At 48.3% G+C, this 121896-nt stretch overlaps 2 protein-coding genes and 1 non-coding gene across 4 annotated transcripts; all 3 read right to left on the bottom strand.

Moving 5' to 3' along the window:
* Positions 1-353: 353 nt before the first annotated feature.
* Positions 354-20639, bottom strand: CLEC19A (C-type lectin domain containing 19A). The gene is made up of 5 exons (XM_004750305.3): positions 20431-20639; positions 11746-11911; positions 6029-6122; positions 3118-3250; positions 354-1956 (listed from the first exon to the last, which is right to left on the bottom strand). Exons 1-5 carry the CDS (start codon positions 20519-20521, stop codon positions 1877-1879), a joined length of 564 nt encoding a protein of 187 aa, XP_004750362.1. The 5' UTR covers positions 20522-20639; the 3' UTR covers positions 354-1876.
* A 5848-nt stretch (positions 20640-26487) lies between these two features.
* Positions 26488-112293, bottom strand: SYT17 (synaptotagmin 17). 2 transcript variants are annotated; one of them, XM_004750308.3, is made up of 8 exons: positions 111844-112293; positions 108101-108118; positions 107275-107423; positions 100397-100545; positions 96878-97497; positions 58131-58251; positions 56436-56591; positions 26488-27838 (listed from the first exon to the last, which is right to left on the bottom strand). In XM_004750308.3, exons 1-8 carry the CDS (start codon positions 111856-111858, stop codon positions 27642-27644), a joined length of 1425 nt encoding a protein of 474 aa, XP_004750365.1. In that variant the 5' UTR covers positions 111859-112293; the 3' UTR covers positions 26488-27641. The 2 variants fall into 2 exon arrangements, with proteins under 2 accessions (XP_004750365.1, XP_004750364.1); XM_004750307.3 differs by lacking the exon at positions 111844-112293 and adding an exon at positions 108288-108564 and having other exon boundaries at positions 108101-108123.
* On the bottom strand, positions 76013-76085 carry TRNAK-CUU. Its single transcript has one exon. It is a non-coding gene; the product is annotated as a tRNA-Lys (tRNA).
* Positions 112294-121896: the final 9603 nt, after the last annotated feature.

The following is a 121896-nucleotide window of genomic DNA, read 5'->3' as shown; positions in this document are numbered from 1 at the left end:
TTGTGATGTTTGGGGAATGAGTTTCAGTTTTGGGAAAAGTCCCCTATGCAGAGCTCCTTGTTCCCCAGAGCTGTCTGATAAGTCACAGTCAGAGCTGGAGGGGAATGCATCTCCATTCTGTAAATGAGGAAACTGAAACTCAGAGAGGTTAAGCCACTTTCATAAGGTCACATGGTAAGCTGCAGTGGTGGGATTTGAACTTTTTTTTTTTTTTAAGATTTATTATGGGGGCGGGGCAGAGGGAGAAGAGAAAGAGAATCTTAAGCAGGCTCCACATTCAGCACAGTGTCCGACTCGGGGCTTGATCCCATGACCCTGAGATCATGACCTGAGCCGAAACCAAGAGTTGACTGCTTAACCAACTGAGTCACCCAGGCGCCCCCAACCTAGGTCTTTTTGATTCCAGTTGTGGTAACACGGAGTTGCACTACCCAGATCCCCCTTCGAGGAAGACAGCAGAGAGCTTTCAACCGTCAGCTCCTTCAGGGTCAGTATCAGCTCTGGAGAAATCACATCCTTTCTGGGGAAGACTGCGTCACCCACTGTATAAAGTTCGGGTCTAAAGATCTGGCTCTTTCCACCCCATGTGGTCCACTCTGATGTGTTTCCCTTTCTCTTGCATCTCCTGCTAGGTTGGCTGATAATTTGCCAGGTCACACCCCAGTTCCACTTCTTCCTCCGCTCTCCCTTCACAGGTATTGATCCTTAAATGATATCTACGCCAAATTTCGTCTCAGCGACGGCTACCAGAACACCCCATCTGGAACCACTGATATGGGAAACGGTCTGAAGAAGCAGGCAACAATGCAGGGCTAAGGAGCTGGATGGGCTGCCTCCAGGCTGGCAATCGGTTGTGGTGGGTGGAGCATAGTCCATGGCACGAGGTGGTTTAAACCCTCTGGAGTGAGCAGGGAGGGTATCCTGGCAGGAGGGAACGCACCAGCAGAAGCCATGGATCGGGTAATTGATGAACAGAGAAAATAGTATGCAAAAGCATAAGCGGGTTGGATGGCTCTTGCTACAAGGCTTTGACGTTCTACTATTCTACTGATAAGTAAGGATACTTATCAGTCAAGGATGAGTAACGGGCCCTTGCTCTAGGAGTGAATGCCAGAGAGCCTCTTCGGTGGAAGACAAAGAAGACGGCAGGCCAGGACTCAGAGTGACCGAACTTCAAAGACAGTGTAGGTCCCCAGGTAGGCATGCATTATACTATAGTCAGGGAGCTGGTTGGGACCCTAACCCATGGGATGAGGTCATCTGGGTGGTACCCCCGAAGATGTGTCCACTTTGGGGGCCATTCCAAATAATGCTGCAATGACCCCTCATGGTATATACCCAGAATTAGCATTTCTGGGTCATTCTATGTTGAACTTTTTAAGGAAACACCATCCTGTTTTCCAGAATGGCTTCACCATCTTATATTCCCACCAGCCATGTATAAATCTGTTGATGTGTTTCCCTCAGGAACTGCCCACCTCTTTGGGCCCACGTGGTTCAGAGGATATTGACTCCCATCCCTTTCTGCTCCAGAGATGGGCATCTAAGTGGGGTCTAGCCAACGACATATGCCTAAGTGGAATGTGACTGATCCAGGCCAATGAAATTCAACTCTGAATCTAGAACAAACTTGGACTTCTGTTACTTAGAGCAGGAAATCCACCGCCCCCTTTTATTTACTAAGCCAGTTTAAGTTGTGTTTCCTGTTACTTATGACCAAATAACCACTCTGTAGCATTAAGGCTTGCTTATTTAAAATCTCTGCCTGGGAGCTTTATCTCCCCTGTGTTTCACATTTATTGAGTATTGGATCTACACTCAGTACAGCTATAAGATGGTGCTGGAGTCGGGCTCCCTGGGAGGGGGCAAGACTGGATCAGTGAATGGTCAGAGACGCGATCTTGCAGACAAAGGGGAACTCGTGGTTGCAGGTGTTATCATTCCATGACCTCAGAGCTGCGGTGGGAAGAAGCAGAGAATCTGGATGAGGTCCACCTACCACAATAAAAGTCACCTCACCACCCCACTGGAGTAAAAGCCCTCTCCAGCAGCTCACGTCTGCACTGGCACCCCTTTCTCGCTGATGTTTGATGAGGCTGCTGTCCAGCCTCTCTCTCTCATGAGGCTGATCTTGACTTGCCACTGTGCATGGGGCAGGACAAACTTCATGCAGAGGCTTGGCCCACCTCTGGCTCCCAGGAGTCCCCATTCCATCCCTCCTTCCTCTAATCAGGAAAAGATAAAGGAGCACAGAGGAAGTAGCAGCTGAGTGCTTGACTCTGGACTTTGGTAGGTTTTTTTGGAAATCTGCTTCACTACTTGCTGTGTGACCATGACCAAATCACTTAAGTTCTCTGAGCTTCCGTTTCTTCCTCTGCTAAATGAGAATATTAATAGTTTCTACTTCTCAAGACTGGTGTGAAGAGTGATGATGTTGCTAATGCTGATGGCGGTGATTGCTCATACCCCATGGGGGCCACTGTGGCCACTTGATGTACATGAGCTTCTTTCTTCTTCACAGCAACCCGTTAAGTATCACGAACCCATTTTGCAGATGCAGCCACTGAGGTACCAAGAGGTTAAGGCATTCACTTTGGGCCACGCGATTCATAAGGAGTGGAGCTGTGCTGGACCAACTCTACCTCCTAGAACCTTCAGATCTGCCCTGTGGGTTGGAACAATTACTAAATCCATTCTACAGAAGAGGAAATGGAATGTCCGAGAGAATAAGTAATTTCCCACAAGGACACAGAGCTAGAAAGCAGCAGGGCCAGGGCTCGAACCCAGGTGTGTATTCTCACTGCTTACCCCTGAGTACGGCCCCAGCACACCTCCATTCTAACACTCAGGGGCCTGGGGTAGGGGCTGACACTTGGGTACCCTGGTGAGCAGACACAGAAGCACTGCCCTTTGACCGATTTTTGTACAAATCCTTCCTCGGACCCGCCCCCACGCTTCTGCCACTAATACCTTTCCATGCGACACTGCACCACTATGTACTGTTAAATCTATCCGCCGCAGAGAAGAATGCCCCAGCCACTCAATTCGCCGGTCTCCCTGCCGTCCGTGGCCCCTCCCCAGCGCCCCTGCGAGAGTCCTGATCTCAGGGGCACCCACCGCTGGTGGGCCGGTACCATATCTGCACGCAATCCTCCTCTTCTGGGTCCGTGTGCAGGCCACCATCCGGCTGGCTCCCGTCCCAGTAGCTGTAGTCATAGGAGGAGCCGTCGGTCCATTCAAACTGCCCCTCCTGGGCACGTCCATCCGGCGCCGAGGAGGAAAGCCGGCGAAAGAAAGATCTGGCATTAGTGCCAGCCCCAGCTCAGCCACGACGTTCTAACACCTCCACGTGGAGCAGCACAGACGTCCTCACGGGGATGTGAGATACTGTTATCGCTACCAGGTTTGCTGAAGCCTATTAGGTGCCACGCCAGGCGCTGTCCTCCGAGTGGGCATCCCCATCCCCCTTTGACAGATGAGGAAACCGAGACCCAGACGGGTCTAGGCAAATTCACACTCATAGGGCAGTGGTGCTGCGATTCAAACCCACGTCTTGACTGCGGTACCCAAGACCTCACCTGCTCCACTTTTTCAAATTTCTTATTTTTTTAATTTACCAGCGGACGGGGGTCACCCTTCATTTCTTTCCTTTCGTTCACATAGTGTGTGTTTTTTGTCGCCCGAGGTGGGACAGCTCTGTCCAATTACAAGAAAACGCCTGTTGGGAATTTGATTGGTGTTAAAATAAATGTGCAAATTAAGTGGGGCGAGAAGCACGTCTTTGCAGTGTTCTGGAACACAAGCCGTTTCTGCATTTGTTCAGGCTCTGAGAAAAGTCTCCCCCGAAGCACTGATGATTACGGAGGGGGCGTCAGATAATGGAAATAGCATGCCGCCTCTGAGCGAGAGGCTCCAGCCTGCCGTTTGGGCTCTACCCACTTCCTCACTGCAGGCTGGACAAGGGACTTAACCTCTTGGGGCTCTCTCTGCACCTTTACAACGGGGCTAATGTCTCCCCCAGAAAGCTACGGTGAGGACTGACAATGTCGAGGAGTGCAAAGGGCTCGCGCGGTGCTCATCCCTGAGAAGTTGAAAACACAGACCCTTTGACTCTATTGTTTGTAGCTATTATTCTTAAATCTTGGGATACAAGTTCCTTAAACCCCCACTAAGTGTATTTGTCATTCCATTTTATTAAATAAATATTTTTTAAAAGTTGGTTTGTTTGCTTTGTTATTGAAGGACTCTCGGTGCCCGACGAGGGGCTTGAACTCAAGACCTCAAGATCGAGAGTCGCATGCTCTTCTGACTGAGCCAGCCGGGCACCCCTCTAATCCCACTTTATTTTAACATTTATTTATTTATTTGAGAGAGAGAGAGAGCACGAAAGCACATGCACATAGTGAGGGGAAGGGAAGAGGGAGAGAAAATCTTCAAGCAGACTCCCCGATGAGCACGGAGCCTGACCTGGGGCTTGAGCTCATCATGATCCTGAGATCAGGACCTGAGCTGAAACCAGGAGTCAGACACTTAACCGACTGAGTCACCCAGGCAGACCCTGCCTCACCACAGTCCCATTGTAAAGTTCCTACTACGAACAGAAATTTTGTGGGTTGGTTGTTGTTGTTTTTTTGTTTTGTTTTGTTTGTTTTTACAACTTCTATATCTCTGCTTGCCAGCCAAATTCTATGGGTTTAAAAGATGTATCTGTCTTGAGTCTGGACCCTGAGGTTACCTCTGCTTCTTTGCCAGCAGCTCCCGCCAGCCTTATGAGCTGGGACAGTGTCCCAAGCACCAGGCTAAGCTCATTGACTTTCTACAAGAAGCCACTGTTACCACTATCCCCATTTTCTAGCTGAGGAAACTGAAGCTCAGAGAGGTTAAAAAAAAAAAAAAATTGCATGAAGTTTCCTACCACCCAGTCAGCAAAAGGACAGGAGCTGGAACCGCAGCCTGGTTCCCCACAGTACTCTGGGGCCGGGCTGGTAGCATTCGTCTCTCAGAACAGAGACAGTATTCAGCTCACCCAGGGAAAGTGTGGAGACAAAATTTCCAGCTGGAGTCTGCGGTGATATTGCCAGGATAAGCTCTCTGGAGTCCACTCTCTTTTTTGGCCTGATGCTTCACCATGAATCCACTGACCCCCGACCCTCTCTGCTTCCCAGAACCATATGTCTTCAATGTCCTCAACTGGGTCAAGATCGTTCACACCTCAGGCCTTTTGCCCATGCTGGTCCCTCTACCTGGAACGCTTCTTCCTCTGGCTGACTCTTATTTAACCATTAGATAGTAGCTTAAATGTCTCTCACCTGGAGAGGCTGCGGCAGCCACAGAAGGACACTGCTTCGAGCTCCTTTAGGAGGACTGGCTATAGGGAACATGGCTGACTGACAGCCTCAGCTCCCCTGACCCGTGGGATCCATTCCTACATTCACAGTGAGACCAGGCTTCTCCCAGGCTCTGCCCCAACAATAACCCAGCAAGAACTCAGCGGTGCCAGTGCTGGCCCAGTTCTGCACCATGCGGTCTTCCTCTCCTGGCCCTCCCCTGCCTGAGGACTCCCCACTGGCCTACCCAAGTCTTTCTCAGAACTCTGCGATAATCAGAGGCTCTTCCTTCCCCCACTCTCCTCTCACACACACACTCTCACACGCAACTGTCCGGGGACATTCCCTGCCTCCTTATGCCCCCTCCTCTTGTTTTTCTTCCCAGATCTTTCCCCTCAGAAATCTCTCCGACATCGAATCACATTTCTGTGTCTGCTTTTTTCAGAACTCAAACCCAAACAGAGGCCTTCCCTGACCATATGTGTTCCCATCATGCTCACACCGCCGTATTCTAGTATTCACACCACGCTATGTTCACACCGTTGTATTCTAACTGGGACACGTCGGTGTCGGATTTCTCTCCGTGGGCTGGGCATGGAGCAGTGACCTGGCATACAGGTTCCATGGGCAAGGCTGGCTAACTGGAAATGGCGTCTTGGCTGGGAGCTTCCAGGAGGACCTGGTGGTCATCGCTTCCTTACCTGTCTGTGATCGTGAAGCCCTGTCCAGACGTCAGCTGGGATCCCGGGCACACAGCTGTTCACAAGGTCATACACAAAGACATTCTCTTCCCAGCTGCAAATGTGAGCAACACGGCAAGAGGGTTACTCCTTGTCTTTTGGCATAGGACAGAGTTGAAAACGGAAAACAATTCTTCTTAACCTTCTGGGACCACAGTAAATGGAGGGCATGCCGCGACTCTGCCTTTTCCTTCTTTTTTCTTCGTTAATTACATCACTCATACGGGACGGTCCTTTCATAGATCCCTCCAGATAGTATTCACGCCAGTTCAAAGCAGATCTCAGCACGGCTATTCATCCTAAAAGTGTACATCTGCCTCAAAAGCAGGAGCAAACAAGGTGGATTCTACTGATAATTTCATGAAGACAAAGAAAGAGGTTTATGCTGCCTTGCACCCATCAAACAACTTAATGAAAATCTCCGCTAGACATTTTTGTTTTCTCTCAAAAGCCCTCCTTAGGCTGCCAGTCCTTATTTATCCTATTATTATTATTTTTTTCTCACGTACCATCTCCAGAATCTTCTGCTTTCCTGGAAAATTCACCTCTGGGCTTGAGCTTACAGAGCTCACTCAGCAAACCAAAGCCCTCCAGTGAACAGTCCACTCTCCTTTAGAAAGTGTCTTAGCCTTTTCAGGCTGCTGTAACCAAATACCCTGCCCTGGGTGGCTTTCCAACAACAGAAATGTATTTTTCACAGTTCTGGAGGCTGGAAGTCCAAGGTCGGGGGCCAGCACAGTCAGGGGAGGGCCATTGTTGGGGTCACAGACTTCTCACTGTATCCTCACGTGGGGGAAGGGGGTAGGGAGCTCTGCGGGGAGGTGGGGGATCTCTGGCAAAAGGGCACTAATCCCATCCATGAGGGCTTCACCCTCATGAACAAATCACCTCCCAAAGGTCCCACCTCCCAAAACCATCACCCTGGGGGTTAGGTATCAACATATGAATTTGGGAAAGACGCAAAGATTTAGATCATAATGGGATCTATGAAGCAATTCCCTGAATTTGACTGCCTGGAGAACCGCGTCAAGAAAGATTCAGAGTGCCAGAAGTCTGAGCGCTTCTGGAATGAACTAGTAATTTCTTCCACAATCACAAAATTAAGAAGAATAAACATGTCTGTCTTGATTTGCTACCAATGGCTCAAGACAAAAGTAATTTCATAGTGGGCATTTCAGACAAGGTGGCAGTCTTTGCAGAGCAGCAATGACAATTGCCAATGAGAGACAAAGCCAATGAGAGCAGATAGACTTTGTGGCAACTTAAATGGTAAACACCAACTTGGTCCTATTTTGAAGTGAGTTCCTCGTTAGGTATTAGGTCCAAGGCTGATAATTATTCCTTTATCATAACCTCTTCAACCCACTAACGTTTACCTTTTAATGTCACATGGAAGCTAAAAATGGGAGTCTCTCATCCAGTGGGATCTGGTCTTCAGGGAGTGGGAACTACTTGAGTGGAGTGTGCCTGTTGTTTGTGCACTGGCTCGCAACCCCCTTGCCAGCCTTCTGAGCTCGGCCAATGGCATTGTCCAGCCTCGCCGATGTCCGGGCACTGGGTAAGCCATGATCTTCCTCTAGGGTCTTCCTGCAGGTGCTCCAAGGACCATGTCCCCACATGACTAGAGCCCAAGAAGGAAAGGCAGAGATGGAAACGGGGCCCTTTCCACACGCCTGTGTCCATTTATCAGGGAGGAGAGTACTTCCATGATGCCCCTTACAGACTTCCCCTAATATCCAACTGGCCGAACTGGGTTTTACGGCCAGTTGGGAGCTGCAAAGGAAGCTGGAAACTTCTTACGCAGGCAAAGGGATTAGTCATGGCTGTGGAGTGAGCAACCAGAAGGGTCTCATTCTGATGGAAGTATTCAATGAGTTCACGGGTGCCAAACACACAATACAGTACCCAGGAAACACGTTGACGATCGAATGGAAGTGTCTGTATGTCTCTCTCTCTCTCTGTCTATTCACCCATCTCCATTTCTTTGCTGTTTTAGGCAGCAGATCATCTTCAGTGTCCTTCCCTGATTTCTTTTGTAAGGTGAATTATTTTATAAGCTCTTTGAAAAAAGGAGGTGAGAATCTCCAAGGAGACACCAATGCCTTCTACTATGGTTTGAACATTTGTGTCCCCACAGAGCTCCTATGTTGGAATCTTAATGCCCATGTGATCATATTAGGAGGTGGGACATTTGGGAGGTCCTTAAGTGGAAGGTACTTTGATAAAAGAGATGCCATAGTGCACTCTTGCCCCTTCCACCACGGGAGGATGCAGCAGGAAGATGGGCCATTTGTGAACCAGGGAGCGGGCTCTCACCAAGAACCCAACCATGCTGGCACCGACCTTGGACTTTCAGCTACCAGAACTGGGAGAAATAAGTTTCTGTGGCTTATCAGCCCCCTGTCTGCAGTTTGTTGTAATAGCAGCCTGAGGGACTAACGCAGATACTACTGGAGGAAAAGGAAAGGAAAGAGGGTGATTGAGGCAGGACTTATGTGCCCTAGAAAAGATGAGGTGACATGGGAACGCTAAGTAAGAACTGACCCCCTGAGACGCTGAGGATTATAACAAAAGAAACCATTAACAGCCCCCACTATTGAGCACACACCGCAGCTAACTGGAAGGGCTTCAGAGGCTTGGTCTCCTTGTCAGATCGTGCGCAGACGAAGCGATGGGAGTTGGGACTAGTCCAGGAATGTCTGACTCTTGTCCCTTAATGCGCATCACATCTCCTCCCAATGGCTTCACCATCTGGAATATCTGCTGTTCCCATTCCTTAAGCTTCCTAAATTCTTTACGGTCCTGACCCAGGACCAGCTCTTCCAGAAAGCCTTCCGTGAACATCCCCTATCCACTCTTGGATCGCCTGGAGTACCCACTTTTGACCTCCTAGGGGGCAGGCTGGTTGGTTTAGTTCTCTGTTTCTTAAGGTCCCATCTCTCCAAATGGGCCACAAGGACCACACAGACCATCATCAAGTCTTATTTGTATCTGACACCTTCTCTCATGCCAACAGCAGGCTCTAGTCAATATCAAAGTTCCAAGAGTGTGTGGTCTGACATGGGGAAGGATCCAGTTTCTGGAGACATAGTGTTCTTCAGCCCAGTGGGTCACTGACCTTGGTCCTACCCAGCTGGGTAAGCGCTGGCATCCCCCAATGTCTCTCTCGTGCCCAGCTTGGCTACACTGACTGCTGAACATACATTTCAGGCAGTCATCTGGTGGAGAGGCTGCCTGGTCACTTTTAGCGATTTTGCCATCTTTGTTCAACAACACCTGCTTGGGAAACTATTTCAATATTTTATTGTATTTCCCCCAGATCTGGTCAAAAATAACAGGAACAGAGAGAAGCCCAAGGTGCTACTGCAAGTAATAAGGAGTGTGTATCAGATGAACTTAATTCAATTCAGCTGTCGCTTGAAACGAAGATGGAAATTATTAGGTAAGCAGAAAGTATGAGGATCTTAAGCTTCAATCAGATGCTCCGCAGACATAAGCTGATTGTGTGTGTAATTATGAAAGAAAAAAACTGAAAAGGCATGAAGAGAACACCAGAAATACTGGGCTATGTCTCAAAGACAAGATGTAATTAGGGACTTTATAACAGTATCTAGCTTCATGCCAACTGAACTTCATGTATTTATGAATTTATTTATGTCTTTATGAATTTGTCAATGAATTTAACTTTCCTACATGTTTCCAGGACAGTATTATATGCCAACATGGAAATCTACCTGCAAAGGAGAGGAAAGGGAGAGAATCTTAGTATAAAAAAGGAGGGGCGTTAGGAGTTGAGAAGACAGGAAGAAGGTAAGTGGAGGCAGGAAAGAACAGGAACTGGGTCAGGGGTCGCCGGAAGCCTCCCAGATGGCCTGGAATCCTTTCTGACCCGCAGCTAACCAAGGTTGAGGTTACAAGCACCACGAGCGGGCTGAGCTACCCTTCCCGTGGGCTGGCTAAACGGAAATCTTCATTTAGAAATTTTTTTTTAAGAGAGAGAGAGAGAGAGCTGCGGTGAGCTGGGGAGAGGGGTGCAGAAGCAGAGGAGAAGGGACAGAATCTTAAGCAGGCTCCGCACTGAGCGTGGGGCTCGATCTCACGACCCTGAGATCATGACATGAGCTGAAATCAGGAGTCGGACGCTTAACCGACTGAGCCACCCAGGCGCCCCTGGAATCAATTTAAAACTTACACTTCGTCACCTGGATCTCATTCTCCTTCTAAAGGCTCACAATTTTTGAGAACTTCTTTGATCCATTCTTGTCAGTGCTAACCCTGGGCTCTGTTCTCTGTTCGGGGATTTGCCCCGAAGACCACTCTTCCTCGGTTTTCTTGTCAGCTGCCCTGCCCGTCGGGGGAAGCACAGATGATGGTGGTGGTGGGGGGGCTGGAGAGAAGCCAGGGCATCTGTCTCTCCCTCAACCTTGGGATTCGCTGGCAGGGGCTGCCCCACCTCGGTAGCTCCAGCTCCCCTGACAACCGTCTGCCTTCCTCTTACGGGCGGGATTGGTTTCCTGCCGTTGTGAATCTCTAGACTGCCTCACTACTGCTTCCTTAAGTTCTTAGATTCCATTACTCATGTGTTTTAAATTCTCTGTTGAATATTAGTAGTGGTTCCTGTTCTCCTGACAGACCTGCCTCACCACCTTCTTCAGCGCCACTGAGGAGACAGGGAGACGCACGAATCTCCATATTGGTGGGACAAAAACATGGAGGATTCACTTCCAAACCAAGATACAGGACCCCTTCCCTGTTCTTACCAAAATTCGGTAGCCCTAAAGCATAAAGAACCAACGGTCTTTCTGACTTCAAGTCCCTAAGAGTCTTGAAAGACAGAAGCAGGATTGTGAAGTTGTCGTTTGGGTGCCAGTGGGACACGGCCTACTTGGCTTCAAGGAACCCACACACCGCGAGGACGTTTGAGGTGAAAACACGTCATCATAGGGTGAGGAGAAAAGTGCTCTAGGAGAGGTGGGCAGTGAGTGCAGCTAGGGTGCCATGCAGTCAAGGTGACCTCAGTGAAGACAGGAGAAGACGGGGATAGGAATTCCTAGCTGAGGGAACAGAATGTGCAAAGGTAAAGAGGAGCGAAAGGGCTGGACCAGACTGGAGAACTCTGAGACGGTCTGTGTGGCTGGGCCTTGGGAGACACAGAGGAATATGGAAGGAGGCCTTGGTGGGGTGGTTATGGAATTTGGCTTTTTAGGTTCAAATCCCAGGTCCACCACTTTATAGCTAGCTAACTTTGAGCAAGCTACGTTTCGGGAGGATCAAGTTGTGTGTGTGTACAACGAAGATAGCTAGCTCCCTCATACGGTTTGAGAGAGCTTCAGTGTGCTGATGTGTACAGATGCCGAGGAAACAAATGTCAATTATTATTTCTCATATTATAGTCTTTGTATGTATGTTACACGAGTGTATCACAGGGTCAAGCCCTCTGCACAAAATCAGCGCTTAAAGAGATGGATCCAGTAGATTGCTTTTTGCCACCCAGGCTCAAGGCTTTGCTTTCTACTATTTCAATGAGAAATTGGGCTCAACCCTCTTCAATGAGAATTCGGGCTGGATCAAAGTTAGCGAGAATTACCCAAGAGAAACACCAGTAAGAATTGCCATTTTTCACTCCCGTTTCCAAAGAGGGTGCCTGGTTGGGTCATGGGGGACGGACGTCTACTCACCTGTGGATGGAAGCCAGTTTGGCAGACTTCCTCCCAATGGAGAACTCAGAGCAGTAGAAGTCAGCCTCGGCCCAAGTCTTATTGAGAGGGAAAAATCTATAGCAGTGGCCTTTGAACTCCATCCAGAAGAGTGGGCACAGGGAAGCCCGGGGCAGCTCAGGCATGGCTGTGGGCAGAAAGAAAACAGACTGGCAGGAGGGTGGGCACTGTGCAAACATTGTACCTACAGCTTAGGACATCTTTCCAAGAGTGAACATAAAACATGGCCCAGGGGTACCTGGGTGGCTCAGTGAGTTAAAGCCTCTGCCTTCGGCTTGGGTCATGGTCCCAGGGTCCTGGGATCGAGCCCTACCATCGGGCTCTCTGCTCAGCGTGGAGCCTGCTTCCCGCCACCTCTCTCTGCCTGCCTCTCTGCCTACTTGTGATCTCTGTCTGTCAAATAAATAAATAAAATCTTTAAAAGTAAAATCTTAAAAAAAAAAATAAAAGTAAATGTAAAACTTAAAAAAACAAAAAACAAAAACCAAAAACATGGCCCATTATGATTAGTAAAATTCTACGCTTGAGGTCCGGAGAACACGTGCATACCTAACATTTACCAAAAAGAGAAAAGTAATATATGCTCCTTATAGAACACCTGGAAAAATGCGACCGCTCTGGCATATTTTTCTTCATGTCACGCTTGAATGCAGTGGTTTGTAGAAATTCAGTTGTTATATTGTACTATACATACATGTGAGTATTCCAAGTTCCAAAAATGAGAATATATTCTCCCATGTCATTATACATTTTTGTAAACATTGTTTGAAATAGCTCTTGAATCCTCCGTTAAGTGGCTCCCCCCCGCCCCAGTTTATTTAATCATTTCCCTATTTGTGGATAATTAGACTGGTTCCCTTTTTTAAAAAACAATTACACCCAATGCTGAGATGAACAGCCCTTGTGCATCAAGCTTTTTCGGCATTTTTGCTGATTTTCCGAGGAGAGATTTTTAAGGCTTTGATACAATTTGCTAAATTGCCTCCTGAAAGCAATTTATACTCCCACGGCAATGCCCGAGAGTGCCCATCTCACAGTGCCCTTGCCAGTGCTGAGTGTTACGGCTTTTATGGCCATCTTTGCAAATTTTATAAGCAAAAAACGGTATCTCGTTTCAATTTGCAATTCTGGGCTCTCTGGTGAGCGTGGAGATTTTTCCATGTGTTTATTGACAAAGGAGACCCCATCGAACTATTTATATCTGGAAGCCCATTGAACTACTGGGGTTCAGGATGCGTTCTTAATTCTGAAAAAAACGCATGGGAAATCCATGACTGAGACAATAAAGTTCTCCCAAGCGTCAGCCCCCTGGAAGGCTTCTTAGAAGACACTCGTTTTGGAAACCACTCAAGATGACTGGTTGGAGGTAGGGGCGGTCGGGTGGGGGGTTGGGGAGGAATGCATTCTGAGAACCATCCTTGAATAATGATAGGTGGCTTCCCCATGGCTGTGGGCAGTGGGCAGTGGTGCAATCTGTTGGACTGGGATCTGGAGGCCGGGGTCCCAGCCGGGAGCTCTAGGCTGGACGTGCCCTGTGACAATGGTACATTCTCTCCCTTCTCAGCTGTCAAACTGGCTAATCTTTGGGGTCCCTTTGTGGCCACCTAAGGATTTGGGATCTTTGCCTTTCCAGCCACTGGAAGAGCTGGTTGAACTCTTGAATAATTAAGTAGTAGACAACATTTACGGAGCCTCTGTGATGTGCTAAACACATACAGGGAAACCGAGGCTTAGATGGGTCAAGGGACTTGCCCAAGGTCATCCTGATAGTCAGTGGCAAATAGGGATTTGAACTCAGCCTCCAGACACCAAAGTCTTTGAACTGAAAGTCTGCAGAATGTTTCATCATGGGAAATCAACACAGCTGAAAATGTGTCACAGTCTTTTAGCACCTACTTCTTGAGGTTGGTAGGCCAACCCATTGGAATTCGCGAATTGTGACATGTCTGGATTGCTTTGTGACAGTATGATTTTTAACGACTAGCTCGGGCGTTCATAGCCAGGGCTGATGGGGCTTCAGGGATCCAGCGAATCCCTTGAAATTAAATGCAGAATCAAAAGTGTGTATGCGTGTGTGTGTGCACAGGCATGTACCTCTGTGCATTTATTAGGGGAAAGGAAGAGTCCGTTGTTTTAATTGGGAGCTATGCTACGTAGACACCTTCCAAGCTTCCCATCACTGACCACAGCCACTGGGCTCTCTCATTTGACCAGGACCAGCTCTTCCCCGACCCAGGCAGCTGTTCTCCGCGTCCTGACTTGTCCCTTCTAGCAATGCTGGGCATTGCTGAGCTCTTTGTAGGGACTTTGTGGCACTACATTTTACATAGAAAGAGCTGGCAATAATTAAATGAAGGGGGCTAGGGCCCTTGCTCCCCTCTCCCCAAGGCCCAAAGGCTTCTCCTGGGTCCTAAAGCCTGGTGGATATTTTAAATCAAGTCTCCATGTGGAAAACAAGCTCCCTCCTCCACATGGCTGGTTCCTTTGATTTTCCCCACTGAACAAATGGCGATTATGGATGCCTGGAGTGAAACATACCAGAAAATGGGGCTGTGACAGGTCACTGCTCAATCACTCCCTTTTCCACCTGGGCAGGCAAAGGCCTTTAATTGGGAGGATCTAGGAGGAGGCAGAAAGCCACCCTGCCTGGTATCCTGCACCCCCTTTGCCTCTAGGATTTGAGACACTGAGAACTGAAGAGGATCTCTGAGGCCATTCATCAGCTTGAACCCCAAAGTAGCCTTGGCTAATCCGAGTCTCTCTCATGAAGGGATTTCTCGAGGTTTCCAGCTTCACAAGTCAGAGAATGACAGCAATATAATAAACAGGACCAGCACTGCTGAGCTTCCATCTGAGCCGGCTTTGTGTCAAGTTCTTTGTACCTATCAATTCATTTATCATCCACGCATCCTACAAGGTAGGCACCACAACAACTCCTACTTTACAGAGGAAGAAACCGAAAAACAGAGAGGTTGAGTAACTTGCCCAAGATCACACAGCTCCCAAGCAGCAGAGGTAGTTTTTAAAGTCAGGCTGTGTGGCTCCAGACCTAATTTAGGGACTCCTGCTGCATTTAAGCCCATTTCCTTTTGCCTCAGTCTTGATGGTCTGGTCTTCTCTCATTCTCTTTTTCATTCAAGAGGTCCTACTCTCCAGGAGCTCAGGCTGTTAGTTGGCTACATGCTGGAGAGACTGTGGACGAACAACACATACACACACAAACAGAGGCCCCCTCTGACCTCTTGGGTCTTACCGTTTAATGGAGATGGACATTAAGAAAAATGAGCACAGATATAAAATGTCATTAATGTGTCATTTATGGGTGTGTGTCATGCAGGCAAAAACTTGAGGGAGTAGCCCCCAAATTATTTCTGGAAGTTGGTTATTTGTTTGCCCCCTTTGTCTCCCTTAGTTGAACTGGTGGCCGCCCCAACCCTCTCTTCAAGGAGCCTGTGATTAAGGCTGATTAAGGGTGATTAAGACAGGGTACCCGAATCCCCTTCCCAGATGGGGGAATTTCAAGGAGTTGCCACAGGAGCACCTAAACAGGTCATATAAGGATTTGGAGATCTGGGAGGCTTCCTGGAAGTGATGATGTCTCATCTGACACTTGAAAAGTAAGAGTCAGAGAAAATGTTTCAGGTGCTGTGTGGACACAGCAGGTGCAAAGGCCCTGAGATCTAAGAGAGTGGAACATTTGGAGAACATCTGCAAATGGTTCAGCCAAGCTGGGAATCTGAGAGGGGGGAAGGCAAGAGATGAGGCCAGAGGTGACAGGGAGGGAGGGGGGGGGTAGGGAGGGGAAAGGATGCACAAAGGAGCTTGTTGCTCCGGAAACCAGGAGGCCAACTGGTAAAGGTCTTTTACTTCAATTAGCAGCACTAAAGGCCACCAAGGTCTCCCAGCTTGGGGGGTGGGGGTGGGGAGTCAAAGTCTTTGGGAGCTCTGGGCTTGTGAAGAAAAAAGAACACACCAGTGGAGTTCAGGGCTCATTTCTCTCTCTCTCTCTCTCTCTTTTTAAAAGAATAAATTGTCACCTTCCCACTCAATCTGGCTGCCTGCTCCCCTGGCCCCAATCCAGCCGCCTACCCTGCTGCCTCCTGCCCAGAGCAGCCTTGAGAGCCAGCCAGGAGAGGAGGTGAGTGAGGAAGGCTCTGGGGTCCACATCCCAACCCCCACCCCACTCCCACTACTGGCCCCCAGAAGTCCCAGGAGATAGGAGGAAGTGTCTTTCGGTGTCCTGGAAGGTGGTGACTGGGAGGGGTCACGCTCACCACACCCCTTTCCTTCCCACTGCTTCCCTGGGTCACTTGTCCCACCATCAGACGATGCTCCTCACCACTGAGTCCTGGCTCTGGTTTCCAGAGCTGGTGGCCCTGGGCCTCACATGCTGAACTTGGCTTTCCCTTCTCTGGGCCACGCTTATGGCCACATGATACAAAGGGGAAAAAGCACTGGGCCATGTCTTCTATTGCCCAAACAGCGGCCATACACTCAGTAGTGAGTATGTAACTGCTGAGGCCAGCCTCGGAGAGTATCAATATCATTCCCATTTTACAGCTGAGGAAACTGAGTCTCGGAAAAGCTAAGTCACTTATTACCATATCTAGCAAGCTGGGCGGGGGTGGGGGGGGGGCATCAGGATGAACTCAGAAATCCCTAAACACTAAGAAACACCTAAACACCAGAAAACATCTTTTTTCTGCCCTTGGTTTTCTCATTTGTAGGACAAATATACTAAACACTAAATGTAACAGTGTCACGGACTGAACGTTTGTGTCTCCCCCTCCTCAAATTCATACGTGGAAGCCCTAATCCCCAATGTCGTTGGAAGTGGGGCATTTGGGAAAGGACTAGGGTTAGACAGGGTCATGGTGGGGGCACCCATGATAGGATTAGTACTCTTAGAGAAGAGAAAGAGAGGCCAGAGCTCCCCGCCATGTCTGTCTCTGCCTGTGAGGACACTGTGAGGACACAACACCGTGGCCATCTTGGAGCCATCTTGAGTCCTCGTCAGGACCCAAATCACTCAGGATCTTGATTTTAGACTTCCCATACTCCAGAACTGTGAGAAATCAATTCCGATTGCTTAAGCCTCCCAAAATGTGGCATTTACAAATTTTTATTTGTTTTACTAAAGATTATAGCGGCCTGAGCTAAGACCAAAAGTTAAGCAAGTAAGTCCATGTCTCCTGGACGCCTCTATGGGTTTGAGGTCTGTGCCCTCAAGTCACTCACAGTCTGGGGAAAGGAACACACACCTGGCAAGGAGTCATCGTATACTATGATGGAGCCCAGAAATATGCAGAGTGTTCTATGCCCATAGAGGTTGGGTGGGGAATCGGGCCAGAGTGTCCATGGGGCACTCTGGGATCTGACTCTATGATCCAGACTCCAAGGGGTACTCTAGGAAGTGCGGACATCCCGTCGCTCAGACCTCTCGGCTCTAGCTTGGACTCTGGAGTCCTCAGCTCTTCATGCCTCCATTTTCTCATCTATAAAATGGACATGATGATAATGCCGACCTCACAAGGAAGCCATGGCCTGGCTCTGGGTTGACATTAGCTACTACCGCAGCAGAGACGGCCTGGGCCTGGGACCGCCTGAAGCTGGGGGTGCAGAGTCAGCTTGATTGCCGCCCCCTGCCCAACTCCTCACGCCCTGCAGCAGCAGCACCCCAGCCCTACCCCCAGCTCCAAATGCCTTGCTGGAATGGCCTTTGCTGTGGAGAGTTCTTGGCCTCGGGAGCCAGGAAGGGAAACTTGATGGTAATGGTTGAAGAATCACAATAGCAAATTTTTGTGCAGCTTTTCCCAGGTGCCAGGCTCTCTTCTAAAGCACTTTACACTCCTGAATCCCCTTGAACAATGCGATCAAAGCTAAGTTCGCAGAAAAGGTTTTGGGAAATGGCTCTAGTCTGGCTAAATCCTCCAAAGTCTCTCAGAAGGGTCTAAAGGGTTGTTTTTTGTTTTGTTTTGTTTTCCAAAGCAGTTCGCAAGGCGTGGCTGAGTTGCACTCTGTGTGTAGATTTACATGTTCATGGAAGGTCGGGAGACTTGGATGAGGATGAAATGCTCCGTTCTGCTTTGCTCGGGAAAGCTGGGATCCAGAGCAGGAAAGCAAACAAGGTTCCTTCTCAATAAGGAGGCTCACCTCTGTGGTCTGCAAAGGCCCACCACGACCCTAGAGAAGCCCTTCCTAGGCACACATCAACAGACACACTCTTGCACACACACGCACACAGACACTCACACATTCTCCTCTGGGTTGAAGTCACTTTTCTCCAGAAGATCTGTCTGCTCGGGCTTGAACTGGCTTTCTGCTGGGATGGGAACCCAGAGAGCAGAAGAACTACTACCACTTGGATGGATCCTTGGCAGGGTCACCGGCCTCCGTAGGCCTCGGCTTCTCCAACTGTAACACGAAAGGGCGGGCTGAATGGATTTCCCGATCCCTCCTGCCAACTCCAGCTCCGAGCTCTCCAGGATGACTGGGTTTGAAGTGATCTCGGTCTGCCCCTGGGAGGCCTGGAGGGTGAGCTGGAGGTGAGACGTCTAGAAGGTCCTTTCTCCAAAGGAGGCTTCTGTCATGCCAGAGAGCTGTGTCTCCTGACCATTTCTATCCTATCTCCAACAACTGCAGCAGCCGAAGAGCTAACAGTAATAATTCTCATTCTTTAAGCCCTTGCTATGTGCTAAGCCCTTCATCCGCACCATCCCATTGGAGATCCCAAAAACATTTGGTGGGAGCCATTATTATTCCCACTCTCCAGGGCAGGACACTCGATGCTCAGAAAGAGTGGCCACAGGCACAAGCTAGTGAGGGAGAAGACTCCCCGGGTGTTCCCACAGGCAAACTCAGCCTCAGGCCCTTCCCACACAACACTGGACAGAAAGACAAGACTGTGGGATATACAAGGCAGACCTTGAGGATATTTTGTCCAACTTCTCTCCTGCTCGCCCATTGCTTGGATGAGGAGACTGAGGCCTCAGAGCCAGGATACGAAGTCACCGTTATGGACTGAATTTTTCTGTCCCCTCCTAAATCATATATTGGAGCATGAACGCCCAATGCGATGGTGTTTGGAAGTGGGGTCTTTGGGAGGTGATGAGGGTTACATGAGGTCATGAGAGGGACCATGATGGGATTAGAAGACAGACCAGCATGCGCACAGGCTCTTTCTCTCCCTGCTACATGAGGACTCAACAAGAAAGGTGGCCATCTGCACACCAGGAAGAGAGCCCTCACCAGGGAACGGAATCAGGCAGCACCTCAACCTCCCAGCCCCCCAAAACTGTGAGAAGTAACTTCCTGTTGCAGCCCGAGCCGACTAAGACGCTCAGAGAGTTTATGATCGATCGGAGCCCCTAATGCTTGCCCTAATGAACAAAGGCCACCACCACTCACCTTGGTTTAAGAGAGATGCCCAGGTACCTCCGAATTTCAGATAAACAACAAATAAATCACTTTAAGCCCATGTCCCACGCAATATTTTATTGTCTAAAAGATGATTGTTTATTTGAAATTCATTTCTCTGAAATGTACCTGGGCATCCAGTGTTTTATCTGGCAACCTTATCAGCCCGCAGTTTCATTTCACCCCAGCACTGTGACAGCCCAATGATGGGGTCTTATGGGATTCTTAGGAGTCTGTCACTATGAGTTATACTTTAATGGGGATCAAAATATTATCTCTGCCATAGACTTACTGCGGAGGTTCAATAGATCCATACACAGAAAGGGCTCAAAACGATGCCTGGCACATAGAGAGGGCTATGTAAATCTTAACTGGTGATAGGTATTATTATTACTTTAAATATTTTAAACAGGGTTCGGCAAGAGCCCTCCCGGTGGAGGTGACCGGCAGGATCCTCAGCCCGGAGCAGACTGCAGGATTCAGGAATCCTCTCTCCCAGATGGGGATCCCTCCCAGTGAGCTCCCCGGTCTCTGGGTCTCTGGTTCTCTGCATTGCAAAGAGGAAGACACTGAGCTCCTTTGAAGCCTTGAGTCTTTCACGAGGGATATTGGGAGGCCACATGCTGGTTAATTGCTGTCCTAATTGCTGGGGACACAGAAAACCCACAGAAGTGGGCCACAGAGCAGTGACCTCCAGGGAGGTCACAAGAAGAACAACTGCATGCCCAACCCATGGTGGCAAACAGCAGGTCTGAATGGTCCCTGGGAACAGCTGTCACAGCCAAGATGGGGGTGGGGAACCCCCCACCCATGCGAAATCCCTAACAAAATAAATCCCTTTTTCAGATCTTGTTGTGGTGTCCAGCACCAAGCATGAAGCACTTCCCCCACTTTATCTTACTTCCCTAGTAGATTCACCCCAGAGGGTGCTATCCTGACTCCCATTTTCCAAAGGAAGCTGAGCTCAGAGAGGTTAAGAAATTCGGGCAGGTCACACAGTTTTTAAGATGCACTGCTGGGATTTAAAAATCAGGACTTTTGGGGTCTGAGCTGGGGTGGGGTGGGGTGAACATTACCCCTGGGGTGGGGAGAGGGGAGCCGGAGGGGCTGCCAGGAGGCTCAGCGCGGCGCCCACCACTCCTCAGGTCCGCTCAGCCTCACCGACAGAACCTCGAGTGTCTGTGGGGTGTCCTCCTCTCCACCTGCTTGGGTCCTGGCCCCGGGGCTCACCTGGGCTGATACTGATGTCCGTCTGCGGAAAGGCCTGTGCAGGAAGGAGGGTCAGGGAGGCCGCCATGGCCCACAACCCCCACCTTTGCATCCTGAGGCCCGAGGAAGGCACCTTCAGGCCTGCGTGGAGAAGAGAGGCCCTTTCACTGGAGCGCTCTTGAGAGCCGGCGAGATCTGCTGGGAGCTCAGGACACACCGGACAGCCTCCAGTCTCCTCCACCGCCCCCCTCCCCGCCCCTCCTCCCTCCTCTCTGGAGGGCTGTCTGAGTGACAGCTTGAAGGCCGCCCCTGGTCAGCCCCCTTCAGGGAACTGAGAGAAACCACCGCTATGCTTCTGAGCCACCCTGTGGCCTTGGGCCTGTGCTCCCTTTTCTGAGACTCAGTTTTCTCCTCTGTGAGATGGGACAGTAACAGAGCTTGCATCTGGCCTGTCACAGGAGATCAAGTATCTGGGGCCTCCTCAGAGGAAATCTATACCAGAAGGTAAAAACAGAAGTCAGAGGCCGAGGCAGAAGTCATGGGGCCTGTGTGCTTGGGCTCAGCTCGCCCCCATCTCACTCTGGCCTTAAAGGCACTGACACACCGCTTGCCTGGGAAGCAGGAAGGCAGGCCTAGGTGGGTTACCCTCTCCTCCCTTGCCCTCCACCGTTCAGGGTTTCTTAGGGGTTAAAGGAGGTTCCAGTAGAAGGTTCTTGGCCCAGAACAAGCACTCAACAAAGAGAAGCACATGTTACCTTCGTGCATAGGTCTCGTGTGTTTGCTCCAACTTAACATAAATGTTTTCAAACCCACTGTTTTTCATTGGGAAGGTCACTGCACTTAAGAATTAGTATCTCCGAAAATCGGGATCATTCTCTCCCCCGCTTCCTGTGTGGTCAGGCAAGTCATTCTGCCTTTCTGAGGCCTCGGTTTCCTCCTTAATATAACAGGGGCTACCAAGAGAACCTACCTCGCACAGATTCAATGAAATCATTTGTTTGTAAAACTCAGCATAGATGATGGCGAGTAGAAGGTGTTCAAGAAATGATAGGCGATTTCGCTATCATGATCGTAGATCCTGTGCAAACCTTTTCTAGGCAGGAGACCCTGCATGCCACCCCCACTCCGCACCCCGGTTCACTCCCCCTTTCCTCTCCGGAGTGCTGTGACACTGTGTGTGGCTGGCGCCCACAGGGACGACTTGAACCTGTCCCAGGCCCTCGCTTGCTCTCTGGTCCACCAGCGAGGCCTAAGTGCATTCCTCTCTTGGCACCGGCTGGAGAGCCAGCCAAGGCCGGACTCAGGCTCAGTTTCCTCCTCATGTCCCACATCTACCGGTTCCAGCAAACTCTCTGCTGGGGCCCACCCCAGAGCGCGCATGTGTACTTATTTAGGAAGGATATACATTTATTATCCGAGTGTTGGGCCCGGCTGACACTGTACTGAGAGATCAGGTCTGTTATAAAAGAGCCCTCCCCCACACTGACATTTTTTTTTAAAGGTTGATACAAAACATAAATATAAAATGTGCACCTTTTCTCCCCACTCTCCATCATCTGCAGCACTGCATTCCCTCCTCCCCGCACCCCCCTGTCAAGGGAATCACCCTCCAGAGGGGGAACCCACCAAGTGGGGAGGAGGGTGGTGGGGCAGAGGCCACTGGAAATGCTTTTGAAAAGTGGAGGATGCTTTGATGTGGCAAACAAACTAAATGATCTGTGTTGATAACGTGTCGCTAGGTGACGGCTGCAGATTTTTGGTAAATGGGTTCATGACCCCTGTCTGGATGGAAGCAAGTGGATGTATGCCCCACCCCATGCACTGGCATCTCCTGGGAGCTCGTTCAAAATGCATTATATCAGGCACCACCCCAGAACCACCAAATCAGAATCGAGGGGTTGTGTGTATATTAAAGTTTGTGAAGCATTGTTCTAGGCAAGGGTAGGCTAACTTTATTATTTTAATTCCACTTTTTAATAAAACTTGCATCTATCGGAGGTATCCAACATGATGATTCAATACAGGCATGCGCAGTGCATCGCTCCTACAGTTGAACTGATCAACGTAGCGTCTACTCATACGGTTACCTTCTTTCTGGTGGTGAAAGCCCCTGAAATCTACTCTCTTTGCCAATTTCAGCATTCAGTCCGGTATCATTATCTGTCTTTATTATGCCGTGCATTCATTCTCTGCACTCATTCATCCTACATTTTTGTAACTTAAACTTCTACAAAGAGCCAGACAGCAAGTGTTTTTGGCTCTGCAGGCCACACGGACTCGGTCTCAACTGATCAGCTCCGCCATAGACTATAGGAATGCGCCCGGCACGCTTCCCACAAAACTTCATTTAAAACAAGCAGCAGGCTAGATTCAGTCCATGGGCCAGAGTTGCCAACCCCTGCTTTAGACCAAGTTTACTAACCAGAAAGTAGGTAATTTCCTTATTTAACAAATCAATCTTTGCTATCACTTAGAGGTTGTAGAGGTCTCCTTGTAACATCTTATATGGATCTTCTGCCTTCCTAAAGTCTTATTTATTGTGTGATGGCATTCTGTTTCCTCCTGTCCCCAGATCCACATCCACCCACACTGTGTTCACGGTGGTCTGAGGATTCAGACCATCTGCTTTCCCTACTTCTCTCTCCTATCTATCTATCTATCTATCTATCTATCTATTATCTATCATCTCCATTAGTTTCTTACCTTTTAAATAATACTGTTTAGGGGCACCTGCGTGGCTTGGTGGGTTAAAGCCTCTGCCTTCAGCTCAGGTCATGATCCCAGGGTCCTGGGATCGAGCCCCGCATCAGGCTCTCTGCTCAGCAGGGAGCCTGCTTCCCCCTCTCTCTGCCTGCCTCTCTGCCTCCTTGCAATCTCTCTGTCAAATAAATAAATAAATAAAATCTTAAAAAAAAAAATACTGTTTATATACCAATAAATCAAAGTTCCCTGCGCCCTCACCACCATTATAAAAGGGACAGTGGAGGCTAGTTCAATTTCATGGCTTTCCCTTCAGGCGCCTGTTGCAGTATGGCCAGATGCTGGTTACGTAATACCACAAGCCTCAGTTTCCTCATCTGCAAAATGGGAACAAATCAATGCTTGCCCCATACAAGTGCTTAGAAAAGTGATTGACATGATAAACACTTAATATACATTAGCTGCCATTAGATCACGATGCAACCTTCGAGGATACTGTAGAGGAAGGTATACAGTCGAGCGGTCAAACCACCTCCCAAAGAGTAACCGCTGTCAACCTCGAGGGCGATGCCATCCAGTTTTGTTTTCCTAGGCATTTATTTTTAGTTTTTAGATAATGGTGATCGTTCCTGAGTTATTTTTTTAACATTTTATTCTTTAAGATTTATTTGAGATAGAGAGAGAGAGAGAGATTGCCCATGTGTGCATGGGGGCGGGGGAGGGACAGAGGGAGAGAGCCTTCAAGCAGACTCCCCACTGAGCACACAGCCTGATAAAGGTCTCCATCCCACCACCCTGAGAGCATGACCTGAACCGAAATCAAGAGTCAGACACTTAACGAATGGAGCCACCCAAACGCCCCTAAGATTTTAAGTCATCTCTACATTCAACACGGGGCTCGAACTCACAACCCCAAGATCAAGAGTCACATGCTCTACCGACTGAGCCAGACAGGGACCCCAATCCCTGAGTTATTTTCAATGGTCTTCTTGAACATGGAAAAAGGCAGGTAGCCCAGTGACGGTGGAAGACAGGTCACCCAGGAAGGAAAGGAATCCCTCTTTCCTCCTCTGCTGTGATTCCCAGTGCTACAGAAGAGAAATATCAGAGCTCCAGACAGCTGTTCCTGGCGCACTAGGATACAGTATGTCTGAGGTTCTGTCACCTCCTGGGGGTGGACTGAAATCCCGAGGGGCCCTGGGGTCCCAAGAGACATGATAACTCAAGAATTGGCTGTGAAAACAGACTCAGCTTTCAGACTTCACCCCACCGCTCCTGCCCACCTCCTCCCTTTGAACTTGGGTCCAAAGACAGTGTGTAGATGGTCTGTGACTCTCCTTTCCCATCTTCTATTTGAGGAGGAGGAGGAGGTTGCTAATGAGAACAAGCAGGTAGCCCACGACAGGGCACCTGGAGCCCAAGTTTCTATAGAAACCAAGTCATTCCTTCACCTTCCAACACATTTCCCTCATCTCCTGACAAGACTCTCTCCTTGGAGACATGGACAGCTCTGACATCCATCCTACAACTGTCCCCTCCGGCCAACCAGCAAACATCGCCTGATGTGCACCTTGTAGGAAGAGCCAGCAGGTAGCTTGTGTGAAGACTGCAGCCATTATCCAGGCTGGTCCTCGTATGAACCGTACGGGGTAACAACAGTCACCCGAGTTTCAGACAGGGAAGTCTAGCATGTGGTTAGCCATAGCAGCTTTGCACTCATCTTAGGCACAGATGGGGTGGCTTAAACGCCAGGAATTCATGGTCTCACAGTTCTGGAGGCCCGAAATCCAAAATCAAAATGTCCACAGGGTTGGTTCCTTCTGAGGGTTGTGAGTGACAGATCTGTTCTGGTCTCTGCCATTGTCATGTAGACGGCCATCTTCTCCCATGTCTCTGCCCATCATCTCCCCTGTGTGTCTGTCTCTGGGTCCTAGTCCCCCCACCCCAACTTTTTTTTTATAAGGTCACCAGTCATACTGGATTAGGGCCCCGTCAATGGCCTCACTTCAACTTGACTACCTCTGTAAAGACCCAATCTCCAAAAAGGTCACACCCTGAGGTACTGGGGGTCAGGCCGCCATCTTTTTTTGAGGGGCCACAGTTCAGCCCATAACAGGCTCTCAAGTCCCACAGGCCTGAACGGGTATCCTACTCTATCACTTACTGGCTGTTTAATCTCATCTTCCGTGTGGGCTTCTGCGTGAGGACTGCATGAAACGTTTGGCACTTCCCGTGGTGCTTAGTCAGCCCTCGTTACTACTGATGAGGGAGGCAGATGCTGGGGATTCTCCACCTCAGCTCTCAGGCCATCTGACTTTCCCCGTGGCTGTGGCACATGCAGACGCAACACCTGGACGAGAACCTGACCCTCCCACCTGCCACCCCGTTCTCTGCCTGGCGATTTCTCGGTGCTCCTGAAACTTGCTCGGCCCACACAGGATAGTCCGGAAGTGCCAAACATTTCATGTCTCCAGGGGCAACCCTCAGGCCCTGAAACATAAGCACCGGGGGTTAAAGTACCCCAGCTTCCCTGTCATGATTATTCTCAAGTGTATTCTCCGGGGTCCCCGGCATGGCTGCGCCCCAGCTGCCCAGTGCTAGCCCAGGCAGCCTTCAACTACTTTTCTCCTTTCTCTGTCTTGTTCTTCCATTTAATGCTTCCTGGGGTCCCCTTCCCGGTAAACAAGCAGCACCCAAGTTCTTGCCTCCAGGTCTGCTCTCGAGGTACCCTGACATAACGAGGAGAGAGTAGCTCAGAGAAGTTACGTGACTTGTGCAAGGATACAAGGTTAGGGGGCAGGTGAGTCCACGATTTGAACCACGGCTTCTTTGGCTCCAGACCCCATGGGCTCGGTCACTGGTGTTCCCTCCTCTCGAGTGCCCAACACCTGCTATGTTCCTAGGCCCTCACTCTCTTTGTTCTCTCGTGCTTTTATGCTCTTCCTTTTTTAATTTTTTAAAAAAGATTTTGTTTATTTGACAGAGAGATTGAGATCACTAGTAGGCAGAGAGGTAGGCAGAGAGAGAGGAGGAAGCAAGCTCCCCTGCTGGGCAGAGCCTGACACAGGGCTCGATCCCAGCACCCCGAGATCATGACCTGAGCCGAAGGCAGAGGCTTACCCCACGGAGCCACCCAGGCGCCCCTTTTCTCCTCTTCTGTACAACCACGATAAGGAAGTCATTCTGTAGAAAAGGAAAATGGCTTCCCTCTTTTTCTCTTGAGAAGCTTAACCTAACCTAGCCCTCCTGCCATCCCCCTTGACCTCCAAGCCATATCAGGGCTCTGTGTCATGGGGACGGTTTGTTACGCAGCAGGGGTAGCCGAAACACCTCGCACTCTTCGTGCCCCAGGTTCAGGAAGAAAAAGATACTCAAATGCATGGCACAAATAAATCATCTTTAATTTCAATAAATAGCTCCCTGTTATATCAGACAAGAGGCTGTGGGAAAGATACAGAAGCATCCAACAGGGAGAGATATATTCTAACTGCACTAATTCCTTAGCATGAGAAAAATGACTTTGGTTCACACACAAACACAGAGAGATGCTCAGAGTATGACAAGGAAGGAGTCCTTTCGGATGGGAGTGTGGTGGCCGTTTTAATCCAGGTAACTGCTTCTGCAAGTCTTCCATGTGCCACAATCACCATGAATCAGTCCAAAAAAGGTTACTTTTGCTCTATCGCATTCTATTTACTTGACATACACACATGCTGTTACTGAAGGTGGGGCCTTGACAGACAGGAGGAAACCGGGTGAAATTTCACTGGGGGGCGGGGCAGAGAGAAGGGAATGCTCAGGACTGAGGTCCTGCTGACCACCTTGCTCACTGGGCGGACACACAGGGACACACATGAGAACATTCCCCATGGGGAGGGTGGTTCTTAGGAATAAGCTAACACAAGGACAAATTCAGTCAAGCCAGGGAGGTTTCTTATAATGGAATATTTTTTGAGGCCATTTGGTTTCTCCAAATAGTCTGATCTACCACGTCCACTAAAGAGAAGACAAAGTACTTACACTTTCGGGGAAAGGTATCAGGTTTGAAGAACCCCAGGGAAGAGGAGCCTATTCAGAAGCCACCCAATCGGCTGGTGTGCCTTTTGGGTGTGGGCGTCGGGCCTCCCACACACTGGCCAAGCTCCTGGAGAGTTTCATCTCAATGGAGGCTGGCACCCTTGGGGAGGCCCTTTCTCTGGCCTGAGGGTTTAAAGTGCATTTGGGGGAGGGGTATCAACAGTAGCAAGCACTGTCAGTAAGTCTCACAGCAGAGCCCACTCAGCTCATGACCTAGAGATGGAGTTTCCAGAAAGTTCTCAGGCTTTGCTCATTGAGGGCAACCATTTTGTGTTTAATAGTCAGCTTCCTCTCAGTTCTGAGAGGATTTAGTGTGTGTGTGTGTGTGTGTGTGTGTGTGTGTTGTGTGGATGTCTTCGACATGTGACACGTTTTCTTTCTGTCTTAAATTTTCTTTCTTTCTTTCTTTTTTTTTTTTTTTTTTAAACAACTGAAAACTGCTTTTGCCGCAGCCCTCAGGTCACCTCCAGCGAGGCAGGAGACACGCGGTCACACTCGGCCCGGGACCTCAGGCTGTGCCACTGCTCCACGGCCGTGCGGTGAGTGTTCAGCATCCGCCGCCAGTGGTTGGATTCGGAGGGGCCCGAAGAGTACTGGCCGATGACAATCCTTCCGATGAAGTCATTGCTGCTCTTCATGTTGTGGCCAAACACTGGGGAGCCAGAGGGACGAGGGCGGCGGGGAGGAGGTCAGAGAAGGAGAGAAACGGGACAGGGAGGCGGGAACAAGACAGAGGTCGTTAGTCTACTCGTTCCTCAACTCAGACACTGGGCTTGTTGCTTTTAGGACATCATCTGTTTCCCTTCATGGGAAGAACGCCCCACTTCCCTCATCTCATGCGCCTGTAAGTCCCTTCGCTCCAGGTATACCAGATGGTCGGCCGTTCCTCGCCACGCCAGGCACGTTCCCGCCTCCTGGCCTCTGCAATGACAGTTCCTGCTGCCAGACAGCTGCGTCCCCCACAACAGACAACTTTAAACTCATGGCCATTGCCCTACCGTGCTGTGTACAGAGCACCACAGCTGGGGAGTTCTACGGGGACAGTCAGCCATCACTGAGTCTGGTTGAGTAGTTAACCCGGGGTTTCTCAATGGCGGCCACCATGAACGTTCCTGGTCACAGGAGCTGTCCTGGGCACAATGCTGAGCAGCACCTCAGGCCTCTATGCACTCGATGCCATGAGCACCCCCCTCACCAGCTGTCACAATCCAAAATGTCTCCAGATGGGGCCCAATGTCCCCTGAAAGGCCAGTTTATGCTGGAGAAGAGCCACTAGGTGAAGCCGTGGGCCACAGGCCAGACATCCTCGGTGACCATTAGGCTAGCTCTGCGACCTGAGACAAGGGAAGGAATCTCCCTGAGACTCAGTTTCCTCCTAGGTTAAAGAGGACTCTTGCCAGTACTTTACTTCAACTGTCACTGTGAGATTTTGAGGAGACAATTTGTGTAATGTCTCAGCACATGGTACCTAGATAAGCACTCAGTGAAGGTTATACTGCGATTCTGACCCCAAATTTCTGTCTGGTGGAGCCTTTTATAAAAGAGGCTTTATGTTTCCTCTGTGCCAGGCAATGGAGGCAAGTTCCTGAGAGAAATGGCCATGGCGATTTCTTCTACCCCTTGTCGTACTGCGTGTCTCTTTGGAAGGCTTCTCTGTTAATTCCGATGCAAGCTTAATTTGTGTCTTTCAAGCCTAATGAGATGGTTAGCTTGATTTATCTTCCCAGCCAAGTTCTGCCTAATTCTTTATCTGCGTGTGGGTAGTCCGGGCATGCCATCTCGCTAACGGGAAAGCAGGCTGCGTCTGTGTTATAAATGAAGGAGGACTGCAGAACGGGAAATATCACAGATTCACCCAGCATGAGCCGAGCAAAAGCGGGCTGGATCCCAGGAGGGAAGCCGATTATCAAATAAACCAGCTAAAATATGCAGCCAAAAACAGAGTTTGAATGCTAATGAGCCTCTATTCTCCCCCATGGGGCTCACATCAAGAATTCTAAATGATAAAAATGGGGGAGGGGGCGAATGGGGGGGGAGAAAAGAAAAGTGGAAAAACAAAAACAAAACCAAAACCCCACCCATGGTCTAAATACCAAAAAGACCCAGGGTGAACAATCAAGCCCGCTACCACTCTGGTATCCAGTACCTGTCAGCAACGTCGACAAAAATTGGACCCTGTATAGTTTTTGTAACTTGGTGAAGTGTTCGGTACACACAGGGGAATGTTTACATGAAGATCCCTTGTAGAAGGGGAAAACTAGGACAGGAATCTTCACTTAATAAACAACATTACTAAGGAGCTCTCTAAGGCATTCCAAGTTTTGTTTTGTTTTTTTTGAAGATTTTATTTATTTATTCATTTGTCAGAGAGAGAGAGAGAAAGAGGGCACAAGTAGGGAGAGAGGCAGGCAGAGGGAGAAGCAGGCTCCCCACTGAGCAGGGAGCCTGATGCGGGGCTCCATCCCAGAACCCTGGGATCATGACCTGAGTGGAAGGCAGACACAACCGACTGAGCCACCCAGGCATCCCTTGAGGTCTTTTTTTTTAAAAGGTAACACTCAGGTTTGTTTTGAACGACGCCTAGTGGGCAGTGTAAGGTTTGAAAACAAATTAAATGAAAATAAGTTACTGGAGTCCCCTTCTCTGGGGGCCTTGGTAAAGCAAGATCCTAGCAGGAGGCCATTCCAGGCTCTTTTTTGGTGTTCTTCCTTGGGGGTAAAATGTTCTATCTTCCTATGCCTCTCCAAAGCTCAAAAATGAAAATGCAGAAACATCCTCAGAGATGAGTGTACTTTCCCCTCAGAGATGAGTGTACTTAGGAAAGGAAATCTCAAGCTCTTCCATGTATTGTTGGTGTAAGAGGAAGCTGGTTCAACTTTAAGGAGAGGTTCACAGTGGCTACTCAAAATAAAAATGTTGTAACTTGTGATCCAGCAATTCTATTTCTAGGAATTTATCCCATAGAATTATCTGCACAAATGGACAAAGATATACATACAAGGATATTCTCTGAATATTAGATATTGGATAATACCTGGGTATTAGAGCCTCTAAGCCAAATCTGGTCCACTACCTGTGTTTTGTAAATAAAGTTTACTGGAACTTAGTCCAACCCATTCACAATGTCTACGGTTGCTATTACACTACAGAAGCAGAGTTGAATAGGTGCAAAAGAGACTGTGTGGCCCACAAAGCTGAAACTATTTTCTGTCTGGCACTTTATGGAAAAGTTTGCCAACTCCTGACCTAGAACATTGTGAGAATGAAAAATGTAAATAACAAAAAGTGTCCACAAAGAAGTGTACCTGTGGCTGTGGTGCCCTGTCTGCCCCCTCAGCCTACCCTAGAGGCTATCCCCCCAGCTCTCAAGCACCCAGAGCCCTCGCCAGTCTACACCAGCTATGCCTTATGGTGGAGTCTTTGGGCCACTCAACAGCAGTTTGACTGCTGCAGGGGCTGGAGACTGGAGCCAGCCACTTGGATGCCTACAGGACAGATCGCCTCATCGATATCTGATGCCAACGCTTGTGTGAACCTCCCTAGATGGCAATCCTTCAAGTGCGTCTCCCCACATCATTCCTGGGACAATGAAGTGCTGTCCTCACAACTCCACTGGGAGAGGGCAACTGGAAACTCATTACCTGTTCTTTCCTGTACTCTGCCCTCTGTGCCTCTTTCCTTTGCTGATCTTGGTCTGTTTCCTTTTTCTGTAATAAACTGTAACCATGAGTGTAATAGCTTAGCTAAGTCTGTGAGTCCTTCTAGTGAATCACTGAACTTGACAATCTCGGGGATCTTCTAGGCTGCAGTGACCCACTCATCAAGTATCCCCAATTAGCTTGCCTCCCTTTTCCATTCTCTTAGCAGTACTTCCTGGGGTCACCTCCTTCATAGCCTACTTGAACCCAAATCATTGTCTTAGGATCAGCTTTAGGACACACCCAGACAAAGACTGGCGGAAACTAATTAAATCGTTTCTGATGTAATAATACCATGGAAACCAATGTTGCTGTCAAACAAGATAGATCTCTCTCTCTCTCACTCTCTCTATATATATATGTGAAATAGAAAAATCTCCAAGACATATTGCCAGGAAACAAAAGCAAGTTGCAAAATAGTATATGTAAACACAATCTCTTTTTTGTTTAAAAAAAAAAAAGTTAATATATAGAATAGAAAACTATCTGGAGGAATTTCACCAAACTGTTAAGAATGGCTCTCTCTAGGGAGGGGAAACAGGGAACTTTCTGCGTTTGGTATTGTGCAAGTATGGTTTGCACTTCTTACAGCACATACCGTTTTGGAAAGAAAACAAAAGAAAAAAAAAGTTGTCATTAGAGAATCCACATCTAAATCGCCAGAAGGGAAAGAAGACTAAAAGGAAGTCTAATATCCTACGCTCCTTTTCCCCACTTGCAAAGTTACTCGGTGTGGTGAATCACTTGGCCCTTGAAAGGTAGGAGCTCCTAAGTGATTCAGCCTTTCGATGGGAAGCAATTGCGCTGTGACCATCTGAGTTAATTGGCAGGCTTCGGCACTTGCAATTCACTTGGTAAAGTTATGGCAATCTTAACAGACTTAAAAATCGAACATTTGAAATTCAAATTATAATAAAGTCAAAGCTGAATAACACTAATGACTTCTATGATAAAAGTCCCCTGGGAGAATGTCAAGATTTGCCATCTCTGTAAATTCCAGGGGAGCATGTTGCTGGAGAAATGGGGAATTAAGACCGGATATCTACAGAATCCGGAGAGGGGCTCAGAGACACAGCGCCAGAGGCCCCTAGCCCCCCATTTGACAGATAAGGAAACCGAGTCACTGAGCTAGTTGGTGATACAACTTGAAGTATTTGCAGCAAATACCCTGGGAAGGAAGCCAACTTTTTTGTCACTAGATCCCTACTGTCCTCCTCCTTAGAGACAATCACAATTAGAAATTTTGTTGCAAGTCATCCCCAAATATCCCTACTGGTGGTTACAGGGGACTCCTTCTACTGCAGTCATAGTGTCATAGTGTCATTGCAGGACCATGTACCCTAGTCATCTGGAAGCAGCTTCCCAACACCCACACAATCCAGAGAGCAGCACAAAGGCATTGCAACCATCAGAACAGGTTCAGAATTCATGCACGAAACCCATGGAGAGGGCTCCCCACGTTTCCCCCGAGAACCTACACACTCTGAATACACTCGGTCATCTCATTTCCCCCTCTGCAGTAATTAATTTTTTAATTTAATTTTTCCCAAGATTTTATTTATTTATTTGAGAGAGAAAGCACAAGCCAGGGAGAGGGGTAGAGGGAGAGAGACAAGCAGACTCCCCATCATGCAGGAGGCCCGAATTGGGGCTTCATCCCAGGACCCTGAGCTCATGACCTGAGCCGAAAGCAAGAGTTGGACACTTAGCTGACTGAGCCACCTGGGCACCCCAAGAAGTTTAAAAAGTACAGCAGAACGGGGCCATTTGGTGAAGGGGCAAACAGCCCTGTATTCACTCAAAGAGCCAAAGTATACTCAACCATATCATCATTTATTTTTATAGTCATGACTCAATCAGTCAGAAAGCTCAGGGCTCTGGTTAATGGGTCAAAGGAGGTGTGACAAGTTCTCTATCAAACACAGTAAAAAAATGTGAAGCCTTTTTTTAACATCAAAGGGGAGTGGATTCAGTCAGCGGAAGCTGAGCTCACACAAAACCCTTTAGTGCCCCTCCCTGCAAGGTTACAGAGTAGAGCAACCTTCCCGCCCAGCAAGGCGCTTGGTTACTGGTCACTGTGTTCCCTCCCTAGCCTCAACAAATCTCAATTGCTCTGATGCGACAGTCTCAGAGGATGGCCCTCCGTGCAGAGAGACAAGCCACCAATGTCCAGCTCTACCCTCAGGGCTTGGGTACTCCTGGAATATTCCACTTTCTGGAATTTAAGACTCAACTATCTCTAAAGAATGACCAATCTATTTCTGTGGCACCAATCACCATGCCAATTTAGGTGAGGGAAACCTCTTTGGCTAAACCAAAGCATGCTGAGAGGCACCCGCTGGGCTCAGGGACCAGGTTTTGAAGGAGCGCAGAGACTAACACTGCTTTATTAAGCACCTACTATAGGGGCGCCTGGGTGGCTCAGTGGGTTAAAGCCTCTACCTTCGGTTCAGGTCATGATCCTAGGGTTCTGGGATCGAGCCCCGCATCAGGCTCTCTGCTCAGCAGGGAACCTGCTTCCTCCTCTCTCTCTGCCTTCCTGTCTGCCTACTTGTGATATCTGTCTGTCAAATAAATAAAATCTTAAAAAAAAAAAAAAAAAAAAAGCACCTACTATATATGTATGGCCTGGGGCTAAGCACGTCATGTCGGTTAACTTGCCAAATCTCCCTGTCCACGCTGTAGGGTCTCCTCCCCAGCTGTGACAACTCAAAGGTACCTCCAGACATCACTGTGCATCTCAGAGAGCATCCTCTAACCCTTCTCCACCGAGAACCACTGCTCTAAGACAGCTGCTACCACTGGCCCATTTTACAGCTGAGGGGATGGAGGCCCAGGGTGGTGCAGAGGGAGACTGCCCACTGCTCCGGTCCAAGCCTCGGTGCCCTGAGTGAGTCAGGGGCAAGCTGAGGCTTTCACATGTTGATCCTTGCTGGGAAAATGAATCTGTCCTTCCCCGCAAGAGCTAAACTCTTTTGGTTGCTAATTTAGTTTGCCAAGGCAGCCGGTCTGGAAGGGAAGCTGGATGACTTAGCATGTGGGTGTCATAAACACTGCAAATTAAAAGAAAAAAAAAAAATCTCAACAGCTCCCCATTTTGCATATTTGGTTCCAAGGTAATACCCCCACATGCAGCTTCGAGGCTGATGGCACAGTGTAGGGGTGCCCCAGGTCATGGTCAGAACCCCATCTCATCACAGGCCCCACTTGGGTACTGAGTTGCACTACTGGTCCATTTCTGGGGAAAAAAAATGCATGAAGCCAGCAAAAAGTTGTTTCCCAGTCTTCCCTAATTCCTCAGCATGGAGGGATCCCCACACGTCACCTGGATTTTCAAGTTATCTCAACCCTCGGAAAAGCCCCATAGCAAAGTCCTTGTCCCTCTTCCTCCTGTGCCTCCTCTCCAGGAGCCAGCTCAGATACACCCCCCAAAGATGGTACCCATTCTCTTCTCAACTTTTGCAAAACTTTCTCAGCCTATAGCACTCCCTCTTTTTTCTTCTTCTCTCTGAAAGCTGGATGCTGTTTCAGGTGTTTCTTCAAAACAAGATCAATCACAGCCTCTGCCTGGGCCTCAGTTTACCATTTATACAATGGTGGGTTTATGTAGGTTTTAAGGCCCTCTTCAACTCTAACATTTCTTTGGTTCTAAGAAGTTTCATCTGTGACTTCAGAGTGAGGTTTCACATTTCTGACTATGAGACTGATCAATATTCTTATATGATTTAACTTCTCCCCAGAATTTATTCTGAAATGTGACATGATATGAGGATCTTCTAAATAGATTTATTTATCCCATAGCTATCTATTGTCCTTGAACATTACTTCCCCGTTACTTTATGATGTATGTTAACTATTAAAATTTTTACACATAATAGTATTTGTTTTTGAGCGACATTTTTGCATAAATCTGTCTTTATATCAGCACCATAATATTTTAATGATTGTAGTTTTATACTATCTTATAATCCAGAGGGCAATTCTCCCCACTCAATACTCTAATTTCTCACAAATATGTTATTTCTGATGAAATTTATAATCACTTTTGATAGTTATTACCTTACTCTCTGTACATTATGTTTAGTTACAAAACTAATGTATGCTTATTATAACAAAAGCAAGTAATGCAAGAGTAAACATACACACACACAAAAAGAGTGAGGTTTCATCTGGGCGCCTGGGTGGCTCAGTTGGTTAAGTGACTGCCGTCAGCTCAGGTCATGATCCCAGAGTCCTGGGATCGAGTCCCACATCTGGCTCCCTGCTCCATGGGGAGTCTGCTTCTCCCTCTGACCTTCTCCCCTCTCATGATCTCTCTCACTGTCTCTCTCACAAATAAATAAATTAAATCTTTAAAAAAAAAAAAAAAGAGTGAGGTTTCATTTTGTGATTCATAGCAGCTGCTCGGACAGAACATTTTCCTCCATGTTTTTCCTTCCAATGGTCAAAATGAAGAGTTTAGGTAACAGTATTATTGTAATTAAAAAACAGTAATACTAGGACCCCTGGGTGGCTCAGTGGGTTGAGGGTCTGACTCTTGACTTTGGCTCAGGTCATGGTCTCAGGGTCATGAGATTGGGCTCTAAACTGGGTGAGGAGTCTGCTTAAGATTCTCTCTTTCAAAAAAAAAATGCTCTCTTTCCCTGTCCCCCTGCCGCTCCCCCACCATTCCCCCTTGTTCATGTGCACACACACACATGTTCTCTCTCACTCTCTAAAAAAAGAAAAAAAAAACTCCTCAAAAAACAAAACCAGCAATACCAAATTCTGAGTCCTGTATGCTAGGCACCGAGAAGAGTAGTTTATATACATTTTTTCACTCAATCCACACCATAGTCCTATTAGGGAAGGTACCTTTTATATCCTTTTGCAGACGGAGAATGTGAGGCTTGTAGGGGTTTGGAGGTTGAGCGCCCGAGGTCACAGAGCCTGCATGCGGCACAGTACGGACGGACACTCAGAGCCCAGCAACACTTTGACATCTCTTGTCTCAGAAAAGTCTCACCCATTCCCCCATCCACTGAGCCCGCTGTATGACAAAAACAAGACCTGGAGCAGAAATACATTGCATGCATGTGTGTCAGAAGGGCAGTGAGCCCCCCACGATGGCCTGTAGGGCAAGAGGCGTCAAGAGTCAGACCGAGCCTCGGAAACCCCTTGCGAAGGGGCCACAGTGGAGACCGTCCCATCGTCTCTGCGGGGCCCAGCAGGGTCAGGTTTGCCTCCATCATCTGAATGGCCTCTTCTTCAGCTGGCCAGCAGACACAAAAGCTGTCTTATGTCTCCAGACTAGTGCTATGAAAACTGTCACAGTGGCACCTGACACTTACACAGCACTGATCACGTGTCAGCCCCCGTTCCATGGATTCGCGAAGACACCAAATGATTTTATCCACATGTCTATTCACAAGGAAGTTGATCATTATCTCTTGGGTCTAGAGCTCACACACCACCACCCTGGCCCGCTTTCCTGAGGAGGGCCTGGAGAGAGCCCTGAGCACGGGCTGGGACGTCACCTCGACTCGCTGGGTTTGCCTTCAGTCCTCTTAGCCCACTGAAAGCACAAGGCCCAGAGGAGAGGCCTCTTGTGGCCAGATCTTTAGGAACTACCACCGGATTAAAGTGAGTTGTTTGATTCCATTAACACAGGGGCTCTCAGCTGGCCCCATTCTGCTCCCCAAATTGACTGTGTAGGAGACACTTGGATTGTCACCACTAGAGAGGAGATGCTGCTCGCCATCCTACCGTACTCAGGACAGCCTCACAATAATCTACCCGCCCCAAATGTCCACAGGCAACGGGGCTGAGAAATGCTGCCTTCAGGGGAAAGCATGCGACCTGGGGTTCCCCTTCATTAATCCACCATCATGAACTGGGGAGTGGAGGAAGAGGTCTTTGAGGGGAGAGGGGCAAGAGGTCGCCATGGCTTCTGGATGAGGTCTCTTCCTCCTTCCTCAAGACCCAGGAGTCAAAAGACTGACATTCCTTTTAGGGCACCTGCGCGGCATGGTGAGTCAAGTGTCTGACTCTTGGCTCCGGCTCAGGTCGTGATTTCAGGGTCATGAGATCGAGCCTGGAAGGGCAGAGTCTGCTTGAGACTCTCTCCCCCTCGGCTCTTCCTCCCCCCACCTCTCTCTAAATAAATCTTAAAAAAAAAAAAAAAAGATTAAAATCCCTTTTAAAACTCCGTTGGACCGCGGCTGGGCCGTTTCTTTACTCCTCTGTGTGGAAACTGAGCCATGCGGAGCCTGCGTTTATCAAGACGACATATGGGTTGAAGCATCACTTTCAGATCTGAATCACACCCGTCTAGAAGGAAGCATTTAGAAGTGTGACGATAACGTAATGTGCTTGTTTTTACACGAACAACCAAAATTTGTCTGTCTGAGAGAGAACCACCCTTGTACACTTGTCTCAGAGACGCTGGCATTGCTCAGGGGGAAATACTACAAACCAGCTTCAGAGCCTGCTGCAAGACACCTGCTGAAGCTTCCGGGGGATAATTAACCAAATCTTCCCCCTCTCTGTCCTCTGAAATAACTGAGGAACAACTGGGAAAACAAAGGAGAAAGACCGCCGACGTGCGAATCCCTGGGAAGGCTCTTAAAAAAATACTAGTCCCCAGACCCCAGCCCAAGAGGTTCTGTTGATGGGTCTGGGGCGCAGGGGACTGGATGCCAGTGCTTTTCACAAGCTCCCCGGGAAGTCTCATGGGGTCAGGTTAGGTACACGGTGTTGGCTGCAGAGCAACGTTATCAGCAGGATTGGTAGTTCAGTTGGATTGTAGGAAGGGGCCTGACCCTACTGTTTGTTCCCCTGGAATTAAACTTCTCTGACCAAACACAATGCAGGCCTCGTCGGGGCATGGGCAGGCCTGACCAGCAGGCTCAGGGAAGGGGCTACAGAGGATGCTCTCCGTTGTGGGCTTGTAGGTCCCAGCGAGGAGAGGAGGGCTGGGAGACCCTGAACACCTTAATCCCATCCAGCAGAAGACCGTGGACCTTCAGATGGGAAGCTTACCAGGTCCCAGTCAGGTAAGTCAATTCCTCCCTGGGCAAGTAAATACAAGATAACAGAGAATAAAGCAAACAGTAAAATGAATAGAGGCACCTAGCTGGCTCAGTCCATTAACTGTCTGCCTTTGGCTCAGGTCAAGATCCCAGGGTTCTGGGATCAAGTCCTGCACTGGGCTCCCTGCTCAGCGGGAAGCCAACACCTCCCTGTCGCTCTTCCCCTCCTCCTCCTCATGCTCTCTCTCTCTCTCTCAAATAAATAAAATTAAGAAAAAAAATAAAATGAATAAAGAAAGCCCAGAGGTGTTACTTTAGTACAAGGATAGGCAGACTTTTACCATAAAGAGCCAGACAGTAAAGATTTTAGGCTTCAAGGGCCTAGAGTCTCTGTCCCAACTCCTCTGCCATTGTAGAAGAAAGAAGCCACAGCCTATATGCAACTGAAGAGCCATGGGAGTGGCATAAATATATATATTTGGTCTCTGCCCCCACTTTCTGACACAAAGCTCCTAAAACTCTTGTAATTTCCCAAGTGATGGGGTGATAAGAGCATCTCGTGTTATAATATTTGGTCTTAGTCCCGGGATCATGGCCCAGGAGCTTCGAAGTCCCACGGAATCTTCAAGTGATGCGTGTCTTCTCGTATACTAATGAGATGGTCGGTGGCGGAGGTAGCCAGATAGTTTCAGGATGGGAGCTGCTGCCAGAAAGACCAAGGCGTGATTAGAGGGTCGGACCTTTCAGCCCATTCCAACCCCCAGCCTCCAGAGAGGGGAGAGGGGCAGGAGATGGACTTAACCACCAACAGCCAACGGTTTCATCAATCATGCCTATGTAATGATTTTCTCTATGCTAAACTTCAACAAAAAGTCAGCTTTAAAAAACAGATGAATGGGACTAATGTTTGTAACTGATCTTGAAATGCTTGAAAAAAAATATGAACTGAGAGACAGAGGTATGGATAGATGTGTGGTAAAGCAAAGAGCAAAATATTCATTGTAAAATCTAGGTGGTGGGAATATGGGTGTTGACTGAATAATTCTTCCAATATTTTTTTAAAGGTTCTCCCTAAAATGTTGAGATCGTAAAAAACGAACACACAAACTCAACTGGTTTCACTTTCATGGCTGTTAACCTGTTTTGTTTTGTTTTTTAAGTAGGTTCCATGCCCAATGTGGGGCCTGAACTCATGACCCTGAGGTTCAGAGTCCCAAGCTCTACTGACTGAGCCAGCAAAGCACCCCCATTAATCTGCTTCTTTATGCCAGAGAAATATCAGTTTTTAGGTCTGTGTGGCGACCCCACCCACAGACTGGTCATGGAGTTGTTGAATCCCAGACCAGAAGGGAACCTGGTGAGCCACCGGGGACACAGGAATGAACAAGGCTTCTCTACCTGGAGAGATGCCAAGCAGTGCCTGGTGGGTCCTGCCAGGTTATCCCAATGACCACAATAACCAGACCACATGTGGCCAGAACACTGTCCTGGGCCTGAATGGAAGGATCCAGAACCCTGATATTCCGTCTGACCGCAATAGCAAACAAATGATTCAAGTCTACTTTGGACCAATGAACACACTGGATCCTGCTCCGGGCAAGCCCCTCCCTTCCACAGGTAAAGCCCATGAAAGATGTCCCATACCATGAGTCATCCAAGAAATGCAAAATAAAATCACATCCACATGTTTTATTAAAAAAAAAAATTTTCCCCTTGGTTTTGTTTACTGAAGTATTTTTTTTCCTAGAATAAAATCCACCCATTTTAAGCACACAATTGGATGAATTCTGATGACTGATGGAAATCATTTAACTACCACTACAATCAAGATAGAGTTCTCTCTCCCTAAAAAAAGTTTTCTCTTAGAAACAAACAAACAAACAAACAAACAAAAAACCCCTCTTTCCTGACCCCAGTGGGCCAAGTTTCATTGTCACTAGAATTTCATAAAAATAGGATCATATAGTATAGACTCATTTGCACTCATTTAGTTTACTGTTTCTGAAATTCAGCTGTCTGTATGTGTATTCGTATTTTATTCTTTTTTATTGCTGAGTAGGATTCAAAGATACAATGTATCACAATTGGTTTATTCATCCAAGATGGGCACTGGGTTTATTCAGTCAATAATGGGCATTGGGGCTGTTTTCAGTTTTTCAGTTTTTTGCCCATTACAAATAATGCTGTTAGGAACATGGGTGTACACGACCTTGTTGGACACCTGTTTTCATGTCTCTGGGGTAAATCCCTTCTACTTCCAGCAGCATCGCTGGTTCGTATGGTCAATGTGTGTCTAACTTTATGAGGTCACGGCATCTGCTTTGCAAAGTGCTTATCGCCGTCTGCCATTCTCACCTGAAACATAGTAGAGTCCTAGCGGTCCCACTAGGTCCCACTGTGGTTTTACCTGGCATTTCTCTCTTTTCCTTAAGATTTATTTATCTGACAGAGAGAGAGAGAGAGCGAGCGAGCACACCAGCAGAGGGAGTGGCAGGCAGAGGGAGAAGCAGGCTCTCCACTGAGCAGGGAGCCCAATGCAGGGCTTAGTCCCAGGACCCTGGGACCATGACCTGAGAGGAAGGCACAGGCGCTTAACCGGCTGAGCCACCCCGGCGCCCCTTTACTTTGCATTTCTAATGACTAATGAAGTACAGCATCTTTTCAGGTGTTTCTTTGCCACTGCTGCGTCTTCTTGCAAAGTGCATCTGTTCAAATCTTTGCCACTTTTTTACTGGATCCTAGACTGTTTATCTTGTTCTTGAATTACTCAATTTCTTTATATATTCTGGATATAGGCTCTTCATTGGATATGTTTTACAAAAAATTTCTCTTGGGATGTGCTTTGCTCTTTTATTTTCTTAACTACATCTTTCAAAGGCAAAAGTTTTACATCTTGATCAAGCCCATTTATCACGTTTTCACTCGTTTCAAAATAAAATAATTGCACACCCTGGGCTTTTGAAGCCAGGGACCAATGTGGAACTGCTTTGCCTAGGCCAACTGAGAGATGAAAAACTAATCTAAGACAAATTTGGGTGGGGGGGTAAAATGAATGCCTGTGATTTTTTCCCCATATATGTGAAGTATTAAACAATACAGAATTAAAAATCAAAATGCTTTTTAAAGGTAAAAATTTAACATCTCATAGTTGTTCAACACTTCATAATCTTCAAAGTCTGTTTATTTCTGCCTTACAAGAATCCTTTTTGTGGGGGGAAAGGAGTTAGGGCCTTTGTGGGCCATAAAGGTGTAAAAAATTCGCCAAAGTCATTTGTTTCAAACGCATACTGCAAGAAGACACAAGAGTAAAAATTGTTGTCACTTTTTTGGGGGGACTGCAGATATTTTAAAATTAATTTATTTATTTTAGAGAGAGAGAGCAGGGGGAGGAGCAGAGGGGGAGGGAGACAAGCAGACCCCCGCTGAGCAGGAAGCCCAATGTGGGGCTCGATCCCAGGACCCTGAGATCACGACCTGAGCCAGAACCAAGAGCTGGATGCTTAACCAACTGAGCCACCCAGATGCCCCTGCACTGCCCATCTTGACGACAGCTATCCAAATGGACAAACATACATGCTTCAGCCAAGCAAGCCCCACCGGTGTGTTTTTAGCTCATGGTACACTGAACATACCCACGCAGACACGCCGAGGGTGACCACCCCAGTAACGTTCCTAAAGGGCAAAAAAACCCCCTCTGGAACGAATCCCAATGTTACCAACAGGGGACTAATTAAATACATTCTTCAACTCCTGGACTTAACGAAGTATCACGCGGTCATTAAAAATAATGAGGGGGAATGCGCACTCCGCGTCAGCCACACCGATCCCGCGCGCTCTCCCTCCCACCTAAGAGCTCTGGCCCTTGATATTCTTTTTGGCTGCGATGCTCTTCCACGTGGCCCATCTCCCACCTCCTTCCCATCTTGGCTCCAATGTCACCTTCTCCGTGAGGCCCGGCCATCTTAGAAAAAGCTGCCATCCTCCCCCAACCTTCACGATTCTGTTTCCTCCTTAGCACGGAACTGCGCCAGACAGTTGCTTTGTTTACTACCTGACTTCCCACATTCAGGAAGTCATCTGATGACACCACGACTGTTGTCTCATTTGCTCACTACTGTATCCACAGCACCTGGCCTGCGTATGTGTAAACATGCCAGCATGGAAAAATATCCCCGATCTAGTGTATGAAAGGAGCAAGCTGCACCAAAGTAGATCTATTCTGGACACTAACACTAGTGGACAGAGATACACACACACACAAACACACACTCCTGTACACCTGCTCCCATACACACGCACACACGGGCACATTTTCACACACACAGAAATGTATCTGTTCTTAGAGCGAAGGCTTGTGAGGAGTGATTACCTTTATGTAGGAAGAATTAGGGTTTTTTACTTTTTAGTCTACTCTCTCCTATATGGTTGCACGATATACACACATATATTCATACGTATGTATATATGTCTGTATAAATATATACTCCTTATCATAACAACACTGAAAATCCACCAGAACCCCTTTTTCCCTTATAAACCCTCGGTGTCACCATACACAGGTGACAGGCACCCACCACAAGGTGGGGAGGAGCAGAAACGAGATTTAAACATCCTGAGCGGGCTCCCCACCCCCTCTCCCACGGAGCCAGGCTGCGGGCCATCTGTCCAGGTCACACCACCGGGGAGACGAGCTCGTGAGCCAAGCGGACAGGTTCTGTCTGCCCAAATTCTTATGGAAGCTGGGAAGCCATTTGAAAAATCTGCACAGATGAGCACAGATTCCCTCGGGTTTCTGCCCCTGAATTCTTCACACTCAGGCAGCCAAAGAAAAACTGCTAGAAATGCAGAGAGGAGAACAGGTCGTCAGGAGAATCAACAAGCCTCCGAGAGGGGCAGGACTGGGGCAGGACTGGGGAAGACTGGCTCGGAGCCGACACCCCTTCGCCGACCCTGCTCCGCAGACTCGGAGACCAGCAGAGACCACTGCCCAAGCTCGGGGGTGTCGCCACTGCGGGATGTGGGTGGTGGCTGGTCCATGCACTGTGGGATGTGAGCAACATCCTTGACCTTGACCTACGACATGCCAACAGTGCGCCTGGAGTTGTGACAACCACGAACGCTTCTGGACGCCGCTGGGGGACAACATCAGCCCAGCCGAGGGCCCCGGGTCTGACGACTTGCCCACGTCAGCAGGTGTCCAGTGCTTCACAGCCTAAAGGTTATGTGGCGAATTCACTAGGAGGTCTGCTCTCGTCAGGCGGAAGTCCCCGAGGCTGGGGACGCTCATGGCGAACTCAGGGCCATGGGGGGGCTTGGGGAGGCAGTGGACCAGGCTTGTTCGGGGCCCAGGATGGCTTTTATTTGCCTCCATGGGTAGCTACGGCAGAGGTGGCTGTGAGGTCACCAAAGTCTTTTCTTCCCAGACTATAAAGCCAGCCTCCCCCGCAGGAAGTTGTAGCCGAGAGGGTCGGAGTGGAAGTGGAAGGGATATTCCCAACTTCTAGACCCAGCCTATTAAAACTTCCCACACAATCCTCCCCTCTCTCCCTCTGCTAACCACCAAGGCCCATAAAGATGGCAGAGCCACAAACCGGACAGGGCCCGGCTCGCTGAGTCCTTGCACGGAAGGCCACTCGTGAAAGGCCCCACAGACACCAGTGCACAAGCAAGAGATCAGCTCTGATGGCGGTAAACCCCAAACCAGCATGGCCAACCCGCGACAGCAGCCTTTCCTGACCTCGGCTAACACAGGAACATCTAACAAGTCAGCTGAGTTTGTTTCCTCCTCTGTAAAATGGGTATAACACTGGTACCTCTCTCATTCAGTTGTTGTGAGGATCAACTGAGAGAGTCCTTGGGGCTGTGCCTGGACTTACTAAGCCTTAATGGAGGGGGCCTCTATTAGGAGTGAGAAGACAATGTACCCCCGAATCCCTGCCCTTCCCATTACCCCTTCTGTGACTTCTTTTCTGAGTCACGCTCAATAACCTGGGGAAGGATGATTTGCCCCAGTCCTCAAATGCCTGAGAGACATACAGAGGCTTTAGGGAAACTTCTGGTAGGAAGGCTGGGGACCGTTATTTTCTCACACAGCTGTCCATGCATGTCCGAAGCGTCCTGGCTCTTCCTTACCAAAGATTCCACTGAGAGGCCACGGTGACCTTGAATAAAAATGCAAGAGGATCCCACAGACGAATCAACCTTAAGGCTGTCCTTCTTTTGCTTTCTCCATCCCCGATAAAATTAAGCAAGATAAAACCTAAAAGCCGGAGCACCTGGGGGGCTCAGTCAGTTAAGCATCTGCCTTCTTCTCAGGTCATGATCCCCGGGTCTGGGGACTGAGCCCCATGTCAGGCTCCCTGCTCAGGGGGGAGCCTGCTTCTTCCTCTGCTGCTCCCCCCGCTCGTGCTTGTGCCCCCTCTCCTGTCCTCTCAAATAAATGAATAAAAATCTTAAAAAAAAATTCTTAAAAAGACCTAGAAGCAAACACGTTCACAACTTTGGCCCTGAGCCAGTGGACAGTCTTCCTGGGCCTGCTCTGTAACTCAGGATCACAAAGAGCATGGCCACGGGTTAAGCCCCCAAAGACCCTGCCTCCCCTGGCCAGTGCGAGGGCACCACACAGAGCAGGAAGGCCGACCCCTGTGCCCACTCTGCTGATCTTTCACCCACCTGTTTGTGGGCGAGTAATGCCCTCGGCCAGGCAGTCTCTAGAAATGATTGCCATTACAAGCCAACGACTTCCTGCTTTAGTGTGGGGGCTGGGAGCTAGGCAGAAACCCAGGGGAGCAGTTTTCACATCAACTTACACGCAGGGAAAGAGAAAATTACACCCACTGAGCATCTGCTATGTGCTAAGTATCCCCGCACACATATTATCTCACTCCTTCGTGAAGGCAGAAGCCACATCTGTCACGTTCACTAGTTTCTCCAGTGCCTAACAGTCTTAGGCACACAGTAGGTGTTCACTAAATACTTGTCATCTGAGCTTACCATGACCCCTACTTATTGCTCTGGATCTCACGTGTAATTTACTCCCTGCATTAACTATGCTCTGGCCACTTTCACCTTTTTACTCACTCTGCCCCAGGGCCTTTGTACTTGCCAATTCCTCTGCCTAGAATACTCCTCTCCCTGATCTTTGCACAGCTGGCCCTTTCTCAGCTTATATTGCCCAGTTTAAAGGGATGCTCCAACCCCCGTCACCGCAGTCCATTACTACTTAGGTATTGATTTGTCTCACCCCAACTAGCATGCCAGTATCAAGGAAGAATTAATTATTTCTGCTTTTCTGCTATTTCTCCAGCAACTAGGCACTGCACTTCAACATAATAGGGGCCTGATAAAGATTCGAGGCTGTGTAACTCAGTGATTGAGAGCCCAGATTCTGGACCCACATCACCTGACTTTGAATCCTAACCCCAGGTCCTGGGGCACACTACTCCTCCGAGCACTGCCTCAGTTTCCCCAATCATAAAATGATGGTAATTCCTACATCACAGAGCTGCTCTGAGGATTAAATGAGTTAATGCATATATGTCTGCTGTCATTTTTAGAGACAGAATGAGCCATCTCAAGGTAGATCTTAGATGCGTCCAAAAGACAGAAAACGCAGGCTCCGTGAGACGAAAAGGTCCTGCTTGGGTTGATTCAGCAACCAAGCTCTTTCGGACCTGGTTCTCTGACACCTAAGCCGAAGCTATTTTCACAAGGTTTCTCCAAGATGTAGGGAGAGAAAGGACACCCAGCCGGTGCCCCACGGTCCCTAGCCTTTTAAAGGTTAAGCCTTCGCCCCACTGACTGGCGGCTCGGGGCGGGAGCAGTAGAGAAGGCAAGGGACAGAAGGGCTGTCCGGAAAGGATATTCTTGGTTTCTGATTTCGTCCATGTGGCAGCCTTCATCTCACAGCCACTAGGCTCTGGCCCTGGCTGCTGAACCCAGCTGCTTCTCGCCAGCTTGGGGACCCAAGGCAAAGCTGAACCTGACCTTCACTGGCTCCCCTTTCGCGCTCCCAGCTAGGGCTCTGCAGGGACACGTGTGGCTGGACAAATCCCCAGCCCCCTGATGCTTTCCCCCATGGGGAGGTGCCTGGAAGGAGGCTCCATCCAAAGGCACCAGAGTCATTAAACAGCCACACAAACGGAGTAAAGCTCCCAGGAGCCCTGGCAGCTGGACTGGTCTTTAAAGGCTGCCACCAGACCCCAAAATGAATGTTTAAGATCCAGCCAAGTTTTACCACCTGGGTGGATGGTTTTGGCAGCTCAAGGAGCTCTCTGGAGGAAAGGTGAGGTGGGGGTGCCACGTGGGCTCTGTGCTCTGCCAGGAGAGCTCCAGGGTAGCTGGGGTCTGCTTCCATCTCCTGACTGCTTGGCTGGCTTTCCACCTCTACCCACGTCCAGGTTCGATGCCACAATCCACTGAGCCCTCACTAAGGGCCAAGCACTATTCTAAGCACATTACATACTTCATTTCTCTTTGTCCCTACGACACCCTAGGAGAGGGGGGGCTGAAATCTACTGACGAGGAAATCCTCATTCAGAGGGTTAAGTAGCTTGCCCAAATAGAGCACTGTCCTTTATATCTGATCCATGAGCCCTTTCTGTTGACTCTGCCTGCTACATTATTTCCCACTGAGTACCTTCTCTGAAACCCTTCTGCTACCTCCCTGGTCCAAGCCACCATGCCCTCCCGCTTAGACCAGCGTCCCAGATGGTCTCCTGGGTCCCCCTCTTGTCTCCCGACAACGCCAATCTCCATTCAACAGCTGGAGGATACTTTAAAAGAGGATCATAGCACTTCCTTGGTCAAAACCCTCCAAAGGTTTTTCTAGGCACTTAGGGGAAAAAAAAAAAAAAAAAATAGAGCTTCTAATCTTACAGGCTCTAGTCAACCTGCCCGGTGCTACTTTTCCAAACTCACACTGCCTTCTGTGCTCTGGACATATTGGGGTAACATGGGAGAACGGATGAAGTGTCTTCTTGCTATTTGAAGAGTGATCTTTAGACCCCAGCATCAGCGTTACCCAGAGCTTACTAGAAATCCAGACACTGGGATGCCTGAGTGGCTTAGTGGGTTAAGCTGCTGCCTTTAGCTCAGGTCATGATCCCAGGGTCCTGGGATGGAGTCCTGCATCAGGCTCCTTGCTCGGCGGAGAGACTGCTTCCTCCTCTACCTCTGCCTGCTGCTCCCCTGCTTGCGTGCGCTAACAAGTAAATAAAATCTTAAAAAAAAAAAGGAAAGAAATCCAGATGCTCAGGTCTCTTCCAGACTTACTGACTCAGAATCCACATTTTGACAAGGTCCCCAGAAGATTCCTACGCTCATTAAAGCGTAGTGGTTAAGAGTGAGGAAGACTTTGGAACCAAAGAACTTGGGATGGAAGCCTGGCCCAACCACTCACCAGCTGGGTAACTTGGCATCAGGGACTAGCTACTTCCTGCGTAGTGAAGAGCTCATCTTATCCAAAGAGAGACTTTGGCTCTATACCCCTGGCTCCTTGGAGGTGATTTCCAGGCTCGTGGAATATCTGGTAAAGGTGTCTGGAGACCAAAGGCCAGCTCCCCGAGAGTACAGGATTGAGCCGCAGCAAAAACTCTGGATACCTAAGGCTCAGGTGGCAATTCCCTTTGCTGGCAATATTCTGTGCACATGACCCAGTCGGTAAGCAGGAGGAGGTAACACCGTCCATGACTCCATGGGGACAAAATAATTGAAAGCTCCACTTCCCATCCTCCGTGTGTCTCTTCCCTGGGCTGATTTTAATCTGCATCCTTTTGCCATCCTAAAAATTACAGATCTAAGAAGCACCTTCCTGAGTCCTGGGAGTCATTCTCATGAATTACTGAAACCGCATGGGTTCAGGGACCACGCGTGTCCAGCCAGCTGGACAAAGCCAGCGCAGTCTTGTGAGGACCAGGCCCCCCGACTTTGCAATTAGCTCCACTCTCTGTCATTCCCTTCGCTGAGCTTCAATCTCCCCAGCTGAAAAATGGCTATAGAGCAGCTCGCACCTTCCACGTTTATCAAAAGATTAGAGGAGATAATGAACGCACCCGAGTTCCACGATAAACACAAGTACGATGTCCCCCGTGGTTTGGTCAAGGAAACGGAGGGTCAGAGAGGCAAAGCCATTTGCCCCCAGTCAGAGACTGAAGCTCGGTCTGACTGACCCGAACCCTGGTGTGATAGATACTGTCTCCTCGTGACTTGCTATTGCTTTCCGGGAAGGTTCTGCTGAGCCCACGGTCCAGCAACCTGTTAAGGAAGTTGTGGGGCCTTTGGGGTAAGTGGCCCGCCGCGGTACCTCCTGTTTCTCCTCGCTCCTCTTTTCGGGATTCGCATGACACGAATACTCGGCTGAGTCAACGTTGCTCCATAGGTTTCTTTTTTCCCCTTCTGTTCCTCTTTTCCCCCAATCTTTTTATTCTGTTGCTCATCGTGTGTACTTTCTCTCCGTCTATCTGTACGTTCCTTAACTCTTTCCTCTAACATCTGCCACGGACCCCATCCAGTGAACATTTTATTCGATTTGAAATTTTCTACTCAAGTTCTTTTCTTCTGTTTCTCTACCCGCAGCAGCCTCCGTCTCAGCATACTTTTCAAGAGGATTCACCCTGCCTTCTTGGCGCATGGTAACAATCACCGCTCTAAAGTCTGTGTGACCATCCCACCGTCTGGGTCATCCCGTGGTGGGTGCCCGCTGATTATGTTTTCTCTGAGAATTCGCCAGACTAGACCGGTTCTTTATGAATCAGGTTGTTCCAGATGGTATCCTGGACATCTTGAATATTAGAAGACTCTAGGTCTTGCTTGAATCCTACTAAATATATGGACTTTTTTTTGGCTGTACCAGGCAACTGAGTAGGTTGGCTTCAGACCACATGTTCTAACCTGCCTTCGAGGAGCTGTTAGGCCAAAGTTTTTTCAGTTTTCAAAGGGTCCTCAAGGGTCAGCCGCAGACCGGGGCGGTCATCTACACTATAGTTCAGTTCTCAAAGTCTCTCTTATACTGGTCAGGGTCATATCCACTCTGTGAGGGCAACTCCAGGGTGAGCCCAGGAGTTCATCCCTAACTCTGTGGGCCTCCTTCTGGAGCTGTGTCCTCTCTGTAGTGTTTCCCACACTCTGGCTCCCAGAGGCCCCCTTTCATTACCCGCCGTCTAGAACGTGGAGGCTTTGGTCCCCCCTGCTCTGCCGCTTACTTCCCATGAGTGTGTCTGGGTCTGGAGCCAGGTGCCCCCGCCAGCTCCCGCCACACGCTGCCAACCCCAGCACCCGGCGGGGAGCACAGAACAGGCCGGTTCTGTAGCGGAGTGGGCGCAGCCAGTCCGTCCCTGGTTCCGGGACACCGAACCAGCTGGCAGCTTTAGGGCGATGGTGATCAGGAGCGAACACTGCTCAGGACGCGACCCCGGGCTATTCACCTCCAAAGAGCCAGCATTTCAACGCCGGAATTATTAAACAACACTGGAATTATTAAAACAATGGGCATGATTTTCCAAGGGGCTATTTCCGGGATGGGCAGGTCCATGTGCTGAGCTGCCTTTAGTTCCCATGAGAGGCATGATTTGCTATTTTAAACATGTTACACAAGACAAAGACCCGGCTCAGAGAGGGGGAGGCATCTGCTTCAAGTCACACAGCTGGTTACCAGTGGGGCCAAGATTCCAACCAGAGTCTGCGTAATTCCAGGGTCCGCTCTTCTACGGCAAGGTCCAACAGCACCGTCCTCATCACCACCGTCACCACCACGTTCGCTATTTGCTGAGCACGGACTATGCAGAAGGCACTGTCTAAAGTTCTATGATGTACTGAGGTGGGAAGAGAAGGAAACTGCATGGCAGGGATGTCATTTGCCCAAGGTGACATACACCTGCTGAGCGGCAGAGATGACATCTGAACCAAAAACTGCAGCTCACTCCCACCGGTCCTCGGAGTGGCCCCGCAACTGTTTCTCTCGTAGGCGGGGCTGGGCCTGGTGCCCAAGGAGTCGGGTGGGGAGAGAAGACAGAGGCTGTGGGGAGGCCGCAGGGAGGAGTTGGGGCAGAGGTGGGCTGAGGCCAGATGCTGGGGAACATCTGTGTCCCAGAACAAAGCCACAGCACCTCTCCATCTCAAGGGATCTTCTGGCCCTTGCAGAATGGCTATGTCCCTCTCACAATAATTTCCTCCTCTCTCCTCTGCTGGAAACCCTGGCTTCTCCAGGTCTGCTTTCGCAGCATGTCCTCTGGGGCTCATCCAGCCCTGAGGTCTTCCCGGTGGCAGCATTGCTCTCTACCTCCCCTCTCCTCCTCTGCCACCACACCCCCACCGCGCCCCTCCCCTGCACCTCAGCTCACCAGCAGATTCAATTAACCAATTAGATGCTGCAGCCACAGAAAGCCAAGCAATTATGGAAGCAGACCAGGTACCTTGGAACTCAGTCTCACAGAGGGGCCTGGGAGGCCTCCCAGCAGACAGCGTGGGGCGGGGAGGGAGGCAGAACACTATGGGCAGCTGCTGCCAACCCTGGGCTGGGCGAGAGAGGCCACTGGGGAGCGGTGAAAAACACACCCCTCGCCCCAAACACAGAAGCCCTGGCCCACTCCGTTGCCCTGCCTGGGACCTGGGCATCAGGATTTTTTTACAGTCCCAACATAACACTAACGACAGATGGGGTTAGCAGTCTAGTGGAGATGCAGGGGTAAGGATCCCTGCAAGAGCCTGATTCCTTCTAATGCACGTGGGATGACTGGGGCTTACCCAGCCGCTCTTCTGGGGTCTTCTGTGTATTCTCTCCCCCAAAGTGTGGTCTGCAGACCCACAGCATTGGCAGCACCTGAGCGCCGTTGAAAGGCAGAATCCCAAGCCGCAGACCAGGCAGACTGAATCAGGACCTGCGTTTTGAACAAATCCCTAGGAGACGTGATGGATGGGGACTCCACACTCTCTAGTCCTAGCTAGACACACTAAGGTTGGCAAAAGAGCTAGGAGTGTCGGTCACTGCCTTGGTTTCTCTTCTTGCGTGTTCTGCAGCTGCCTGGACCCTGGTTATCACTGGTGGACTTCCCCTCCTTCTGAGCCTGTGCTCAGGGTAATTCCGGTAGCAGCTGCCTTGAGCATGGGGCTTCCCTGCTGACCCCTGTCAACCTGTCAGCACCCAAGCTGAACGATGATGCTGGCCTCCATTTCCCTCCAAGACCTCAGTTTCCCTTCTGGGCTGGAGGCCTGTCTGCTCTCGCCTCACTCCCCACAACCTTCCACGTCCAGCTAACCTATCACCGGCTCACTCCCCGGACAGGTTGGGCATTTGCAACACACCTTGCTTTTCTCCTTCATAACCTCTAGACTGATTCACAATTACGTCATGATTGCTTTGGCCCTGGACTGACGTCCGCCTGTCCCCCACTAGAATGAAACACAATGATAATATATATGTCACAATAGAGCGCCTGGGTGGCTCAGTTGTTGAGCCTCTGCCTTCTGCTCAAATCATGGTCCCAGGGTCCTGAGATAGAGGCCCACATCCGGCTCCCTGCTCAGCGAGAAGCCTGCTTCTCCCTCTCCCACTCCCCTTGCTTGTGTTCCCTCTCTCACTGTATCTATTAAAAAAATAAGTAAAATCTTAAAAAAAAGAAGAACATGGGTCATGAATGTCTTGTTCTCTGTTGAATACATAACACATAGTAGGTGCTCAAAAAATATTCAGTCCGTGGAGACTGACACTTGGTCAGCTCCTGCCCCAGGGAGCTGAAATCTACCCCCAACCCCACCCTTGACATCAGAGGCGGCTTCTCCTCTCCTTTCTATCAATCTATCCACTGGAGGTACCTCACGTAAGCAGCATCCTATAGTATTTGCCCTTTCATTTCTGGCCTACGTCCCTTAACAGAATGTCTCCAAGATTCACCCATGTTGTAGCATGTGACCATGTCCCTCCTTTGAAGGCTGAGTAACTGTGCCCTGAATGGATAGATCCCACTCTATTTATCCATTTATCCGTCTGTCGATGGACACCTGGGCTGCTTCACCCTTTTTGCTACTGGGAATAACGCTGCTAGGAGCCTGGGGGCGCGAATGTCTGTGGGGAGTCCTGCTTTCCGTTCTTTTGGGGATATTCCCAGAAGGGGAATTGCTAGATCACAGAGTGACTCTATTTTTAAATTTTTTGAAAAGGCCTCATCAAGCTGTATTTCTTTTTTATTTTTTTCCTTCCTTTTCTTCCCCCACTTCCAAGAATAGCCCACTAACCTCAGTGGCCAACTCTACTCTACGTTTCCGGAAGGCCTCTGGGCCGCACGTCATTCTCTCACAAGCTGAAAAGCAATTTTTCCCCTTTTTTTAAACTTCAGCTGCAGAAATCACCTGACTGAAAACTGAAGAAAAACCCTCATCCCACACAGGAACGGAAGGGCTTAACCAGCCCCGCCCGCTGGCTGATTATGGGCTTTTACCAGGATTCTTGGCATACGCTCTAAGTGCAGCTCAACCTTACTTTTTTTTTTATCAAGTGTTTGGAAACAAGCTAATAGGCTAGGTTTCAGAGCCTTTGCCTGGAGGTGACAGCTTTCCACTCCTACCTGATAGATAAAGCAAGTTAGAGAGTCAAGGATTCGAATTCGGAACAACAGTAGCTTTGCCCAGACAGATCCCAGCTCTACTGGATTTCTTTTATCACTACGGTCAGTGCCCTCTAGGTAAAACGCCACCCTAGCTGCAATTTCCATTCACAGTTATGGCTCCAAACCCTGACTCAGCATAGAAATATCTGCTTTAAAAATACATAAACACAGGTAGGGAGACAGCCAACGTCCCCAGCGGGTCATAGTCTCCGGGGTGGGATCTGGTCACTGCAGCCCCTTTATGTTATTTTTTTCAAGATTTTATTTACCTATTAGAGAGAGACAGAGAGAGCGCTTGAGCAGGGGGAAGCAACAGAGGGAGGGGGAGGAGCAGGCTCCTCACTGAGCACTGGGGGTTGATCCCAGGACTCTGAGATCATGACCGGAGCTGAAGGCAGATGCTTATTAACACAGTGAGGCACCTAGGCGCTCCTAGAAGCACCTGAAAGCTCCAGCCGATTGTCAAACGTAGCCTGAGCTGAGCCCGAGCTTCCTTCCTTAAGAAGGCAGGAAGACCTCTGGTCCTTCCTTCTCTAGAAAGAATATTTTCAATGGGCTTTAACCTGACGAGAGGCACCCCTGAGCTAGGGGCATGGAACCCCAACATTTAAACAGGAGAAGCAGGCGTTCCACAAATGGAGAGCATGGCCTTGTCTGATGGGTGGGTGCGGCTGATGCCAGTCACCCGCCGTGCGGTGGGGCACGGGGGTGCTGCTCCAGTTCAAGGCTTTTGCCTGATGGGATTCACATAGCGGATTCAAGGGGTTCAAAAAAAAACCCCTCTCAACGGAAGGCAAAATTTTCTGTCCTTCAGGGTGTTTTTCTGGGAAGGGTGCCCCATAGTCTTGTCACCTCATCTCAGGTTCCGTCACATGCCCCACACCTCCCCACATCCTCCCCTGTCCCCCTCCATGAGTAACGCAATCATTAAAAATAAATGGGGCGCTTGGGTGGCCCAGTGGGTTAAAGCCTCTGCCTTTGGCTCAGGTCATGATCTCAGGGTCCTGGGATCGAGCCCCGCATTGGGCTCTCTGCTCAGCGGGGAGCCTGCTTCCTCCTCTCTCTCTCTCTGCCTGCCTCTCTGCCTACTTGTGATCTCTGTCTGTCATATAAATAAATAAAATCTTAAAATAAATAAATAAAGAGCTAGGTTCATCCACATTTGCACTGACCTAGAGGGACTGGACACAGTCACGTGTTAATGAAACAAAAACCACTTTTTCAGGGTGGTGTCCACAGAATGATCCGCGAAGGCCCCCCCCCCCCCTGCCAAGAGCAGGGGCTGTCCGTTTTGTTCCTGGCCATATTCCCAGCACCAGGAAACTGTGTCTGGCCTGGAGAAAGGGCTTCATCCCCACTTCTGGAATGAATGAGTAACTTCCCAAAAGAGCTGAATCCTCTATATGCGGAAGATGTTTGTGTGAATGATGAAAAAAGCGTGAAATGAAGCATATCAGGACATTACGAGCAGTGACCTCAGGGAGAAGGGACTGGAAGTGGGGTGAGAAAGAGAGTAACCCTGCCTATTAAGAATAGTTCCTGGTTGGGGCACCTGGGTGGCTCAGTGGGTTAAAGCCTCCGCCTTCAGCTCAGGTCATGATCTCAGGGTCCTGGGATCGAGCCCTGCATCGGGCTCTCTGCTCAGCAGAGCCTGCTTCCCTCTCTCTCTTTGCCTGCCTCTCTGCTTACTTGTGATTTCTCTCTGTGTGTCAAATAAACAAATAAAAGCTTAAAAAAAAAAAAAAGAATAGTTCAAGGTTACTGAGTGCTTGTCTTGCACAAGGGATGGTGCTCAGCACTAATTATACCTTGTTCTCATCTGAGCCACACAACAATCCTTCAAGACATCCTCGAGTGGTTACACCCATTGTACAGCTGAGAAAATCTAAGCACACAGATCTTGCTCAAGGCCATAAAGCCCAGACCCAGGCCCTGGCTCCACAGCCCGTGCATTTAACCCCTCTGCTCTTCTGACTCTCCGTCCAAACTCCTCTTTTGGTTATAACACTCACTGTGACCAGCACATGCTACTTGTGTCCTAAAATCTTAAGTAAAATATAAAAGTGTCACAGCTTTCCTTCTGGAAACACTTGATGTCCCCCTGGGGTCCCTTCCTGATCTAAATGTGCAACCTAAGTCCTTCCCTCTCAATAGGGACTTGGGATCCATGCTTGGATCTTATCTCGGGTCAGCGGAGTTTCCACTACATAATCCATACCATTTAAAGATTCAGTGAAATCACGGTCTCTGGCTTTACCTGAAACCTTGGGGAGAGTGGGACCCGTGGACAGCAGGCATCCCAGGCTGCAACAGATAGGACTGTCAGACCCGCTTAGGGCAGGCGGGCCCTGACTGGATGCAGACTCTCCGGGTGACAGGCCCTAAGAAAACCCAGAACCAACATGCCTCAGAGGAGTCTTGGAGCATGGAGCATTTGCCATCTTGGTAATGAGAAGCAGTAAGGCCGTGCAGAGGAAGCCTTGCATGTAAGGATTTTCTTCAGCCATGGCCTTCTTTCTCGGGAGACCAGCAGCTAAGGTGTTAGAGTAGATCCAAACAGATTAAGCTTCCGATTACTCTGGAGCACCACTCCTCAGTGTGAGTTCAGGTGCCCCTGCCAGCACTCCCCAGATGTTTGGGGAAATGCAGATCCCCTCATCTTTAGATCGAGGAAGACCAGAGCTTAAATCTTGACTCGACCAGGAGGAGACTGGGTGGACTGCTTAGGTTTTAAGCCTCAGTCCCCAGCCTTATAAGCCGATGAGGATGATGCGGACCTGACTGGGTGAATTACGATGCGTATTAGCAATAAGGTGAGTGAAGCCCTGCTGGGGACAAGACACAGGATATAACAACCATTAATTCTATGAACTCGATGCAGTGAGAGCCACGTTCTAAATGGCTCCCAGTGATCCCTAACTCCCAGTACTCACACCCTTTTCTCATATTCCCCTGGAATATGAGCTGGACCCAGTGCGTTGCTTCTAAGGAACAGAATACGGCAAAAGTAAAAGGATGTCATTTCTAAGATTTGGTCACTGTAAGACTCTGGCTTCCGTCTTGTTCAGCTGCCCACTCTGATGGAAACCATCCGCCATGTTGTGAGCTGCCCCATGGAAAAGCCCACATCATGAGAAAAAGAGGAAGGTCACCGGCCGACATTCAGGAGGAAACGGATGCCTCCAATCCAATGCACCCTCGCTGTGAGGAACTGGATCCTACCAACCACTAACTACACGAGTAAGCTTGAGGACAGGTCCTCCCCCAGATGAGTGTTAAGACCGCAGCCCAGCCAATACCCTGACTGCAACCTTGGCAGAGAACCTCAGCCAGAAGCACACAGAGAAGCTGAGTCTGGGTTCTTGACCCACAGGAACCATGAGCTTAATAAATGTTGCTTTAAGTCATTATATTTGTTCTGCAGCAGTAGATAACTAATATACCCTGAAAACAATAGATTAAATTCAACCAGAGCAGTACATGAAGCCTTTTAAAGTCCTCCTCTCCAAGTTAGGTCACGTGTTTCTCACGTTGCCCTATAAGGCTCTAAGCTACTTGAATCACCATAGCGTCTAAATGAACAGAGTAAACACTTATTATTTTAGACTTGATTTCACTTCATTGTATAGTCTCACTGAATCTTACAAACCTATGAAGCACGTACTGTGATTGCCCACATTCTATAGATGAAGAAACTGAGACTTAGAGGGGCCACGTATCAGCAATTATGTAGAAGTTCCAGGAAATCTGGCTCTAAAATTCACATTTGTAATAATTATGCTTTATGGTTCTATGAATCTTGCCCAACTCCACAAATGGTAAGTGGATTCACACCCAGGTAGCTGAACACCAGACACAACCCTCTCTAGACACCTTCTCTCTCTAGGACAGTAAGTAGGCTATATGTCTCACCTGGAGTTCATCAGGGTCCCACTCCCTACCTGTAAACACTAAGCTGGCATTTTCAAGTTCTTCTTGGGGAACTTTGAAGCTGAAGGATTCATTGTAGAAAGGATCAATTGTGCCTCTTAAGAAGGATGTCTTCTTTGTTTTCACAAGTTTGAGTCCATGTACCAGCTGGATTTTCACAAAAGGGTCTGAGAATTGGAGACAGAATTAAAGAACGCTGGAGCTCATGAAACTCAGTCCATCCATCCAACTTCCCATCTGTCTGATAACCCAACCACCTGCCTATTCTTTCTTCTCTCTTTTTCTTCCTCATTCCACCAATCTTTCCGTATATCAGTCCAGATACCCACCCTTTTTTCCATCCAACCACTACCCATCCCTCCTTTTTGCCATCGGCTGCTTATCTGCTCATCCCTATCTCTCTTCCTCCAACCATCCAAGACTTTTTGAGCTCCTCCCATGCGTCAGGCACTGTGTTCATTTTACAGATGAAGACACTGAAGACTCAAGACAGGAAATGGTCTGCTTAAGATCGGACTAGTGGAAGAAAATCCAGACCGAGAGCCTGCCCTGGTTTTTTTGTCCCTAGAAATCCATTATCATGTCAGTGAGCCCGTAACTCCATACACGGGAGCATAGAGATGGCAGATTAGTAACTATCATTCTTAGATCGCTTTACAGTTACAAAGAGATTCATGCACACTATCTAATTTAATATTTGTCTAAGCAACCCCATGAGATGGATACTGTTGTTATCTCAATTTTTCAGATGGAGAAATTGAGGCTTAGGGAGATTAAGTATCTTCCCCAAGGCCACATCATTTGTGAGTGGTAGAACGAGGACTTGGTTCCAGGCCGTTTGACTCCAGAACCTTTTATCATTTGATCCTATTGCTTCCCCCATCGTGGTGAGTCTGAAACTCTCCAGCCTTAACACCATTCCCTCCACTGACCCCTCCCAAATCTCTATTTTTATAATGTGGTTTCTGAGAATGCAAGTTGTCTTCTAGAGGCAGCTGTCAGTTTACAGCAAAAGTAATTTCTTTTCGCTACTGTCCTTAGAGGAGACAGTGGTTTCTCCAAGGAGCTGAAGAGGTCCCAGAGACCCTGGCTACTTTCAGGATGATATCCTTTGCTGTCATGGGAGAAGCTCCATACAGATGGAAAGTAATCTGTTGCATTTCATGAAAAGTCATCTTTGAATTGGTTTACTATAAAGAAGACATTTTAAATACAACAGTCTTTTCAGAGCCGGGATTTGTAAAGATTCACGGTACACTTGAAATGAGCTGAGAGGAAAAAAAAAACACCTCAGGGCCTGTCCAGCGCTGGGGAAATGGGAATGGGTGGTCGTTGCACACTGGCGCCACCCGGAGCCTGACATCTCCATTGCAGGCACAGCAGCCAGAAGGGCGGGTCCCTTCCTCAGGGGTTTCGTGTGCACAGAGGATCTGGAGGTCAGTACTGACCACACATGGTCTCAGTCAAATCCCCCAAAACAATGGGGTTACTGAGATACCACCATTTACCTGCCTCACCCTAAGAGACATCTGATCATTTATTTTCCCTCCTGATCCACCATCCTAGTTCTAAATGCTATCTGTTTATCCTTGCGGGGTTTTAGTAATAGTATCCGAAATGCAGAAAAAAAATTTTTTTTTGGCCCTGGGTCAAACAAACACAGACGTCTCGTTAAGGAAATTGGGGAAGAAGGGGTCACACCGTACCTGAACCTTGGCTTACATCTGTCTGAAGAAGTTGCTTGGCTCGAATGACATCAACATTCAGTCTCCCAGCACTCGGGAGGTAATTCAGTGACAGAAGCAGCTCCCCCAGCTCTACTTCATTCTGCAGAGAAAGGACATGGTCGGGAAGTTGCTTTTTTCTTGTATTCCTTCTTGTACCTACTGGGCAGGAAAGTGACTCCAGCAGGTCACACATGGGCTTCTGTAGGTAGATCAGTTGACAATGGGTACCTCTTTCTTTGACTTTTTTTTAGCCTCTGCCCCCAGTTATCCCATCTATCTCAGAAAGTTCTTGGGGCACACAGGTGGCTCCATCGGTTAAGTGCACAACTCTTGGTTTTCGCTCAGCTCATGATCGCCCTTTCGTGAGATCGAGCCCCGTGTTGGGCTCTGGGGTCCGTGCAGAGTCCACTCCAGACTCTCTCCCTCTCCCTCTGCCCGCCCCCTGCTCATGCTCTCTCTCTCTCTCTCAAATGGAAAAATAAAAAAATCTTTAAAGAAAAAAAGTTTTTTCTGTTCTTGGACTGCTTAACAGCAGCAACAACATACTAACCACAAAACTTGCATAATGATAACACATAAATGTGACACATCAAGTTCTGTGATCAGCACTTTATATGTAATAACTAGTTCAATCTTCATAATAAATCTGTAAGATGTGGGGCGCCTGGGTGGCTCAGTGGGTTAAAGCCTCTGCCTTCGGCTCAGGTCATGATCCCAGCATCCTGGGATCGAGCCCCACATCGGGGTTCTCTGCTCAGCAGGGAGCCTGCTTCCTCCTCTCTCTCTGCCTGCCTCTCTGCTTACTTGTGGTCTCTGTCTGTCAAGTAAATAAATAAAATCTTTAAAAAAAAAAAAATCTGTAAGATGTTAGAATTACTTTTTTTTAAAAGATTTTATTTATTTATTTGACAGAGAGAAATCAAAGTAGGCAGAGAGGCAGGCAGAGAGAGAGAGGAAGGGAAGCAGACCCCCTGCTGAGCAGAGAGCCCGATGTGGGACTCGATCCCAGGACCCTGAGATCATGACCTGAGCCGAAGGCAGCGGCTTAACCCACTGAGCCACCCAGGCGCCCCAAGAATTACTCTTATTTAATGACAAAACTGAAGATCAGAGCACTGAAATGATTATGTCCAAGGCCACACAGCCAGAAAAAGTGGTAGCCCTTGCATTTGGACACAGGGAGACTGATTTCAGGTAATCTGACCATTATCCTCTTCTGCCTCCCAGCAGGATGAACTGGGAGGGGGAGAACTGGGGGTTAGAACACCCTGCAGGGCAACTATGTGGCTAAGAAATCTGTTCTCAACCTGCAGTCCACAACAGAGCCCAGGCTTCCCATCTCACTGCACCAACACTCAGCCTGTGACACAGCTTGTTAAAAAATACTCATTCCGTGGCTCAGGTCATGATCCTAGGGTCCTGGGATCGAGCCCCACATCGGGTTCCCTGCTCAGCAGAAGACCTGCTTCTCCCTCTGCCTTGGCCCCTCCTTGTGTTCCCTCTCTCGCTGTGTCTCTCTGTGTCAAATAAATAAGTAAAATCTTAAAAAAAAAAATACCCATTCCCTGGATAACAATACTACCACACTGGTGGGAAATTCACCCAGGGCATGATTCCTTCCACACTTCTAAAAGTACCACGAAAACATGAGCCCTCCACTTCTTTGTCCCATTGTTATTATTTATTTATTTATTAAAAGATTTTATTTATTTATGACAGAGAGAGATAGTGAGAGAGGGAACACAAGCAGAGGGGAGCTGGAGAGGGAGAAGCAGGCTCCCCACCAAGCAGGGGGCCTGACATGGGGCTTGATCCTAGCACAGCGGGACCATGACCAGAGTTGAAGGCAGATGCTTAATGGCTGAGCCACCCAGGTGTCCCTCTGACCCATTAAAAAAAAATTATTGTAAAAACTTGCAACCACATACAAATTACACAGGGGACTGTAACAAATCTCCATATACTCACCACCCAGTGGTAACAATTATCAGAATACTTCTTTTGCTAAAGGCTGCTTCATTGTGTCTTAGTCTGTACTTGTCTTGGTTCATATAACAAAAATACCATAGACTGGGTGGCTTATAAACAACAGAAATTTCTTTCTCATAGTTCTGGAGGCTAAGAGTCCAAGATTAGAGTGCCAGCATGGTTGGGTGAGGGCTGTCTTCTGGTAACAAACTTCTCGTGTCCTCATTTGGTGGAAGGGACTAGGAACCATTGTGGGGCCTTATACGTAAGGCACTAACCCCCACTCAGGGGGGCCCCCCACCTTCGTGACCTAATCACCTCCCAAAAGCCCTATCTTGCAACACCATCACATTGGACGTTAGGATTCTAACATACGAACTTTGAGGAGATACAAACCTTCAGACCACAGCATATCTACACACTGACTTGCAAACAATTTTAGTTGAATATTTTAAACCACGTCCCAGACATGATGTCATTTTACCTGTATATCCTTCAGGGTGTATCTCCAAATGGTAAGGACATTAAAACAAGTATTTTTAGCATGGGAAATTTCCAATCATATTCAAAAGAAAGCACAATAGTACAAGGAAACTCGCTCAGATTCAATTATTATCATCTCACGCCAATCTTGATTTACTTATACCCTCATTCAACTCCCCATACCATTGCGAAGTAATACCCAAACATAAAATTTTTCTGTAATATTATATATAAATATATATATGTGTGTGGGTGTGTGTATATATATAAAAGATCAGATTGATCTATGTATTTACCCAACCATCCACCAGCTATTCAGTCTTTGTCCATCCATCCATCCATCCATCCATTCATCCATTCAACCTTTCTTCCTCCATCCATCCATCCATCCATCCACCCACCCATAATCTCTATCCATCCCTTTCATTATCAGTCGTTCCAGCAAATTCATGCCAAGTGGCAGCTCTAGAACATAGCTTGGCACACAACAGATACTCAACGAACATGGGTTGACTAGATCCCCAGTCAAACCAAAAGATTTCTGTACTGAGTGAGCTAGTCCCCAAACAAGAAACAACCTCACACATTAACTCACAGGTTGCAAACTATCAGCCCGTAGATGTGTTTTATTTGGCCCACGTCAAGCTTAAATGTAATTGCCTAATAATTACTTAAAAATTCAAGAATCAAGATATCTCACACGTTTAAAAAAAAGAAAAAAAAAAGATCTAGATTTCCTGCCTTGCTTGAAAAACGAGAAGGTCCAGCAAGGCTGGGCCCACATTCCTACCTGGCAACATCTGGTCAGAGCACAGCGTCCCCTTAAGATGGGAATTATCTCCTTCATCTAATTAGGTCCCCATTTATCCTTCACTGCTTTACATATGAGCTCACAGGTTTTTCAAGACAGAAATGGTGAACTCAGTGTCCTGAGCGATCGAGGAAATTCCAAGCCCCTATACACAGTTTCTAGGGGTTTCCCCCTTGTTCGTGAAGGTCTGGAAGATGCTGTATCCTCAGGGCCTGCCCCTGCAGATATATTTATCCTGAGACAAGAAATACTGAGAATTCAGCTGGCTCCTTCCTATCCTTGTGGAGTTAGCTCAGAGCCTTCCCTGCTTCTACAACTAACCTGTGGCTCATCTCATGATATAGCTTCACAGGTAAGGATCCTAACTTGTAATTCAGTCTGCTGACCTGGTGAAAAACAGATTTGGCCAATCTAGTGTCATCAACGGTAGTTCAAGTAGAGATGGACCCAACTGAGAACAAAACAATGCAGCAGGAAATCAGCCTACAGACATAGACCAGTGGTTCTCAAACTGGGAAAATTTTGCCGCCACCACCCTCAATGTCTAAAGACATTTCAGATTGCAGAACTGAGATGGGGGATGCTACCGGGATCTAGTGGGTAGAGGCTAGGATGTGGTTCAACATCTTCCAACACAAGACAGCCCCCCCGACCCCCAAAACAAAGGATGATCCAGCCCAAAATGGCCACAGCATTGATTGAGAGACAAGCGACAGAAGAGAGAAAGGGGAGATAGATATCTCTTTTACAATAGAAAAAAAAGTCAATATCCGTTGACTCAGTATTTCCATTTCCAGGAACTTACCCCCCTGACATACCTCACTGTGCGTCACAATGTGCATACAAGAATAAAAATTACAGGATCATGACCTTGACAGAGTGACTGTGGGCCATGACGTGCAATGACTGGGAAGCAAATAGCCCTGCCTTCATGGAACATACACTCTGGCGGGGGAGACAGAGAGTAAACAGACTGAAAGAGACACAAACAAGGTGATTTCAGATACGGTGGAGTACTAGGGAGAAAAATCCAGCAGGGGAAGGGAGATGAGAGTTCTTTCTGGGGTGAGGGAAATGTTTGTATCTTGATTATGGAGGCAGTGACATGGGTACATTTGCCAAAGATCAACTATTCAAAATGCACAAATGTACTGTAAGCAAATTATATCTTAATAAAGTTGATTTGACATAAGCAAGTAGGGCAGAATATTATTAGCACTTGTCAAATCTGGGAGATGGGTACCTGGGGGTGTATCACTTTATGTTAGAAATATTTCGTTTAAAAACATATTAAACATTTAAAACATGTTTTAAAAAATAAATATTAAAAAAGCAAGCACAAAAACTTAGGGTAACAGAATGGTGACTGATAAGGTGCACTTAGGGGCCACCATGTCTGCCGCGGTGGTCAGGCAAGGCCTCCCTGAGGTGAGGTTTGAGGAAGGCCTGAAGGAAGTGTGGAGGGGAGGGGGACACAGGAGCATGGAGGTGGGAAAGGGAGAAATCCAGGAACACAGTGAAGGCCAGTGCGGTTGGGGTGCGCTAAAATGTGGGTTCTGGAAAGGTCCATGGGAGCTAGAGAAAGCTGCCCAGGGGTTGACCTGTGGGAGTGTGCCCATCCCCAACCCTACAGGAGATCGTAGAAAAGGAATGAGGCCAGTTACCAGCTCTCATTGCCTAAGGAGGCCCTTGATCAAGCCCTTTCCAGAGTGGAGAGAGTTGGGCCACTGACCAACCTTCAACAAGACAGCTGTCTAGTGTCATCCCCAATTTTTCTCTTTCTGAGAAGATTGTTTTTTCATCTCAAAAAAAAAAAAAAAGGGAAAGTTCTTTTCTTCCTCCTTCCCTTTGAGGGCTACAAGCGTCTGCTCTCTCCACCCCACCCCAACCCCAACACAAGCCTAGCAAGGTCTGCACGATGTATTTTTCCAGGGGAAGTTGTCCCATGGACCCAGCCCTTCTTTTCGTCTGCCACGCTTTGGGAATGATCAATCTGCAAGACAGTCATCTGTTCCTCAGGGTACAGTTGGTAGAAATAAAAAAGAGGGCTAACTGAACAATATCCAAAGATTCACTGCTTTATTAAACAAACATTTATTCTACAGTGACTCAGTCCTAGGCACCAGGACCCCACAATCATCATAATTATGGCAAACTTTTACTGCGAAATCACCCTAGGCCAGGCACTGGTTCTGCTAAGGCTAAATCTCATTTCTTCCCCTCAACAGCTCTAGGGGCTCCCACTTTACAGATGAGAGAATTGAGACTCAGAGAAGCCAAGGACACCTCACGATCACATTCTGAGTAAAGACAGGAGGCAAGCGCAGCCTCCTTTAACTCTTATACCACATTGTTGGTAGTGAAAGCACAATGCCACCAACCATTCAATAGGGGAAGAGGGAAGATATTAGGGGAAAAAAAATCAAAATTTCAGTGGCCTCACACTCCCTAGGTTGGCTCTAAGAATGCCACCACACTAGCAGCAAAGAGAAAATAACAGGTATCTGATGCAGGTGTGGAGAAAGTGGGAGCCTGTGCCCAGTTGGTAGGTTTGGAAAATGGCACAGACGCTGTGCTCCGTGGTCTGATGGCTGTTCCTTAAAAGGTTACAACCAGACTTACCATATGACCCAGCAATTCCTCTCCGTGGTATTTCTATTCTACCAGGAGAATAGAAAAACTTGTACATGAATGTTCGCGGTTGCACTGTTGGCAACAGTGGGGAAGGTGGAAATGGGCCAAATATCCACCAATGGGTGAACGGACGAATGTTACGAAAAGAAATAGCATATGATACATGCTATGGTATTGTGTAGCTAAACCTTGTTAACATTAGAGTAGGTGAAAGAAGCCAGACACAAAATCTTATATGGTATGATTCCATTCCTGAGATATCCAGAACAGGTCAATCTCTGAAGACGAAAGCAGATGGGTGGTTGCTGGGATCTGGTAGGAGTGGGGCTGGGGCATGGGGGGCAGATACGGGGAGCGATCGCTTAGTAGGCACAGGGTCCCCTTCAGGGCGATAAAAATATTCTGGACAGGGCACGGTTCTATTGGGAATGTACTAAATGTCACTGAACCGTACACTCTAAAATGGTTAGATTGATGTGATGTGAATTTCACCTCAATTAAAGCAAATTATGGGTCTGCAGTATTAATCAGCCATATAAACCTGACCTAGTGCAAGACATACTGAAGCACAACCCATGCCAGTGAGGGGCACAGTTAAGGAAGCCTTCCTGGAGGAGGCCTTTAAGTCTTTAAAAATAAGTAGGATGTGTTAACTAACCATATCATGGTAATCACTTCAAAATATATACATGTATGAAATCAAGATATTGTACCTTACACTTACATAATATTATGTCAACTATATTCCAACAGAAGTAGGAAAGAAAAAAGATAAGTACAATTTTGTCTAGCCAATATTTCAGGGAAGGACACCCCCTGAATGAAACAGATGAAACAGAATGAGAGAATCTTTCACCACAGTCCCAATACCCTTTGTTGTTCTGGCCCTGAAGTTCTTTATTTCCTAACAGAAAGTCCCAAGTAACTTACTATTAATAATAAAGCAGGCAAGATGATTAATCACTTGGATTTCTACAATAATCAGTGAGTCTCTCCTTACAAGTAACATTACTGTCACTCATTTATAGTCTTGGTTTTTGAACATCGCTTTGTTTGTTTTTTAAATGGGAAAGACAACGCTGGCTTCACCCTTAGGCAGAACAGGTATGTGCTCTCAATGCCCCCAACCTCTATTTCAAATTAAAAAAAGAAAGAAAGAAAGAAATACATTTTTTGGCAAGAATATAATATCTGGATGTTCAGAAGTAATGGTGAAGTCATCACTATGGAGAAATTAAACCACTGCAGTTATCCTGAATGACTTATGATGGGAGGCTCCACAATTTTCAGGGCTTAGGATCTCAAGATCATATCTTTACCCAGGCCAGGAGAAAGGAGAAGGTTCTCACTAAACTCAGGGTCTTTGTCCCAGAATATGTGATACATCTGAACAACAACGTTCACTCAGACATCAAAAACTGCAGCTCTAAATAATCAGAGGGCAAAAATGTTCTTTGAGGGCTCCTGAAGACAGCATCTTCTTTGTCCTTCTTCCATAGAAATATCTGATGCTAAATTTATAAGCTGACCAGCGGCCAGATGGTAAGGAACTTAGATTATGGGAACAGAAAAAGTAGGACCATTTAGTCAGTAGCTCCCGAATCTGCTCTTCCTCCCCCAAAAGAATCACGAAATTTATGGTGATCTTTGTGGACCCCATTAAGTACTGGACCCTTAACCTTATATCAACCTGAGGGCAATTTTGCCCTCCCCTACACCTCTAGAACATTTGGCAATGTCTGGAGACATTTTTTTGTTGTCACAAGTGGGATGAAGGTTGCTACTGACATCTACTGGATGGGGGCCAGGGATGCTGTTAAAAATCTTACAAAGTACACCCTCGCCCCCTCAATACAAATGATTTGGCCCAAAATATCAGTAGTACTGAGGCTGAGAAATCTTAACTACGATTCTTTTCTTATCCGATTCCAGCCTGAACAAATGTTAATAGCAACCAAAGACTGAATTTTTCTTCAAGAGATATGAGGACAAGTCCATTCACTAGCTCAGATGAGCCTCTCTTGGATCTTCTACAGACCAAAAGAGGATAGGGCACTAGCTGTAAGCCAAAGATCAAGCTAAATTCCATCCTTTCTCTTCCTCCTTGGGCTGGTCTTCTTCACTGCAAGCAAAGACCCAAGTACCCGATACAAAACCCCTCCCAAGAAGTGGGCTCAGCTGCCCCAGGAAGAATGGACTGCTTATTCTGGGAGAGTCTCCAACTCCAAGAAGTCTCCCTTCTCCCATCCAAATTTAGTCAGATAAGGTTGGCATGTCACAGCGAGAATAATTTGGTCCAACACTCTAGGTTTATAAAAGAAAACTGAACCAGGACATTCTCTCACTTCCCTATGTAATATCCTCCATCCACGACTCTTAGAATGAAAGCCAACGTCTTTAGCTAGCTCTTCTGGCTAGCTCAGAAGAGTATGAGACTCTTGATCCCAAGGCTGAGAGTTCAAGCCCCATGGTGGGTGGGGATTACTTAATTAAACATAAAAAAGAAAAAATAAAGAAAAAGTCCTAGCCTCATCTAACACAAGATTTATTTATCAGCCTCAGCACTACTTGGGGCTAGATCATTCTATGTTGTGGGTGCGGTCCTGTGTACTGTAGGATGTTTAACAGCACCCCTGGTCTCTACCTACTTGATGCCAGTAGCATACCAACCACCTAAAATGTCTGTATACATTGCCTAATATCCTCAAAGGCAAAAATCCCCCTACTGAGAACCACTGATCTACCAGAATCCAAATAATTGGACCACGACCTCCATCTCAGACCTCATCCACCAGCCCCATCTGTCTCCTTTCTCTATTCCTTGAAAACACAAGACCATTCCTGCAGCAGGGGCTTGCACCTGTTACTCCCTCAGCCTGGAAATGTCCCTTCAAACGTCACCTCCTTATCTCTGCATTCTGAGACTACCCCATCAAAAATAGTCCCCTGTCTCCCTCACTTGAATGCTTCTTTTCATTTTATTTCTTATTATTTATTTCTTATTATTAATTTATTTCATTTTATTTCTTTCTTTCAAGGCACTTTGTCCTTACATGATGTTTTCTTGCCATCCACGAAGGCAAGGACAGTATCCAACTCTCCATCACCATGTCCATAGCGCATGGAGCAAATTCCATCCAGATGACCATGACAACAGGCTACTCGGGGAGGAGCAAGATGGCGGAGGAGTAGGAGACCTAAATATCATCAGGTCCCAGGAGTTCAGATGGATAGTTATCAAACCATTCTCAACAGCTACAAACTCAACAGGAGAGAGAAGAGAAGAGCAGCAAATCTAGGAACAGAAAACCGATCGCTTTCTGGAAGGCAGGACGTGGGGAGAAGTGAATCAGAGCCAGCATTCAGGAAGACAGACCAGGAGGAGGGGCCGGCTCCCAGCAAGTGAGAGAGCAGCGGAGCACAAAATCATAACTTTTAGAAGTCTGCTCCACTGAGGGACGTCACTCCAGAGGCTAAGGGCGGGGGGTGGGGGGTGGGTTCCTCACGGGAACAGTGTGGTCTCAGGACCCGCAGAGATACAAAAAGACCGGGGGTGTCTGAGTGTGGCAGAGCTGCCAGGTATAGGAGCACAGAAGCCCGTGGCAGAGATGGGGGCTCTCAGCTAGGGGTTACCTTTAACCATGATCCACGGCACAGTCGGGACACTGCTCTTTAGGCAGGGACCCCCCCCCCCTCAAGACAAGTGGCAGATCTGGGGAGACTCACCTTCCTCCTCTGGGAGAAGCGCTACAGGAGCGAGCTGCAGGGATCTGCTGGGTTTGGGAGACTCCAAATGGAGCCGTGGGGCAGAGATAGAAATGTTCGGTCACAGGTTGGGTGAGCTCGGAGTACGACTGGAGACCACGGAGAAGGGGGAGGGATTGAGTGCTTTTCTCTGAGAGCGCACTAAGAAGTGGGGCCCCGAGCTCTTAGCCCCTACAGGCTGAAGAACGGGAGGCCGCCATTTTAATTCCCATCCTCCAGAGCTCTACGGAAAGCGGTCAGGGAACAAAAGCTCCAAGAGCGAACCTGAGCAGATTACTTAGCCCAGCCCCTGGCAAGGGTGGTGCAATTTTGCCTTGGGCAAAGACATTTGAGAATCACTGCAACATGTCCCTCCCACAGAAGATCAGCAAGAACATGGAGCCAAGACTAAGTTTACTGATCAAAGAGAACTGCAGAACTTCAGAGAAACGGGAAAGCAACACACAGAATTCATAGCTTTTTCCCCACAATCCTCTAGTCTTTTAAAGTTTATTTTTAAAATTTTTTTCTTATTCTATTTTTAATTTTTCCTCTTTCCTATTTGAACATTTTTAAACTATTTTATTTTATCAATACCTTTTTAAAAATCTTTTAAAATTTTCATTGTTATAGTCATATTTTATCCCTTCATTGTATTTAACCTTATTTTTGGTATACACATAGGGTTTTTTTCTTTAAAATTTTGGGATACATCGGGACGCCTGGGTGGCTCAGTTGGTTGGACAACTGCCTTCGGCTCAGGTCATGATCCCGGAGTCCCGGGATAGAGTCCCGCATCGGGCTCCCACCTCCATGGGGAGTCTGCTTCTTCCTCTGACCTTCTTGCTCATGCTCTCTCTCTCACTGTCTCTCTCTCAAATGAATAAATAAAATCTAAAAAAAAAAAAAAAATTTTGGGATACAATTTCTTCTAATAAATCAAAATATACCCTAAACCTAGCACATGGCTTTGTTCTAGTCTCCAGCCTGATCACATTTTTTCCTCTTTTTTTCTTTTCTTTTTTTCAACCAACTTCTTATCAATTCCTTTTTTACAATATTTTTAAATTTTCATCTTTACAGTGCTATTCCATCCTTTCATCGTGTTTACCCTTATTTATATATAAGTAAGTTTTTCTTTCTTTAAAATTTTGGAAGGTAATTTCTTCTTTTTTTTAAATTTCTTCTCACAGACCAAAATACACCCAAAATCAAGTCTGTGACTCTGTTTTATTCACCAATCTAATATATATATATAAAATTTCATATATATATATGTTATATATACAATTATACAAACCAAATATATATTTCATATATATATATATGAAATTTCTTTTCTTTTTTTCCCCCTTTTCTTCTCCCCCCTGGTTTTGAGTCTCTTCTGATTTGGTTTTGTATATTTTTCTGGGGTCATTAGTATGCTTTTAGTATTTTGTTCTCTCTTTCATCTATTCTTATCTGGAAAAAATGACAAGGTAGAAAAACTCACTCCAAAAAAAAAGGGAACAAGATGCAGTACTGATAGCTAGGGAACTAATCAATATGGACATTAGTAATACATCAGAACTAGAGTTCAGAATGATGATTACCAAGGTGCTAGCTGGGCTCAAAAAAAGCATGGAAGATATTAGAGAATCCCTTTCTGGAGAAATAAAATCCCTTTCAGGAGAAATAAAAGAACTAAAATCTAACCAAGTTAAAATAAAAAAAGTTATTAATGAGGTGCAATAAAAAAATGGAGGCTCTTGGGGCGCCTGGGTGGCTCAGTGGGTTAGGCCGCTGCCTTCGGCTCAGGTCATGATCTCAGAGTCCTGGGATCGAGTCCCGCATCGGGCTCTCTGCTCAGCGGAGAGCCTGCTTCCCTCTCTCTCTCTGCCTGCCTCTCCATCTACTTGTGATTTCTCTCTGTCAAATAAATAAATAAAATCTTAAAAAAAAAAAAAAAAAAGGAGGCTCTTACTGCTAGGATAAATGCGGCAGAAGAGAGAATCAGTGATATAGCCGACCAATGATGGAGAATAAAGAAGCTGAGCAAAAGAGAGACAAACAACTACTGGACCATAAGGGGAGAACTCGAGAGCTAAGTGATACCATAAGACAAAACAGTATTAGAGTAATTGGGATCCCAGAAGAATAAAAAGGGAGAGGGGCAGAAGGCATATTGGAGCAAATTACAGTAGAGAATTTCCCTAATTGGGTGAAGGGAACAAGCATAAAAATCCAGGAGGCACAGAGAACCCCACTCAAAATCAAAAACAGGTCCACACCCTGTCATCTAATAGTCAAACTTAGAAGTCTCAATGACAAAGAGAAAATCCTAAAAGCAGCTTGGGACAAGAGGTCTGTAACATACAACAGTAGAAATATTAGATTGGCAGTACAGAGACCTGGCAGGCCAGAAAAGTCTGGCATGATATATTCAGAACACTAAACGAGAAAAGCAGGCAGCAAGAATACTATATCCAGGTAGCCTGTCATTGAAAATAGAAGGTGAGATAAAAGGCTTCCAGGATGAACAAAAACTAAAAGAATTTGCAAACACCAAACCAGCCCTACAGAAAATATTGAAAGAGGTCCTTTAGCAAAGAGACAGCCTAAAAGTAATAGACCAGGAAGGAACAGAGACAATACACATTAACAGTTATCTTACAGGCAATATAATGGCACTAAATGCATATCTTTCAATAGTTACCCTGAATGCAAATGGGCTAAATGCCCCACTCAAAAGACACAGGGTATCAGAATGGATAAAAAAAAAAAAACAAGACCTATTGATATGCTGTCTACAAGAAACTCATTTTAGACCCAAAGACACATCCAGATTTACAGTGAGGGGGTGGAAAGCAGTTTACCGTGCTACTGGTCATCAAAAGAAAGCTGAGGTGACAATCCTAATACAAGATAAATTAGATTTTAAGCCAAAGACCATATTAAGAGATGAGGAAGAACTCTATATCATACTTAAAGGGTCTGTCCAACAAGAAGATCTAACAATTTTAAATATCTATGTCCCTAACATGGGAGCAGCCAATTATACAAACCAAATCATAACAACATCAAAGAAACACATCAACAATAATAATAGTAGGGGACATTAACACCCCCTTCGCTAAAATGGACAGATCATCTAAGCAAAAGATCAACAAGGAATAAAGGCTTTAAATAATACACTGGACCAGATGGACATCACAGATATATTTAGAACATTCCATCCCAAAACAAGTGAATCCACATTTTTCTCTAGTGCACATGGAACATTCTCCAGAATAGATCACATGCTGGGTCACAGATCAGGTTGCAACTGGTACCAAAAGATTGGGATCATTCCCTGCATATTTTCAGACCACTATACTTTGAAACTAGAACTCAATCACAAGAGGAAAGTTGGAAAGAACTCAAATACATGGAGGCTAAAGAGCATCCGACTAAGAAATAAATGGGTCAACCAGGAAATTAAAGAAGAATTTTAAAAATTCATGGAAACAAATGAAAATGAAAAAACACAAGTGTTCAAAATCTTTGGGACATAGCAAAGGCAGTCCTGAGAGGAAAGGATATAGCAATACAAGCCTTTCTCAAGAAACAAGAAAGGTCTCAAGTACACAACCTAAACCTACACAAAAAGGAGCTGGAGGAAGAACACCAAAAAAAACTTAAACCCAGCAGAAGAGGAGAAATAATGAAGATCAGAGCAGAAATCAATGAAATAAAAACCAAAAGAACAGTAGAACAAATCAATGAAACGAGGAGCTGGTTCTTTAAAATAATTAATAGGATTGATAAACCCCTGGCCATACTTATCAAAAAGAAAAGAAAAAGGACCCAAATTAATAAAATCATGAATGAAAGGGGAGAGATCACAATCAACACCAAAGCAATACAAACAATTATAAGAATATATTATGAGCAACTATACGCCAGCAAATCTGACAATCTGGAAGAAATGGATGCATTTCTAGAGACGTATAAACTACCAAAGCTGAACCAGGAAGAAACAGAAAATCTGTACAGCCCCATAACCAGTAAGGAGATTGAAGCAGTCATTAAAAATCTCCCAACAAACAAGAGCCCAGGGCCAGACAGCTTCCCAGGGGAATTCTACCAAGCATTTTTTTTAAAAAAAAAATTTAAGATTTTATTTATTTATTTGACAGAGAGAGAGAGAGATCACAGTAGGCAGGCAGAGATAGAGAAGGGGAAGCAGGCTCTCCGCCGAGCAGAGAACCCAATGTGGAGCTCAATCCCAGGACCCCAAGATCATGATCCAAGCCAAAGGCAGAGGCTTAACCCACCGAGCCACCCAGGTGCCCCTCTCCCAAGCATTTAAAGAAAAACTAATACCTATTCTTCTGAAACTGTTCAAAAAAATAGAAATGGAAGGAAAACTTCCAAACGCAAAAATTCTTATCAAAATACTAGCCAATAGGATCCAACAGCGCACTAAAAGGATTATTCACCATGACCAAGTGGGATTTATTCCTGGGCTGCAAAGTTGATTCAACATCTGCAAATCAATCAATGCGATACAATACATTAATCAAAGAAAGGACAAGAACCATATGATATTCTCAATAGATGCTGAAAAGCATTTGACAAAGGACAGCATCATTTCTTGATCAAAACTCTTCAAAGTGTAGGGATAGAGGGTATATAACTCAATACCATCAAAGCCATCTATTAAAAACTCACGAGAGTATCATTCTCAATGGGGAAAAACTGAGGGCTTTTCCCCTAAGGTCAGGATCATGGCAGGGATGTCCACTATCACCACTGCTATTCAACATAGAACTACAAGTCCTAGCCTCAGCAATCAGAAAACAAAAAGAAATTAAAGGCATCCAAATTGGCAAAGAAGAGCGTTGGTGGTATAGTGGTGAGCATAGCTGCCTTCCAAATTGGCAAAGAAGAAGTCAAACTCTTACTCTTTGCAGGTGATATGATACTTTATGTGTAAAACCCAAAAGATTCCACTCCAAAACTGCTAGGACTCATACAGGAATTCAGTAAAGTGTCAGGATATAAAATCAATACACAGAAATCAGTTGCATTTCTATACACCAACAACAAAACAGAAGAAAGAGAAATTAAATAGTCCCATTTACAATTGCACTCAAACCCATAAGATACCTAGGAATAAATCTAACCAAAGAGGCAAAGGATCTATACTCATAAAACTATAAAGTAATCATGAAAGCAATTGAGGAAGACACAAAGAAACCTAGAAACATTCCATGCTCATGGATTGGAATAACAAAATGTCTATGCTATCCAGAGCAATCTACATATTTAATGCAATTCCTATCAAAATACCATCAACTTTTTTCAAAGAAATGGAACAAATAATCCTAAAATTTATATGGAACCAGAAAAGACCTCAAATAGCCAGAGGAATGTTGAAAAAGAAACCCAAAGGTGGTGGCATCACGATTCCAGACTTCAAGCTGTATTACAAAGCTGTAATCATCAGTACAGTATGGTACTGGCACAAAAACAGACACATAGATCAATGGAACAGAATAGACAGCTCAGAAATGGACCCTCAACTCTATGGTCAACTAATCTTTGACAAAGGGGGAAAGAATGTCCAATGGAAAAAAGACAGTCTCTTCAACAAATGGTGTTGGGAAAATTGGACAGCCACATGCAGAAGAATGGAACTGGACCATTTCCTTATACCACACACAAAAATAGACTCAAAATGGATGAAAGACCTCAATATGAGACAGAAACCCATCAAAATCCTTGAGGAGAACAGAGGCAATAACTTCTTTGACCTCAGCCACAGCAACTTCTTCATAGAAATATTGCCAAAAGCAAGGGAAGCAAGGGCAAAAATGAACTATTGAGACTTCATCAAGATCAAGAGCTTTTACACAGCTAAAGAAACAGTCAACAAAACCAAAAGACAACTGACAGAATGGGAGAAGACATTTACAAATGACATATCAGATAAAGGGCTAGTATCCAAAATCCATAAAGAACTTATCAAACTCAACACCCAAAGAACAAATAATCCAATCAAGAAATGGGCAGAAGACATGAATAGACACTTCAGCAAAGAAGACATCCAGATGGCCAACAGACACATGAAAAAGTGCTCAACATCACTTGGCATCAGGGAAATACAAATCAAAACCACAGTGAGATATCACCCCACACCAGTCAGAATGGCTAAAATTAACAGGTTAGGAAATGACAGATGTTAGTGAGGATGCAGAGAAAGGGGCCCTTCCTACACTGTTGGTGGGAATGCAAGCTGGTACAACCACTCTGTAAAACAGCATGGAGGTTCCTCAAAAAGTTTGAAATAGAGCTACCCTATGATTCATAATTGCACTACTGGGTATTTACCCTAAAGATACAAATGTAGTGATCCAAAGGGGCACGTGCACCTGAATGTTTATAGCAGCAATGTCTACAATAGCCACATTGTGGAAAAAACCTAGATGTCCATCAACAGATGAATGGATAAAGAAGATATGATATGTATATGTATATATATGTATATGTATATGTATATGTATATGTGTGTGTATGTATGTATGTATATGTGTGTGTGTGTGATGGAATATTATGCAGCCATCAAAACTCCCCCCAAATCTTGCCATTTGCGATGCTGTGGATGGAACTAGGGGGTATTATGCTAAGCAAAATAAGTCAATCAGAGAAAGACAATTATCATATGATCTCTCTGATATGAGGAATTTGAGAGGCAGGGTGAGGGATTGGGGGGGTATGGAGGGGAAAAAATGAAACAAGACAGGATCGGGAAGGAGACAAACAATAAGAGACTCTTAATCTCACCAAACAAACTGAGGGTTGCTGGGGATGGGGGAGTAGGGAGAAGGTGGTTGGGTGATGGACATTGGGGAGGGTACGTGCTATGGTGAGTGCTGTGAAACGTGTAAGCCTGAAGATACACAGACCTGTACCCCTGGGGAAAATAATATATTCTTCTTATATATATATATATGTTAATATAAAATGAAAATTTTTTAAAAATTAAAAATTTAAAAAAAAAAAAAAAAGAACAGGCCCCACAGCCCCTCTGTGGAGGGTCACCACCGCCACGTCACAGTCTGAAGCGGGGTCCCCCCCACCCCGGGTCTGTTGCGTGCCCTCCTCAACCTCAAGAGAACTGGAGCTGTGTTGGGAGAAGAAACTGGGTGACAGGTGCCATTTCTCCCTTTTCCCATTTTAACGCCATGTCACAAATAAACAGTCCCAGTTTCCTTTTTGAAGAGCCTGATGTGCTTAATTTGGTCGAACCACATGGGGTGGGCTTGGGAGAACCAAAATAGACCATCTGTAAATTACTCAAATGAATCCAGAAGCCGTCCTACAAGCCCTTACAAGCAGCTTGTACAAATGCTGCTCTGCCCTCTACCCAGACAAAAACTCTCTCCCCTCTACCCCCCCCCCGGCCCCACAGCCTTTGAAAACCACTAGGTTCTAATCAGTAAAAAGGAACTCAAAGAAAGCCATCTGGGACAAAGGACACTTTCTGTGAAAAACAATAGCCTGGCTCTCCTGGTCTACCAGGAGACATCTATCACGACATCTATCACATCTATCACGAGACAGATGTCATCGGACATTCGGAATGGTGCTCGGGCTCTCACACGCCTAGCAGAGGCTTCCAGATGTCACTTTCCACGAGGTCCAAACAAGGCTGCTCTGTGCTTCCCCATCTTTGTTCTCACAGGTCGCGAGAAATCTTTTGTCTCTTCACTTACTGCATGAACAACATTAAAATAGGAATGGATTGTTAAAAAAGCAAAACTCCAACGACCATCCCAGCCACACTGCCTCACGCCCTCTAGTCTCTGCTGCCTCCACCCTGTCCCCTTTGGAATTCTTTCGCAGTCCCTGTCAATACACAAAAATATTACTTGCATAACTGCCCTGACGACACAGGCACATTCTGAACCACCCCCCAAACTTAAATGAACAGACATGCTTGTTTCTCATGTTAGCACCTAGACATCATAAGTATCTTATTCATTCATTCATTCTTTTTTTCTTTTAAAGATATTATTTGAGAGAGAGAGAGAGATACAGTGAGAGAGAGAACACAGCAGGGGGTTGTGGGAGAGGGAGAAGCAGGCTCCCACTAAGCAGAGAGCCTGATATGGGGCTCGATCCCAGGATCCTGGGATCATGAGCTGAGCCGACAACTGAGCCACCCATGCGCCCCATCATTCATTCTTGAGTTCTTTGCCCAACATGGGGCTTGAACTCATGACCCCGAGATCAAGAGTCACATGCTCTACCCACTGAGCCAGCCAGGCGCCCCATTAGTTTCATTTTTAATGTCTACACAGAATATTCCATTAGGCTAAAATACTGTAATTTATTTTAACCATTTTCCTATTGCTAGGTACTTAGGTTATTTTTAATGACCTAAGTGGGCATTAAATGACCTAAAATTGGCCACTAGACTCTTCTTTTAGATTATATCCTTTTTTAAAAAAAGATCTTTATTTATTTGAGAGACAGCATGAGAGAGAGTACAAGCAGGGGGAGGAGCAGAGGCAGAGGGGGAAGCAGGTTCCCCACGGAGCAAAGAGCCCAATGTGAGGCTTGATCCCAGGACCCTGGGATCATGACCCAAACCAAAGGCAGACACTTAACTGACTGAGCCACCCAAGCACCCCAGATTACATCCTTCTAATAAAACCCACTAGTGATATTATGGGGTCAAAGAGTAGATCAAGATATGTCAAAAATGTTTTTCTGCTGATATTTTTCTGCTGCTCAGTATGAACTGCAAGACCAGCTAAAAGGGCCGAACTTCATTTCATGACGACCAGCAGAAGGAAAGGACAGAAGTCTCCCCACAAAGCCACCAGGCCTGAATACTACCATTGTGACCGGGCATGGGATCCAGTCGGGCTGCTAAAATATTTAGTTTGAATGACTATCTAGTCATATACTGATGTAACTGCATTTCCTCTTTTGCACGGAAATGTTGTTCTTTCTGGGTGAGTTCAATGCCCTTCTGTATGCCCGCGTTGTGCCTGGTAATATATATTTCAGACTGGACTGTGTCTGTCTTTTATGGTAAAGCTTTCTAATGATTCCTGTCCCCTGGAAATCTTATTCTGGATTTAGTTTGTATTTCCCTGGACACTTTCATGTTCATCGGCTCTTTATACTCTCTCTTTCATGAAAACTCTGTTCATTTCTTTGTGCCCATTTTTCTGTTGGGTATTTGTCTTTCTCTTATTCATTTACCAAAAGGCCTTTAAATATTATGGATACTACATTACCCATAGGTTATGTGTTGTTATGGGTTGAGTTGTGTGCCGCCCTGCCCCCGCAACCAAATATTCATGTTTAAGTCCCAACCCCCAGGATCTCAGAATGTGACTTTATTTGGAAATAGCATCCTTACAGATAGAATTCATAGGATGAAGTCATATGGGAGTAGGATGGGCCTTTAATCCAGTATGACCAGTATCTTTATAAAAGACAGAAACTGGACACAGACATGCGTGCACATTAGAGGGAGAGCTATGCGAAGCATTAAGTTATGTTTCCAAAAGCCGTGGAATTATCAGAAACCAGGAGAGAGGACTCCAGCAGATCCTTCCTAGAACCCTCAGAGGGATCATGTCCCTGCTGACATCCGGATCTTGAACTGCTGCTAGCCTCCAAAACTGTGAGACAGTAAATTTCTGTTGCTGAAGCCACTCAGCTCGGTTTTTAGTACTTTCTTACAACAGCCCTAGCAACCTAATATGTGTGTATAGCAAATATATTTTCCCAGTTTGTGGCTTGACTTTTAATTTTTTAACCATATTTTCTGATGAGCCGAGTGCAGAATTTTAATGTGGCAGAATGCACCCAATGTCTTCTTCCACGGCTTGTGCTTAATGACTTTTTTAGAAGTGCTTTGCTATGCGCAAGTTGTAAAAATAGTCTCCTTCTTTTCCTTCTAAAGGTTTGGCCTTTCAAGTCTAAGTCCTTGGACCATCTGGACTTGGTTTTGGTGTATGGTGTGAGGTAAGGCTCTGTTTTCATTTTTTTATTTAAAGATTTTATTTATTTATTTGACAGAAAGAGATTACAAGTAGACAGAGAGGCAGGCAGAGAGAGAGAGAGAGGGAAGCAGGCTCCCTGCTGAGCAGAGAGCCCGATGCGGGACTTGATCCCAGGACCCTGAGATCATGACCTGAGCCGAAGGCAGCGGCTTAGCCCACTGAGCAACCCAGGCGTTCTCTGTTTTCATTTTTGAGGCAGTAACCATCTTTCCTCCTGTCTTTCTGCCCCACAAGACAATGACCTCCTTGAGGGTAGTGATTTTACGTTACTCTGTACAGACAGAGTCCTGATGAATGCTGACGCAGAGCAATGTTTGTTTATATCCTGCAAATGAAGCTAAACCTTCCAGAGAAGACAGGAGAGCAGCTTAACGGGAAGATACGGAGTTTGGGTCTAGCATTCAATGGCCATCTAAATTCAGTCAACGTACTGCAGATCCACTCAAGCATCTCAAGAGCGAGATCCTGACTCTATTGTAAATTGAGCTCTTCCTGAACATCTTATAGCCAAGCTGTTTGTTCTAAGAGAGATTGCTCCAGAACATGCAACGGTATCCACCCAAACTGGAAAGGACAGCATGAAGCCTTGTCTCCTACCACCCAGTGTCTGTAACAAAGGACTAACAGTGGATACAAATGACGTTACGGAGAGTCCCCCTCAAGCAGAAGAAGCAGCGGCCAGGATGGGCCAGGGCACTCACTGACAAGGGCGGGGAGAAGTTCTACCAGGTAAGGGAGGACTTTTTTTTTTTTTAAAGATTTTATTTATTCATTTGACAGACAGAGATGACAAGTAGGCAGAGAAGCAGGCAGAGAGAGCAGAGGAAGCAGGCTCCCTGCCAACCAGAGAGCCCGATGCGGGGCTCGATCTCAGGGCCCTGGGATCACACACGACCTGAGCCGAAGGTAGAGGCTTTAACCCACTGAGCCACTCAGGCGCCCCTAAGGGAGGGCTTTTGAGCCAGCACAGCCCAGTCCCCAGGCCCTATTTCTATCTACTCATTCTAGTTCTGTGCAGCATGTCCCTCTCTGCTTCTCTGGGTCTCACCATCATCTCCCAACCTCAGATCCAGCCCAAGCATCCCATGAGTAGTTATTTACAGAGTATCCACCACACGGAGGGCACAGGGCTGGCACACAGTGGGTGCTCCATGATTATCCTGATGGTGCTAGACACAGAGGACACAGCCGTGAGCATGACAGTCCAGGTCCCTGTAATGCAGTTCCTGACAGTGAGCATTATTTAATTAATTACCACGCATGACTAATGGATACGGGATGACGTCATTAGCACTGTGGTGTGTGCTCTGAAGAATAACAGAGCGCTGTCTTCCCAAGACACCCCCTGCAGAAGTAGGGACAGGGGTCAGAGGGCCAAGGAACAGGCACAGACAATAACCCAAACGGCCAATATGGACAAGTGACAGGGGTAAGGGGGCCCGGGGTGAGGGGTGGGTGCAGACCTGAGGCTGGGGCAGAAGACAGGTCAGTTCCTGCTTTGTCGCCAGGTGATTAGTATGGACTCACCTGAGAAACAGGGAGCCACAGAAGGCTTTAGGCAGGCAGTCACCTAATTAGACCTAATGTTTTAAAAGGACTTCTCTGGCTGCACCTCGTTGCTCCTCTGCCGTTTCAAGCCACCTCTCCTTCCGACTCCGTCTTCCACTCACGTTGCGCTTACCTGCTTTTCCAGTACCTCTTGTAACAGACTCTTTTATGAGGCTCCTGGACTTTTCGTGTCCTATAATTTCTGCGGGGAGGGACCGCACACTCCATGTTTTCACGCACCCCTTTTTTCTGCCTAGCATTTGGCAGAAATTGGGTTAGGGTAGTTGTTACACATTAGACTGTTTCCATCAAAAGACAGGCTGAAACCCTAACCCATGACATCTGTGAATATGATCTTATTGGGCCATGGGGATCTGGTCATCTGTAATTAAGACGAGACCATACTGGCATTGGGTAGGCCCTGGTGTCGTTATAAGAAGACAGGCACACATGGAGAAGAACATAGCGTGACAATGGAAGCAGAGTCAGGTGATACGTCTGGAAGCCGAGAAGTGCCGAGGGCTGCCACGCCAGCAGAAGCCAGGAGAAGGGCATGGAACAGGATCCCCCTCGATGCCTCCAGAAAGGAACCAACTCCCGCCAACACCTTGATGTCGGACTTCCAGACTCCAGAACCACGAGAGAGCCATGAAAAAATAAATTCCTGCTGCAGTGGTGTACCACCCGATTTGTGGGAACTTGTCACGCAGTCCCGGGAAACTAACATGGCGACAGATCAGGCAAAGGACTGAGGTCACAGTCCTACATTTCAATGCCAGCTCTAGCACATACTGCCTGTGTGGCCTTGGACTTGCTGCTGAACCCCTCTGGGCCTCATTACCTATCCTCCTGGGGAAAACGAGGGACGTAACAGACACCCCCATGAAGTTCGATAGTGGGGAAAAGCTCTTCTTGAAATTCCTGTTGATTGGATGACCGTGCTCCCTCCCAGCTTCCAATTCTTGGTCTTCATTGTTCTCAATCCCTTTCTTTTGCTCTTAAATGAAGTTTTCTCCAGAATTCAACCCCTAGGGAATTCAACCTTTTCTTCCTACATTATCCAGTGTTACTGGGCGATTCTGTGCCAGGCCCGGGATTCTGAGTCCTTTCCTTTATCTCCTCATTTAATCCGCACCACAGGCCCCTGGAGAGGGACTAGCATCATCCTCACTGAGCCCATGAGTAACCGGAGACGGAGGACAGCCAAGGTGTGTGCTGGACATCACAGCAAGGAGGCGGCAGAGTTGCTGCGTGACACAGTAAGAAACACATACTTGGTTTCTGTCCCCAGTTTCTGGCACACAGCTCCTAAAACCCTTGGAATTTCTGGGGCAGATAAGAGTGTCCTCTGGATGCTAATGAGATGACTAAGGGCTGGGGGTCCCCAGATAGCTTCAAGAGGAAGGCTGGTTGCCAGAGAGACAAAGGCACATTAGAGGGTTGTGACTCTCTTGGCCCCAAACCCCATCCTCTAGAGAGGGGAGAGAGTAGAGGCTGAATTCAATCACCAATGGCCAATGGTTTAATCAACTGTGTCTACGTAATGAAACTTCCATTTAAAAAAAAAAACTCCTAAATAACAGCGTTTAGAGAGCTTCTGTGTTAGTGGAACACATTAAGGTACCAGGAGGGTGGTGGACCCCAAAAGGGTCCTGTGCCCCTGCCCCAATACCTTGCCTTATGTTTTGCTTTCCATCTGGCTGCTCCTGAGTTATATCCTTTAAAAAAGAAACAAACAAAAAACAGGAAAATGTCTAAGTTTTGTGAGCAATTCTAGCAAATTACGGAACCTGAGGCAGAGGTCAGGAGACCCCCTGATTGATAGCTGGGTTTGTCAGAAGCATGGATTCACCTTGGGACTTGTGACTGGCATCTGAAATGGGGGCGGTGAGGACGGAGCCCTTCACTCAGTGAGTGTCAGAACTGAGCTCAGTTGTCAGACAGGTGCCCTGAAAGTAAGGGTGTGTGTGTGTGTGTGTGTGTGTGGTGTGTGTGTGTGTATGTGTGTGTGTGTGTGTGTAATAGTGCTTCTGAGGGCAGCCGACATAAGAAAGGAAAAAAGCGGGGCACCTGGGTGGCTCAGCAGATTAAGCATCTATCTTCGGCTCAGGTCACGATCCCAGGGTTCTGGGACTGAGCCCCTCGTAGGACTCCCTGCTCAGGCTCTCTGCTTGCTGCTCCGGGTGTGTGTGTGTGGGGGGGGGTTGCCTCTCCCTCTCCCTCTGCTCCTCCCCCACACTCACGCACTCTCTCGCTCTCTCTCAAATGAATAAAACCTTTTTTAAAACCCCGCACTTTCTCTCAGTTTCAGGTTTTAGGGAGCCCTACAGGCAGTACGTGTTGTTTTGGTCTATTCGGCATGCCTCTCCACTTACTCTGGTCCCAGAACCTCTTCGGCTGTGGTTTGGGTGGGGCTAGGCCTGGGCATCTGACCCCATCAGACAAGTCCATGGAGCTCTGCTCAAGAAGGTCCCAGAGCTGCCCGGGGGCCTCGAGGTTCCATTATTCCTTTGCTTCTATGAACTACTCCACCACCCTTCAGGACGGCCTTCTTTTTCTCCCAGAAAGCCTGGTATGAATCTCGGCTCTCCTACTTATTCTGTGAGCAGATTCCCCAACTCCCCTGCCTTTGTGTTCTTATCTGTGCAATGGGATCGTAAGAACACCTAGCAGGCCGAGTTGATGAAAGAATTAAATTGTTAATAAGTGGGAAGAGCTCAGAGCCCAGCATTTAGTATGTGAATCTGTTATCATTTTATTTATCCTTTCCCTTAAGCCGGCCAGACTCAGTTCTGCTGCTGCTGGAACTGAAGACCCTTCCCCCCTTAGGGTTCCCCGCATTTTCACCTTGTATCCTAGTGATCCATGGCCATGACGGTTTCTCAGAGGCCACTCCAGGAAAGGACGTGTTGAGGTCACCTCAGTTCAAGCCCTGGCTTCAACATTTACTCCTTGAACATCTGAGGCAAGTCATTCACTGGCCAGGACTTCTGTTTTCTCATGTGGAACATGGGGCTGATCACTGTACCTCACAGGCTTGCATGATTCAATGGGGTCATGTACAGAAAATGCTTCCCAAGCACCGACAGGCTTGGTCACCATTTGTTATACTGAGAGTCTTGAAGGAAGGGACCGGGTCTCACGCTTGTCTGTAGCCCCAGAACCTGCCATGAGAACAGCCTCAGTCCATGGCGACAAGCCCCCTGAGACCGTCCACCTCTCCTTCTCGGAGCAGAGCCCCAACATTCTCCCTAAAGCTGCCAGACACCTGGGCCGCCCCAACATTCTCTCTGAAGCTGATCGCCAGACACCTGGGCCACCCAACCAGCCAGCTGCTCAAGAGCTCCAACCTCATCTGCTCAACCCCAGCTGGGGTTGACGAATTACTTGCTGGCCAGTGTTGCTTTAATCTCCTTGGTCACACGGAGTCCAAGTTCCCTGGCTAAGATTTCAGCACCACGATCACGGTAATGATGGACAGCAACATTTCCTCACGGCTTACCAGCAGTCAGCGCACCTGATGTGAGGACCTGTACTGTGCTGGGCCGGTGTGAACACGGCAGGCATAAGCAGATGCCACCCTCCCCACAACTCTTGAGCTCCAATTTGCTTTTCCTGCCATTTTCCACGGGAGGAAGCTGGGCCTCAGCGAGACAGGGTGGAGGCCGGGAGCAGACGCCAGACTGTGAAGTCAGACTCCCCCATTCACTAACTGCACAGCCCTGGGCGAGCTCCTCAGACTTTCTGCGCCTCCGGTTTTGAATTTAGCTTATTTTAAACTTTTTTAAAGATTTTTTTTTTTTTTTAAGGTAACCTCTACCCCCAAAATGGGGCTTGAACACACGACCCTGAGGTCAAGCATTGTACGCTCTACCAACTGAGCCAGCCAGGCGTTCCCGTGCTTTGGGTGTTTAAAATGAGAAGTGGGGAATAATGACAGTCCCTCCAGGATTTTCAGATGTATATGGAAAGCCCTAAAACAGGGACAAGCACAGGAAGAGTCAGCAATTGTCATTATCAGCAATAGAGAGTAACCGCCCAAGGTCACACAACAGGAAGTGGCTGGGCTCTGGCTGGGCTCCTGCTGGCCTGAGGACTGCGGGACTGTGGGGCTGTCCTCTTCATATGGCACCACTGTATACATACGTCAAGGCTCTGCACTTTCAGCCTTGAGCAAACTAGCCCCCTGGTAGCCCCAAAAAACACCCTGAAGAAAGTACACTATGGTCAGTGATGTGCAGATAAGTGTGTAGCCCTCCAGGACGGGAAAGGGCTCCGAGTAGTAGCATGGGTCCATTTCCTACACAATGGCTGACTTCAGTGTGAAGTTAATCGGCTTGTGAAATGCTTGAAAATTTACAATTAGCTCTGTGAGCCAGGGGAAGCTGGCTCCAGCACACGATACATAACCCTCATTTTATAGACAAAGAAACCGAGACTTAGAGATGACACGATAACTCTCTGGGCCCCCCACCTCTAGAGGGTATAAAGGCCAGGACTTGAACTGAAGTCTGTAGTTCCAGGGCTCTCGGGCACCACAGATCCTTTCCCTTGTGAGGTAAAACATTGTGCCACAGAGGTAAGACCTCCCACCTAGAGGCCTAACTCGTCTCCAAAAGCTATCGCTGAAAGCTGTGTGACCTTGGACAAGTGACTCAACTGCTCTGTGCTGCAGTCTTCTCATCCAGAAAACAGGCTCGGACCAAACCATCTCTCGTTCCCCTTCTAGTTGACATCATAACCAGGAACCAAAAGCTCATTTTGAGGTCTGAGATGTAAACTCCATCTCTACTTCAGGAGGACGAAAACACGAAGGACCACATGAAAAGAAACTTCTAGTTAATGCTGCCTTCTAAGGCTCTGGCCTGCGCCCGGCACTGGCTGCACAGTGTTGCCAAAACACAGGTGCTCACCAAAACCTAGGCAGGGAACCCTTTTAACACACAGAAAGGCCAGCATCCTATTGAACGAGTCAAGGCTGACAGCAGCTCAGGGTAAGTTAAAGAGGAATGCTCATTAAAAAACTGACATTTGCTTTGTCCAGGGCTTCGCCCGTTCAAGTATCTGGCGGCGAGCGATCTCAAGATCCAATATGCGGTCAGGAGGGGCTGGCGGTGTGTGTGTCACTTCTGGCAGTTTCCAGGTTCTGGGCCCAATCAACACACAACTCTGGGTGTCTGGAGTCATCGCCGGTTTTTCCTTCTAAAAAATGTGCTAAAATTCTTTCTATCTCTATCTGCCTGGGACACGGTAAGGTCAAAGTAGCATCTCCTGAAACACAAATCAGAACCTCTGGCCCATTCCTCATGGCCTCCGCCTTACTTGCTTCCCAATGTCTCCTTCCTCTTTTCGGCTTCCTCCCTCTCCTTCCCCGCACGGGAGCTCCCAGTTAGTCCCTACTCGGTGTATATTATACGCCAGGGGCTTTGCCTGCCTGATCTTGGTTTATCAAGATGGAATATAGTGGAGTAGAATGGCTAACAGCTGGACAGCCTGGGTGCAAATCCCAGGCCTGTGGCCTTGGGCACGTTACTTAATGCATGCCTCAGTTTCCCCATCTATAAAATGGGATGGTAATAATTGCTAATACAATAGAAATGCTTAGCCCCATGCCTGACACAGTGAGTACTAGGTCAGAGTCAGCCCTCTCTATTGTTATCCTCACATCACTGCCCCAACTTCCCATGCTGTAAGCATTGCGTTATTATCCCTGACAGGTGAGGAGTGGGGCTCCAATTCACACAGCTGGTAAAGGGTGAAGCCGGGACCTTCACCAGGTCCCAACTCCTCTAAAGCTAATCCCCTTTACACAACAATATTTATTCAATTCAGAAAACATCTAACGAGTTCCTTCCCCATGCCAGAAGCACCGAGAATACACAGAAGCAGAAGCCGATGTTATGGAGAGTCTGGCCAAGTCTTAAGCTGTACATCAACAGGATACGGAGGGGGACATCCCCTGCTTTACCCAGAACTGGCTGCCTGGGCCCACAGCTGGGAACAAGGGACAGGCACTAAGGAGCAGACAACTGGTGGGGCCTAGCGCCTCGCTCTGGGATTTCTAAAACGCAGAGACCAGGTCCCGCAATATTCCAAACCATCCCTGCTCCCTGCCTCTGGGAGCAGAAGAGGAGACCCTGGCTGAGTGGGGAAAGCTGAGGACTGTCCCCGCCCACCCACCCCAGCGCCCAGAGAGATGGCTGCCAAGAGATTCACTTGCAGAGATCACACGCCCCTGAAGGAAGGAGAGACCAGCACCTTCTCCACAGGCATCTGTTTAACCCGGGGTCTTACCCGTCTGCTTTTCAGCATTCTGACCGGATGAGAGGAGGAATGGAGAAGTGGCAAGCAGAGGGAAGAGAGAGCAGAGATCTTGGACTCGGAGCCCTCACAAGAGTGAGTGTGGGGACGCAGAAGGTGCCTGACGCCCGCGGGCCTGACCACATCCCTGCCAGAGACGGAGCTCCCTACTGCCAGCCCTACCTCTCCCCGTCATGAGGAGTCTCTGGGGCCACCAGAGTCCTCCCTCTCCATGTCCATGAGACAGGCTGCAGGAGCCCAGGGAATTAAGGGTTTCTGGAAGCAGCCCTCAGCCTCCACCTGCAGGGAGCTGAGGAGGAAAAGCTCGGGCGCCATCACCCCTATACTGAGTGCCCAGGCGGGTAACACATCCTTTAGTACAGGTCTCACCCTCCCGCTTCCCCTCTGGTTCTTCTTGGCATCACCCTGAAATACAACACTTGCACTCAAATCTTGGTCTCAGGGTCTGCTTCGAGGAGAGCGCAGCCTAGGTCAGAGACCACTTGCCCAGGGCCAATGTGCCCTCTGATTGGGACCCATCCTGGAGAGCGCTTCCCCCAGGGAAGGAAGCCCAACAGCGAAGAACCATGAGGTACTCTCCTCTACTTCCAGGAACTTCCAAAGAGTTGACATTCGCCTGCTACCAGGGCCTTGCCTACTCAGCTTCTTCAGTTAGGGAGGTTGGCCAGGAAAGCGTTAGCCTGGGAAGCGGCAACACAGAAAGAAAGAACCGCAACCATGGCAGCTAAGTAAGAAGACATTCACCCTTCCTTCGCCCAAACCACGCTCACTCGCACTGCAAGGCTCCTGAGTAATGGCCACCAGCCAGAATATGGACGTGGAACCACATGGTAGAATAAGAACCAACCTTCTTCCATCATGTGGGCAAGGGCGGGACTCAAGGAAGGACGGGCCCCTGAGAATCCTCCCTGGGACTTCCGGAACTCCTAGAAGAGAGGACCTCTCTTCCCCCACGTATGTCCTGGTTGGTGGAAGGGAAGCCTGGGCCAACTTGCGGCCGCTTTTGCTCCTGTGCACAGGAAGGATCTTCCTGAGAAGAAAGATGATGGAGGAAAGCCCAGTGGAGGAACACTGCAGCTGAGAAAGATTCCCAAGGCATAACCTGAACCCCCCCAGACCCAATGGCACTGGAAAGCCCACGTGACCACAAGCCTTCCTCTTTGGCCAAAGCTAGCTTGAGATGGGTTCTGCCAAGTTTAACCAAGATTCCTGATATAAATAGACATTTTGAGCGCCACACAAGGAAAGTAAATCTCTTTATCTCAAGGTTATGCAATTTTTTTTTTCAATTCCTCAATCAAAAAAAACAGCAATCCCACACTGACACTTGTCTTGGTTCCCAAATCAGACTGTCCTGTGGACATTTTAAAAAATCCAGTCAGGGACGCCTGGGTGGCTCAGTTGGTTAAGCAACTGCCTTCAGCTCAGGTCATGATCCTGGAGTCCTGGGATCGAGTCCCACATTGGGCTCCCTGCTCAGCAGGGAGTCTGCTTCTCCCGATGACCTCTCTCCTCTCATGCTCTCTCTCTCTCAAATAAATAAATAAAATCTTAAAAAAAAAAAAAATCCAGTCAGTTTGGTGCTGCTGAGGAAAGCCATGCGCACACCCCTTGAACTCTGAAGGCTCTGTTCAACAACATGTTCCAAGCAAACACAGAATTCCTTCTAAGATAACACCAAAGGGGGAAGGAAGCAAGGCACATATTCATATAAAAATGTGGTTATACTTATGAAAAATGCAGTCTTATCCCACTTGACTTACATAGGCTAGATCAATTTACAAAGTCATTGGCCAGGGCTTTCTCCTCAATAGATTATGTACGGGTGTAGGCTTAGACTCAGGCTCAGGTTCCATTTCCCATTCCAACTGTGCAACCATGGGTTAAGTACCTTAACCTCTCTGAGCCTCAGGGTCCCCCATCTATGAAATGCAAGTGTCATTACCATCGACCTGCTGGGGTAATGTAAGTGTTGCACACCGCCTAGGTTCTAGGATGTGTGAGGACCCAGAACATATTTACTGCTAAATGTAAATCGTTCAATCTTACTTGGCAAAGGCAGTATACACAGACTTCGCTTCCTAAGCCACGGGGCCCCGAGTGCTAGGCACCAAAGACTGAAAACACGTTCCTTCAGTCAGAGCAAATCTCAGGTGAAAGCAATTTTCAGAAACATAAATATCCAGCATTCCTGTGTGCAAATGTCACTTTTGACGTAACACATTTTCTTCTTCTGAGTGCAAGTCAAACATTCCTCCTCAGTGGAAAATCTGGCTTTGTAATAAAGGATACTACACGCCATGCAACGCAGAATTATCCCCCAAGAACTTTAAAGAGCATTCCAACCTGAGTCTTCTCCTTCCCAAATGGCCCCATCAAACATAATCCTGATGGCAGCCGATGTTGGCCACGCAGCTCATTCAACCACCACAAGGGCCAGCCAGTGGCAGAGCCACGCTTCTGAGCCATATGTCTGGCTAGGATGGCTAGCCCTTCCTACTTCCCTCTGGCCACTCAGCATCGCTCAGCATGAGGACCCCAGCCCAGCTGCACCAGAATTTCCCTGCACGTTCGCTGAAGTGTGATTCATCCAGGACTCAGGACCTTGGAATCAGGGAGGCCAAAGTCTGGGAGCCTCTGCCCCTTGTGAAAAGGCGAGAACAGCCAGCATGACAGCAGAATCCCCACTCTGTCAGGCAGCCTTGTTTACCGCGCCCCCAAAGCTGGCGTTGAACGCCTAAGGGCTGGTCCTGGGCCTTCTAACCGTCTCTCCCACCTGGCCCCTCGTGCACCTGTACCTCACACCAGGTCTAGGACATCACCCCCTGCCTACAAGACTGCAGCAAATCACTCCTAACTGGTGCCTCTGTTTTCTTCTCTCTTTGCACTCCAACATGTTATTATAAGAACTGTCAGATCCAGAAAAGCTGAAAGATCTGTACAGTCCCCTCCTTTATACACATCACCCAGCTTCTGCAATGCAGCTATTAATAATTCTACATTAATATTTTAAAGCCATGTTATACTTGCCTTATGGTGCATCTAATGATCTTTTTCTTTTTTTTTTTAAAGATTCATTTATTTATTTGAGGTGGGGGAGAGGCAGAGGGAGAGAGAAAGTCTCAAGCAGGCTCCCCGCTGAGCACAGAGCCCGATGTGGGGGCTCAATCTCCCTACCCTGAGATCATGACCTGAGCCAAAATCAAGAGTTGGCCTCTCAACTGACTGAGTCACCCAGGCGACCCTCCAAAGATCTTTTTTGGAAGACATCTTAAAATGGGCTACAGACATTGGTAGACTTCCCCCTGAAGCCTCAACAGGCATGTCAGTAGCCTGAGCTAAATGCATCTTTACAGCATCCTGCCCCCCCCCAGCAAATAACATTTACACCCAACAAGATGCACAAACCTTACATGTACCTGATGAGTTTGACAAATGCATAACCTGTGTACCAAAGGCCTGTCAAGATGCAGATCATCACTATTCGTCCAGAAACGACCCTCCTGCTCCCTTCCATTCAACCCCCTCCCCTACTGTCCCCTGCCCACAGACACTGTTCTGATTTTTTTCACCACAGATTAGTTTTGCTGGTTCTCAAACTTGATACAAATGCAGCTGTATATATGTGTTCTCTTGGGCCTGACTTCTGCTTAGCATGATGGTTGCTCAGAAACATGTTCTACTTGGCATGTTAGTGACATTCACCCGTGTTATTGTGTGTATCCCAGTACTTTGTTCCTTCTTATTTCAGAATAATGCTCCATTACAGGAATATACCTTGGCTTGTTATCCTTCATCCTGCTAATGGGACACCTGGCTGCTTCCAGTTTGGGGACCTATGACAGGAGAAGGTGCTTGGAATACCTCAGTGTGATTTTTTTGTGTCGACATAATGTGATCTCTCTTCGGCAAATACTTAGGCATGGCAGTGCTGGATCATGGAGGTAGATAAATGTTCAGTTTCACAAGAACTACTATCACATTATACCCCTCTGCCGTCTGAGAGTTCCGGCTGCTCCACGTCCTCATCGACATTTGGTGTTGTCAGTCTTTGTAGCTTTGTAGCTTTGTCAGTCTTTGTAGACATTCCAGGAGGTGGGTGTGTCATGATATTTCGCTGTGGTGTGAATCTGCAGTTCTCAGACTGGCTAACAACGTCAAGCACCTCTGCATGCACTTAGAGACCATCTGTATGTATCTTCTTTTGTGCAGTGTCTGTTCAAAACTGTTGCCCATTTCAAAATTGGGATATTTTTCTTGAGAAGGAGAAAGAGAGTGCAAGCAACAGGGAGGGGCAAAGGGAAAGAGAGAGAATCTTAAGCAGGTTCCATGCCTAGCACAGAGCCTGATGTGGGGTTCGACCTCAAAACCCTGAGAATCACGACCTGAGCCAAAATCAAGAGTCAGATTCTTAACCCACTGAGCCACCCAGGCGCGTTTCTTTCTTTCTTTCTTTTTTCTTTTTTTTAAATTTTTGGGTCATTGCTGTTCTTTATATATTTTGGATGTAAGTATGCTGTCCCCCAATGATTTCTCTCCAGGGTAGTCTGACAGGGTCACCTGTCCTTCTCAAATCCCAAGGGCTTGCCATCATACTTACGAATAAAACTAAAGTCTTCACCTATACCTTTAAGACTGATGTGAAGTGACGTTTTACACCAATTCAACTTCATCCCCTATCGTGCTTTCCCCCCTCACTCTACTCTAGTCACCAAGATGCCAAACTGGCTCCTGCCTCAGGGCCTTTGCACTTCCCAAAGTCACTATTTGGAATGTTCTTCCTCCAGACATCCTCCAGGCTCATGCCCTCACTCCATCTAGCTCTCTACTTAAATTCATCTCCTCACCCATTTAAAATAGCTTCCTCACCCTCACCCCCCAGCCATCCCTCTCCAGCCCCTCATCCTACTTTGCTGACTCTCTTGGCAATGACAGTGAAACCCAGCATTATTTGTTAAATCATTTATTTGCTACAAGTCTCCCTCCACCGGAATGTAAACTCCACGAGGGCAGGGACTTTTGGCTTGTGGGAAAGAACCAGTACAATGCCATGATTATGGCACACCATTTTTTACGTCAGTCTCAGTCCTACCACTTAGCAGCACAGACAAATTATTTCCCTCTCCCCAGTTCCCACATTTGTAAAAAGGACCCTTATTAGGATAAACTACTTGGGCCATGTACATCATTTAGAGCGGCACAGACACCAACTTATGGCTCTATCACAAGTCTCGGACCCTAGAACACAAAAACCACCTGGCAAATACAGAATGCATAACTGAATAATTTATACAGGCACGCTATTTTTATTGTAGATTTACTGGGTCAAAATCATTATCATTCTCCCCCGGTTCAAGGGACTTTCACTTCCAAAAAGTCCTTTCTCCTGGGCGCCTGGGTGGCTCAGTGGGTTAAGCCGCTGCCTTCGGCTCAGGTCATGATCTCAAGGTCCTGGGATCGAGTCCCGCATCGGGCTCTCTGCTCAGCAGGGAGCCTGCTTCCCTCTCTCTCTCTGCCTGCCTCTCCGACTACTTGTGATTTCTCTCTGTCAAATAATAAATTAAAAAAAATCTTTAAAAAAAAAAAAAAAGTCCTTTCTCCTGAGAAGAGCTCACATCCGTGCAAATGCACGGTAAGGGACACAAAGTCGTAGGTACTAGGTCTCTGCTCGGCACAGGCAAACCAGTACCCACAGGTTATGTTATTCTAGCCACAAACCAGAACAAGAACTCTGTTCCCTCCTAATGTTCTGGGAGGTTCTGCTATGTCCATGCGGCATCTACTCTCCCCACCACCTTGCCCATCCTTCCCAACGCCACAGGATCTTAAAAGAAAATAAATTTCCTTCATCTTGGGTAGGTTTCTGGCTCAATAAAGGATTGAAGAAATACGTATACACCCGTATTCATCACAGTATTACTCAGAGTATTATTATATACTGTAGTATAGGGCATATTAACATCTAATAATAGCTATCCCATTTGTTATATAATAATATGTCAAAATATATGTTGCAGGGCCCCTGGGTGGCTCAGTTGGTTAAGCAACTGCCTTTGGCTCAGGTCCCGGTCCTGGAGTCCCGGGATCGAGTCCCACATCAGGCTCCCAGCTCCATGGGGAGTCTGCTTCTCCCTCTGACCTTCTCCCCTCTCATGCTCTCTCTCTCAAATAAATAAATAAAATCTTTAAAAAAAATATATATATATATGTTGCAATATCTACTACAGTATCACAAAGTTCCTCACAAGAAGCAGAAGGTAGAAGTGTCCACTGACGGATGAATGAATGAGCAAATAAAACGCGTGGTTATGGCACACCTTCAGTATACATACAGAAGGGGGTATTACGCAACCTTCAAAAGGAAGGTCATTCGGACACATGCTGTGACATAGATGAACTCTGAGGACATTATGTCACAAAAAGACAAATGCTGTATGACTCCACGTATAGGAGGCACCCAGAGTCAGATTCATAGAAACACAAGGAATGGTGACTACCGGGCGCTGGCGGCCAACAGGGGATGAAGAGCTATTGTTTAATAGGTATAAAGTTTCCATTCTGCACCATGAAAAGAGTTCTGCAGACAGATGGCGGTGATTGCTGTATAATGCCGTGAATATACTTAATACCACTGAAATGTGCACTTAAAATTGGCTAAGCTGTTGCACTGTAATGTTAACTAGCTAGAATTTAAGTAAGAATTTTTAAAAAATGGGTAAGCTGGTAAATTTTGTTATGTGTGTTTTGTCATAATTACTAAGACTTTTTTTTTTTTTTTTTTAAAGAAAGAGTAGAGTCTAGGGGATGCCTGGGTGGCTCCGTCAGTTAAGCATCTACCTTCGGCCAAGGTCATGATCCCAAGGTCGTGGGATCCAGCCCCGCTTAGGGCTCCCTGCTTAGCGGGAAGCCTGCTTTTCCCTCTCCCTCCGCCCCTCCCCTCCACTCATGCTCTGTCAAATAAATAAATAAATTCTTCAAAAAAAAAAAAAAAAAGTAGAGCCTACAAAGATTCCACATTCAATGGCCACAGTGTTGATCTGCTGCCGTCCACTTGGATGAGCAGAATTTCTCTCAGCGGTGAGAGTAACTTCACACCTGTTCGATCACCCCATATGCTTTCTATTTCTCTGTCTCATTTTCATTATCTCCTAGCCAAACCTTATCAACGAGACCAAAAACCTGACAGAAGCTCCATTAGCCGCTACCGTCCTGAAGGCCAAGATCAAAAGATGCAATGTTCAAAGTCACGAAACAGCTGGGACGTTCTGCCGCGAGCCAGACTATGCCTACACGCCGGCCTCACCCGCCACCGCTCCCGTGGGCTCTCCAAGGCACAGACATGCAGAACTCAGCCCTAATAGCCACACTGATCCCACACCGGCGAGGCAGGCTGACAACAAGAAACTGCAAGCTCTGCTTTCCACCCCCAGACACGGCTGCATCTACCCCTCCCATTCAGTGCTCGCTCGGGGGAAGGCAGACCCTGGCCTGCCAGGAAAACCAGCATCAACATCCAGTGGCCTCCAGGGCACCGTGTGCGGATTTTGTTTTCTGTCTCCAAGGCAGGCCTCCTTTGCACAGTATGGATTTTGGTTCAGAACTAGTATCTCCTTTTCTACGTTTGGGATGAAAACACACTTACCTGGATGTCTGCTCCTAACACCCTCCGCCCCTGGCTCTCCCTGCTTCCCAGCGACTGTTCCTCCTGGAAAAACCTCCCCAGCCTTCGGGGACCAGCCCTGCCCTCATCTTGCCTGCATGGCAGACCCTGTTGCTGTCCTTAACCTCCGTTTCCCCTTCTTCCACTGTGGGCTTTCTCCCTCTGGCACTACGGACGCTTTGGGCTAGAACATTCTTCGTGGTAGGGGCTGTCCCGTGCACCGCAGGTGCTCAGCGGCATCCCGGACCTCCACCCACCAAACCCACAATGCTTCCCAGCACCGTCTACCATCCTGAGAGCAAGACGGGCCCTGGCTCAGAACCACCATTCTGCAGGACGGAAGCTGCAGGCAGACCCAGGGCCACTCCCCTGAAAATCAGATTTCCCTGTTGGGTCCCCGCCAAAGACTGACAGAGGTGGGAGTGCCAATGACTGGCTCCCAGTCTGAAGGAGGAAGCGCCCCGCAGCGCCATCCTGCCATCCACAGTCCCGCTCCCCACCCACAATCAGGGCGAGGCTAAGCCCACATCCTCCCTGGGCCATCACCCTTCCCTAGACTGCTCCCCGCCCCCCCCGCCCCTGCAGGGCATTGTCCTACGTTCTGTTGTGGGTTCAATGATCCCCCCCCAAAAGACATGTTATCATCCTCACTCCCATCAGTCCAGAATGTGACCTGACTTGGAAATACGGTTGTCGCAGATGTGACTATTTGAAATGGGAACATGATGGGGGAGGGTGGGCCCCTCATCCAATAGGACTGGTGTCCTTGTAAGACAGAGATGCACACAAAGAAGGTCACGTGACGACAGAGGCGAGATTTGAGTGATGCAGCTCTAAGCCCAGGGACACCAAGGATGGCGAGCAACCATCAGAAGCCAGAAAGCGGCAAGGGAAGATTCTCCCCTATAGGTTTCGGAGGGAGCATGGCCTTGATCTTGGACTTCTAACATCCAGACTGGGAGACAATGAATTTCTATCGTTTTAAGCCTCTCATTTGTGACGTTTTGTCACAGCAGCCCTACAAACGAATCCACACCCAAACCCTTACCTCAAGCTCTGCTTCCAGGGAACCCAAACCTCGGACAACTGGCCTTTCTACTCACAGAGTGTCATTTCCAGAGCCAGCCCGCGAAGGGAGAGGGGAGTCCCTCAGCCAGTTTCCATGAGCCTTTCTTAGAGCGAGATGCAAGAAGGGAAGGAAGCAGAGTAGCAGGTGAGAGAAAGACACTCGCTTCGGGCAGTCCTTCCTCCCCTCCATCCTTCCTTCATTCAACAAAGATTACTGAGCGCTACCTGCCACATGCCGGGCACTGTTCTAGGCACACGACATGGAGAAGTGGACAGCAAAGATAAAAATCTGTCCTCGTGGGGTTTGCATACTAGCAGGGGAGACATACCAGAGAATGTATGACGACGGGAGGGGGCCAGGGAGGGCCTTAGGTGGGGGCCACCAGGCCAGCAGAGGGAAGCGGCAGATGCCACCTCTGGTGCCAGCTACAGACCGTCCCAAAGTCCTGCTGGGGCATGGTATCAGCTCGGGCAGACAGCTGTCCCTGAGGCTGTGCGAGCGCACCTGACCAGCAGCCAAAGAGCCATTCTGGCCCCAAGACCCACCGTGGCCTTTCCCCTTCCCTGTGTTCTCCTGTTCTCTTCACCCCCTCACTCCTGCTTCCTGGGATCACCCCCTAAATAAACCGCCTGCACCCAGGGCCTTGCCTTGGCCTCGGATTTCGGGAGAATCAAACTAGGGCAGATGGGCCAGGCCCCGCTGACTGAGACTCTAACACTTCACACTACAGCCAAGGCAAGGTGTGCGGGTGTCCAGATTCTCTGGGTGTCCAGGGTCCTCCACTTGAATGTGTACAATCGAGCTTGGCCACACAGAGTCGATGTGGTCCAGTGGGTCTCCCTCTTTCAAATTTCTTAATGGTTGGAAACCCAGTGAGAAGGCTACACCGAAAGCATCCACTATGTCCTGGTCATGTGATGGGAAAGAGGACATGGGATTATAGCACACACTGGTAACACCTGGACCACCCCGTCCCCATCCCCATCGCTTCAGTGCATGTGGGCCCGAATGCGGCTGCCAGCTCTCGTACTTTTCTTTCTTTCTTTCTTTCTTTTTTTTTTTTTTTTGCATCTGTGGATATCAAAGATCTCTTTAACCACCAGTGTAATGGGTCAGAAATGCCAGGGAAGAAGCGTCTCCATCCCCCACAGCCCTCATTCAATGGCTGATAGGAACTGGCGTACAAACACCCCAGCTCCCCCGTCCCCCAGGTGGAAAGACTCGTAGGCATGTGTCTAACACTGGCTTCTCCCTTCCCTAGCTCGTTTTGGCTCCATTCACCCACAGCGGTGGCCGGCCAGGTAATACACACGTTATGTGACTGTCCCACTCCTTCCTGGTGTGTCCTCTGGTGTCACCTCCCTGATCAATTATTTCCCTTGCCTTGGGATTTTGTCCTTCTTGGGGGATCCAAATGAAGAGAAGGATAAATCTATCTTTGAATGGAAACACACACACACACACACAGTAGAGCAACCCCTCTGGTCCTCACGTTTAAAGCCTGTCCTCGGGTGTGATGCTGGCTCATCAAATCCCTGACCAGGAGAGCTCAGCTCTGAAAAGCACCTTGGTATGTCAGCCCTAACGTAATCCTGCCTGCGTTACACACGACTGTCACCCTCGGCGTGAATGGATGACCCTGGCCTCCAACCGGCTGGGTCTTTTCCTTCCCTGGGGCGCCCGCCTCCTCCTTCCGCCCCCACGGAGTGCACTGTCATCCTCCAGTCCACAGAATGCCCAAGCGAGGGACGCTCCCAGCCCACTGGGGACAGAGCCTGGTCCGTGGGTGGCTTCCCCAGCAGCCAACTGCCTGTCTGTGGGCTGGTCGGGGGAAAGAAGCCAATCTCACAATTTGCCTGAAACACATCCATTTATCATCCTGTTCTTCAGCCCTCATTTTATTTTTCCCAAATCAATTTCTGAAAGTCAAAATGACTGATGGCTTCATACCCTGGACCATCATTCTCCTTATTAAATAACCCGGCATCGACAACAAAAACCTCTCAGGGTGGTGATGGTTACGTGAATCTATGCATGTGATAAAACTTCATGGAACTACATAAACACACACACACACGCACGCACGCACGCACACATACGCACGCACGCACGCACACATACACACGCACACGCGTGCACGCACACACAGTGGTGCGTGTAAAACTCTGCAAAAATCCAATAAGGTCCGGAGCCTCGTGGCCAACGTCACTTTGCTGCCATTGCTGACACACTCTGGTTGTGTAAGATTTGTGACCGGGGCTGCTGGGAGACAAGAACACAAGAACTCCCTGTGGCGTCTGCGACAGCTTGTAAGTCAAAACTTATTTCAAAACTGAAAGTTTTTTAACATGCAAAGGCGATTTAAAGAACGAAATGAAAATCAGCTTTAAAAAAAAAAAAAAATCTCCCAGCAGGTAAGACCGCCAACCTGCCCCTTACCTGAGAACTGGGGACCAGCGCCTTCCACCAGTGCCCGCCTTTCACCAGGTCAACCTCGCACAGGGGCACGGACACCTTCCCAATGACACAGTGGCGGGAGAACTTATCAAAATCCACCACGGTCAGCAGCAGGGTCCTCCTCTGCGCTTCTAGGAAGGGGATCTCGAAGGTGTAACGCTCCTCAAACACGGGTTTCTGGGTCTTGCGTTTGACCCCCGTCTGCTTCGAGTTCTTCTGGTCCGGCAGGAGACAGATCTTGACGTAGGGGTTTGAGTGCGCCATGTCTTGGCGTGAGCCGTCGTGGGAGATGGGGGGCGGCAGGTCCCTGGCCTCGATCACCCTCACGGTCAGGTGGTTGTGCAGCAGGTCGTACTGGGTGCTGAAATGCAACATGCCCAGCTGGTACTTGGACAAGATCTCCTCATCAGTCAGGAAGTCCACGTCATCGCTATTGGAGTCGAGGGAGTACAGCTGAGGCTCGAACTTTCTGAAATAGTCGTCCGGGGTATAGGTCCGTCTGAGCACCGAGGGCTGGATGGGCTCCTTTTTGGCGCTGAGCACCCCAAACTCGATAGGCTTAATATCAATGAGTGGGGAGCTGGGCCGTCTGGATTCAAGACCTAAACAGCCGCCAGAAAGAACAATTAACACCGCCACATGTGGGCCCGAACCCGGACGGCTTCATGAGACTGGCAACACTTCCTAGATTCTCACGCTGTTCACCCTGTTTCCTAAGGCTCTTCGTCATCTGCCCTCTATACCTTGAGATCCTCTTACTGATTCTGAGACGCAACATGGAGGCATGACCATCCCCATCACAACCAGCCACCGTTCTCAACACACTGACGTATCAAGTCACCGATCTCCACAAGACAGAGATCCCTATCTCTAGGAGCAGCGATCCCTCCTCAATAGATGAGGAAACAGAAACTCAAAGTAACTCTCCAGAAGTGATGTAGGTAGTAGTAAAAAGGCAGAACCAGGAGTCAAGCCCAGCTTGTCTGGCCCCAGAGTCTTGAGGCTAACCGTGACCCTATACTGCCTCCACTTCCAGAGAGTGGACTCTGGAGCCAGACTTCCTGGGACTTGGGTTTCCCATCTGTAAAATGGACTCCGTCATGGCACCTGCCTCAGAGGATGGTGATTCATGGAGCCAACGCATGGAAAGGACTAGGCACAGAATGTGCCCAGTAAGAGTTTACTAAACGACAAGTTACTGTACTTCTTCAAGGATCACATTTGGACTTTCCCATTCATGGGGCACCTCTCCCCTTCCCCTCAACCAGCAGACTTCATGGCTCCCAAGTCCGTCATCCGAATCTTTGCTCACCCCTTGATTCTAGTAATGAGCTCATGGAATTAAAAAAAAGAAAAGAAAAGAAAGAAAACAATTATTTAACTGAGGGACAACTAACACACAAAAATGCCGTGCATATGAGCTCAGAGGGAAGTACGCACCCATGAAGCCATTGCCACACTCCGTGCTACAACATACCCATCACCTCCCAAAGTGTTCTCCTGCCTTCTTTATGGAATTTTTCTGGGGATAAGGACCTTTAACACAAGATCAAGTCTCTTAATAAAACGTTAAGTATACAACACTGTTAACTGTAGGCACCATGCCGTCCAGCAGATTTCTAGAACTTACTTGTCTTGTGTAATGGAAAACAACACTGCCCCAGGTCCCGATCCCTGCAGAACTCAGTAACTACACTTTCCTCTCTGCCCCTACGAGCTTGACCACTAGATTGTGCACATAAAGCAGGGTCACATAGCATTCATTCTTTCACAACATTCTTATTAAGTGCCCCAACACCTGTCCTGTCCGCTAACATCATGAGACTTTGGTCTGATGCATGGTTGCTACTCTGGTAACTCTGTGCTAAATGGAAATCGTCTGTGTACAGAGCTGGGCAGAAGACCTAGGAATCATCTAGATGGGTTCTATCTAAGACATATATAATGGGGTTCAGAAAGACAAACAACATAGGTAACTTAAAACCGTCTCATTTGTAAGAGGGCAAAGAAACGGGTGAAATGAATGCTAATCTGTTCAACATCTTATCAAAACGAATACATTTTAATGAGACAGTTTAAATTCTCTCGTGTTTCCTGGCTTCAGAATCGTGGGTATTTAACACATAGAGCATGTCTCCACGGGGCTTAGCCCCATTTAAATGCTCACCAGTGACATGTGGCTGGAGGTCGCTGGACTGGACGGCGCAGGTGGAGAACAGGCCTCTTGTTTTACAGATGGAAAGACCAAGGCCGAGAGGAGCCTCAGGTCCCCTCTGTTTCACTCTTTCAAGCCCTTGAACTTTGCTCTACTTCCTCCCCGCCACGTACCCCCGGGAAAGATCAGACACGAATATTTCGAGTGCATTTACTTTATGAATTGTAAGCTTTCCCCCCCCCTCTGTTGGGTGAACTGCAGACAGCTGAACGAGAGAGGGGAGATACTTTGGGGGAGTGAAGGGAGCCTGGGAGTCTCTGGGCTTCCTCCTCTTCCTTCTTCCTCACCCAAATCATCCCAACTTGTCAAACACAGATGCTGTACATCCGAGTGGACCAGCTGGGTGGGGGTGGGGGTGTCTGTGGACCCTATCTGACCCTGAGATACATTCTGTCTGGGTTTAAAGCTGAAGAAGTTTCATATAAAAACCGAGATGGCCAGTTTCTCCTCAGAAAGGGCAGGCACTACGGAGCCCACGGTCTCGTTCCCACGGCAAGAATGAGTCGCAGCTGTCCCTTTCAGTCGGGGGTAGCTTCCCAAAGGGGCCACAGTCCCCACCCTGCCCTGGCAACTGAGGCCAAGTCAGCTGCCACTTGTCACTGCGATCGAACAATCCTCATCTCTGCTCGACCCTTTGCAAGTCACTCACTGACACGACCCGCCTGGCCCCGAAAGTTACTCGAATTTGCACCCCTTGGGGTCTGAAATGATACACGCGGTTCATGTCAATCAACTGAGCCAACTCGGTGAAACTTGTGATCAGGAAAAAGAAAAATTGATCAAAGTAAGTGCTTCTGGGGCGCCTGGGTGGCTCCGTGGGTTCAAGCCTCTGCCTTCGGCTCAGGTCATGATCTCAGGGTCCTGGGATCGAGCCCTACATCTGGGCTCTCTGCTCAGCAGGGAGCCTGCTTCCCCCTCTCTCTCTGCCTGCCTCTCCGCCTGCTTGTGATCTCTCTCTGTCAAATAAATAAATAAAATCTTTAAAAAAAAAAGTGCTTCTGACTGAACCCAGCAGAAATCAGGTGCAACGCACTCCTGTCACATGGCCATTCTTCCTCCATCCTCTTGTCTCCCGGCTGCCCTCCCACTGTCCCCTCTCCAGAGACAATCCTGTCCCTCTTCTCTTTCCTTGGGGATGCCACCAAGTGTCTGGGAAAGCCAGCTCTCTCCTTTGGTCCTGAGGGCTGGTCTAATGGGATTTTTAATCCGGGGAACCCGCAAGGAAGGGGAACGGCACAGGACCACGTGAGCCACGACCCCTAGGCAGTCACAGCAAAGACACTTACTTGAAATCCTCCGGGTCAGGCTGTACGTAGACTTAGATGTGTCTGAGGACGAGCATCTTCGATCTGGGGAATTGGTCCGTGGGGTCAGAGGGACTTCACTGCCCGTGTGGACGGAGTCCCCGTCCTTGTCACTGCTCCGGCTGGCCATCCTATAGGAATGAAAGAGGTCTCAATGGTTGTTAAAAATCCCCAGGGACGGGCATCTCTGCCCCTGGGAGGACAGCCCCGTGATCAAACAGCTCTCAGGTCCAGTGTCTACAACTTGCAGTAACACAAACTTGAATCAGTGTGGCAGACCTAAATTTATCTCAGTAATGTCTTACTTTTTGCATAAAATGTGAAATGATATGAATAAATTCTGTCAAGAATGTGCATAATTTCCAGAGAGGCCGGTGGGGAGGGATATGTACTTATTCATGCTATTGTCACATGGGGGCGCCACGTAGGCTAAGTCAAGTCAAGACCTCTTGATGCTCAGTCTAGAAGGAACCACGGGGTTGCCTATTCTCGTCTGAACTTCTGCAAGTGGCTTTTGGTGGAAATGGCCTGCTATTTCAATCCTGTGTCTATACTTTAACATCTTTAAAAGTAACCTACGGGGGCACCTGGGTGGCTCAGTCATTAAGCCTCTGCCTTTGGCTCAGGTCATGATCCCAGAGTCCTGGAACAAGCCCTGCATGGGTTTCCTGCTTGGCAAGAAGCCTGCTTCTCCCTCTCCCACTCTCCCTGCCTGTGTTCCCTCTCTAGCTGTCTCTCTGTCAAATAAATAAATAAAATCTTTTTAAAAAATAAAGAAAATAAATAAAAGTATCCTTTAACAGTGTCAACTCAAGAGTTCTCTGAGTCAAGGTTAAAGCTACAAAATGGCCCTGAGAATCAATGACTTAAGAGCAATAATTTGATGGGAAGAAATAGCTAAAAATGAGCAGCAGCCATGATCCAATGTGCTCCCAAGGAGGATGAAAAATACTAAAAGAAAAAGCACTGGGTCGGGGTTGGGGAGTTACAGGGTAGTAATTAAGAGCACAACCTCTTGGTCTGAACTCTGGCTGAGTGACCTTGGGCAAGGCCCTTCCTCTCTCCGTGCCTCCATCTACCCATCTGTCAAGTGGGAATAATAACGGTACCTACCTTAGATGGTTGCTCTCAACACTGTGTGAGTTAGCACATATAAAATGCTTAGAACAGTCCTAAGTAGTAGGTATGTGCTCAATACATTTTGGCTGGTATTATTACAATCTTTAAGAGCCCCCAGTCGCCAAAAAGCTAGGTGAGGATGCCATGGGGAGGGGAAGGGAGAGGAGGGTTAAAAAGGTGGCGGAGTGGCTGAGAGACTGATGCTGCTATTGACCCGCCCCTAAGCTACCCTGGCTGTAGATGGATACCTCCTGAGACCGCACCCCCCACTCCCCCCCTCAGCTTGACATTTAAGCCTGTGCAGAAGCCAGTCTTGAAAAAATGCAAGTTTCCAATTCTAGGAGGTCTTCAGATACATCCTGTGCATGAAATGAGATGGATCTGATGTTCTCCCAAAGCAATATAAGGGTCACAGCCAGGACAAGACCGGGCATATGATGAGGTGAGGGGTGGGGGTGGGGGGGCTGCAGAGGAATGCCCCGTCTTTGCTTGCCTCCCCGTCTGGAAGGGGTGCACGGAGCAGATGGAATGGCGGACGGTGGGGGGGTGGGGCAGGGGAAGGCACAGAAATGCAGCCACACTGTACGCTTGATTCTTCTCTCGAAGGTAGAACCACCTCAGGCACCCCCAGCCACACGCCTGTTTCCTGGAGGGCCGCTGCCGTAGGTCAGTGCGGCGGCCACCTCCATCTGTGATGTCTCACCCAGTTTTCAAGGCTCAGCTGAACGGCTGTGGCCCCTGAAGCCTCCGATGAGTCCTTTCAGACAACGACTGAGCCACCCCTGCTCCTCTGTACTTACTCCCCGGGCTTCCCAGCCCTTCCCCTGGCACACTGAGCTGAGCCACGCTCTTCCCTCTGCCCAGAACACTCTTCCTGTCTCCATCTCCTGTCCAGTTCCTTCTCATCCTGAGTCAGGTCTCAGCTTCAACAGCATCTCCTCGGAGAGGCCCCACCCTGTCCCTACCTATCGCCTCCCCCCCCCCGCCCCCATCAGCCCTTCTCTCCCTCTTCAACGATGCAGGAAAATCGTCTTTAGTTGTGGCTTATCTTTTGCGTCTGACACTAAATTCTGACTCAGTGTCGCTCGTTCACCACGGCCGACCTTGCCCCAGTACGGCATCTGGCACATGTGGGGTCTTCCACATTTATTTCTCAGTAAACGAAGGAATGAATTCACCCTTCTTAGGATTCTTTTTTTTTTTTAAAGATTTTATTTATTTATTTGACAGACAGAGATCACAAGCAGGCAGAGAGGCAGGCAGAGAGAGAGAGAGAGAGAGGAGAAAGCAGGCTTCTTGCCGAGCAGAGAGCCTGATGCGGGACTCGATCCCAGGACCCCTAGATCATGACCTAAGCTGAAGGCAGAGGCTTAACCCACTGAGCCACCCAGGTGTCCCCCCTTCTTTGGATTCTTTTCTGATGTATTTTTTTTTTTTTTAGATTTTATTTATTTATTTGACAGAGAGACATCACAAGTAGACAGACAGACAGACAGGCAGAGAGAGAGAGAGAGAGAGGAAAGCAGGCTCCCCGCTGAGCAGAGAGCCTGATGCGGGACTCAATCCCAGGACCCTGAGATCATGACCTGAGCCGAAGGCAGCGGCTTAAACCACTGAGCCACCCAGGCGCCCTTTTCTGATGTATCTTGACTCAAAATGATCTGCGTGCATATCTTGCCACCGCCCCCTGCCCCCCGGCCACCGCACAGCAGGGTACACTCCTTAATGGGGGCATCTGTACTTCTCTTGATTAAAGGTACCTGGCGTGTCAGACACTGTGCTAAATGCTCTGTCTGAACCATCTCATTAATCCTTAAAACAATCCAGAGTTTACTTGTTATTAAGAAGGTTTACCCCATTTACACATTGGCGGGGGGAGGGGGGCACGAGGGACAGGGGGTGGGGGATGGGGTGGATAATTATTTCGCACCACTGTTACACTCCCAATGCAGTCCAGCAATACCAGCATGCCCCCAACTACTGAGCTGGGGATTCCTTGTGAGACCTGTCAGAGCTATGGACATGATAGGTCCTCGATACGCGCTTGATGGACAAAGAAATGACCTGATGTTAGTTCACTCTTCAATGAGGGTCTTTCTGGCTTCGCTCCAAAAGCAGCCAGTCGGACTGTATATGGTTTTCCCGACCTTCACCAGCCCAGCCCTGCCAAGGAAAGCTGGGGGACCCAAATGACAAGAGCATGTGTGACGATGAATGGTGTGGTGTGTTCCCTAAAATCCCACACACAAAGGACTAGCTCATCTGTCACAGGCCACCCCAAGGAAAGGTATGTCCTGTGGTTCTTAGCTCAAATGTCACAGTAGGAACGGCACTGCAAAGCCTGAACACTTGACATTTCTAGTCCCTGCCTGTTTGATAACATGCAACTGCCCACTTGGTAAATAAATCTGGGGAAAGCGCAAACTGCAAATTCACTTTTTGAATGATTTAACCCGCCTCCCCTTTTCAGATTTCTCTTAACATTTTGCATTACGTTGAATTCCAAAAATGTATACTAAGGTGCTACCCAGGATTTAAAATATTCATCCTAAGCACGGAAAGTCATGTACCGCTGTTCAGGCTCTAGACTGCAAAGTTCTAGGTGGTATTCATAAGGACCGCCAGGTGAACGGGGCCTTCCGGAGTTGTGTGGTGTGTCAGCCCTGCTGGGAAGGCTCCAGCCCTCTTCTCAGCCTGTGGCAAAACCAAAGCGTCTTCCCAGAGGGTCTGCACCCCTTGCCCCCAGAAGGAGTCCCCCACTTGCACAATGGGTCAGCAGCCAGGGGAAAGTGCAACTGTCCTCCAGCTCAGAATCTAGGCCATGCATCCGTAACACTCAACATCTGGGCATCTGCGGTAAACAGGTAGCTGACTGTGTGCGGTAAACAGGTAGCTGACTGTGATTTTCAGGGTCCATCAGGATTCTGCCCTGGCTCAGCAGCCAACTCAAATTCCTGATCTGGCATTCAAGACCCTACAGGACCTGGGCTTACAGGCTCATTTTCCATGATTTCCCCAACTCTTCCTAGGTGCTGTGGAGTTTGCCACCCTGGGTCTATTCCCTCTGTAACCGCTCTGGTTACAGCACCCAAACTGTCTATTACAAAAATCGGCAAACTATGGGGCCTGATCTGCTGCCTGACTTTGAAGTAAGACAGGAACACAGCCATGCCCGTCCAGGAACGCACGGTCTATTGCTGCTCCCACACTATGTCTAGGAGCGGTTGGGACAGACTAAGCCCTTTCTAGGAAAAGTTTGCCCGGCCCTGGTCTACAAGCTTGGTTCACGTGTGTCAGGGGGAATGGCCCTTTCCCTGGTTCCAGGGTGGTCAGACAATCCAGGCATGATCCTAGCACCACGTCCTCCAAGCAAAAGTGACTGGCTCAACTGATTTGGCACATGACCCAAATCAGACAAATGAGACAAATTCCTGCTGTTGAGAATGAAGCAAAGAAGCAAGCAAGCTTAAGAATGAAGCAAATATGGGGGGTGCCTGGGTGGCTCAGTTGGTTACGCATCTGACTCTTGATTTTGGCTCAGGTCATGATCTCAGGGTTGTGAGACTGAGCCCTGCATTGGGCTCTAAGCTAGGCATGGAGCCTGCTTAAGATTCTCTCTCCCTCTCCCTCTTCCCCTCCCCACTCCTCAAAAAAGAATGAGGCCAGTATAGAAGAAATGGGGGTGAGGGGGTAGAAGAGGGCACAAATGCATGCCCGTGACAACATATGACCCCTGGATCCAGCTATGCCTGAAGCCACTATCCCTGGATTTTTCTCTATGAGACTATGCAAAACTGTCATAAAGGTGTGCAGGGTGTGAATGCACAACTCTTGGGGGTGGCTGGACCTACGTACCTGCCTTATCCCCTCTACCACATTTAAAATCTCCTGAGCACAGTAATCAGACTCTATTGAGGCTCTGCATCCCACAGTGTCTGGCCCACAAAGCATACCAGAGACATAGTTACCAAAGAAACAGATTAAGTTTTCAACCAGATGACTGGCACTTTCTGCCTGTAGGTTCAATTTCTGCCTACAGGTTCATCAGCTGGTCAATACCCATTTTTTGGAGTGAACAACACAGATAAAAACCATGCCCTCACTAAGCTGGCATCCTTCTGAGCATGGCTTTCAAGATACCAGATGCGCTGAGCCAACTTCAGCGACACAAGGCACTAAACAGTGGGAACGATCTCTCCATCATTCACCAAACATCTCAACTCCGTGTGTACCTGCAGGATTCAGGCTATATATATCCTGTGACTAAGCAATGAAAGCATTGCTTAACACTGTCTTTACACCAGTTTAAAGAATCTCCATCCATACCTACAAATTCTGGAAAAAAAAAAAAAAAGAAATGAACACTTTACTACTCTGTGAAGCATGTTATGTGCACACCTCATTACTCTGAATCACAACCCTATAAAACAAGTTCTATTACTATTCTCACTTTACAGGCGCAGAACCCAAGACCCAACGGGGTTAAGACGCACCACTTACATTAATGCCTGCCAAGCAACTGTCAAGCATTTGCAAATGCTTTTCTGCGTTCAAAGTCAGCCAGTCACCACAACCACCATATGACATAAACCCTATTATTTTTATCATCCCCACTTCACAGATGGGAAATCAAGGCACAGAGATCTAACAACTTGCTCCAGGTCACAGAACTGGGAAAAAGTAGGAGACACAGGATTTGAAGGCGCAGAGCCTGACACAGAGCCATGTTGCTATGGCAATATTTGATGCTTCTAAGAAGAGCAAGTGAGAGGACGGAGACGTGACCCCCCCAGCTTGGAGGGAAACTTCCAGAAGTTGTGGACTTCCAGAACCTGGAACAGCTCAAAGACTGAGCTGGAACAGCACCGGGTTCCCACTGCGGCTCTGGCTGTGGGCCCTCGCATTGCCTCCTGCCCTCTCGCAGCTCCCAGCTCTCACTCAGGAGGAGCTGAACTCAATGACGGCCAGGCCCTTCCCGGCGCTGGCCTTCCAGACTCAACCCAGGCTCTCTGGCCGAGTTCTTCCCTTAAGCCACCGAAAAGTGGACCAGACACATGGCTGAGAAGCTTCAAAACTATGTTCCCAAAAATATCTGAGCGACTGGCAGATGGAGACGTTGTGTGCAGGCGCGGGAGGAGCACGAATTGGAAATAAAATGAAAGATGCCAGAGAGAACATAAACAGCGTTGGAGGACAGGATGGAGCCTGGCGGTGCTTTTCTGCTTGCCTGTGCCTGAAGTTCTCGTTCAGACCAGCAAAAAGGCACCTGTTTGTCCACTCGGTCTACCAACCGGGCAGCAGCTGGACCTGAGCATCAACTCTGTGCCGGCCACTGGGTCAGCGGGGGCTAGGACCATGGGTCGTTCTGACGTGGACAGCCGTCCTTAGAATCTGGACATCCCTTGAGGAATGCAAGTGCTCCCAGATCTCTCCTTCCACGTGGAATGACACTCAACGTTGATGAAAAGCACGCACAGGCTTAGCACTGAGCGGTTTGCATCTCAGAGGAACCGAGGGAAACGGAGGGGAAGCTGGAGGCTGGCCACAAAACGACAGGCGCGCAGCCGGTCCCCGGTCCCCGTGCGCAGCACAGAGGTCCAAGGACACCCGGTGTTTCCCCTCTGCCACGACCCCGAGCCCTCCTACCCGCACCCCCCACACACCAACAGAGCAAAGCAAACATCTCGAGACCGAGAGATCAGAGATCGCTTCCAAGGAAGTTCAGAGCAGTTTTTACTTACAGCCAGGGAGGGGTCTGGGCAGGGAAAGGTCCCAGAATTTCAACTTCATCCTCACTCGACTGACAACAGCTGGATTCATAGCACCTCTGACAGCAGTGCCTGCAAGTCCATCTGCACAGTAGCAGATCGGAGATTCTAGAAAGAAAACCCTGAGGCCATCGGGGGAGGTGGGCGGTGGAGAGGGAGCGTGGGGGGGGGGGGAGGGGGGAGGAGGGGAGAGGAGGAAAAGGAAAAACACCCGAAAATTACAAGCGGCCGATCCCTGCTGGGAATAAGGACATTCAGGAGGTCTGTCTCTGCGGCTGAACACTTAGAACAAAATGTTTTCCGTTTCTATTTACCAACTGCAGGCCCCAAGATGGCAAACACCAACTCGCTGAGCCGTTAATAGCGAGCAAAACATTTGCAGGTATTTTCCTGGGTAGTTTACGTGAACGTCTTTCTGGACAGGTGGGTGGTTTATACAACATCGGGAGGGCTTATACAATATGTTCTCGAGACACAATGAATATTACTCTGCCTTCTTGAGAGCAAAGCAAAAGAGGTTTTTTAAAAAAACCACCTCAGTGACGTGAAAGTAAACAGAGGTCACTGAACGGAGTCAGGAGGGGATAGGTGGGGAGCAATCTGGCCTGTCTACAGGAGTGTCTCCTCGTCCTCGGGATCTCCCTCCCTTCCGCAGAAAGGCAGCAAAACCACTGTCGCTCTAAGCATCCAGTCGTTCTTTAATACCGAACAGCCCCGCAGCCCCACGTAAGACTCCAAAGCGAAAGGCAAGCACCTCTTGATCAGAAACCAGACCAAAGGAATCATCGAATGAACCCACCTCGTTCAAAGGTTCCAACTGCCCTTTTAGAGATCCACGAAGAAGCCAAGGGGCGTCGGGGGGAGAGAGGATTACAAAAAGAGAGACAAGACCAGTTTAGCAATATTCCAGCAACTCAGAAAAGAAAGAAAGAAAAGAAGAAAAAAAAAAAAAAAAAAGCCTGCATCTTTCCAATCTTTCCACTTACCATCCTGGGAAGGGCGCTGACTCCCTAACAAGCTGCTGCTGTCTACGGGGCTGCCGGTAGCCTCCTGGCTAACCAGCACCGAATAAATGGGAAACTTTAGCATTTCGATTTGATTTGCACCGTATGCTGCTATGAATCAGAGCGGGTGGATAGATAGTCATGCTATCCAACGCAGCCACACTTCAGAAGAGCAAACCTTCCCATACAGAAATAGCCATGAAGCCAACCCAGAAGGACATGATTAGCTAAGAGGCAGGCAGACACAATGTGTGACTTGGGATGTGATTTGGCTTCTCCCACCCTCCCAGGGGCCCTACCTTAAAATCCTGCTCCAATGGTGATGGTGGGGAGTTCCATATGACCACCCACAAACACAGGGAGCAGAAGAGGAAGCCATAATCTGGTCCTGGGAGGGGGTGGGGGGGGTGGGGCTACCTCCCTTTTAAGCCCTACCTTCCACCAGGACTTCTCACAGATTCCCCAGGCATAGACTCCCTCCCCCCCACCCCCCACCGCCAGGGAAGAGTGGCAGTGGCTTAGGAACCAAGGGGCCAAGTAAACCAGATAGATTAGGAGGAGTTCCGCATCCCAGCCTGGGATAAATCCCGGAGATGAACTCAAACTCAGATCGTCGAATCCAGGCAAAGAAAGTTACCCTCTTTTTCAGTTCTCTCGCAAGGAGGTGAGGGTCTCAGTTTGGTACCACTGCACGTTAACATGTTTCTAACCCTTGTACATCTACCCCCACCCCCACCCCCAGCCCCTCTTCCTTTCTAAACGGAGAGCAGACCTCAGCTCGGAGTCTTGGACATAACAAATATGTGGCATTATTATCATTGTGTTTATTTTTCCAGCTGCCTTCTGTTTATGTCAAGTGATCCTGGTTTTCTATTATGGTAGTGACATCAAGTTTCCTTTTCATACGACTTTAAGTTAAAAAAAAAAAGTGAGTCCCTTTATAGGAAAAAGTATTAAGTAAATATAGTACAAGTGGTACACAGCTCATGAAAAATTAAAAATCCTTGAAGTGATAAGGGAATGGCTGCAGCTTGGGAAAGAAAGTCTCAGGCACTAATCAAAAACTCTTCCAAAAGCAAAAGTTGAACCACACACAGAACAAGACCTGAAGATGCCTGGGGGCCACACAGAGCTGAGAGGATAAGTGTTAGAGCGGGCTTCACCACCAGCCAATCATGTGACTTGGGTAAATCAGGGGGCCACTCTGAACCTCAGTTACCTCTTTTCTTCAATGAAGGGCTAAGCTAGGACTCTCTGAAAATGCCTGTGTGTGCTGACCAGCTACAAAGTATCTGCACTCTTTCCCTGGCTTTATGAGAATAAGGTGGTTTTGTCAAGACCAGCTGGAACCTATTAGGCATCAGAGACTGTCCTGGCCAATACAACAGTGAAAAGGCAGCAAAAAGCTACACCCTCGTGCACTGACATGAGAAAGTGCTTGAAGATGCTTACAATAAAGTGCAAAGATAAAGGGCTGCTTTTTCCTTGGAAAACAGTCCCTGCCCATTCTTTTCTAAGAGGAAAGCATTTCTTGAGTGTGTGGTGATCAAAAGACACCATTTATAAAATCATGTGTGTAGAGACAAGGCCACCACAGGGCCCAATCATCTAGCTTTCTCAAACCCCAGGTACAGGAGGAAGGTCCAGGAGCAAAGAGAAACTAAGGAAGAAGAGGGGAGGGAACATGTTTATACGTTCCCAGCATGCTAAGTCTTTCTTTACATTGGGTCCACGGCATTCGTGTATTTGACTGGTTGGAGGATCATTGATTCAAGCCAGAAAGAAAGAGGAAGAAGGAGAATCCAGATATTCTAGAACAGGGGTTGGCAAGCTATGACTTAAAAGGCTATATCTAGCCCACAACCTCCTTTTGTACGGTCCTCCAGTTAAGGATGATTTTTGTACATTTTAGAACAGTTGGGAAAAAATCAAAAGAAAATGAGTACTTGACATAGCACACAGTATATGAAATTCAAATTTCAGCGGCCACAAGGAGTTTTATTGGAACACAGCCACGCCCATGCATTTACTATTGTCTATGGCTGTTTGAAGCCATACTCAGACTTGAGTATCTGTGACACATACCATGTAGTGCTCCAAGAAAAATATTTACTATTTGGACCTTTATAGAAAAAGTTTCCTACCTTGTTGCAGAAGGAAAGTCAGTTTCACCAAGCCAGACTCATTTTAGCTGCTTAACAAATCCCCCACTGATCCCCACCATCTCCCTTTTAGATCCCACCATGACCCCTAAGCAGCTGTGTGACCTTGGGCAAGTCACTGATCTCTGTCCTGAAGGTGGTCATTAAAAACCACAGAAGCCTGTTCTAATAATGTGTATTTCGCACTGGACTATGCATTCTGAGAGGCAGGCTGTGCTGTTTTCACAACTGTACCCCCAGCGCTCATATACAGTAGGTGGTCACTCACCTATTTATTGAGTGACTACTGAATAGCCCCCCCCCCCCCCCCCAACATTCAGCATGCAGTAAATGTACAATAAATATGACCTTCACTGAACTTGAAAAGAGGACCTAAAGATTCCACAGAAGCCAAAGGAGCGAATCTAAGCCAACCAGAGGGATGGAAAGACCAAGATGGGGGACAGAGCACGGAGTTCCTGCCAGGTTGTAAAGTCTGAGGACAAGATGTGAGCCAGTGGGGAACCGGGAAATCAGCAGCCCTCCCAGCTGTAGCCGAGGATAAGAGAAGTGAGCCCAGAGGCACCCTCAGTGTGGGAACCTGTAGGCTTCGCAGGGCAGAGAGGAGCCAACCCCCGCGAAAGCAAGCAGCTCAACGGGTCTGCCTGCAGGTCTGACTGCATGACCTTGGCGCTGACCTGTCGCCACTTCCCCGCCTTGTATTGAAGGGAAAGGTCTCTTGTCAAGCAGCCTCCCCCCCAAAAAGGATGCCTGGAAATGATTTCGGTCCAAGAATTCTTGCGAGAGTTTCCTCAAGGTGATGGGGGTCCACAACTACCAGACCCCAATGCAATGGCCGAAAACGACCGGCTGCTCCCGCCCCCCCCCCCCACAGCGCTTCTACAGTATATCCCCCACCCCTCAGCACCCAGTGCCCGGGAGAGACGACGTCCTTGTCCCTCCAGGCCGGAACAGCTGCCTCAGGCTCGCTCCGCCGGCCAATTAGCCAGAGCCGTCACCACGGCAACGGCAGCTGGCGGGCCGGGCGGCTGGCGCGTCCCGGGCCGCCCTCCCCGCGGCCCCTCCCCCGGGGTGGGGTGCAAGGGGAGCGGAGGGGGGCAGAAAAGTCCGCCCCACCCCCACTTCCTCCCCAGGAGGTGAGGGCGCGCGTGCAGAGTCCACAGGGGCCCTTCGTCCCGGGGTGTGGGGGTCCCCAGCCCCCTATCCTGGGTCGCACCCCCGCCACTGCACAGGTTGCGTGCCCTCGGGCACCCTTTTTCTCAAGGCAAGTTTGTGGGAGCCCCGCCGCGCGTCCTCCCTTCCGCGCGCTCACGGCCGGAGGGGGCGCGGCACCCCCCACCCGCACCGCGGACCTTGCCCCCCAGCCTCAGCCCTACCTGGATGTACGCCATTTTCGCCCTCGCGCACTCACTCCGGCCCGGGCATGGCGCCGCCACGGCCACTTTGCCCTCGCCAACAGGGGAGGGGGGAGAGAGCAAAGGGGGAAAGGAAGAAAAAGGCAGCCGGGTGGCCCCAGACGTGACTGGCGTGGCTGATGAGCGGCGCCCGCCCCTCTGCCGGCCGCCCCGTCCTTGCCTTTCCCTGCGTTCCGGCTCCCGGAGTCGGGGCCGCCTCCCAGGTTGGGAGAGCTGGGGGCGCCCAGAGCCCCCGCCTCGGCCACTCTCGCAGTCCGGCGCTCCCCCCGAGGCGCTGCCCTGGCTGGAAAGAGGCCGGGGCGCCTGGGGAAGGAGCCCGGGGCAGCCGCGGGGACTGCAGCGACCCCGGCGCAGGCGGGGCTGGAGACGCGGGGCCGGTGCGCGCCGGAGGCGGGGGAGGGGATGGGGAAGCGGGTGGGAGGGGGCGGTGCGCGGGTCAGCCCATCCGGTCGGCACCGGGGCTGGCACCTACCCAGAGCAGAGCCCCCGGGACGGCCTTGATGCCGAGGGGATACAGTCCTGCCCGCTGTGGAATCTGGAGCGGGGAGGGTCCTCCCCATCCAGCCCTCTCCCAGTCCGGGTTGGGAAAACTTTATTCCCGCCCCACCCGACGCGCCTAGAACTGTTGCGGCGAGGAACGCGGAGGCCAAATGAATGGGAGCCTTAAGTGCAGGTGGGGCCTAGGGTGCCCGGAGGAACATGCCGTGGCCAGGGCCGCAGGGGCGCGCGGAGACAGCGGAGCGCCCCTTTTACCCTAAACCTGCCCTAGATGCGCCCTGGGCTCAACAGGTCTGGAGCGGGGCGGCCCGGCAGCGCCACCCAGCGTCGAGCCCGCGACGTGCGCTCCTCTGCCCGCTCAAAGCTCAGCGAACGCGCGCCCCCGGGCGTGTCCCCCCTGTCCCGCCCGCCCGAGTGGCTGGGGCGCCCTGTGTCTGGAGTCCTCCCCCAAACCGGTTCTCCCACCCTCAGCGGCGTCAGAACTGGGGCCCACTCCGCTACTGAGGGATTTGAAGTGGAACATTGCCCTCCGCTGGTTCTCTTTTTTAAAATGCCCCGCCGTCTCCTGTTGCCGGTCACCTGTTTATCAATCTTTTAACTCCCCAGCGCCTCCGCCTGTCTTCTTCATCACTAAAAATGGCATAAAATCTCTGTCCTGCCTTTTCCCCAGGGCCGTTTTGTGGGGATAAATAAGGAACGTGGAAGTAACAAAAGGCGTAATGTGCGTCTGTGTGTGTATGTTGCGTGAAAATCTAACCAGTACACACTTTTTAGTTTGTCCGTCGTGTTTGATTCGTAGCAAGTGGCCTGCAGCACATGCCGAGCACTTATCATCTGGGAGACACCGTGATCACAAGCACTTCACAAGCATGATTTCATTTTATCGTCCTCTGCCTTGCTCACTATGTGTCTAGCACAGCGCCTGATCAGAGTGGGCACTCAATAAATGTTTCTCTTGTAGGCTGTGGACTCCTCCTAACTATTTGAGGGAGGTGTTACAGTTCTCCCCAGTTCACAGATGAGACTGAGGTACAGTGAGGTAGGACCACCGCCCCCCGCCAAACACCACAGAAGCATGGCGGATATCACCATGTTTGAAGCCACACAGTGTGCCCTCCTAACAACTGAATTGTGTTTACCCGTAGTGTTTCTTCAGCATTGATGGAAAGGGTGCTTGGTGGGGAGAGGGCTTCACAGAGGAGGGGTGATTACCGGGATGGGAGCTTTTGGGGAGAATTTGAGAGAAGTGCAAGAGGTTGCCAGGTGTTTCCAGGAAGAAGAGCTAACCTTTTGGAGACGGTGGGCCAGGCTCTGCTTTAGGCCTTTTACACAAATTGAATTCTCAATTCCCTGATGACCATGAGGTGGGCACTATTATATCCCAGTCTCTAGATGAGAAAAGAGGAGGCATAAAGCTGTTAAGTAACTTGCCCAGGGGGTAAATGGCATTGAGGGGCTGGGATTCAAACTAGACAGTCTACACCCAATCTGTCCCCTAGCCACCGCACCACACTGCCTCATAGTACTGGGTATTGGGGAAAGGGAAGGAAATCCTTAGGATTAATTTGATACCTTAATCCCTAAAGACTTAAAACTGTCAGAAAACCAAGCACCCCTCCTCCCATGAAGGTTATTTTAAATGGGCATAACGGAAACTACTTCTGGAGTAATCAATCACTTCTCCATATGTAAAGCACCTGATATACAATAGGTGCTTAATAAATGCTTGTTGAATGCATTAATGGGTGGATGCTGCCAACTCTTGAGTCATTATCATGGTTGAAAGCTGAGCACTTCGCATGTGTTCCTTTGTAATCCTCGCCAGAGCCCTACGAGGTGAGCACTATCATTGTCCCATTTTCCTGATGAGAAGGCTGAAGTTCTGCAAGAGAAAGTGAGTCACCCTAGGTAAACAAGTGAAGAATGACAGGGACAGGACAAAAATGCAGATGTGCTTAATTCTGAAAGCCCAGCTCCTCAGAGCTGTGCCATCCTGCCTCCAAAGGAAGAATGAACAGGACGTCAGTGCTACATCATTTGTCAGATGTCCCTCCAGGACTGGCTTTCAGGGTCCCCAGCTCTGGGAGCCTCTCCCTGCTATTCCCAGGGAACTGTAGTCCTGCTTTGCTTTGAAATGTAATGTGGGCTCAGAGCAAAGCTGTGCCTGTTTGGACAAAGCAGCTGGCACCAACCCAGATCTCAGGAGAAGATCCTACTTCAGAATTCTGTGGGGCTCCTAAACTTAGGAAGGAAAAAGAGTTACATCTCTATTGTCACTAACCTCTACGTGAAATTCAGTATCGCCTTTCATTATGGATGCAGGCAACAAACCACAATAGCATTAACATTTACCTGGGTTTGTCCCCAGTAGAAAGAGAAATAGAGTAGAAGAGAAATAGAAGTCAATAGAAATCAGGTACATTCATATCACATTACAGTTGTGGCGAATAACTTGAAATTTTATTTACACTCTTTACTGCCTGAAAAATCACAGCTACTACATCTATTTCATGCATTAATGAGGAGGCACATACATTACCATATTTAAATTGATTTTAATATTTTGATAAGGGTATATCAATAGAATTGTCATTTCATGATAATCCTATGTATTCCACTCTATTGTTTAAAGACATTATTCTGAGATGGGGTCTATAGGCTTCAGTAGACTGGGACGGGAGGCGGTCCATGGCACAGAAAGGATTAGGAACCCGTGCAAGTAACATGTGCATTAGCTCAGGGGTGAGAGTGGGAACTGGCAAGTAATTCTCTGGCTGGAAGGAGGGGAAGATGGTGCCAGGTGAGGCTCAACAGGTAGGAGAAGCCAGATGCCCTGCGGACTGGTAAGTTACTCCATAGAAGAGCAGGAAGGGTCTGGCCTGGAAGTATTTTGGCAGGGGTGTGTCTGTTTCTGTCTGTGGACACGGAGTAGACAAGCCTGGAGGCAGCAATCCAGGTATGAGGCGATTTGGGCCTGAGCTTTGGTCACCGCAGTGAATCAGTGCCTGAAACTGAATGAGCAGTGATGAGGTAGGTTGCGGAAGGCAGAGGAGGCTGGAGGAAGGCAGGTTTGCTGGGGGAAGAGTTGGGGTTTTATATCTAGATATGTCGAATCTCAGATACGTATTGTGTAGAGTTCCTGGGAGCAACTCCATCCCAACCAGCTTGAGCAAAACAATCTAAGGACTCATGAACTGGGAAGTCCAAGGGCCAGTCCTATAGTCAGGGCTGGATTTAGAGACGCAGAAGAAGTTAAGAGGCCTCACTCTCTCCGTATCTCACCTCTTCACGGCTTTTCTCTGAACACTGGATTTTTTTTCTCCTGGAGGAGGTCTGCTCCTCCGCAGCAGAAACATGGCCAGTAGTGGACTTGAGCTTCTGGTGTATTCATTTATGCTCCAAAAGCAAAAGAGACTTTTAAAGAAATCTTAAGGGAAAAACTCGAATTGGTCCTGCTTGGGTTAAGTTCCTATACCTCTGAACCAAGCACTGTGTCTAGAGAAGCCAGCACCCTTCTTGAGTGCACCGAGACCCCGCTGAGCTGAGACTACGAGCCACCATCCCAGGCGGACTACTCTGAGAAAGAAGAGCCTGGGAGTCTCTCAGAAAGACACGCCCACTGGGGCGTGGCTATGGAACCTGGGTCGGGGGCGATGATGCCCAATGAGCAGATGAGTTGGTTCCAGACCTCAGACCCTCCCAAAACAGAATGGTGCTTCCAGTTAATCCGGTGATAAGGTTTCTGTCATCTCCTGGGTGCATTTCTGGGCTCCCTTCGGTCCACATTTTCTTTCTTTCTTTCTTTTTTTTTTTAATATTTTATTTAGTTGGTAGAGAGACTGCGAGAGAGGTAATACAAGCAGAGGGAGTGGGAGAGGGAGAAGCAGGCTTCTCTCTGAGCAGGGAGCCCCATGCGGGGCTTGATCCCTGGACCCTGGAATCATGACCCTAGCTGAAAGCCGACATCTAATGACTGAGCTACCCAGGAGCCCCAGACCACAGCTTCTAAAAGGAACCTGGCCCCTCACCTTCTCCCCTCCAACCCCAGAGGGCAGACACATAATAATGGTTTTCTCTTTAGGATCCTTAAGAAGGTAGTTAGGAGGCAGGGCAAACCACAGACCTCAGGATATCTATTATAATTCAAAAGCACCAGAACAGCAAAAAGCAGACTCTGGCAAGCATATGGGCAACACACATTCTGGTTAGGTGACTTTCTATTCCTGCCAAACAGGCTGACGGCACTTGTCTCCTAAGTCAGTTTTAATTACACAGCCTCCTGAACATGCCATTCTGATCCTGTTTTAGCTGTGCCCATAACCCTGGGCAGTGTTTCCGAACTCTGGGGAAGTGAGAAGGCTCTGGGCTAATTAAATAGCTGGTCGGGTAAAAGGCAGAACAGCCACCAACTGTTAAGTATGATCCCTGAGGCGGACATGACCAAGTAACCCCCCATAGGACCTGGAGTCCCTTCTTGGTCTTCACCAAGGGCAATGTGGTTTGATGATAGCAAGAGATCTGGATTCCAGTCCAGCCTGGCCTACCCAAGTAGCTGTGTGGCCTCATGCAGGCCGCTTCGCCCCTGGGAGCCTCAGTTTTCCTCACCAGCAGAATGGGTATAGTAGTTCCCTCTGAGGGCAGGTGTGAAGTCAAGCAAATGAGAAAAATGCATGTGAAACACCCGTGTATGTTCACAGTTAGTGGTTCTCTGTTTCTTTCTCCCACTACATTGAATCTGAGGCCATGGCATCTCTTATTCTATTTTATAGTTTTAAGGAAATGTTGTGTGAGGGAGGAGGAAGAGACAAAGTAGAGGTTAAAATCCTGGCCTGTGGGATCAGCCAGGCCTGAGTCTAAATCATGCTGACTTCCACTTAGCAGCGTTGACCTCAGATCTATCTCTCTGTGCCTCAGTGCCCTCTTCATGGAATGGGATACCAGCAGCCACTGTTTCATGGAGGTGAGGAGTCCACCGGATATCTCCGTTAACCCTTGGCACCGTGCCTGCCACGGAGGAGTTCCTCAAGGAAGGCTAGTTAGGACTATTTTTTATTTTCAAAACAGAATCATAGCCCATGAAGTTGCTTTAATTACTAATACCTGTACTAGGTGCTTTATGTACCCTGATCAGTTTCTCTTTTTTGTTGGTGGCCAATACTGGGAAGAGAGAGCGCCATATCACACACTGGCACAGGCATTCTCAAACTTGAGTGTGCACAGAAGTGGGGGGATAAATGGGGAATTTTGTTAAAATTTTTGTTAAAATCCCCATTCTCAGACTCCTCCTCCAGAGAGTCTGATGCAGTAAATAAATCAAGGGCTGGGATCTGGAGGTCTGCTTCTCCTAATACGCTTCCCAGGAAATGGCTGATGCAGGTGGTCCAACATCTGACCTTGACCTCGGCAGGCTAGGACGTCATCTTTGTAATGTTCGCTCACTTCCTTCTTAGGAGGACCCTCACCCCCAGGGCCTATCCGTTGGTGGGAATGAGTCTGGGTGGAAGACGGCACTGGGGCAGGCGTGCACCTGGTGGTGCCCATAAACCCTGAAGATGTTTGGCTCACCAAGGACACCTCACCTCCCGCTGATCTCAGCATTGCACCAGAACGTGTCATCTCGCCTGCCATCGGCTGGCATCACTCCTAAGGATCTTGCTGCAATGAAGGAGTCCCCTGGTCTAGCTTCTGAAGCCCCCACACTGGTTCAAGAATTTCCACCACAAATGCCCCTGTCTGCGGCTGGTAGCTACAGTCAACCAAACTCTCTGCGCCCCGTGATTCATAGAAGGGTAGCTAATTATTTAGTCTTCAAGAAGGACAATCTGAGGGCGATTTAATAATGGGCTGCACGCATCTGAAGACCTATTAGCAGAGCACTGGTGACCACCTATTCCCTCTCTCTGCCACAGCTAGGAAACAGAGATGGGATTTAGCTACACAAATAGAACAGAGAACCAGGGTAGGCATCGGGCACGGTGATGATGTGGTTTTCAGGGGCAGCACACAAAATCTACTTTCCCAGGACTTGTGACAAGGCAAGAGCTTTGGGTCTGATGTGTCATCTTCCCCCAGAGGCCAGGAGCAGGGTCTGATGTTTTGCACAACTTCAAGAGAAGGATTTTGTCTTCCTCATCCTTGTACCTGGCACCAGGCACAGTGTAAGCCGGCCGTTCTCTGCAGGCATCCGCGTCTCTGGGACCTCTCTGGAGATGCGGAATCTCAGTCCTCACCCTGTACCTACTGAACCAGAAACTGCTGGAGGGTAGGGAGGGGGGACCACAAGCTGTGTTTCAACCAATGCTTCGGGTAATTCTGATGCTGGCTGCAGGGTGAGAACTGAGGTTCCAACCTTCCTGTGCATTCCAACTGCCTGCGGATCTTGTTAAATGCAGTCTCTGATTCACCAGGTCTGGCGTGGGTCCTGAGACTGTGCACGACTAACAAGCTTCAAGGGTGAGCGGCGGACCACGGTTAGAGGATCACGGATCTACGACAAATGCCGGCTCATGTCATTCCTCTGCTGGAAACCCTCCAGCGACTCATCTCACTTAAGGGCAAAGTCAAAAAGGTCCAACATAACCTGGTCCCCATTACCTTGTCTGCTGCCCCGATCTCTGCTCTCCTACCCTTTGCACGTTTCACTCCACCCCAGCCCCCTCACTGTTTCTTGAACCCTCCAGACTCCAGGGCTTCTGCACTTGTTTCTGTTGACTACTATGCTCCCCCATGGCTCACTCGTTCACCTGAATGACAGGCTGCATACAAGATGGCCCATAATTACTCTGCCTCCTGGTATGGACCCCTTCACCTCAACTCCTCCCAGTGAGTATGGGCAGAACTTATCACAGGTGGCAAGATGTCACTTCTGTGATTAGGTTACGTAAGGCAGTAATTTTTGCCTTGGTAGCTGACCCCTTCTGCATGACCCAAGTTCCCACGTTGGAGAGACCCACATGGCAAGAAGATGAGAGCACCCTGCTAGAAACTGAGACCCCAGTCCAACAGCTAACATGCTGACAATCATGTGGGCCCAGAGGTGGATCCTTCTCTGGTTAAATCTTTGGGGGAGACCCCCACCCAGGTGACCCCTTGATTAAAGACTTGAGAGAGACTTTGAAACAGAGGCTCCAGCTAGGTCGTGCCCAGACTCCTGAGCCATAGAAACTGTGAGATAATAAATATGAGTTATTTTAAGCTGCCAAGTCTGTGGCAATTCATTAGATAGCTTTAGATAATACAACCTCTTTAGGTTTTGCTCAGATGTCACCTTTTCAGTCTGATTTCACCAAACTTCCTCTTCAAAATAGCAACCTCTCCTCTCTCCCAGGAACTCCCTGTCCGCCTTCCCTGCTAAATTTTCTCCATAAAACATATCACCATGTGATGTAGCTTATATTTTCCCTCTTTTTAATGGTCTCTCTCCCCAACGAGAAGTGAGCTCTATGAGTTCAGGGTTTTTTGTAGTTTTTTGGTTTGCTTCTCCCCCACCTGCATCCTTAATATCTAGAGCAGCGTCTTGCAAACAGAAGGCATTCAGCAGTATTGTTGAATGAATGAATGGATTTTGCCAACAGTCTCCTTCCACATAGAGGACAAGGGGCACTTGTGCATGCCACCTTTGCATTTTCTTGGCACAACCCCACTGAGAAAACTGATTTCTCCAGACATCCATATGTCTTTCAATCCAGGGAGAAACTAACGGACCCCACCTGGGTCTGATCCCACCTTGTTGAGACACATGGGGAAATCTCCTGTAGAAGCACCAAGACCTTCTGACAGCCCCCATAACAATTCTGCCTTCTCTGGGGTAGCATATGAGTTTGAAGACGTTACCCATTATTCAAAGGAAGGTTCATGAAGGCCTATGCACTCTTCTACGAAAGAGCCTGTTTCTCTGTAGTGAAAAATTCAATGTTATCTGAAGAGCCTTTGTTCTCCATGGAAACTTGTACGCGACTCTTCACAGCAACATTTTTCGTAATTGTCCCAAAGTGGAAACAATGGGTAAATGCATTTAAAAAAAATGAAGTAGAGGGGTGCCTGGGTGGCTCAGTGAGTTAAAGCCTCTGCCTTCGGCTCAGATCATGATCCCAGGGTTCTGGGATCGAGCCCGGCATCGGGCTCTTTGCTCCACAGGGAGCCTGCTTCCTCCCCTCTCTCTCTGCCTGCCTCTCTGCCTACTTGTGATCTCTGTCTGTCAAATAAATAAATAAAATCTTTAAAAAAAAATAATAAAAAAATTTTAAAAATGAAGTAGAGCCCTACAACGGAATACTTTACAGAATAAAGAGAAAGGAATGATTGGTACGTGCCACAATGTGGGTAACCTCGAAAACACTGGACCAAGTGAAATAAGCCAAGATAAGCAAACCGCATGTGATGTGGCTCCGTTCACAGGAGATGTCCAGAAAGGGCAAAATCTACGGAGACAAAAAGGAGAACAGCGGTTGCCTGGGTCTGGGGGTGGGAATGTGGAATGGATACAGATAGGCACGAGAGTTTTGGCAGGGGGTGATGAAAATGTACTAGAACGGTTTCATCCTATTGTGCATTGCTGGGAATCCTTGAATTGTACATTCAAAATGGGTGAGTTTTACAGTATGTAAATTACATATCAACAAAGTGATTTTTAAGAAGAAAATAAAATGAAATCTCTTGCCACAAGGTTTTTTGTTGTCGTTATTGTTGTTCTATGTCGAAAGGCTCTCCTCTCAAATTCCCTTTGAGATTGTGTTTCCTCACTTTCTAGATATACTTTTTTTTTTTTTTTTTAGTTTTTTCAAATTTTTCTTCTTATTATTTTTAGATACACGTTTCTATGAAAGATCAATGATAGGGCGCCTGGGTAGCTCAGTCGGTTAAGTGTCTGCCTTCAGCTCAGGTCATGATCCCAGGGTCCTGGGATCTGCCCCGCCAGCCCCGCATCGGGCTCCTGGCTTGCCAAGGAACCTGATGCAGGACTTGATCTCAGGATCCTGGGATCATGACCTGAACCAAAGACAGATGCTTAACTGACTAAACCATGAATGCGCCCTCCCCAGAAAACCACTTTAAAACGTCAGAATGTTATAAACCTTTTTGGGTCTTACTTGGGGCAGAAATAAGGCCTGTTTATAACCTTCATTTGTATTAACTGGGAAACCAATGGGTATATTCATTGATTTTTTTTTTAATTTTTACTTATTCACTTGTGAGAGAGAGAGAGAGAGAGAGAAAGCACAGAGGGAGAGGGAGAAGCAGACTCTCATTGAGCAGGGAGCCTGACTCAGAGCTCAGTTCTCTGAACAGAATCCCAATCACTAGGGCTTTCGCTGCGGGATGATATTCGGTAACTACTCTGCTTATTGAGCACTCACAGTGTGACTAAGCACGGCCCTCAACACTTGCATACATGTCTTCCTTACCATCCTCACAACTCTGAGCCAGACATAGAGGCAGTTTTCAAGAAAAAAACTGAGACCAAGAGATACTCAGCAAATCGTCCAAGACCACTACCAAGTGGCAGAACTGGACTTC

The sequence above is a fragment of the Mustela putorius genome, unplaced genomic scaffold (assembly GCF_011764305.1).
Source record: "Mustela putorius furo isolate JIRA1106 unplaced genomic scaffold, ASM1176430v1.1 tig00004007_pilon_pilon_pilon, whole genome shotgun sequence".
Classification (NCBI taxonomy): Eukaryota; Metazoa; Chordata; class Mammalia; order Carnivora; family Mustelidae; genus Mustela; species Mustela putorius.
This window is presented reverse-complemented; position numbering and strand designations above follow the sequence as displayed.

What these genes read in the sequence shown, in the direction of transcription:
- SYT17 (XM_004750307.3), bottom strand. Translation starts at nt 108,390, where the DNA reads ATGCTAAAGTTTCCCATTTATTCGGTGCTGGTTAGCCAGGAGGCTACC. An exon ending in CCTGACCCGGAGGATTTCAA is followed by an intron (nt 97,498 to 100,396) that starts GTAAGTGTCTTT and finishes GCGGCTGTTTAG; the next exon opens with GTCTTGAATCCAGACGGCCC. An exon ending in TGCCAGCTTAGTGTTTACAG is followed by an intron (nt 27,839 to 56,435) that starts GTAGGGAGTGGG and finishes CTGGCTCCCCAG; the next exon opens with TGTTTGGCCACAACATGAAG.
- CLEC19A (XM_004750305.3), bottom strand. Translation starts at nt 20,521, where the DNA reads ATGCAAAGGTGGGGGTTGTGGGCCATGGCGGCCTCCCTGACCCTCCTT. An exon ending in AAACTGGCTTCCATCCACAG is followed by an intron (nt 6,123 to 11,745) that starts GTGAGTAGACGT and finishes TCACATTTGCAG; the next exon opens with CTGGGAAGAGAATGTCTTTG. An exon ending in GGCTTCACGATCACAGACAG is followed by an intron (nt 3,251 to 6,028) that starts GTAAGGAAGCGA and finishes GGACGTGCCCAG; the next exon opens with GAGGGGCAGTTTGAATGGAC.